Raw genomic sequence first — 120,442 nt, 5'->3', positions numbered from 1 at the left:
AGAAGATGGGTTTTTTTTAACCCTGCATAGGACCAGAAGAAGCAAACTACCATCCACTAAAAATGTGGCCAGTGCTACTCTAAATTGACAGTGAGATGATGTTGATCTGACCTCATAAGCCTGCATTTATGTTATGAATGTACATGTATGCATGACCTTATTTGTTACAAGAAAACAACACAGCTGTATTAACACATTTATTGATCACTGCTCCTACTGAAGATCAAATTCTGTACAACTGTAAGCAATAGCAATAATATACATGACAAAGCTTGAGTCTAAACAATGGTAGGCATCATATGAAAACCAACTACACCATTTTCAAGCCAAGTGTTACAGGACTATTTGAACAACTGCCAAACTTGACATTTCTAGTCGATGAAGAATTTAGTTGAACAAAGCAGCTTGCAGTGTGGTTAATGTGGGTTTCGGAAATTAGCAAGACAACTTGCAGAATGTTTCGCCATTCAGAACACGGTCACTAACATTCACACCGATAGTGATAACATATTTAATAAGTTTCTTTTAGCATTAATAAACTGTAAAAATATATTGCATATATACACACATATACACACAAATATAAATGTGTTTCGTTTTCCTGGAAAAAAACTGTCTAATACAAACTAGTACTACATAATCCTCTTTCAAGTTTTTTTAAAAAATTGTATAAAGATTTAATACCAGTAGCTTTTCTTTATTTTATTTATTTAAATAGGATCCAAATAGGCCCAGTAACACATGAAACACCGCTGGGACTTTAGCTGGGCATCCCTATCACAACAGCATTGGCAAGTACAGTATTTCTCAAATTTTTCAGCACCAGGACCCACTTTTCAGAACTACAATCTGTTGGGAACAACCTGAAATAATGTCATTAGCCTGGAAGTGATGTCATGGCCAGAAGTGCAATCATCAAGCAGGAAAATTTTTAGCACCCCGTATGACAAAATCAAATCAATCGATTAATGAAAAGTTTACAATAAGTTTAAAAATGTATTTAAAATAAAGAAGAATCCTCCTAACCCAAGCATCTTTTGCTGATCTGTTTAAAAAAATTCCTCAAACATCCCAAAGGCTGCAATCTTATCCACACTTACCCAGGAGTGCATCGTTAAAAGCATATGCATAGTAGCCTGTTAAAAGTCTAAGGGCACAATCCTAAACAGGTCTACTCAGAAGTAAGTCCCATTGTGTTCAATGAGACTTACTCCCAGGAAAGTGAGGTTAGGATTGCAGTCTTAATCTGTAACATTTCCCCAAATATAGTCACATACCATGGCAACTTCAAGTCTAATATATTAAAAATAAACTACACATTGAAATGAATGGGGAACCACCTGAAAATGGCTTGCGATCCATCTACTGGGTCCCGACTGAGAAACACTGGGTTAGTATATTTTACAGTGGCCAGATGCCTGGCTTCCTTTCTGCAAGAACTTAAGCCACTGTTAGTCCTCTCTTCTTTTGCCATTTAGTTCAATGTAATATTGGTTCCTCTTGTAATTCTGCAGATTAGAAAATTCTCAGCCACTAATTTGGAGACAAGAGTGTTAGCTTTATAGACTAAGATTGGTTTCCACAATAAACCAAGGGAATAAATTAAGGGAATGCAATAGGCACAATCTGGTCAAAGTTAGGGGCAAGTTACTATGTTCCTCTAAGAGTCACAAAAATAACTTAAATGGCAGCATAGCTTCCAAAGGGATATGAAGCCCCAAACTATGCAATGTTTCTTCTCAGTGGATCTTACTCCTAGGTAGCATGCATAGGATTGCAATTTTAGCTGTGACTAACTTTTCTGGGATTGTGCCCATTGTGCTCTGAGCAGCCAAACATACTACTTAACCAGAGATGGGCAAATCCAGCATGCCTTGACTTGAGTCCCAAGTCTCCACCCCCACCCCCCATGACTCAACATGAAAACAAATCCTAACAGGTAGACTTTCCGAGTTGCCCAGAGCGGTTTCACGACTCGAAAAGACTCTAGTCACGAGTCTTTCCCTTTAAAAAACCAGATGTGGCTCTGCAGAAAAAAATGGAGCTGCTGTCGGGGGGTGTGTGTGTGTGTGTCAGAATTCTCTTTAATGAGCTTCCCCCTCCCAACTAACAAAGGACAGCCTGCTCCTGTGTCCTCCCACCTCCTGCTTGATGCAAAAGAATAACATTAACCCTTCCCTGCCTCCTGGCTGGAGCTGGTCGCCCATGTGAATGATGGCTCCACAAGGTCTTTCATGCCACACAAAAAGTAAGCGAGCACACCCAGATTCGAGTCTGCATGTGTGGGGACCAGTGCCAGTCAATGCCTGAGTCATTGACACAGGTGGCTCAAATCTGCATGAGTCAGCAAAAAACACATGCTTTTGCAACTCAGACTAGAGTCACCTGATTAGAGTTCCCATCCCTGCTACTTACGAAGCTCAAGAGTACAAGACTACTCTATGGCTTCCTGTTTATTGGATTTTCCATTAATGTGAATGGCTTGTCCATCTGAGAAGAAAAATGGGTGGAATTCTTTTCAGTTTTTGTTATATTGTCCGGTGTTCTAAGGGAGATAAGAACAAGTTTCCTCTTCCCTACCACTAGTCACCACATAATTCAACTACATCTCTGGTAGGCAAAGGCAAGCAACCTAAAAGGAGATGGTCTTGGCAAATGCTAATGTTTAACTGTAGAAGAGAAAAAAGGGATGCCAAATGTCATGTGTTTAAGAAGCAAGGAGCAATAGGGATAAATATACCATAATCACAATTAATACTAGTCAAAAAAATAGTCTTCAATATAAATATATAGTTTTCCTGTTGTGCTTAAAATCTGTGGAAATATTTAAATTTCATCAAAGATAATCTCCTTGTATTTCACACAATACAGTGGCCATCTTGAAAAGGTCCTACCTCCTGGGACTCGCTCTACATTGATTTATATGCATTGCATTGCATGTTCTAGGATGTATGTAGAGTTTGTGCAGGTCCCAGCCAGGTCACTTGTGCCTCATCGTGGTTTAACATGAACTGAGTGTAACCTAGAACACACCAACACCCTTGGAGTTATATATTGCAGGGAACAGAGGGGTGCAGCTGCTAATCTGTCATTAAGGATCTCAGTGAGGAACCTCAAGCACAGTCTGAGAGCCTGCTCCTGTAGGAGCTGTACTGCATACCTGCCGCTTTAACAAGAATGAGACCAAGTTCCCAAACTTGGGCTATAATAACTAAAGTTTCAGATATAAAAGGTAAAGCTTACATGCTTTTATTTCAATACTCAGTGAAATATTATTCACCTGCATGTCTTAACAGAGTAAAGTTACTACAGGGGAAAACAGAGCCACACTGTGGTTTACATTTTCCACTAATTATCGAGCACAAACATCCACTTTTAGGCTGACCACACGATGAACTGTAACCACAAATTCATCCAAACCAGGCCTACATTATTCACGAATGGACAATTAAAAAAAAGACTATTATGTGTTGTATGAAGAAAACCCTGTATGGAAAGTGTCTAAAATAGCCTTTCTTCCTATACCAGAATCCTCTCTTCATACTGATCATGCTAACAAGCTGATACGACAAATATATGGCAATTCGGGCATGTATATACATAGAGGCTAGTGGGTTTGGTTTACTATCTATATAGCCAGAAAAACTCAGTGCCTTTGCAACTCCATTGCAGTACTGCATTCCAGAATACACTTCAGTATATCACTTGTTGGAAGCAAGGAGGTAGAAAGTTTGGATCTCAACTACTAGTCCATCTAACCTTTCATCAGAACAGCTTCCCACAGTAGGCTAGCCATGGACAGGGAAACAGTACACTCGCAATCTTCAAGCTTTATTATACAGCAAATGGATTACGTGAACCTGTCCTCTGAAAGATATTGAAAAGCATATAGGCAGGGTTACTGTCAGCTAGAGATGGCCAGGATGGAGGAGGATACTGTGAGCCTATTTCCATGGGCAGACAGATGTGCTGATAAGACTGGTTGAATTCATGCAGAGAGGGGGTTTATTTCACCAGCTTAACCCAGATTTAAATCACTCCAGATGTATGGTGAGACAGCCTGCCTCCCTGTAGCATTCCATATTTATTTCTTATTTAAAATATTTATTCCCCACCATTCAGGTTAAACACTTTGCAAAGTGATTAACAATGATGCAAATACAATAAAACAACAAACAAAATAGTTATATAGTAAAACAACAGCAACTGAAACTTTGGATTAATGCCTTTAGCCAAAAGCCTTATGCAATAAAAGAGCATTGACAACCCGTTCAAAAGCAACAAGCGTAAGAGGCTAGTGAATATTCCCAAGAAGAGAGTTCCAAAGTGCTGTACCACAACAATGAAAAGCCCTGTCCCTAATTCCTGCCAATCGAACTCATGTGAATGGTGGGCCAGAGAGCAGGGCTTGCAAGGATAAAGCCCAAGTGGGCTCATATGGGCAGAGGCACTCCTTTAAGGGGGGAAGAAAAAAACAGTTGGGCCCAGAAACAAACTGGCAATCAGTTCATCAGATACAAAATCAGAGTCATGCTATTGTCGTCTTGGGCTCCTACCAGCATCTGAGCTGGCACATGCTGCATCAGTTGAAGTTTCTGAAACATCTTCAAAGGCAGCCCCCCGTAGAGGACATTACAGTAGTCCAGTCTGAATGGGGCCAATGGACATGTGATCAAGATCAAATCCGCCTACTCAAGGCAGAAGGGCAGATGGCATACTAGTAAAAAATCACTCTTAGGCAATGCTAGGTTGCAAGAAGTACTCTAGACCATGGGGACCTTTAGGGGAATTGCAATCCATCTAAACCAGAAGGCAAACTGCCACCTGGATTAGTGAATTTCCCAATTCAGAGAACTTCAGTCTTGTCCAGATCCAAGTTTCATCTTTTCATTCTCATTCAGACCAGAACTGGCACCAAGACTTCAGAATCTCCACCGCCTCCCTGAAATCAACTGGTGAAAATGCAAGGTAGGAAAGTGTGTCATCTGCATGTTGGTGACACTGAAACCTAAACCTCAGAATGACCTCTCTCAGTGGTATAATGTAGATGGCAAAAAAACCGTGGGGGACAAAACAGAGCCCTGAGTAACCCCATGGCCATTGGCCGTGGGGAAGAGAAGTAGCCAGCACCCCTTCTCAGTATGAGAAGTAGGGCCAGAGCCACTATAACAATACCTGGAAGTCTCAATTTAGCAAGATGACCCCGAAAGTATCATGGCCACTGGTACTGAAAGTTGCTGAGAGATCCAGGAGAATTAATAGGGTCACACTCCACCTGCTGTTATCTCCAAGTTAACGTAATCCACGAGGGTGACCAAGGCGGTTTCTTCCAAAACCAAGTCTGAATGGAAGGGTTCTTAATAATCGATATCCTGAAATATTCTGGATCTGAGATACCAATACAGGTGTGCCCCTGTATTTATGGGGGTTCCATTCTGGAACCCTCAGTTAATTGAAACAGTGGATATGGGTGATTGTCTAGTTCCCACTTTCCGGAGCCCAGGGGTGCGTGGGAGGGGCTGCAGACCCAATTCGCAAATAACTGAATCCCCAGATATGGGATCTGCAGATACCCCCCCACCCCCGTACTTGCTCTAACACCTTGTCCATAAAAGGCCAGTTGGAAATGTGACCAATAGTTATTCAGGATGTCTGATCTCTTTTCACAAGTGGTATCACCACTGCATTCTTTGAGTGCTCAACCCCTGATCCAGCGCTGCATTAAGGACATTTGAGACTCAGGTGGCCAGGTTACCTCTAACTTAATAAGCTGCCAATGGCATGGATTGGGTGCACAAACCATTCATCTCAGATTTCTAAGTAGCCTGATCACATCAGGCAGAACAATCTGAAACATATCCAAAATAATTGGCCAAGATAGCACACTGAGCTCATTCAGTTTGGCCTCTTTCATAACAGTGGTACCCAAGTCAATATGGATGTAAGCAATTTTTTATGTGAAATGTAAAGCAAACTGATCACAGTGGGCCACCAAGGGTTCAAGCTGTTCCCCTAAGGCTTACCTACGTGAGTCCCCTGGAACTCCCCGTGTTTAACTTCTCAGAAAAGCTTCAACACGATGGCATCATGGACACACAAACATAAGAGAAATTAATTTTCCAGTGAGTTAGGCTGTAATCCTAACTAAGTCCTACTGAACACAGTGGGCTTACTTCTGAGTGTCCATTTTCAAACACCTCTGGCTATGAGTCTTCCATTTGTACTCAAGCTGTCTGCCAATCTAGTTACTTATCTATAGCTCACTTGTATACTATGGAGCGGAATGCATTTGACAAGTTGGAAGAGGACATCTAGGAGCAATTCTATCAACTGCCTGAATAATCTTCCTAATCCAGAGAAAAACCACGACACAGGCAGGACTGCCAGATAATTCGGTGGAAATTTCCCCAACAGACATATGAGAATTCATAAATCTCCTGGAACTGGTGATACCAAGAGGTTCTCCACCCCTGCAAAGGTCTGCCCACAGTCCACCAGACAGAGATTGTTCATACTCTCAACATGTCAGGTGGATTGGTTCTCTTAAAAACAGAATCTCTAGTTAACCCATTTTTGCCCAGCACACAGGTGTACACATTTGGTCCCTGTTGCAAATATACAACATTGGGCAGAAATAGCTTAAATTTTCTCTAGTTGACATCTCAAGACCCCTGTTCATGAAGAAGTCATTAGTTTTAGCAAGTCATTCGACCCAACACTATCCAGCTATGCTTTTAATTGGGGGGCATGATGCACAAATAAGCCATGTGTGCTTGCAATGTACCATACTGATTTAGACCTGAACTGCACACACACATACCTATATTGGTCTTTGTGGATCAGTCCCAGATATTTAAATGTCAGCATGTGGGAAATCAGGAAGCAGGTTTTGCATATTAATAGTGTACAATAATCTTCAAAGTGATAACACTGCTTGGGTATGTTTGTAAAACCACTAAACTAGAGACACTCCCTTCAGCCAAAGAGCCATTAGGACTACACACTTAAAGCAGGAGGATCAAATGTCTTGGGCAAATGCTGGCACAGACCCAGGAATAGAATGGTTGACATAAATATATTACACACACACACACACACACACACAAACACAAACACACACACACAGTAGTTTGCTGCCCAGCTGGCAAGAAGGGGAATAGAGATAACTGAGAGTCAGAGGCTTGGATCCAACAAGACCTTTGCATGAGTTAAAGGCACTTCTGCTCATATGAAAGGGGTGTCTCCAATTTCTTCCAATACCCCATCAGCTACAGCTACCACCCCCTCAGGCCCACATTGTATGCTGTTCTGGAGGGTTCTTCAACTTTCAGAAACAGCTTTTCAGCAATAGACTACGGAGAGGGGGGGCGGGCTGGAAAGCCCTGACACATAAGCAGTTTCTCTTGTGCTTCTCTGAATACTAGCCTGAGAACCCAGCTGAAGTAAGTACAGTACTTACTTACTTATCCTCCCCCCCCCCAAAGTACTATTTGCCTTGGTGCACCAGAAGTGCCAAGTCCTCCACAGCCTAGGCTCACATTCTTTCCCTTGTTATAGCTCCAGTTTCATCTCCTAAGCTGCCATACATAGAAAACAGAGGGTCAGAGACACCTGCCCAAGTCTTTGGGAACAGTGCCAGATGCCAGAGATCCAGTCCTGGGGCCCCATGGCCCTTTAGGCTCCACTGCTGGCACTGCTACTGAGGGTTCAGGGTTGACCTGGACAGATAGGGCCTGCGTAGACATGACCCATCAGCCATTGGCTGGCTTGGTGAACCCACTTGGGGACTGTAGCAAACTGAGATCCACGCAGACAATACTATACTGGTCAGTACTGTCATCCTTAAACCAAACCATGATGAAAGAAAAGTCAAAGTCCATGGCAAGCCATTTTGATGCGTCAATGGCCTTGTTATAGGTAGTCTAGATTAGCATCTGTGGGGAGAGATCACTGTTGTATACATTTGCATGCACACAGTCACAAACTAACCTTTGTACAAGTCAAACCTGCAAAAAGGAGCAACTATTTTGCACTCATGCAAGGGCTAACTAAGCCTGGCAAGCACGCATGACCACAACTACTGCTGACACATTTTCCTCCTCCTTGTGAAATTCAAGTCAGTTCCTTCTTCTATGTCAATGCAGGCAGAACATGCTTAAATGTGGTTGTAAATATGAGAGACAAAAATTATCCTTTTAGCTGCACATGTATCATCTCTAAGGCATAGGTAGTTTTGGAACAAAACACAAGATATACACTCAGGCACAAAGTGTAAGAAATGTATTCCATAACAGTACTCTGCAAAATAAACCAATTTTTTAAAAGTTTTTAAGATGTATCAGCGTTCTTTAGACAGTATAAAATGCTTGTACGCAAGGAAATATTGGAGCACCCACACATCACTGTACATTGCAACAGGAAAAATAAGCCTTAGAGACTTCAAAGACATTTGTGAAACAATCGCAGTTGGTGGGCTTAAAATAAAACTACACATACACACACACACAAGTAAAAGGAAAGCAATGCTCATAAATCTTATTCATGTGGGGAAAAATTGCTGAGTGTAAGAGCATGTGCTTTGCACACAGATGATATCTGGTTTGTTTATTCAGAACATTTATATACTGTTTTTCAACAAAAAACGGTCAAAGATAAGCAAAATAAGTGAGGAAAAAATGGTTCCTTGACACAAGGGGGCTCACAATCTTTTACAAGAGACATGAGGGAGACACCAGCCAACAGCCACTGAGAAGGAAGCTAAGCTAGGAAAAATGGGAACAATTACTCTACATTACTAATAAAAGCTGTCACTTTAAAAAGTGTCTGACCAACTAGCAGGGGTAAGTTCAATTCTCAGCATCTGTGCCCTTTTTTTTAGACAGTGGAAGTGATGTTTCCAGCATGCTACTAGCATGCTTCCTGTGTGGTTAATTTTAAAATGACAAAATGGCATCCCCCTCATTGAAATTGATTGTATGGAGGCCACCATATTGTCGCCATACACTCTGTACACTATGGGGGCCACCATGTTTTTGATAGGTTCTTCTGTTCTTTAGACAGAAAAATAGGAGTAAGTGACATAAGCAAAGAGGCAGCCATCTTTTCTAGCTCCAAGTTTGCGCGGATAAATTCTAGCGTGGCTAGCATGCTGGAACCTAAAAAAAGAATACCCCCCTAGTGTTTAAAAAACAGCTCTAGCACTAGAAGGTAAAAAACGAACAGAGCAGGTGTCTTTAGTTACAAGGCTCTCAATTGGCCAAGGTCGGAAGTTGTTTAGCAGCTTGAGAGCTTGGAGCACCCTGATCAAGCATGGTAGACAATACTGCGCTGGACTGACTCGGTATAAGGCACCTTCAGGTGTCTGTTCTTAAGCCAGGGTTGGGCAATGGAAAGCTCTTAACCAAGATTTTTGCCTTAAATTATCCCCACTGGTCTTTACTGGTATTCATGGATAAGTTGCTATGTCATTGCCTGTAGGTCAGATAAAACCCATTCACTTTAAACTGAACATTCTATTATAGAGTTGTTTTAGAAATCCAGTTTAGCTCAGCCAAACCACTCTGGAAGGACAATTAGGTGTAGGTGTTTAGCTCTTCATTCCCAGTACATACTAGCACCTACTGGAATGCGGGAGTAGGCAAGGTGGACTGAGCTCCAAAAACTGTGAAACTAATCAATTAAAAAGATAACAACATGCCATAATCCAAAATTCAGTGGGACTCCAACACACACATGAGGCTCTGTACATAGAAGGACTGCCCAGTTGTTGTCTAGGCTAGGGAATGTGTTACATTCTGGGCACATGGAGTGGTTGCCAGGCCACAGAAGATAATTGAGCAGTAACCCCGATGTGCATGGTGCACCATGAAGATACTGTATAAACTGCTTGCTTGTAAAAATGCAAATACCCTGGAGAGGAGAGTTATATTACAGGAAAGACCATTGTGTGCTTAAAGTGATTTATTCAATCAGCAAGAAAGTTGTAAACATATTGCCATTGTAAAATAGCTTTTTAAAAAAATCTACAGATACTGATCTCTATCAGATTCACATTTGAAAAATTGTTTCACATTTCCCCCCCTTATTATGAGTTTCAAGGAGCGCCATGATAACCATAACCTGTAACAGAAAAGAGAGATGACAAAGGCAGGCATAGCCGCACATTTACAAAACATTTTGTGCTTGAAGGAACACTTAAGGAGGGGCAGAAGTTATTGACAAGAAATATACAGAGATGGGACTGTTGGAAGGAAAAACGGTCCATGTACTTGGATGAATAGATGGCAGGAAGACAATGACTGGTGTATCCCTTTGCACAAGTTATAGTCAGATCCACTTCCTGTTCCTTCTTGGGCCTAGAGTGACATTGTGCTATCTTAGGATGCAGAATACTGAATTCTAGGGGAAGATCCATAGTTTCAGGATAATGGGTGGGGGGCGGGCTGAAAAAAGCATGTGCTTTCTCACCAAAGTCACTTTCACAGAGAAAAATCTGACAAAAATACATCTTTATAGTTTTTAGTTCTTCTCTTCAGAGGTAGTATCTCTATCTTTTAAATGTCTATTTGAAAGAAATAAATTTTATTTTATTTTAAAGGAAGTAATAGTAATTGTTACCTACTGTATATCATCAAATAAAGAGAAAAAAACTAATGTATAGGCAGAATATGGTTTAGTGACACAACTATCCACCCTTGTTACATTAAACTCCTTCCTCCAATGAGCAAACAGTGTTCATGGACAATTCACTTCAGCAAATAGCAGCTAAGTTCTCCAACAACAACACTCTCTAGACATCAGAAGATACGTACTGGAAACGTACACAGTTGGATCACTGAATGAAGCCTGCTCCAACTATCTTTTTGATGTGCTTATCCCCACACACAAATGATAGGGGATCTTTCACATTCACAGTATTAGGTAGAAACAGATGGTTGTATTTGGAATTGATGCTGTTTTGAAGATTCTATTCACTGTAATACAGTAAGATTCCCTGTAAGTCTAGGTGCACTTTAGCTTCATTCACAATTTCCTGAGGGGACCATCTCAACTACACAGTTTCTATTATTCCGTCAAAGAACACAATGGAATTATCCACTGACCCTTGGCATGCAGCAAAATACTTGCCACTCCAGGTACTGAATTGTTCCAACAAAGTGGATAAGCAGGCTTTGATAGCATAAATGTTTCAACACCAACAATCCTGGCAGAGCTCACAAACCCTTGGAGGCAACCTAACCACCAAAGCCACAAGCCTGCAAAATCAAGCCCAGAGTTCTGCAAACTTTTCCTTTTCTCACTCCTGACATCCTAGCAGAATTATTCTTTTGGATTCACTCTCATTGTGCAGACTGAAAGATTCGTGGTTTCAAAGTGGTAAGAAAAGCCTCCATTAACAATTGGGGTAAAGCAACGAATCAGAGACGATCAACTGGCAGTAGGGCCAGTATTTTGACAAAGGACTAACATCAAGATCTTAGCCTCTGTGAAGAAACAGTTGAAATTAATGTAAGCAAATCAGTACAGCCTGTTCTTTAGTGTATATTAGCCCTGTCAAAGAGACAGCAATAAAAAGTGGCAGCAAAGTTAGTGATTCTCTATTTTTCTAAAGTACTACGTACTAAGCTGAACAAATGAAATGCTGAACCTCCATTCCTTGAAAAACAAGACTGAGCACTGAACTGCTGGCAAATACCCCTGTATTGATCACATTATTTTTCTCTATTGTACCAAGTATAGTATGGTATTTACTCAATAAGAAAGGTATGAAGATTACCTGATGAGCAACAATTGCTTCTCAGCAGACATACACAGTACATAGCTATGTTTTCCCTTTTCAGGCAATATATGCAATTAGCTTCCCTATACACATTACATCAAACAATTCAAACACTGCTTTGACCTTAGTTCATTGAAAATGGTTACAAAAATGGTTACAAAAATGTAACATAAATGGTTACAAAAACAATGAATCTGCATTTCTTCTTCTCTACCTTTGGTCTCCACCACTACAATTTGACCTTGAGTAGCCTCCAGTTTAAGTGAGCCAGGGAAAGAGTCTTTGTTCTGGTCGAAAAGTCCTTGCTCTAGTCTAGAAGGACTCTTTCTTCTGCACTGCAGGTAATTCTTGCTCCCAAGGAACAGCTATTTTCTTTGGAGGAAGAGAAACTGTGGATGCTCCCTCATGAAATTATGACTCTGTCACTGCACAGTAAATGACCAAATAACTTCCTGTACTTTCTGACTGGAAGTCCAACAGACTATTTAGTCAATATTATTAATTAAAGAGGTGCTTTTAAAGCAAGTGACCCAAGTAGAGCATGTCATTTCTACATGAAAAAATTTCAGATTGATAATTTGTGAGGAACAGAGCTTCCATATCTCATAGATGACAGAATCTTCTAGAAGCATCTGTTCATGCATAAGACAGTGTGTATACAGTTAAACAGGGGCCCAATTTGTTTCATTAACTGTAAAACATAAGGGCATTGATGAATACATCAACTTAAATGCTTGTTTGACTTCCAGTTTGAGGCAGTGCAAATTTAGGAACTGTAACCAATAGTGCCATTTTCAACATGCCTTGCACAGTAACATTCAAACTCTTTTTTTCCTGTCACTATTCTGTTACCCAGAGCTTTAACGGCACATAGCTTGCAAGAAACAAAGGGATTTTTGTGAGATTTGGGGGGTAAAAGTGAGGGGAGGTAATTTCCCTTCTCTTTTTGAGAACTGTGATAAATTGTGACTTCAGTCCTCCAGTAGAGAAGAATAAGATTTTAAGAAGTTTAATTTTTCTAGTTCTTGTTCACAAATGGAGTAGTGTAATTTGTTTCTCCACAATAGCACCTTTAAAAAAAATGAAAGGAGCTGTTTAGCTTTAGAAGTCGGATATTTTGTCTGTTCCCCATTAAGTTCAACAAAAACTAAATTTAGCGATCAAATGCTCCTTGAAAAAGCTACCAACACCCGCAGCTTTCACAATAAGCACTAGAGGGAAGAAAGGGTTGCAACTACAGCTGAAAGTGCAAGACAGAGAAGGAGGCATATAGGAATGTCTGCAATCTGCTACCAGTATGGGTGAGGTGTGGTGAGAGAGCCCTTGGATGTAGCTTCTTGCTTCCAAGTTGATAGGCTTTGCTGTTTCCTTTTCACTGTCACCAGGCATGAGGAATGTAATGAAGTGGTGCATTGCTGCAAGAGTCTCAGTAGATATCAACATTGGTTCCAATTCCCGCAAATGCAGCTCACTGACATGGTCTCTCAGGCATTCACAGTAACTGAAATAGGTGGGACTCATCTAGGTCACTGTCTCAGGTTGACTCGCTCGTTTCCATCTCCAAGCTTACTTGCTTCCTTGCACTTTCTGATCATATGTGCCAGCGTGCTTATACCCAGGCACATAGCCAGAAGTGTCCACCAGATCTTCACGTCCCGCTTTGCCCTTGCCTTTCCCAGTTGGGTCAAATCTCTCTTTGTGGGAACCGGTGAAACGCGTCGTGTCTGTAAGTCGTGAGACAGTCGGAGATGAAATGGCTTTCTATTTAACAGAAAGGGAAAAGGAGGAGGAAGTGTTAGCACGGCGAAGAACATAAGAATAAACCAACACAGTGGTTCTAACATGACGGCACTGAGGGACTTTTATTCTAATGTGCTTGTTTGTTGAAAGTAATCAAACAAGACTGGCTCAACAGTTGGTTGCCTTAAAACAGGGAAGATGGAAGTCATCTCCATGTGGGAGACACTCAATTCACAGGGAGGGCTGGCCGTGTGAAAAATAGTATGAGCAGCTGGACACAGTAGCATAACCAGAGGGTGGGCACTGCAGATGGGCTGTGCACGCGGACCCTCCCACTAGCCACTGGAGCCATTCCAGGTAAAGACGGCAAAGCACAGGCAGCACCTCCATGTTGCCATCTATGCTTGGAATTCCAACAGCAAGTGGAAGGGGAGTCGCTTACACACTGCATTGTGGTGCCTGCAGTGTTTACTATGCCACCACCCCACTAGCTATGCTCTTGGCTGGACACGCATATGGTGCCCCTTGAATCATCCTGCCCCTTGTGGCAGAGCCTTGTCACAGCATTTTCTTCAGAAGTCAATTCCTCAAGGTTAGGTTTTTTTTGAATGGCTGGCTGTAACAGTTTGAGACCACTGAGATTATTGCCACAGCCCTCAGATTTCCAAGCTTGAGGAGGCAGCATAGTTAGTCATTCTAAGCAATATCATTCCACTCAGCTCTGTGCACATCTTCCAGCATCTGCTGCCCTCCCCTGCGCCTCTACCTCCAGTCCCTTCCCCAGGGACCTCTTTCCTCCTGGCAACTGCCCTATAGCCTCTATAGCAGAGCACCCTCGCAGCTGGCCATTCTTCCCACCCCAGAAAGAACAAAGCAAAAATGAGGGGGGAAAGATCTTTTGCACCTGCTCTCTCTGCCTCTGCAGCATCCCCTTAAAAATGAGAGAAAAGGGGGGGGGAAGACCCAGAGTTCCTGCAGGAAAGAAGGGCTAGTGAAAAATGCTGGATTTACTTTGTTGACAAAAACTAGCCATTTATGTCCTGATATTGGAAACAGATTCATCCTAGACTTTGGTCTGGCACAAACGTAGCCCTGTGTTCAGGTATGTACAAAGAGCCCACCAATTGCAAGAAAGTGGTGAAATTGTGACTACTGGAGAGGAAAAGGGCATATTTTAATTATAAAGAGAACGTGAGAAAAAACAGGATTAGATTTTTGGCAAAATGAGTCTATGTTCTCTAATTATGTATGGTAGACTTGCTAGGTAGCCCACAGTGCAATGTGCATGCATTCAGGTTTATGGGAGAGCAACACCATCTGTCCTTTAAGCCTTACTATTTAAAGGGGGAGGTGGCAGGCTGTGCATGCTTAGTGGAAAGGAAAAGGCATTTTGCATGTGCTCAGGGACATACTTTGTACAATCCCACTTGCTAAGAGAAACAAACATTGGCTGCCAAATTTGTACAGCATTTGTGAACCCCTAAATGTGTGTGTGTTTGTGTGTGTGTGTGTGTGTGTGTGTGAGTGAGTGAGTGAATGAGTGAGTGAGTGAGTGAACTAGATGCTTGACTAGTAAACCAAGCTTATACTTTTTCACTCTAGCTAGGCCATCCTGAAGGAGAGCACTGTTCGAAACTGTTGAGGCTGTTACTCAGTGAAGCTATATGCACACATGAGAGATAACCATGCATATAGCTCAAGGTTTCTTTGCAATTTCCACTGCAACTTTCACTGCTTAAGAGATTAGCTGTTTTTCAGTTCTCAGTTTAAAATGAGTTGCCTTTTTATAGCATGCAATCAAAATTTGCAGGGTCTTCAGGATGTTTTTCTTTTCTTTTTACTGTGATTCACAGACTACCTGAAACTTAATACCAGCGGCAGTTACTTTTTTTTTCCAGGCATATCTGTTGCACTCAAATGATTTGACAAGTGTGCTATCTCCTTTTTATTCCCCATCACTGAATTTTATCCAAAGCGACATCATCTAGTGAGGTTTCTAAATTTAGTAGGCTTTTGCTCTAACTAACCTCAAAGGGTCAAATTACATTTGAGGTGTCTGTTTCTTGTGAGTAAGTCTTACTGAACACAATGGGCATACTTTTAAATAAATAATATTGTTTTTAAACAACTCTAGTTATCATGATGAATGTGCAAGTTTAGCTCTTATTTTTATTTTTGTAGAAAACGCAGGGTGTCTTGTGAGACACTGTTAAAATGCTACAACATTTTCTGTCCTGGTCATCACACACACCCTGCAACACTACTTACATTTTTAAAGAGGTATATATAAGTAGTGCTTGATTCAGACAGAAAACATGATGGAGGCTAAGAGCAAAAACCTTCTATTTGCAGTTGTGTGATATTTTGTGCATGCACATTGTGCACACACAATTTAAATCAGTAACATGAAAAACAAGGACCAAACTCATGGGCATTTGTCATAAAATGAAGTTTCACCTTAACTGACAAGGCCACCGTATGGTTCAAACAATAGTGATGGACACCTGCTTTCCTTTCTCAATTCCTTAACTTGGTCTGTTGGAGTTTCTGTTAAGTCTTCTGAGGAAGACCCACAATTTTTGAAATCCAGTTACCAAAGTCCTTGCCTAAACTGTCCTTCTCCATTGTTCCAAGCCCCAGGGTGTTCTGCCTAAGCCTTTAACGTTTTGCATGTTTCTTAGTTTTGGACATCTAAGTCTAATGAAGAACGCAGAGCTTAAAGAATTTTAGAGTTCAGTTGGCTCAGTGCCCACTGAAAGCAAGATCATAAAGCAATCTAAAATGGCACCAGAATTTCGAGATCAGGTTAGTGCTAGCCCTCCCTTCCCTACACAGTGCCACTACAACCTGAGGTTACAGGTTGTGGATTTTTGGTTGTGGACAATTGGTAAGCAATGTTTAACAAGATAAAAGGCAGCTCTTTAGAGGCTCCTTCCCAATTGATCCTAGTTGAGCACCCTGTGTTCCTCAAGTCTACCCAAAAACATGAAGGAACATCACCACACCCTTCTTCAAAGCTGGTGACTGCCAGCCTTTCTGGCTACCTTGGAGTACACATCATCCTGGGAGACAGAATGATTGAGCATTCTGTCTCCAGAGGCATGAACTTCAAAAGAAAGAAGGAATCTGAGCCAGGCAAATCCATGGCTCCATCAAATGTGTTCAAAAGATCTTGGAGATAACGATCCCCATGGTGTAAGAGTTTCCACTCCTTTGTTTTCTACCGCTCACTGTGGGTGTCATGAAATTTATAGAGTTGGGTGGAAAATTTTCAGTACCAGCTGCTCTAGACTTGATTAATGTTCCTCATGCTTTGCATGTATCAACCAAAGCATGAAAGGAACAGAAAAGGTCACCAGTACACACACCAGGGGTAATCACTGGAAGCAATGAATTTGATCCCTTGCAGAGTTTCATCTATTCCTCACTCTGTGGTAATTAACTATGGGCATGTCATATCATTCCAAAGTCAAATCTCAGCAGACACATTGTTCTTAACATATAGCTCTTAACTGTACGTTTCATTGCTTTTTTTAGTAGTGAGTGGTTGGTCACAGAAACCCACAAGATTGTCTTTTAGGGATGCACCTTCATATACACAATGACTGGTACTTGCACTACCTCACATACCAAATGGAGAGTCTTATTTGTACATCATGCTTGAATGTCATACATTCTAGCTGGCATAAACCACATTATCTGAGATAAGGGGAATACATGCTCTCAATTATAGCCAGTTTGTCAGCCCTAAATTATAAGGGCAGCACTAAATTATGTCCCCTTCTCTTTAGACATGTAAAAATTGGGCAACTTCCTAAGACTATGACAGACTTACACCAGTGATGTTCCTAGGTGGGGTAAATACCCCAGGGCATCATGCCTCCAGGAGCGAACCATCTCCCTTCCCCCCCTGCCGCTCGGGGGCCTTCGGACAGCCGGGGAGGCTGTGTGCAACCTCCCCAGCCCTCTGAAAGCCTTCTGAGGTCTCAGGAAGGTTAAAAATCACTATTTCCAGTTTTGAGCAGAAATCCAGAAGTACAGATTTTTGGCCTTCTGGAGACCTCAGAAGGCCTTTGGAGGCTTGGGGAGGCGGCACACAGCATCTGAAGGCACTTCAAAGCCCCTCGGAGAGGAGCAGAGAGATGGCACTCGGCGGGGAGGGGCGGCACTCTCTGGTCCTGACTCTAAGTGGCTCGGAGGCCAGGATCACCAGTGATATACACACACTCTGTTGTAATCTATGATGAGTCAAGAAAGCAGAGTCTTTAGCTTGGCTACAGACTCACTGAGTGAACTTGGGAAACTTTCTCAGAGAACATTTAGTTTCTATAAAGGTGCCACGGATCTTGAACACAGGACTCTGGCAGCTCCCTGACCACTCCACTACAATACTTTGGAGGGAGCATCTAGTAGTCTTACAGAATGACCTTGCTTAGCAAAAGCTAAGCATCTAACAAAAGATTGCCTCTCAAAGATGTTATTAAATTGGATGAGCATCGACGAGGATCTACAAAAAATGCCACGGGAGAGAACGGAAAAGATATTATTCTAAGAGAAGCGTTGCGGGAGGAGGGCAAGATTTATATCAGGCTATCATACCGTGACTCCAGATATGATTGGACATTTCCCTTCAATTAGTTTGTGCATTTCTTGAACTGCTTCCTCATTGCTCTTATCTTTAAACCGCTTCTTAGAGAGTTCCTGAAGCGCTTCCTTGAACTGCTCAAAAGTAACTGTCCTGGATTTTCCCCTGGAATATAATAAATAAAAACAGCAGGCATTACAAAAAAGTCTGTGCAAGAACATCCCGCCTACAATGACTACTAAAAGAACTTCACCATGTGGTCCAATAAAGCCTCTAATTTCCCTGTAATTTCCTTCAACGAAACCCATATGGTACAGTCACATCACAAAATTTACCATATTTTTCGCTCTATAAGACACACCTGACCATAAGACGCACCTAGTTTTTAGAGGAGGAAAACAGGAAAAAAAAATATTCTGAACCAAATAGTGTAATAAAATATGTCTCTCTGCTGCTCTGTTTCCATGCTCCTTAGCATATTTTACTACCTCTAGTTTAAAAGGAATTTTATATGCTAGCCTTTTCTGCTTTATCATCCTTGCACTGGTAGAATGAGGTACTGTAGTATTTTTCTGCAAGTGCATTGTCACTAAGCATTACATTTGCATTACCATTGAGCGCCTGCATTTGCATTACAATTTGCATTTGCATTACCATTGCATTTGCATTACCACTGAGCAGGCAGGCAGGACCCTGGCCAGGGGCAGAAGCACCTGCCAAGGAGGCTCTGCTGCCCTGAGAACGCCTGCAGCTTTGCAGTATTCGCTCCATAAGACGCACACACTTCTCCCCCCACTTTTTGGGGGGGAAAAAGTGCATCATATGGAGCGAAAAATATGGTAAATTGGTTTTACCCCAGCTGAACTGTCATGGCTTCCCTTGAAGAATCCTGGGATCCAATTTGGCAAGAGTGCTGAGAATTATCTGTAACAGAGACCACTATCCCTTCCTCACAGAATGACTGGTTTCCAGAGTTTTCTGGGAAGAGGGGATGACTTACATAGCTTTGGACATTACCTTCAAGCAAGGAAATGGGAAGCAGCAATGCCTGGTATTGTCCCCATTATGCAAACTTGCCCATTTGTGCTCTGGAGAAGCTGTGAACAATACATTGTTAAATAAGATGGAAAAGCAATGGAACAGGAAGTGCAAAACCCCTTTACCTCCTTGTAATACTACTCTTAAAAACACTTAGGGAAATAGTTCCTATAACAGCAAACTTTGTGGTCCCATGCACAGCAGTAAAGAGTGGCACCTGTGAGGTTTCTTCATACTCGGGGTTCTGCAGAAATGCAGAAAAATATTACAGACGGCCTGCATCTTACGCAAGGGTTATGTTCCAAAGAGTGACAGGACCATTGCAGCCTGGACGCATTTTACCAAAAACATAATTGTCCAGGACACAAATAATCCAGTACCACTTTGAGGCTGGCATGGAAAGCCAAAATCATGTATAGTCGAAACTCCCTTAAATCCAATAAGCATGCATTTTCTCTTTAAGAACTATAATCATAGTACAAGCAACACACAGAAACAGAGAGAACAGCAGCTGTGTTCTCCCATTTCAGGCTTGCTCCAAGGCATGTACTGAGTAAGTACTCAGTAAGTACTGAGTAAATGGAATGCCAGGCAGAATTGCCTGAAGTATTTACATTGTAGTTTTTCTCTGCCTTTTTGGGGGGTGGGGTGGGATGAGTATGTAGACTTGAATTCATGCAAGTCAACTGAGAAGTGGGCCATAAGATGTGTGTGCATATAAGATGTGGGCCAATTGTACTTTGCAAAAAAAAAAAGTGAGAGAGAACTCAAAGAAACGAAAGAGTTGCACATGTGCAAATGCCTCCCATAGGAACATCAGAAACAGTTAAAAGGACTGATAGAGTCAAAACCAAGAAGAGGAATTGCCCTTCGTGCGAGTTTTTAATAAGACCCAACTTGCATTGATTTAAACTCAAGGAGGTATCACTATGAATAAGTGCTACAGCAGGGGTGTCAAACTCATTTCATCCAGGAGGGCCACATTGGATTCATGACACCTGCTGAGGTGTATAGCACATCGTATTTGTATAACAGACACTGACCGTAGAGTGGGTAATCACTATTCACAACTATGTTATTGGCTATATCCACCTACCCCTATAATGCTGTTACTCACAACTGAACAATTTTGAAACAATAGAAATGAAAAAGCATCACTTTTGTGATGTGATTGCTGTTTATTTATGTTGCTACTTGCAAGTGACTGCCACCCTCAGAACTGCACTCACACTGAACTGAGTACAATACTTTGGCTTGTTCATATGAATAGAGAAAACAGCAGTTAACAAGAGTAAGTTGTCCCAAACATGAACATAAATTCTTGCAGCAAAGGCTGCCAACTGGAGGTATTTTGAACTTGCAAAGCAGTAAAATGCTCCCACATCAACCACACTGAATTTACCCCTCAGTACCAAACCACACTGCATATCAACTGTAAATCAACTGTAAATCAAGTCCAATGGGAGTTCTTATGGCATCTCATTCACCAGAAAATGGGTTCAGCAACATAAAAACTTACATTGCTACTTGCTTCCTGATGCCTGACATCTTTTAGCTTGGACTACAGCATCAAAGTTGGGAGCAAGTGCAGAGTGGTGACAACCCGCAAAACAGCATTCACACTGCTGAATACAATACTTTGAGTAGCTGGCAACCTTCAGCCTCGAAAGACTATGGTATCGCACTCTGAATGGTGGTTCTGGAACAGCGTCTAGTGAAAAGGCCAATTTGGGAGTGACAATCCCTTCCACACTGGGAGCAAGTGCAGTCTGTCCCTGGTCTGTCTCCCTGGCTATGGGCCTTCCTTCTTTGCCTCTTTGCCTCAGACTGTTGGCCAAGTGTCTCTTCAAACTGGGAAAGGTTTCAGTACAATACTTTAATTTGAATACAATGAGTTGAGTACAATACTTTGGTTTGTTTATATGAATAGAGAAAACAGCAGTTAAACTCAGGCTACAGTCCTAACCAGGTCTACTCAGAAGTAAGCCCTATTTTCTTCAATGAGGCTTACTCTCAGGAAAGTGTGGTTAGGATTGCAGCCCAAGAAACTTATTTTGCAGAAATTGGAGCAGACACACATGGACATGGCTACAATTTTTTTTATTTTTACAGAAGAGCAGGGAAAACAGCAGGTAGCTGCTGGCAGATTCACCTTTCTCAAAGTAGTGGAGTAGTAGTGGAGAGTGCTTGGAGGCAACCCAAATGTCTGAAGCACAAGGTGTGCTGGCGGGTGGGTGCAGGAACTCCAAGGGGTGGTGAGGCAGGAGCACTCGCTGGTGGCTGGTGCAGGAGGGCGAATGAAGCCCTGAGCAGGAACGCTTACTGGTACAGAGGGCAAACCCCTACGAGTAGCGCTTCTTGGTGTCTGGTGTGAGGGAGGGTGAAGCCCTGAGCAGGAGCGCTTGCTGGTGGCTGGTGCGGGGGAGGGGGCAAACCCCAACGAGGAGGAGCGCTTCTTGGTGCCCGGTGCAGGAGGGTGGATGAAGCCCCAAGCAGGAGTGCTCGCTGGTGGCTGGGGGGGGCGCGAAGGCAGGAGGGCACCTCACACCTCAGCTGCAGCGCGGGAAAGGCGAGCGTGTGCCTGCGCATGGGCTGAGACCAGAAAGTCTCATGTGAGCTCAAAGCCTATAAAAGCCCATGAGCAAACGGGAGGCTCGTATTCCTTCGCTGCTCCTGCTGCTCAAAGCTCCTGCTGCTTTGAAGCAGCAGGAGCAGCGGAGGAGGAAGGGGTGACATTAAGGCCTTCTGGGGCCTGAAAACATCCTTCTGACGGCCAGGGATGCTGCGCACAGCATCTATGGCCCTCAGAAGTCTCCAGACGCAGCTGGAGCCAGTCGCAGTTGGCGCGAGTGGGGGCGGGGTGACCCTGGAACTCCCCCAGGATCATGCGGGCCACCCGTAAAGGCTGCGCGGGCCGGATTTGGCCCACGGGCCGTACCTTTGACACCCTGTGCTACAGTGTTACACAAAACATAAAATCATCTGAATAAGGTGCATGGTTATTTATTTCCAGACTGCTCCACGGTGTGACTTTCTGAATGGTTTACAATAAATGTATACGGCAACAGTTCCCAAAGTTTCTGGGACTCTGGTGCTTTCAGAACCCGGAAGAGAGTGGCGGTGACGCAAAATGTATCATTTGATGACATCGCCAGCCACTCGCTTCCAGGTTCGGAGGCTGTTGCAAGCTTCCTAAGAAATAGTAAGAGGGTCAGGGGGAACAAGAGGGCTTTTTGCAGCATGCAGTTTTTGTACATTGCAGGTCAACCAGCTGTGCTGAGCAGTTCTACATGCAGCTCTACTTGCTATGATTAATTTAATTGGAATGTAATAATTTACATGTCTCTTAATCACTGAGGAGTGTAAAATCATGATGTCATTTCCTGTTTGATGCAACTTCCAGCCACAACATCAATAGGTCCTGGACAGATGGTTATTCCCAAAAATGGATCCTATGCTAAAAAATTTGAGAACCACTGGTGTACAGGATTGCAGTCCTAATCATGATCCTATCTAGGACTTAGGGTGGCAGATCTGATGGTCAGCTGCTGTAAGCCCTGGACTGGCAGCAAGGAAGTAGTGCTGCTGACATGTGCTTTGGGTTGCTAGTGCAAACAGCTAGAGGCCCTGTGCACACAACAGCAGCTCTTACACTCCCCCAGACAACAATGCACTAACAATTAGCCTGAGGAGTGTCACCCTTACTCCTGTGGTCTTTGGCCACAGGAGTGACTTGCCCAAGCTCAGAGCAGTTGCTTCTTCAGGCTAAGGCTCTAGTCTATACTTTTAAAACAACAATGTATGTTCATGCGCTCCTGTTGCTTTATCATGAGCAAAAACAACCACAATTAAATTTATATATGATGGAAAATGCAGAGGCTAAGTCATTGTCCTTCCTGACATGAAAATCCTAATAGAAGTTTTTCAAAGCCAATTGCACTTGGAGATGCAGGTCGGCAGTGAGCAAGTTGCAATTTCTCCTGGAGTTCTGCCATGGGGCTAATCGGGTATCATCCCCATTCTTGTGAAAATGCCAAGTGATCTGAAAGTAGCAGCTAGGTCATGACCTTGATCCCAGAGCCATGCTTCCTGCAGAGAGAAACCAGAGTCTCATAGCTCTGTGCATGCACTCAACATGAAAATACTGTAGGGATACATTCTTTGGTACTATGACCAGCTTGATTTGCACACTGAGGATCTCTGTTGGAGTCCATCTCCCTTCCCTTTTAGCCTCTCCCAATTTTTTTTGGCATCCAGGCTTTTGGTGCTGCCCCTCTCTCTTTGGGTTGGTGTTAAAACTGACCATGACCACTTATTCTCTTAAAAATTTTAAGAATGTTTACTTGAATGTTAACCTCCTGCTGGATTTGGCTAAAGTTATTCAACAGCTGCAATTCAAACACATGTAGCTACATTCACTTTCTGAAAAGGCAGTTATGCTGGGGAGGGGGGATGAAATGAAACCAGTGCATTCACATTTTCTCTTTAGACAAAAAAATCAACTTCAGTTGCAATCCTATACACCAGTGTTTCTCAAACTGTGGGTTGAGTCCCACTAGGTGAGTCGTGAGCACATTTCAGGTGAGTCCCCATTCATTTCAATATTTTATTTGTAATATATTAGACTTGATTAGTATGTGACTGCATTTGGGGAAATGTACTTTTAACAAGCTACTCTGTATATGCTTTAACAATGACAGTAAATGGGACTTATTCCTGGGTATGTATGGGTAGGATTGCAGCCTAAGATTATTAAAAATTTTCCTGCTTGATGATGTCTGGTGTGCTTCCTGGGGCATTTGGTGGGCCGCTGTGAGATACAGGAAGCTGGACTAGATGGGCCTATGGCCTGATCCAGTGGGGCTGTTCTTATGTTCTAATGTATATGTCATGACATCACTTCCGGTGGGTCCTGAGAGATTTTCATTCTAAAGAAGTGGGTTCCAGTGCTAAACATCTGAGAACCACTGCTACACACACTTACCTGGGAGTATGTCACATTGAATTCAGTTGGACTTACTTCTGAGTAGACATGCCTAGACTTGTGTTTGTCACAGACTGGGTCAGATCACAGATAAATGTTAAAGAAGGCATTTGCTGGGAAGCTACATGAAAAATTAAGTTGCCCTGTTGTCAGAATCAATTCAAAATTTACCTCAATAGCCACAGTGTATAAAACAGCAGGCTGTATAATAGTCTGGGTTTTAGTGACCAACAGTCTAATCCTATTGAAATTCCCCCACGCTGATGCATCAGGGCCAGGGCAGCATGCGGGGTATCCCGAATGTGGGGGAATTTTGCAGTCTGGAGGTCTCCTTGAAGTAAGGGAACATTTGCAGCATCTCCCTCTGTCAACCCTCTTGGTCTTCTTCTTCCCCCATACCATTTCTCTGTGGCCTCCTTCCATCTCTCCCTCGCAAAGACTCAGCAGAAGCAATGCTGCAGAAAAGGCAGTGCTGGAACAGTCCAATTATCACAGGTGCCAGATAAAGAGCTTCCAGAGACTGTATCTAACCCACAGGCCTTTGACACCCCTGATCTAGACCATCCCCAGTAAGTATCACCAAGCTCAACAGCTGTGCTGCCTAGCTCCTCAACCTGCTTGCTCCCTTCATTGTATATTATAATGTCATTATGATGTCATGACAACACACAATGCAGCTTCTGCCAATTGGAGAGAAGGGAAAAGACAGAGCATTACAACAGCTGCATTTAACAAAGTCTGTCAACGCAACAATCATAGCACTCATGCCAGTGTTGCCACTGGATAGAGTCCAAGTCCTATTCATGCCATCACCCATGCTTCCTTATTTACGAGGGCACAATTCAGCCACAGTGAAGCACTACTAAGTCCCATTGTCTTCAGCGGAAGGGCGCTGAGCACATGCTTAGCACTCCCAATAAAATAAGTGGAACTTAACACTGCAGTTTTGGCAAGACTGTCCCCTGTAAGAGAGAGAGAGAGAGAGAGAGAGAGAGAGAGAGAGAGAGAGAGCTGATTGCATGCTTATGTCACAATTCCCCAAGTGGTGAAAAATGCCAGAGGCACGCTGTTATCTGGATTGGGGTTCTCTTAAAAGGAGAAATCACTGAAGACTTTACAGTGTCTTTGTCAGAGTTCTGAGCATTGGATGGAGTAACAACACCAGGCTATAATTAACAACAGCTACAAGAGTGTTCTAAGCAGTGGTGTACCCAGGGGAGGCAAGGGGTACAAATGCCCTGGGCACTGCACTGAGCAGCGCTTGCGGGGGTGGTACTGCGACCTGGCCCCCACAGGGGTACGCCAAGAACTGCGCCAACAGTGGCTGCAGGAGTGCTGCCACTGTTGGCACAGTTCTGCACCACTCTAAGGGCCACCCTCCTTTCCTCCCATTTAGAGGAGGAGAGGAGGGTGGCCCTCAGAGGGGCAGAAAGCGGCACATGCCTACTCCAACTTCGGAGGAGGCGTGTGCCGCTTCTGGCTCCCATGGAGACTTTCACACCACTTCTAAGCAGCGCCATCAGAGCTTTTTGATGCTATTGGAAGTGGCACCCAGGACAGAGGCAGGCGGCACATGCCTCCTGGGCACCGCTTCCAGCAGTGCCGAAACACTTCCATGGAGTCTGGGCTGCCTCCTTCCCTCCCCTTTTCCAAGGGGAGCAGCCGCGTGGAAGTAATTGCAGTGAAGATGATGTCACCCCCCCAATTACTTCCAGGTCGGGGGGGGCCAGCAATGACAGAGGTAGCTCTGGGCAGAGAAAAGCCCAAGACCACCTCTGGTTCTAAGCATGCCTGCAGCTACCAACTCTTATTGGTTTCCATTCCAGTCTTTGCCAGATCAAACCCTAACGCTGCCTCTTCTAGAATTTGCCAGCTCACATGCCACCTTTGACTTCATTTGCTCCCAAGAGACAATGTGGACTCGCTGTATGTACCGACTCTTGCTCCCAGGTAGTTGCACTTGAGGGTCCTGATGAAGCCCCCTCTTCCTTGTACCATTAACATTTGTTAACCCACTTCTGTCCATGCCAGGAAGCATCACATCAGGGTCTTGCTCTAGCACAGAATTCATTCACAACATCCAAGCCCAATCTGTTGAGTCTTGAACAGGACATCATCTCCTTTGGCTTACACCACAATACACGACATGGTTTTTGCCTACTTTAACTGAGAAGTGCATATCATTGTGCAATGTGGTCAGATGAAGGGGTTAGTTGTGTTTATAAATAGCAAAAGAAGGGTGCCAAAATATAGTGAAGCCAGAGCAGGGGAGTGGAGGGGTTTTAGTACTTCGTCCCTGTCATGCTTTCAGTCCTGATCATGCCCCCATGTACTATTATGTGGGCAATAGACTAAAGTTCCCCTATCCCTGTGCCATCTTTTGCAGCTCCCTACTATTTATAAGCAAAATTGATCCCCTCATCCAGTCACATTGCCCAATTAAGTGCACCTCTTGTTTGATCTTTATAGTGAAGATAGATGGAAAATTTAAAGAGAGGTCACAGCACTCCTCTTCTGTCTATAGTATAAAGTCAGCTTTTTCCTGCTTTGCAGGTTTAACCATCAGCCTTGCCCCTCAGCAGGTTGGTCCCTTTTGTGTGCACAATCATCCTTCCCCTTATTCAAAATGAAACATTTTAAAACACTTGCAAAACTTATCCAGGGAGGGTGGAGGGAAGTTTTTTTGGTGCCATCCGCTGCCAGTTTTGCAGAACAGTTTTTTGGTTGACTTTTCCCAAAAGTATGAGAAGCAGGAACAGAAAGTAAGCTTAGCTTAAATGCCACTGCTTCTAAACTGGGCCCACCGCTCTGGGTCTTCATCCTTAATGGGAAGCCTCCATGCAACGGGGTCCTAATATGATCCTGCAAATTCACAAGTGGCTTCTGGACATACAAAGCTTGCTTGGTTTCCATGCTGTAGTGCTATGGCTCCTTCAGAAGTCATAGAGGATGTGGAAAGGGAAGGTGAATTGAGGACAGGCAAAGGCTGCACACTATTCCAGTGCTTTTGTTTCAGGAATCTGAAAGAGGCAGCATTTGCTTGAGGCTCTCTTATCTGTCAATAAATGGTACCATGCTGAAATGCAAATGTAAGCCAGCAAAGCAGCAATTGTGCCTGACCTAATTAGTCAGTTTCAGACAGAAATCCCAACAGATGCTGAGCAATATTTGAACTCTACCCCAAATTCCCCTGAACTCTACAGACACAAACCTGGTAAATGGGTTAGGGCAGTGGTTCTCACACATTTAGCATCGGGACCCACTTTTAAGAAAAAGAATCTTTTCAGGATCCACCAGAAGTGTTGTCAGGACCGGAAGTGACATCATTAAGCAGGGAAATTTTTAACAATCCTAGGCTGCAATCCTACCCACGCTTTCCCAGGAGTAAGTCCCATTTACTATCATTATTAAAAGCATATACATTATTGACAACCTTCAGTCTCAAAAGAGTATGGTATCACGCTCTGAATGGTGGTTCTGGCACAGCGTCTAGTGTGGCTGAAAAGGCCAATCCGGGAGTGACAATCCCTTCCACACTGGGAGCAAGTGCAGTCTGTCCCTGGTCTGTCTCCCTGGCTATGGGCCTTCCTTCTTTGCCTCTTTGCCTCAGACTGTTGGCCAAGTGTCTCTTCAAACTGGGAAAGGCCATGCTGCACAGCCTGCCTCCAAGCGGGCCGCTCAGAGGCCAGGGTTTCCCACTTGTTGAGGTCCACTCCTAAGGCCTTCAGATCCCTCTTGCAAATGTCCTTGTATCGCAGCTGTGGTCTACCTGTAGGGCGCTTTCCTTGCACGAGTTCTCCATAGAGGAGATCCTTTGGGATCCGGCCATCATCCATTCTCACGACATGACCGAGCCAACGCAGGCGTCTCTGTTTCAGCAGTGCATACATGCTGGGGATTCCAGCACGTTCCAGGACTGTGTTGTTTGGAACTTTGTCCTGCCAGGTGATGCCGAGAATGCGTCAGAGGCAGCGCATGTGGAAAGCGTTCAGTTCCCTCTCCTGTTGTGAGTGAAGAGTCCATGACTTGCTGCAGTACAGAAGTGTACTCAGGACGCAAGCTCCGTAGACCTGGATCTTGGTATGTTCCGTCAGCTTCTTGTTGGACCAGACTCTCTTTGTGAGTCTGGAAAACGTGGTAGGTGCTTTACCGATGCTTTACCATATACATAGTATATACATACATAGTACATACATAGTATGTACATAGTACATACATAGTACATACATAGTATATGCATATACATAGAAGACTGTTAAAAGTACAGGTCTGTAACATTTCCCCAAATGCAGTCACATGCTATGGTAGCATCAAGTCTAATATATTAAAAATAAAATATTGAAATGAATGGGGACCCACTTGAAATTGGCTAGCGACCCACCTAGTGGGTCCCAACCCACAGTTTGAGAAACACTGGGTTAGTGCCAACGCAGAGATGAGCGGTAGAACATCTAGGGACTCCTCAGGAAGGGGGTGTGATGAACAATGATGCCACAGCCAGGGCAGAGCTTTAGTCACCAAGGTCAGCTCCAGGTTTTTTTTTTTTGGGGGGGGGGGGAATTCCTCAGGCAAAATGCATTTCAGTGGAGACTCTGTGCTAGCAATTCCCTCTTCATCAGCATCACGGATGCAGATAAGGCAAAGGATCAGGCAGCAGTAGTTACTCCCTCCGGCTATCCTAGGCAGCTTATATCTGTTCTGGTCAATTTCCTTCTCACTCGCCAGTGCCTTAGAGCAGACAGAACACTGGAGGCAGCCACTGTCCATGAAAGGAAGAGGGGTGGCAGCAGCCCCTCCTTTGCTCTCTCTTCAGCATGGGCCATGTTGGCTCCTTTTGCCTCCATTGAGCACTCAGCTGCAAGCAGGAGGCCAGGAGCGCCTACCCTATCTTGCTACACACCTGCCTCCTACACTAATTGAGCAATTGGCAGCAATGAAAGAAGCTGCTGTTGCAGCCCAACCACATGTGCAGGCCATGGCAGATGGTGCAGCACTGAGCAAGGAGACCAGAGCAGATGCAATCCTCCTTGGACAGCCCTGTGAGAAAGGGCAAGCAGGAGTGACTGCTGATGCTTTTCCTCAGAGGTTGGTGGTAGATCCCCCTGGAGAAGCTTGGCATTTGCCCAATGATACAGCTTTTTGCTGCTCAGAAAGCAAAAATCTGGTCCTCCTATATGTTTGCATGCATATATTTCATATATGTTTCAAATATATTCTTGAAAAAGACAAAATAATTTAATGTTCCATGTTCACAGTACACTACAGACACTTCAAGAGACCTGTGTGTCTCGTACAGTAACACATCTATTAATATCAAAGATATGTTCCTGAAAATCCAAGCATGGTTTAAAATGGTGCTGTAGGAGACGCCATTTAAAGAAATCAGTTTGGATTGGCCAGAATGTGCTGCTTCCATTGGGCACACTAGCTGTCAATCAACTCAGGATGACAAGCACTGTACTGTAGTGAAACAGCACTAAAAGAAACAGCATTTTTGGATGTATGCTTGTATTGTGTTAATACTTCACAATCATTTGCCTACAGACTGTAAAACAAGCCTCTGTGTCAACATTAGCTTATAAAAGTGACAGGGTAATAATTTTCTGTCCCTGCAGTTTATACACAATGGGGGGGGGGGGAAAGACATTTTCATCAAAGTATCGCAGTGGTTCCCAAATTATGAGCTGTGGCTCCCCAGGGAGCCACAGAAACCAGCTGGGGAGCCGCAGAATCCTTGTGAAAAATCCACCACCCTATAAATTGTATAGGTTTGTATCCTAATGGGGACCCACGGCCCAGTGGGTTAAGGAAGCTGCCAGTCGAAAAAGTTTGGGAAGCACTAAAGTATTGGATCTCCTGCTGCCCTGTTTCCTGATCTACATGATCAGGAAAATCACCTGGTCCAGCCCTTCCAAGATGGCACTATTTCAGGATGCAAGTAGAAGATTTTGTGTTTGAGAGTTGCTTCTACATCAAAAGTTCCATATCTTTAGAAAAATAACACATCCGAGTTCCAGCCTAGAATTCTCTCTGAAGTGGCTGGTTTGTATGTGCAGCATGCTTGGTCTGTTTTACAAATGAGAACATTCAAATATATGATTCCTCACTCCCTGAAATTTTCCTGAACATATGGATCAGCTCTTAGAAGGCAACTAGAGAAACCACTTGACAGTTTAGAAATAATTCATTTAGGACACTGGTTCCCAACCTGTGGTCTGGGGACCACAGGTGGTCTGCGAGACCCTGAGAAGTGGTCTGTGAGGTCTCAGGGGAAAAAAAAAAATCACTTTTGATCACTTCCAGCATCTCTGAGCAAGCAGCCCCCACAGACCACAAGAGAGGGTGAAGAATGGACTGCCTGTAGCAAAGTGTGTGCATGTATGTGGACATATTTTTGTACATAAAGAGTCGCGACGCCCCAGCCTAGAGGCCCTGGACTCTGCTCCCTTAAGGGGTGGGGGCAGGGGGAGGCAGCAACGTGATCCCCTGGATCGTGTCGCTAAGGGGGGGGCGCAGGGACTGACATGCACTTACCAGTTCCTGCAACAGCCTCCCAGGGTGCAGGAAGCCCTGCGCGATCCTCCGCAGGGTTCCCCAAGCCTTAGAAAGTAAAAGTGGAGTGATTGCGCCCCAATTCTGGTTTGCAACTGTAAACCAGAGACAGCGCACAATTGTTCCGCTTTCACTTTCTGAAGCCCTGCAAACGGTCGTGCAGGGATTCTTGCACCCCCCGAGGAAGCTGCTGCAGGGACTGGTAAGTATATGCCAGTCCCTGCACCCCCCCCCCCAGCAATGTGATCCTGGGGATCGCATTGCTGCTTCCTCCCACCCCCACAAGAACTTAGAGCAGCTCAAACTCTCTCTGAGAGTTTGAGAATTACTGTACAAAAACTTTTGGAAACAAGGATAATGGTCAATTATAAGTATGGTACTAATATAAAATCTGTATACAGAACTCAGGACTCTTCTCAGTTTCTTGCTTCGTACAGTTGAAGGAAGTTTGGGAACAGTAGGACATAAAGGAGTTAGATGAAAGAATCACAGTGGAAAGTAGGTATAAAGCAAGCTAGAATGGGGGTCAAAAAATCAGTATTAACAACTGACAGTGCAAATGTGTATCAAAATTCACTGATCAGAAAATGAAATCAACAGATAAATTAGTACAACAGGGTATGTAAGAGGACAAAGCCTTTGATAAAAATACTGAAAATACTTACATATAATGTGTATGTAAAATACTGAAAATATGTAAAAATACTAAAATATGTAAAAATACTGAAAATACTGAAACCATAGAGAACGCAGACAGAAAAAAAAACACAGAAGATTTTCAGTCAGTGAATATCAAGTGAACAGCCCCATTCTAGCACAAGTATTGATTAAAAAAAACCCCTTCCTACATGCAATTAGCATAGTTATCACAATAGTGATTGTGTATAAACAGAAGAAACTTAAATTTCCAGAGAAAACACTCAGAAATAACATTTATATAATACGCATTGCTTTGCCCATTATTCTGAATGAGAAAAATGTTCCAAATTGGCTTCCAGCAGCACGTGCAATACATTGTTGCATGATCATTTACGACAGAAGAACTGTGTTCCACTGTCGCAAATAAGTCTGGGCTGCTGGATTGTTTATGAAGAGTCTTATATGTTTTGACAGCTTAAAAAAAGTCTGCCTTGGGGGGAAAACATAAGATCTTCAACTTGTCAAGGAAGCAGAAAACCACAGCCACAGCACCAGCTAGCAAGGAAAAATGCTTCACTGTAAGTTTAGGCATCAATTACATTTCAAACCCCAGGGGAAAATAACCTAACTTCTGTTCATTCATCAAAACTGCCTCTCTGATATTTTCTGGTCCAGCAGTGCCAAGGTCAGGTACAGATGCCCTCTGTAAACACAAGATGCATCAATACCTGTACTCAGTGCCAGGTACTTTGGTCTGGTTGGCACCAAGAGAAATACAGAAAGCTTCTTGTTATGAGAATGTTTTTGCACAGGCCACCAAACAATGCAACCCATGATCTGAAAGATTTATTCTCTTGGGTCAGGAATGCTTGCTTTAATGGCACCACATCTGTTGCTCAAGGTTAATCTGTCTGGGCAACAGAGGCCCTATTAGTCATTTGCCTACCTGTTTTTGTTTCACTTCATACATTCAGTTCATTGTGTGACAGAAGCTCCACTATGACATGCCATGTTAGCTTAATACTTCAGGAGGGTACAGCATTACCCATATTCTTTTAGCCAGAGTCAGACCCTCAGTCAGCACAAACTGAAATAGGTAAGCACCACTGTCTTATCAAGAGTCACAGTATTTCTATACAGTTTCTACCAAATGTCAGATACACTTCACAGTTACCCTCTAAAATGGTTTATTCTTATGCAAAAATAGGGGGAGCTTGACCCGTTTCTGTATGAGGCGGGGGGCATGATCCAGTGGGGCTGTTCTTAAGAGGCAAACCCAGATTAGTGACTCACACAGAGACAAGAGGCAGCCTCCTCAGAGGTTTGGTAACTCTGAAACGCATTCGAATTTGGAATAACCAATGCCTAATAAAAGGTTTTTGAAACTGAAATTGAAAAAATTGAATTTGGAATAAATAGATCAATTTATTCACACACAGGCCAAGACGTAATAGAATTACCTGCTCCTGGTAGAAGCTAATTGAAGGCAGAGGCAGAGCCATGAATTGAGCAAGATGAAGAGGATGGTTTATGTGGAGAGCTGCTTTGGCCTCATATGAAGTAAACTCCTCCTCCTTTGCATTTCTCTCATGGGACATAAATATGCCCCAAATAACTTGAAGCACAACTCCCTTGAAGCACAACTAAAATCACCACCTTGAAACCAGGATAAAAAGCCCAATAAATATGAACAACCAGCAGTAGCACCTAACCTAACACAGAGAAGGAATGTTCCATAGTTCGGTAAATAGGGTGGAATGATGAGCTATGTGAATGCCATGATTACCCAGGGGAACAGAAAAACCATAGAATGCAGTACTGGGCACAGAATATACGAGGGTCGCCCAGAAAGTAATGCACCACATTTTTTTTCTTCAACAATTATTTATTGAACACAATGAAACTTACACACAAGAATGATGTTTCTTCTGCACTCCCTATTTTTCCACGTAATCTCCGTCCAGTTCTATGGCCTTCCTCCAGCGAGACACAAGGGCATGTATGCCCTGTTGGTACCACTCCTTGTTCTGGTCACGAAGCCATTTCTGCACTGTGCGAATCACCTCTTCGTCATCCTCAAAATGTCTTCCGCGAATGGCATCCTTTAATGGCCCAAACAAGTGGAAGTCTGAGGGAGCTAGGTCAGGGCTGTAGGGTGGATGGGGTAACACAGTCCAACCCTGTTTAGTGATGTGTTCCGAAGTCCTCAAACTTGTGTGAGGCCGAGCGTTATCATGTTGAATCAAACATTCACCTGGGTTGTTATGGTGCCGAAGTCGCTGGAAGCGCTTCTTGAGTTTGGTTAATGTCGTCACATAAGCTTCAGAATTAATGGTGCTGCCTCTTGGCATCACATCAATGAGTATGACGCCCTCACAGTCCCAAAACACGGTGATCATGACCTTACCGGCGGAAGCAGTTACTTTGAATTTTTTCTTCTGTGGAGAATGAGGATGACGCCATTCCATCGACTGTCGTTTTGTTTTGGGCTCAAAATGGTGAACCCAGGTTTCATCACCTGTCACAATCCTGGACAAGAATGCTTCCCCCTCATCTTCAAAACGTTTCAGCAACTCAGAAGAAATGTTTTTTCTGAGAGATTTGTGGTCCACTGTAAGACAGCGCGGAACCCATCGTGCACACACTTTTGAGTAATCAAGAGCACAGATGAGTGCATCCACACTTCCTTTGCTGATTGACAGCTTCAGCGCCAACTGCCTAGTCGTTATGCGTCGGTCCTCGCGAATGAGCACATCAGCAAGCTGCGTCTTGTCAGGTGTGACAGCCGTGGATGGCCGCCCCGAATGCTGCAAATCTTGGAGCTCTGCCGAACCGCCTTCTAATGGCCTCACCCTCTGTGCCCAGCGACTAACCGTACTTCTGTCGACTGCAGATTCTCCATAAACTGTACACAAACGTTTGTGAATGTTCCCAACAGTTTCTTTCTCCGCAGTGAGAAATTCAATGACGACACGCTGCTTGTAACATACATCACTTACAGACGCCATTTCGAAACACTGCTGCAGCTACGTTATCTGTCTGAAGAAATTTGTGTGCGCACTCCTGAAAATTCAAATAATGTATATCTAAAGTTTCGCATTCGTACCATTACTGTAGGCTGAGAAAAAAATGTGGTGCATTACTTTCTGGGCGACACTTGTTGAAAATCTCAATGTTCACCTCAGAGCAGCAGGTGCCAAACCTTGGCCCATAGGCTAGATCCAGTGCCAGGAAGAAGCCTTCCCTGTCCTGTGTGGTGCTTTCTGTTCCACGTTGTTTCCTCTTATCTTTCCATCCAATCTTGTCAGAAAGTCATGCCATGCAGCTGCTTCCACTGCCTGTTGCCCAAGCAGGCTCTGCGCCCCGATTTTGGGGCAGAAGCAGCTGCCCGGCATGACTTTCTGACAAGGTTGGCTGGAGAGATAAGACGAAGCAGCACTGAACAGAAAGCGTCATGCAGGACAGTTAGGCTTTTTCAGACACAGTGGTCCCATTTCCAAAAAATTGGAAAAATAGAAAAAAGAAAAAAATGATTATGGAATGTTTTATTTTAATATGATGAATAAAATATTTTAAGACAAGGTGTTCAAACATTTTCCAAATCATTACTAAAAAATATGTACGGCAGTGGTTCTCACACATTTAGCACCAGGACCCACTTTTTTAGAATGAGAATCTGTCAGGACTCACTGGAAGTGATGTCATGACCAGAAGTGACATCATCAAGCAGGAAAATTTTAGCAATCCTAGGCTGCAATCCTACCCATACTTACCCAGGAGTCAGTACCTTTTACTATCGTTAAAATAATATACACAGTAGCTTGTTAAAAGCATAGTTCTGTAACATTTCCCCAAATGCAGTCACATACCGTGGTAGCATCAAGTCTAATATATTAAAAATAAAATATTGAAATGGATGGAGACCCACCTGAAATGGACTCGTGACCCACCTAGTGGGTCCCAACCCACAGTTTGAGAAACACTGATATGGTATCAGATTATTCTAATTTCTATGCACTGAGGACAAGCAAGTCCGAGGTTACAAACCGAACTCTCCAATGCAAGAACAAGATGCATTTCTTCCTTTAGGAGGTGCTGCCATTGCCACAAGAAAAGAAAAAGGTTTTCGTTTTGTTTTTGATGTAGATGGGTACGTTTGGTTCTGTTCTGTCCTCTTCACTAGGCCTCAAACATTGGAAGAAAATACAGAGCAACAGAAAGGACCTGAAAGTATATACTTAATTGAAAAAGGTAAGAGTTTACATTTATCTGATTCCAGAAAACTGAATCATTTAGCTACATTAGTTCATCTTTATAACTTTTGCGTAAATAATATTTAATTACTACTAATCTGGTTCTTTACTTCCCCCACCCACAACCATAGATTAGTGTCTTCTTGCAAACTAGCCATTAAATTATTTTTCTTTCCTACTTCCCTCAGGAAAATGGTGAGACCAACATCTAACATATGGAGGCATTTTCACATTACAAGTTCTTCTGAGAAGAAAAATGTGATTCGCAAATATTGTCAGATGGAACATGCATTTCCAAATGCTACCAGGATGACATGACACATTCTTGTATGTAACAAGTGTCCTGTAGATATTAAAAAATCCTTCATGGATCTAAGCGAAGAGGACCACAATGATGAAAATGCACATAGTTTTTCTCAACGTTCTCGTTCAAGAAGTCCTCTTTCTACTCCATCTGTAACATCAGCAGCAACACAAAGTGTTGTCCCATCAGCAGCATCTTCAAGTAAACGTACTGAAGACAGCTGCATCCAAAAATTATTCAATAACTTCATTTGTAGACAAGATGACACCTGAAGATCAGGAAAAAATTGATCGAGCTCTTGCAAGAGCAATATATCCTTCTGGAACACCATTTTCAATAATTGAAAATACATACTGGCAGGAAGCTTTGAAATTACTAAGACTATCATACCATTTGCCCAGCAGACATTCTTTGAGCAAGCCTCTTTTGGAGTTGGAATATGAACATGTCATGGAAACTGTGCAAGGAAAAATTAATGAAGCACTGTGTCTTGCACTACTTAAGACGGATGGGCAAATGTGAGAGGAATTATAAATTTTGTTATAACACCTCAATCAGTTTTTTACAAAAGCATTGAAACAGGAGAGAACAGACATACTGCAGAGTATATCAGCTATAAAATATGTGAAGTCCTACAGAAAATGGGGAGTGGTAAAGTATTTGCTTTGCTGACTGACAATGCCAGCAATATGAAAGCAGCATGGGAGATCATAATGGAGAAGTATCCACATATTACTGCAATAGGATGTGCATCTCATGGGCTCAACTTGCTTCATCCTGCTGCAAATCTGCTGGATTCAAGATTCAAAGGCGGAAATAGTGATGACAGCACTGTTACTGCATTTGACTGGTTTACAGAACATGCATCACATTTAGGACTTGATGTTGGGAAGGTACTTTCAAATGTTGCAGAATACAGAACATCTTCAGGGATTTGGTCCAGGAATGCAATCTGGGATTCTGCCAAACATATTCTTCCTGCAACATGGCTGCAAGGTCTTTGCACAACACTGCCTCTGACTCCTCTTGCTTCTCTCCTTCTTCAGATTCCTCCATCTTCTGCAGCATGTGAAAGAATCTGGTCTATGTTTGGAAACACTCCCACTAAATCAAGAAATAAACTGACACGTGAAAGGGTAGAGAAGCTACACATACAGATATATATGATATATATGATATATCTGTGTATATGTGTGTGTGTGTGTGTATATATATATATATATATATATATATATATATATATATATACATATGATATATATATGTATATATATGTGTCTCTCATGTATATCTGTATGTGTATCTCTCATATATATCTGTATGTGTATATATGATATATATACACATACAGATATATATGAGAGATACACAGAGTAGCTGCAGAAGCAGAGACTGAAACTGATACTGGTAATTACAGCTCAGAAAATGATTCTAATTACATTTCATGCCCATTCATTGAAACTTAGTCCCACTCCCTTCTATACACTTCCCACCTCTTCAATTCATTTTATGAGAATAAGTTTTGTTTTTTTTAATTTAATACTGTGGAGAGGAAATAATAATTGTTACTTCTGGATTTTTAAAAACTGTTTTGTGGAGGTTTTTCATCTGTTTCACATAAACTAGTAAACAGTTCAGGAGATTGTTGCTCCATTTGTTGCAATTACAAATAAATATTATAAAAAAGGTAAATTCTGTTTATAATAATTGTTTGGATACACTACATTTTTAATATGCTAGTTGTAATAATTTTATGCCATGTCAAATTGTCCATAGTTATATTTTATGTTCCTAAAGTAACAGAATGACTTTCAATCTGGAAAAGAAAAAGAAAGTGCTAATGCAACATTTTTTTCAATTGTTCTGAAAATTTCTGTATTGTTTTTTTAAAAAAAAACAAACCAGAAAAAAACGTTTTTTTCCTAGCTTCAAAATTTCCAGAAATTTTACATCTGTAGTTGGGGATAGGATTTCAATGGCCTGCATAACTCTGAGCTCCTTCCCATGACTAGAAAAACCAGGCAAAATTATACAAAATAGTAAAGACTGCATAATATTTACGGAAAATCTCAAGTTATGATTTATAGTAGTCACATAATTCAATGTTTCAGAATCTGGATGCCAGGATGTGCAGAATTTGAAAAGGTGGGAAGAAGTGGAAACTGAGTGAATGGCAAAAACAACTGTACAACTGGAATTCACTTTGCTTCTAGCAGAAGCAGAACCAGTGTTTGGGTCTGGAGGAGGGCATGAGCACCACCTTAACTCCAGAGCCCAGGTCAACCAGGCAGGTAGACCCATGCTCCCAGTTGAACCCAGGCCTCTGTGGCTGAGGTTTGCTGGGTGGGCAGACTGGGGCTCCTGCCCGGATTTAGATCTACCTGGTGGATCTACCTGGTAGATCTACCCATCTACCTGGTGGGTAGATCTGGGCTCCCATTCTGACTCTGCCCTCTGGAGCAGCCTCTTCCAGGTGGGTAGAACTTGGCTCCCAGCCAGGCGTGATCTCACTGCTGACACCCTGCCCAGTAGGCATTCCCCTGATGCCAGACTTCACTCACTATCCCAGAGTGATAGTGACTTCACTCTCACTCTTCACACTGTGAAGTCTATTCACAGACTTCACTCACTATCCCAGAGGGCTCCCTTCCCCGCTGGTGAGACAGTTGGGGACACACACACACCCCGGATCTGCCCCTAACTTCAAGAGAGTGGCAGATTTGCACTCCACCCAGTATAGGGCACGACTAGGATTATCTGTGCCTCTAAATTTCTAAACTACTGCTAGAACACAACAAATAGCAGATTTGGCTCTGTGGCCGATTCATACAGTTGCTTTTGTATTCCATGTGGTATGCCATGTTTGTTTGAAAAGCATTACAGCCTGACTTGGAAATACATGCATATACTGCTACAAGCTGCTTCTGCCACTGTCATGACTGAGGTGGTATATTTGTCCTTACCAAGTACAGATCCCTTACACCAGCGATTTTCAACCGCTTTCACCTCAAAGCACATTGGCAAGGCACTAAAACTGTCAAGGCACATCGTCTGTTTTTTGACACACTGCACTGCTGGTGGGGGGCTTAAATCCCCCAGTGACCCTACTAATAAATGACTCTCCCCCAAACTCCCATTGCAAACTTGTGGATCATTTGCAGCACATCAATGTGCCATGGCACACTGATTGAAAATTGCTGCCTTACATTATTTCAAACACATACCTACAGGTTGAGCCTCATTATTTGCATGGGTTCCCTTCCAAGCACTCAAAAGGCAAAAAACGCACTATAGCAAATCAATTTAAAAAACAAAGTTTCTTTGCTCCTGTGATTGAAAAACAGCCTTGCTGACCTTTGTGATGTAAGATAAGAGTCATTAAGAAGACAATCCATCAATCAGTCGTCCTGCAAGCACTTACAAAGGTGCTTCACTCAGCCCCTTCCTTCACCAATGTAAAGTGATCACCTCTCTTTCACATGCTCAGGGGGAAGGGAGGGGTCCACTGGAGAGAGGAGGATTGATGGATTGTCAGCCAGCTGCTCTCTCTCTCTCTCTCATTAAGGAGGCTGTTGTTAAAGGACTGTTCAGTTTTTAAAACTGATTTTAAAGGGATGCATTTTCCCCCTTCTCCAGGGATCAGCACATTCCTTCTCATTTGCAGGGGCCATTCGTGTTGAGTCAAATCTGTGTATAAAAAATCCGTGTATAAATAGGCTGGACCTGTACAGGCAAACACAAACCCTCCATTTTTAAGCCCCAAACATCTTGATCTTTCTTATGGGCTACACCAAGAGCTGCTTCACAAGGGATTAATATTCCCTTATTTCCAGTTGCCTCCCTGCCCATATGGGATACAGCAGCAGCAACTGTTACCCTGCAAATGCCCGATCTCATCTGATATTGGAAGCTAAGCAGGGTCAGGCCTGGTTAGTACTTGGATGGGAGACCGCCTGGGAATACCAGGTGCTGTAGGCTTATACCATAGTCTTTCAAGACTGAAGGTTGCCAACCAGTGCTGAAATGGCCACTGCTGTATCATGGGTGCAGTTAGTCTCATTAGGATTGGGCTGCTTGATGCCTTAAAAAGATCATATGCTAGACACATCCTTAGCCTTGAAAAATGCTAGTGCAGACAGATTTAAGGTGCAACCTACAATTACTACATTCAATGAGAATTTTGCCAGTGATTCTCAGTGTGATGTGGCTTGCAACCTCATATCCCAAATTTAACAAAAAGCCTTGAAAAACCTGACATGGTTCATACAAGCATCACTGATGTCTGGTAGATATTAATTGTGGAAAATGTGTGTTATGATTAGGTTCTTTCCACAGTAGATAAAAAAATAGACGGCAGAGCTGTGTTTATTCAGAGGAAACACCTACTAACTCAAGTTTATTTATCTGTTCTCCTCTCTTCCACTTCTGGAGATGCCTTCGTTTGTCCATGGAACATTCTTTAGTATTGTACATTAAAGCAGGAATGTGTCCAGCAGAGAGGAAAATAGGGTTCACACACAAAATTATTAATGTAACTTATGTTAGGCAGCAGTTAAACAATCTTTAACTTTGTTAAAGAAACTTTGAGATTGTTTCAAATAAGACAGTACAAACATTAAACTGAGAGTGGCCACCAAGTGAGAAGACACTGAATGATGACACCGTACATGTGAATCCAGAGTTAATTCAAGACACTTTTGCAAGTCAGAAAATGATTGACAGCTTTCATAGTGGTAAAAATACCAATTTAATAATTTGCTGCACTTTAATGATTCCCCAAAATCTGCCACCTCAGATGTGCTACTGCTCTCTAATTCATAGTAGGGCTGGTCCTATGTGAATCTATTCTTAGTGGCATGAAAGTCAACATTTTAGAGTAGTGTGCTACTTTGAGCTTTCACATTTTTATGTTCATCTCAAATGTGCCATCAGCTGACGACCTGACATTTTGTTGAGTCTAAATTGAACATGTGAATACTGAAAACTATTTCATTTTAGTTACTACTTACAAAGAACTTTTCATTTTGTTGACTGCACTTCTTAACTGGGGGATTGGTTTGCTTGCTGCTGTCTCAATTGCTCTTTCTTTCCTGCAAAGCTCTTGCCAAATGATACTGAAAGAATATATTCCTTCCATATTGGATGAAATCCGTCTCTGATTACATAGCTAGACATAGTATCTGCATATTGTGAGCCAATTAAGTTGAACAAGCATTCCAATTCTGAACCCAAGGAGAAGAAGGAAGCAAAAGTCCACATTAAGGAAGGCATTCTCATACTGACACCCTCTCAGTCCAAGCAATCTGATTGGTAAGTGACACAGAAAGGTAAAAAGGAGTCAGTAAGAACCATTCTCTGCAAGAGCATTTTTTTTTAATTACAGGGGGCACTGTTGACACACCAGCATGCTCAATACCACAAGCTATGCTGAAAGGAATCTCTCTGGAACTTTAGCCTTAACCAAGAAAGGCTAATTTAGAATAACCAAGCAAAGCACTCCAGCTAGTAAGGAATGCTTTGTCACCCCAAGCAACAGGGAACTATGATATAAACAGACCACAGAAACATCCCAAAAAGTAAACAAAAAATGGAGAACATTCTCAGAACTAAAAACCATTAACAGCAGCTGTTTCCAGTATTTTCTGCTGCTTTATTAACTTGTGTATTTTACACATAGGTAAGAAACCTAAACGAGTGGCTCCAAGCCACTGCACTGACTTGCAGGCTTCCATTGGCCATACTACCCCAGCACTGAGTGCAGATACCATGCTTCTGCACTTCACTCAGGCAGTGGATTGATTTTCATCTGCAGGAGTGAAATATCGACTCTCTCACTAATGCATGGTTAATGCTCCAGCAGCTAACTGTTGCCATCAGCAACAGTGACCATCAGCACCAAAGCTGAATCTAGTTTGATGACTGAATGAGAAGTTGAAATGTGGCAGGTTTCACCCCGTTTCCTGGGGCTCCCTTCAAAGAGGACGATCCCCCCCCCCCCCCGGTTAAATTCAAATGGCCTTTTAATTCAAAGATTGCAACCTTATAACATGTGCCTCTCTTTTGACACGCATCTTCCATATCAATAAACAGATTAAGAACCAGTTTACAAAGCAGCCAAATCAAACGGTAAAGTTTTTTCCAGATCTGTTATCACTTCATGCTATGAATATGTAGGGGTTGCATATCTGAATGTTCTCCAACTCCCTGAACATAAAAAACATAGAAAAGATTTCACCTAGATATCTCTCTAACGTATTTTGCCATGGGCAGAGGGCTTTTCTTTTGTGAGGAGCACACACACAAGCACGCAAACAGTCTAAAGTGATACAGTCCAGGAAAATGGTCAGTACAGTGGTGCCTCGCATAACGAAATTAATCCGTTCCGCGAGTCCTTTCGTTTTGCGAATGCATTGAAATTTAATTAATGCGTTCCTATGGGCAAGAAAAGTCAGAACAAAGTCAAATTTGGTTTACAAAGTGTTTATTAAGTGCTCTTTAAAGGCATACATACTGTACAGAGGATTTCAAAAACGGGGGGATGCTGAGTGGGGAGCTTGAAGGCTGTAATCCTGTGCACACTTTCCTGGGAGTAAGTACAATTATTACTTCTGAGGAAACACGCACAGGATTGTGCTCTAAACTGGGGAGGACAGAGCAGCTGCACTCAATTGCTTGCTTTTGCCATGATCATGGGGAGGGAAACAAGGAAGCACAATGGGACTTACTTCTGAGGAGACACGCACAGGATTGTGCTCTAAGCTGGGGAGGACACAGCAGCTGCATTCAATTGCTTGCTTTTGCCATGATCATGGGGGGGAACATGAAGGAAATGGGGCAGTGAGAGGGTGAGTGAGCGATGGGGGGATGCTGAGTGGGGAGTTTGAAGGCTGTAATCCTGTGCACACTTTCCTGGGAGCAAGCTGACATGAAGATCCTCCCCTTACTAGGGTGGACGGGATCATAAAGGGACATGAAGATCCCCCCCTTAAGACAAACCAGGACAATAATAAAAAAAATTCGTTATGCGAAGCATAAGTCATAAAAATTTGTTATGTGAGTTACCAAACTTCGCACACCGCTTTCGTTCTGCGGGTTTTTCGCTGCGCGGGGCATTCGTTATGCGAGGTACCACTGTACTGCGTTCTAGTAATTGTCATAATCTTAAAGACTCCATTTTTATAAAAACAGCCTATGTAATTTCTCGTGCACTTTGCATATTTTACTGTCAGGGGTCAAAAGAGTAAAAAAATTAATTACGTTCACATAGGGGGAAAATGTTTAGATCACAGAGTTTCAATAAGGAAACTAACACAGTTCCAGTTCCATCCCCGCCCTGCCCACTTTGGCCCCAAGTTGTTTAGCATTAAGTGAACGTGAAATCATTTGCTGGAGGAACATGAAAGGAGCAATGAGTGAAAGGGAAGGGAATGGGGGCGGAGAGTAACATTCCAGTGCAGTGCATGAGCTTCTATTAAGGCACCACTGCTATTTATCCATAAACATCTGCCAACATGCACCTACCCACCCCCTTTAAAAAAGAAAAAAGAATGCAAGTCTAGTCTTAAGGAATAGCCCAGGTGTAAAAATAAAGACCCCTTTTTTAGAAACAGTCCCCCACCCCCAAAGGTTCATTGCTCACAAAAAAAGAATAAGAGAGCCAGGGTTGTGTAGTGGTTTGGGTGGTGGACTTAGACCTGAACGAACCAGGTTCAAATTCCCCCTCAGCTATGAAACTTCCTGGGTGACCTTGGGCCAGTCACTTTCTCTCAGCCTCACCTACCTCACAGGGTTGTTGTGAGCACAAGAAGGAGGGAAGCAGCCCTGAGCTCTCTGGAGGAAGGGCAGTATAAAAATGTGAAAAATAGAATAAATAAATAAAATAAAAAATAATGTTGTAACTCCAAAATAAGTACTTCACAATATAAATATTGTCACTCTTGAACAATGTCACTAGTTCAGATGTCATGTTTTTCGGGGCTAAGACTACACAAGTCCAAACATTAAAGTACCCGCAGATATCCTTCTGTTGCGTCAGCAAAACCTTTGCTTCAGGTTTTCATTTGATCTCATTGTAACTATGGTGTTCTGTTTTCTCACACTGCTCCACTGTTTTCTCTTTTGCTCATTCACCCATTTGATGGATCTGGCCTTATGCACTCCCCTCCTGCACATATTACTTTAAGTTGCTGCTTAAAGCAGTTAGTTAGTTGGCAACCTTCAGTCTCGAAAGACTACGGTATTGTGCTCTGAATGGTGGTTCTGGAACAGCGTCTAGTGTGACTGAAAAGGCCGATTCGGGAGTGACAATCCCTTCCATACTGGCAGCAAGTGCAGTGTGTCCCTGGTCTGTCTCCCTGGCTATGGGCCTTCCTTCTTTGCCTCTTTGCCTCAGTCTGTTGGCCAAGTGTCTCTTCAAACTGGGAAAGGCCATGCTGCACAGCCTGCCTCCAAGCGGGCTGCTCAGAGGCCAGGGTTTCCCACCTTTTGAGGTCCACTCCTAAGGCCTTCAAATCCCTCTTGCAGATGTCCTTGTATTGCAGCTGTGGTCTGCCTGTAGGGCGCTTTCCTTGCACGAGTTCTCCATAGAGGAGATCCTTTGGGATCTGGCCATCATCCATTCTCACGACCTGACTGAGTCAACGCAGGTGTCTCTGTTTCAGCAGTGCATACATGCTAGGGATTCCAGCTCGTTCCAGAACTGTGTTGTTTGGAACTTTGTCCTGCCAGGTGATGCAGAGGATGCGTTGGAGGCAGCACATGTGGAATGCATTCAGTTTCCTCTCCTGTTGTGAGCGAAGAGTCCATGACTTGCTGCAGTACAGAAGTGTACTCAGGACACAAGCTCTGTAGACCTGGATCTTGGTATGTTTTGTCAGCTTCTTGTTGGACCAGACTCTCTTTGTGAGTCTGGAAAACGTGGTAGCTGCTTTACCGATGTGTTTGTTTAGCTCGGTATCGAGAGAAAGAGTGTCGGAGATTGTTGAGCCAAGGTACACAAAGTCATGGACAACCTCCAGTTCATGCACAGCGATTGTAATGCAGGGAGGTGAGTCCACATCCTGAAGCATGACCTGTGTTTTTTTAAGGCTGATCGTCAGTCCAAAATCTTGGCAGGCCTTGCTAAAGTGATCCATGAGCTGCTGGAGATCTTTGGCAGAGTGGGTAGTAGCAGCTGCATCGTTGGCAAAGAGGAAGTCACGCAGACATTTCAGCTGGACTTTGGACTTTGCTCTCAGTCTGGAGAGCTTTCCGTCTGATCTAGTCCAGAGATAGATGACTTCTGTTGCAGTTCCAAAGGCATGCTTCAGCAGGACAGCAAAGAAAATCCCAAACAAGGTTGGTGCAAGAACACAGCCCTGCTTCACTCCGCTTCGGATGTCAAAGGGGTCTGATGTGGAGCCATCGAAGACAACAGTGCCCTTCATGTCCTTGTGGAAAGTTCTGATGATGCTGAGGAGCCTGGGTGGACATCCGATCTTGGGGAGAATCTTGAAAAGGCCGTCCCTGCTGACCAGGTCGAAAGCCTTCGTGAGATCTATGAAGTTTATAAAGAGTGGCTGTCGTTGTTCCCTGCATTTCTCCTGCAGTTGTCTAAGGGAGAATACCATATCAGTGGTGGACCTGTTGGCTCGGAATCAGCACTGTGATTCTGGATAGATGCTCTCTGCAAGTACCTGGAGCCTCTTTAGTGCAACTCAGGCAAACAGCTTTCCTACAACACTAAGGAGAGAGATGCCGCGGTAGTTGTTGCAGTCACCCCTGTCGCCTTTGTTCTTGTACAGCGTGATGATGTTTGCATCCCTCATGTCCTGAGGTACTCCACCTTCTCTCCAGCAGAGACAGAGGATTTCATGCAGCTCAGTGACAATGATCTCTCTGCAGCACGTTAGGACTTCAGCAGGGATGCTGTTTTTCAAATATCAAAGCTTGTCATGACCTTACTCCATTTTTTTCTTTCCTCATTATTGCCTTAATACTCTCAGCCTCATCCTAACTTAGGGACACATCCAAGTGGAGTCTTTAGTCTGCGACTGTCACACTTTGTTCACCCATTCTTTATGTGGGGTCACATAAGGAGCATAAAAGCAACAGCCCCAAGTTGAGTTCTCTCCTGCATCATAAGGTGTAGCTTAAATGTCAGCTAAAATGTCCAAAGCATTTCGCACATATTATTTACAGCACAATCCTATCTTACACTGGAACAGGCAGGCCAGGAGGCCCGCGCTGTATCCAGCACAAGATTGGGGCCAGAAGTGGCTCAGCCGGAGGCAAGGGGAAACTCTTCCCCTTGCCCTCGGGTAAGTCACCATGGCCCCAATGGGTCTCCTTGGACTTGCACCACCTTAGGAGGTGGCATAATTCCAAGGAGAAAAGAACAGCTTCAAGCTGGTCCATGCTGCTTAGGAAATGGGGTTGGGATCCAGCGTAACAGGCAGGTTCCAGCCCCAACTCCTGCTCCCAGGACCGCCCTCCCCTTGCTCCGGAATGCCTCCCTCCTGCCTCCTCCTTGCCCTCCCCAGACCCCTGCGTTGGCTGAGCTCAAGTCGATGCAAACCTCCCTCCCTGAGTCGGTGCGGAGGCTGTAGCCAGCCTCCGCAGGCTGGCGTGCATCTCTGCACCAGCCCAGCTGACTCCCAAGGAGGTGCAAATGTGCTTTAAGGCATGTTCGGAACTCTCCTGGGCAGGCACAAGGGGCATGCACCAGCCCAACTGGAGGTTAGGCTTGCGCCTTTAGTCACCCTTATGGACCCCTGTGTTACGGAGCCAGTATTACTAATCTTTTATTGTCAGTGGGGGGGGGGGAGCTCAATGTTCACCTTGGCAAAAACAATACAGCAATGCCTTGCACTTTTGTCTGGTTAGGGACCAGAGCTAGGATGAAAGCCAAAAATAAGCAAATGACAAAGCAGGGCTTTATACACCGCAGGCACCCGCCTATAAGTCGACATCACAGATAAGTCGAGGGCAGCTTCTTAAGCAAAAAACCATAGAATTTTCTATGACCCTCGGATAAATCAGGGATAAAACCGAGGGGTGTGTGAAGTTCTCTGTGAACGACTTACTAGGAATTGCTCTGAGGCAGCAGCAAAAAGGAAAAAATGAGCCATATTACCTTTTCCAAACAGGAAGGGAGATGAAAGTGGTTATGGAAATTATAGGCTTTGTGAAGAGTAAGTGCTGCACCCCCATAGCAGCAGCCTCATAGAGTGTACAATTCCCATAAGCCACTTCTCTTCCAGTTTGCAAAAGGAGCTAAAATGGCTACCATTTTTGTTGCTGCCTCTGAATACCATAATTACCGGTATGTAAAAACACTCCTTTTTTCCACTCCCCCCCACGTCCTGCTTCTCAGCCAGTCCGACCCCCACCTCACCAGGCAGCTGCTCTTAGAAGCATTATTCACTGTATTGACCCATGTATAAGTCAATCCAGGTTTTCAGGGCCAGGTCCTCTTTTTCCAGGACATGTCCTATTTTTTAGTCTTGTGTTTTGGAAAAGAACTTAAATGTCTTCCTTTTCCCTATGAGCAGACAGCGCAGAGCCTTCTTGTAATTAATAAATTCCATATAATATATTTTTAAAAATAATAATAAGTAATATGGTGTTTAAATTAACCACATGAAATCAATATATGAGTGTTTTTAGATTTTATCTTTTCATGCCCTACATTTTTGGGGGACCCTGTCCTCTTTTATGACATCTGGTCACCCTGTTCAAGGCTAATTTTTAGGCATAATTTTTTTGACATACATGAGTATACGGTAGCTTGCAAATTTACTGTGGATGGCAAAAAACGGGAACAACCATCTATAACAGGGGTGTCAAACTCATTTCATACAGAGGGCTGAATAGCATTCATGATGCCTGCTGAGGGCCGAGAGTGATGTCATTAGGCAGTTCATGACCAAAAATAAGTACTTGTTCTCACTTGGGAACTCATTAGCTGCAAATGACAGGAAATATACATATCTTGATCATATTCAAGATACGGGAGAGCTCAATTTTCAAGTGGGCTGCCCTTTCAGCGGTAACACCTCAGCATGGCACAGCAGCTGAGGGCCAAATAAAAAGCTTCTGCGGGCCGCATCCGGCCCCCAGGCCTTATGTTTGACACCCCTGATCTATAACACATGTAAGCAAATGCATGTGTTTAGATGGGTTTCGAATGTACACAAAACTTAAAAGAAAAATAGACATAAAAACATCAAGAAGCACTGTGGAAGGTTAGATGAACTTGGACAAAACAGGAAAGCAAGTGGATGAAATCTGAAGTGCGGTTATCACGGAAAACAGCTGAAAGAGCAAAATGATGAAAGTGACTGAAAGACAAGGTATTGCTCTATTTTAACTAAAACCTACTGGCTTGTTAAGAGTTTGTTGTCTTAATCGCTCAGTATTTTATGCCACAGAAAAGAGGCTATTGACAGGCCACGTGGGAGTCTGGGAAGGGAAAGGGAAAGCATCTAGGATTCTTTCATGCCACACCCTGTCCCCTCACATTCTGATGCAAGGCCTCTTTGCACATGCCATCAAAGTGGCACCAGAACACCCTTCTACCCTGCCCTGATCTCTGGAGTGACTGGAGATGTGTGAAATCTCAGTTAGCATTCTTGTCCCTGAAAGTACACATCAAGGCCACTAACCTATGGCCTCTTCTGTTTGCTGAAAAAGATATACAAACAGCTTAACATTTATTTAAACAAGATAGTTTCCCACAATTGTTAAGCACAGACCAACGCAGTAATTGAACAAGATTAACAAATGCACAATGAGTGTTTGTCCTTTAATAAGTCCACTCATTAGATTCAAGTCTGCATTTATTATTATAAAATATTTTTGGCTATAAACAGATATCTTGCAGCACACTTAGGCAGTTCTATGCATTGTAACTATAAAATAATTCATTACAAGAACAATTCACTTATTGATTTCTATAACTTGATAAATTCATAATTCATGCAGCTGCAAAGTACTAAAACAACAAAGAACATCTGGATGGTACCACAAATCACAGCAAGGACCTTTGCTTCTCTCCTATATGTCAACCCAACACAAACTCATAACTTTATAAATGGTACCAATTGGCACTCAATTCAGCTGAGAAAAAAAGCAAATTAACTCTGAGAGTAGGGAGAATTTCAAACCTGGAGTGCAAAAACCTGCACATAATTTGAATTGTGAATGCCATATTATATGTAAGTTCAGGATCAAGCTAAGAAGGGACCAGCTCGGCATATCAGCTGCAGAAGCAAGATAGGTACAGTGCCGATTGGCTGCAATCTGTGACATCAAGGTTGAATTCACTTCCTCCACCTGGAAATTTCTGCATTATTAAAAAAACTCAATTGTGCCCTAAAAAAAAATTAGGGAACAAATGGACATTTAATTAGCTTGCAAGGGCCTCAACTCTTGGCAAGGATTAGGGACACTCTCTTCCAGGTTCTGCCAAGTCTGGTTTACCTTCCAGTAACCTGGTGTACCACCAGAACGTAAGGTGGGATTGAAGCAGGGACAATGCAGCTCTTCTAACAAAACTAGATTTGTTTATAAAAGTGCAAGAAGGGCACTTGTTTCGTATCAAACTTTCTCTGAAATAGTTCAATTTAGCAGTGATTCATCTCCAACTATCTCCCCACACTGAATGGCTAGGAGCTTGTTATTATATGCACTTTGGGGATGCTTATCTCCTCCCTTTTCAGTTGGCTATTTGGGAGAGAATTTCAAACCAAACTGCCCTTAACTGCCCAAAACTACTTAAATGAAGGAAAACCTGTAATTTGAATTCTAACAGACCTCATACAAATAGAAAAGAACACAGTTTTTAATCTTTGTTCATGATAGGGCCACTTCACACATTACACTTTTAAGAGGTATCTAAGATGATTTAAGTGTACAGCTAAAAAAAAGACTGGTGAGCAAAAACCTGTTTGCAAACACATACATCATACCAGTATGGCTGAGGGGAAACTGTGATTTTCCTGTCCGCAGCTGTACGCTCATTGACAATGCTCCTAGGCACAAGGGGCAAAATGGCCCAGAAATCATTAGCCCATAAAAATATTTCTGAGTTCACCTGTCTGTATGCATTAGTCATTCAACACCCAATGGTAGCCTGAAAAAGACAAAGTATATTTTTAAAAATTCTTACTCATAAATGAGTGGCTATTTAGAAGCCTCCAACAAGAAAAGGAAAATGTAAATTAACTGCGTGTAACTATATGAATATTTGAGCAATTGTGGGAAAGAATACTACATGAGTTTGTGAGGTATCATAGTTGCTGTTTTTTTCTTAGAAGGCCTAGGTCAGTGTTTCTCAAACGGTGGGTCGCGAGCCAGTTTCAGGTGGGTCCCCATTCACTTCAATATTTTATTGTTAATATATTAGACTTGATGCTACCCTGGTATGTGACTGCATTTGGGGAAATGTTACAGACCTGTACTTTGTACAAGCTACTATATATATTCTTTTAACAATGATAGTAAATGGGACTTACACCTGGGTAGGTCTGCAGACTAGGATTGTTTAAAGTTTTCCTGCTTGATGACGTTACTTCCGTTCGTGATATCACTTCCGGTGGGTCCTGACAGATTCTCATTCCAAAAAGTGGGTCCCGGTTCTAAATGTGTGAGAACCACTGGTCTAGGTAAAACCCTCCATTATTAAGAGGGCAGTCCTCCATCCAGATGAACTCCAGAAAGGCACATGACATAAATCAGGTGGGTTAAATTCTAATTGCAAGCCAGAGCGTAGAAAAGATCTAAAAACACAGAGAGCGAGAGAAGACAAGTACTGTACTCACATACTTCATTCAGTCTGAACAGCCAGAAACTCCAAGAGAAGTCTCTGACATCTTCCAAGAATACTGCAGCCACAGGACAGTTCCCAATAAAATCTCCCCAATTCTCTTCACTTGTGTAAGTCATCCTACACAATATACAGAAGGTGGGGAAAGAATTCTGAACAGCACCAATTCAGAGTGTGTGTATGTATGATCACATTTTTAAGATGCTACCACATTACAAGCTCCCCTACATACAACCCGCACACCAAGGAAGATGCTGAGTCAACATAATTGTTTCAGATCTTCACTTTTTCCCCTGAGGAATACAGTGATAGAAATAGGAGTGCTAAATTACTTCAGGAGTTTACCTCAGCTAAATTCAATTTCTGCTGTTGTTGTGTCCTGCCTCCCATTTTCCCTCTAGGGAAAAATTAAACCATGTTTCCTTTTCTTCCTAACTAAATGTCTTGTTTAGCAACCTCAAAATGTAAACAGAGGTTATAATTCACCCTAGCATTGGTTGCTATGGAGAATCTCCTACACTTATGGTGTTTGGGGGAATGTTTTGCAGGAAACATGATTATAGTTCAAGAGTTCTAAAAAAATTATGTCTTCCCCTCACCTCAATGCACCCCACCCACAGTTATTCCATGGGAAGTCCAAAACAGAGATAAACACAGAGGGCTTGGCTGGCAGCATTCACTGTCCATAGCTAGGAAAATAAGTTTTTAAAAAGGAGAGGTCACTACACAGGCTGTCAGAATTACAGCCTACAAGGGGTCTTGAACAAGTGGCCTAGGAGATCTAAGGTAACAAATTAGCTATGGACAAAATAAGACAAAGTCCTGTATATGTATAGGTCTTCACCTATATGTAGCCTGTACTGGATTTTGTGTCTTGGCCACTCTAAAGTGCAGCATCACAAAACGGTATTTATTAAACATTGTACTCTGCCTTTCCATTAAAAATACTCATCATCTTCGAACAAGAAAACAAAAATAAAATTACAAAAACAAGAAACATTGTATGGAATATTTCACATGCCGTGAAGCGATGTAATAGCATCAAAGGTGATATGTTCAACCTATGCAAATTCAAAAGGGAGATTCCATGTAGCAACGTATTTAAGTGAGCATCAATTTAAGAGTCAAGACAAGTTGTTAATCTTGATCTGAGGTCCTGCATTCTGATGGTCTGATAACAGATCATGATTCAGGTGGTTGCAGGTCATTGCCCATCATACTTGCTCATCAACTTACCAAAAAAAGATCTGAATGTTACAGAAAAACTGCACAATAAAAAGAAGGATCAAAAATAAGGCAATGCTATAGAGATGTCCTAATTTATTATAATGGGCTTCAGCAAGAGGATTCTGCTTGCTAATAAAAGACAGTAGTGATCTTTAAAACCACATGCCTGTGCTTCACACATTTAGAATTACCTCTCCCCACCACCAACCTGAAATGTGAAAAACAGGAGAATATAACTACCAAGAGATTGTACAAGCAAATATTCAAGCATCTTTGAATTTGGCATCTGGGTTTTTCCTCATTTCAAAAACTGGATTCCTAGATATTATTCACCTCACTGAAGTCTATGTGAAAACCTGAAGAGGAATGGTTTCATGTAACATTAACTCAGAGTCTTTCAGCAACAAAAGCCTCACTTATCTATGTATAGCGCTTAAACATCTCACTAATTAGTGCCCATGCCAAAGCATGCAAAGGCTGTTTCTCGATGGGAGTCCATCACGTAACAAGATGCAATTTACAAGCTGCACTGCAGTTTTTGGGCCCAACTCCCCCACTACACTCTTGTGATCATGCCCCACACAACTCCAAGGACTCAGTTCATCTGTTGCTTGGTTAGCATTTAACAAGCAAATGTTTCCATTCTTGTGTCGTAACTCTATTCCCAGGATTTCAGCATGCAGGCAGCTACATGCCAGGCAATCTAGTATCATGATTAATGGAGTCTCTCTGCAACTGAAAGTGATCTCTGGCCAATCTATATCCACAACACAGCATCACATTTGCTCAGCCAGAGTTGCAGTAGCAAAGCCATTTTGATACACTGCTTCATGAAAGCCACACCCTCTTCCTTTGGTTTAGCTCCAAAATATATCTGAAAAGCAGCAATAATTCACAGCCTCAGTTCATTTTAATTTTGCCTGCTTGACCACATGACAACATTGTCACACCAATTAGAAACTGGGACCAGTGGCACCACTAGGGGGTGCAGACACCATTATTGGCCAAAACTGTGAAAATCCTGGTACGTTCAAATAATACCATCATGTTATATATCAGGGGTGCCCAAATCCCAGCCCGGGGACCATTTGAGGCTCTTAGAGGCTCCCAATCCAACCCACAGGGAGATCCCAGTCTCCAATAAGCCTCTGGCCCTCTGGAGACTTGCTGGAGCCTGTGCTGGCCTGACACAATTTCCTTTCAGCGTGAGGGCAACTGTTCAACCTCTTGCATGAGCTGCAGGCTGAGGGCTCCCTCCACTGCTTGCTGTTTCATGTCTGCGAAGCAGCAGTGGCAGCAAAGGAAAGGCCAGGCTTGCTTTGTACAAGGTCTTTTGTGCAAGACCTTCATTCATTCATATAAGTTCCATCTCTAATATATTCATTTATGTAAATTTATTCAAATTTTAAATGTAAATTAATTCTTTTTTTCCCTGGCCCCTGACACATCATCAGAGAGATAATGTGGCCTTCCTACCAAAAGGTTTGGACACCCCGTTATATATCATTCAATGCATATTTTAATGCCGAATGCAAATTTAATGCAGAATGCAACAGCATTGAAGTATCTGTATTCTATAAAATATTATAGCCAAATAATAGAAAAGGAAAACACAACTGTCTTATGCAACAAAAAGTCAATTTTTAAAACTCAAAACTGACCAATGAGGCTGATTGTTCCAAGACCCAATGAGGTGTTATGACACAGCAGGGAACCAATAAAGTATTAGTATGAGTCAGCTCTCATTTCCATGTATCAGAGCTAATACTAGAACATAGTACTTATTCAGTAATATTCTTCAACTTCTAGGCGTAATACTTATACAGTTGTTTGAGTGTCAAATTTGCCACTAGCTTTTTGTTGGTTACAGATTGTTGGGTGACCTGTACTGTTATATATTAAAATAAAGGGGGCATCAACCCTAGTGATGCCACTGCACTGCTGTGCATATAATATTGTAATTTAGTCTGTATGCTCTGGTGTAGGAGGAGGTCCATCATGGAGGTGAAAGTTTTCCTTTTACTGGACAGCAGTATCCACCAGGACAACCTGGGCAGCAAACGAGGGCATTTTGAACTCTTGAGGCTCATTGCCCTGCTGTCAACATGCTTGAGAATCCGGGTATCTTGTGCACCAGCTACAGCATATGGGGCTGATTATGAGTTTGATGGTTAACCAACTACCCTGCTCCCCATCAGCTAGCAAAATGATAGTCACTGAAGCTTGTTCTTGGAGCTCTCCATGGGTAAGCCTGCAGAGGCCTAACAGTGAACTTACGGAATATGCTAAACCAAAAAAGAACTAAATAAACACAGACACCTGGCATCAGACTGACTCTCCATACACTGTAGCAAGAAAATAAGAAAGGACAAGTTTACCAGCTGTTTAGCTTCTGCACACAGCCATACAGCTCACTCTGACCTGATTTACATTCACATGAAAAGAGCTTAGGATAACATGAACAGCTGCATAACACAGATTCCCCAACTCAGGTCAGCATACTGAAATATTCGAGACACAGGCCAGAAGAGCAGAGAGAGCCAGTAAAAGCCATCCACTTAGTATCTGGCACACAAATTAGGCTCTCTCAGGAGACACACCGTAATCTCACAGTTATCCCTTTTCTGTATAGACCAGGGCCGGAAAACAACTACTCACATTGTGCAAATTGTAACTATTTCTGCACAGCAGACAGTCACACGTGCTCTCTAACAGGGCTGCATGCATTAATTTGATGAATGAGGAGCAAGCGTTTTAGCCTATTAACTGGTGTTTTTAGTTATTGGATCGGGTGTTATCATAATTGGGGGAAGTAAAAAATAAAATATTATAACCTTGAAGGTGACTGGCCATCCCCACAATATGATGCTTGGCCATATGTTCCCTCTGAACTAAAAGCTCCAATGACAGGGATGTGTCTAATTCTTTTAAAGTCATCTAAGCTAGTGGTCACCAAAGCATCTCGTGGCAGTGAACTCACAAGTTAATTATGTATTTGTAATTATGTATTTCCTTTTGTCTCTCCTGAACCTATGGTCAATATGCTTAATTGGGTAATTCCAAGCTCCAGTATTATGGGAGCGGGGGGAAAAACTCTCTGTTCCATTTTCTTCATAGTTTTATAAGTTTCCCTCAAGTTTCCCACAGCTATCTTTATTTTTAATTTTAAAAGATCCAAAAGAAAAGTGCTCCAACTCTTTGATCATCTTCATTGTCCTCTTCTGTACCCTCTCTCTAGCTGTGCAATATCTTGGAAGAGACAGAGCAGCCAAAACCATTTGGTATTCCAACAGCCTACCCTTGATATTCACCAGCTTATCTCCACACACACAAAAGCACAACAATGGCCCAGCTAGCATAGAAATTCACCTAATGACAAATGCACCATGGACACTGGTACAGCTTCACCAGCAGAGAGGCCAAAATAGGGAGGAGATTGGGGAGTGATGTAAGTGAAATGAGGAGGAGCTACAAACACTACACACCCCTACATCACACACCCCTACAGGCAACAGACATATCCCTAATGCCAGAAAAATGCTACTCCAATGACAGAACTGGTGTAGGTAAAAGTAACCCTATAGCAGAGATATGCCAGTTCACCTTGGTAGGACTCAAGTCAAGCCCGCCCCCTACTCCCTTTAACTCAACCCATGCACAAGTCTTAATGGGTGGCCTCTGGGACTCTGTGGGACTCTAGTTCTGAGTCTTTTCAATACACGAGTCAGATGTGACTCTGCAAAAACAAAACAGGAGCTGCTGGTGGTGTGTGTTGGGGGGGTTCTCGTTTAACAATCCATGGATGTCCCCATCCCATCTGTAAACAAAAGCTCTGCTATTCTTTGAGTGAGTGCAGAAAACGGTTACTGGTTCCTTACAAAACCCAGAAACAAGCCACCACAACTCCCAATTCCATCCTTAGAAGGAGCAGCATGCCAGCTCAGCAAGGTGGGAGGGGACAGGAAGTTCGAGAGAGCAGACAGAAGCGGTAGATGGGCAGGTATGGAACAGAGGTGAGCACACAGAGGTGGTTTCGGGCCAGGTAGGTGGGACTGACCTAATCAGAAGTGATGATTGATGTGCAGAAAGGTATGTACTCCTGCCAAGCCTGAACACAAAGCCACAAGTTTGGAAGGCGTTTTTCTTTTATTGCAAGGAAATGCCTCCTCCCCCTGCTTTGCCCACCTCCTTAGCCTTATTCTTACTCAGTCTCCTTAGCTTATTCAGTCAGTTCCAATTGCAAGAAGAATCCCCTCCCCCATCCATTGGGCTCCTCCTTCTCCCCTCCCTCATCCACAGAAAAAAAAATCAGAAAATTTGGCCCACTGATCCAACTGATTAAACATCTCCACTTGTTCCCAAGAAAAATTTCCAAGTCCCCAAATTAGTCCACTTTCCAAGCATGCGCCACTTGAGTGTGCATGAGTCAGTGAAAACACGTGTTTGGGGTCTCGATTCTAGAGTCATCCGAGTTTGTGGTTCATCCCTACCCTATAGGGAACAATAGGGAAAGGAGAACCAGCAGAAAAGTCTTGCCACCCTTCACCCCACTATTTCCTGCAATGGAGCATAAAATACAGTACAGCCAATCACAGCACTTCAGTCTCAGTATAAAACCCACTGCTAGGGAGACTACATCTCAAATGACAGGGCACATGGCACGGGGCTATACCATTCTGTTTTAGGTGATGGAAACCATGGTGAAAGGACACTCTGTGCATAAAGGGAGCACTTTACAAAATGTATGGCAAGGTATGTGGTTAACACTTGCTCTTCCCAGAATCTGAAATTATGCTGCCCCAGGAAGACTCCACGCACCCAACTGGAATGCTGGTAAAACCTCACCTACACCAATAGGGAAGCAAGGCTGGTGCATCCCAAACAAATAAGCAGGGGGGGGGGGAGAATACCGTGAGACCACACAGTGATGACTGCACCTCTATCTCATGTCTCTACCCCCTGCCATTCTGCCTTCCAAAATTATAAAACTAACAATTGCGTGGCCAAACCATCCCTTCCTTTTGCAACACTTACAAACTGGGAGTGTTTGCTCACTTTGGGTGAATGCCAGAGAGAAAGAGAATCGCTACATCCAAACACACTCACTTGTATTCCTTTTGTTTTTCTAGGCTACATCATTCAGTGGGCTGAACACTGGCCCTCTGTAGAGTTCGACTGCAGACCTCCCAGGAGAAGGACAGGTAATGTTCTGAGCCACCATGCTCTCACCCCCAACACTTTGCCTGAACACTTGGTTGGAACCACACTCCATCACAAACACAGAGTATGCTTCTCAATCTAGAGAACTGGTGTGACTGATGCTGCTGCCAAGTTCTTGTTACTCCCTCTGCACTTCTCCTTGCTCCCCACAGGCAGCTATCCCATAGGCAAAGACACCCTGCAGACCCCAAGGAAAGCCTACAGCCTGCCTGAAGTGACCAGCGTGAGTCCAGCTGCTGCTCAGTGACTCCTTCCAAACAGGCCCCTATGGCTTTGCAACTCCATGACAGACAATGAATCAAGTGGCCTCAGTGATGCCAGTGAATCAAGTGGCTCTCACTGACACTGGTTACTTGGCTTACAACAGCACAACAACCCTTAGCACAACTCATCTTAGGTTGGCAAATTCACCCATGTATTTCTCCTGCAGATGCCGCTGTAGCACTGATACAGCTCAATAAAAAGTCTGAGATTTTGGTAGTATTCCATTTCATTTTGCTAAGCAGTTAACTTTACCAAGTCAAAGGCTTAAACAATTGACCAATTTTTAGGGACTATATCATAATGTCCAACAGTGTGCATATTTTAACCCTGAGAAGATCTCATCCCATTGCAGTATTTATAAAATCTCCAGTGACCATATAAAGTGTTCTGCAAACACAACATACCTCAGACTCATCTCCAAAAGGATTTGTTCTAAACCGAAAGCAGCTATGAAGTGCTCACTCCTTACAAGCATTTGATGTCTGTGACAATAATATTAAACATGTATAAAGAGAAACGGGGAGACTGTGTTTTCTTTCCCTGCCAAATCCCACCTACATGGCACACCTGTTAGGGACAATGGTCCCAATTTTCTTGTTCGGTTGAAGTATGGTAGCTAGAGCTCAGTTCAAGCCTGGTTGGCCTCAGGTAGGAAGTTTTCCAAGAGATCTGTGTGAACAGCATAGTGGGAACAGCTGCCTGGCAATTTGAACTTGTGCTGTTTACAACATGGGTGGAACTTTACAGAAGTCCAAGCAAAGCACATTGCAAGAGCTCTCCCTAGGAAGCCTTTTTTTTCCTTCACAAAAAGGTGGCTATTCCTTTGATTGATTCTTCTCTTCCCCCCTCCCCCATTACTTAATTTTGGGTGTGAAAAGGCCCGAGTATATTTACAGTGTCTCTTGATATTAGCAATACTTTTTGATAGCAGCCTGGTCCCACATTTAAAATGTTACACTTGGTAACATAAGAGGAAAAAAACATACAAACAAATGTTTCTATGGAGACATCTATCTAAATAAATGGTCACAAGAGATCCAAGGCATGATGTCATTCAGGTTTGCCTGCAGCCATAGCAACATGCCAGAATGAGCAGCAATATTTGGATTTTTTATTCAAATAATAACACAGAATAAGCAACTTAAGGGCCATATTTTTCACTGGTTTTCATTGTGGCCATGCTTTGAAAATAAAAGTCACCCCTCCCCAAATACCTAATATGTAGAGATTATTCTTATTACTACTGTGAGACAGCATGCTGTACAGCCTCTCTGCTGTATTCAATTTCTATAAGTAGTTGCTATCCCTGAGAAACAATGAAAATGTATATATTGCCCAAGCAATATCCCCAAATGCTGTTCAGGACTCCCTCGGGTCTATTTTTAGGAGACTTTGGCCCCTCCCTCTCTTCCATAATAAACCAAACATACTCAGTGTCTCTATGAAGTATCAGGAAGACAGTTACATTTTGCTTCTTGTAGCAAGATTCTCTCCCCCACCCCTTTTCTAATTGCCTCCAGCCAGTTTTCTTGAGATGGCACAAATTTTAATAAGTACATTTAATTTTCCCTTAGCCTGCAGGTGACTTACCTTACAAAGTTTGGTAATCAAGCAATGAGAAGCGCTGGGTTGAAAGGAGAAAACAATTACAGATGTGCCATCATCACAAGGGAGATGAGACCTCCCATGGAAACACATTTCAAAGCAATTGCGACTTCTCTAGATGCTGAAAGCATCACTTAACACTCTACAACCCCACAAACAAGCAATTCTTCAGCCCACCGCTGATGCGTCTTAAAACCACCCGTAGAAGGTGAGAGACACTCACTGCTTGCCTTGATATGGCGCTGAATACCTCAACACAAAATGTACTTAAATGGAATCAAAATCCTTTACCAAAGTTATCCAAATGCCAGGCTAAGTAAACCTGAATTCTGCATCCTAAGTTCGCAGTCACGTGTGAATTTATCCAGGAATAAGCTCAACTGAACTCAGTGAGGCTTATGTTTAAGTAAATGGTTTAGGATTGGCTGTACTAATAAACAGACAACGTAAAAATCCCCAGATTAGCATGTTCTTGGCTGGATCCCTGGTCTCCTTTTCCCAAGAGTTCAAATTCATTCTTAAGAATCATCAGGGAATGTGTGATGCATGTTCCAAGGGTGACCAGATACAATGGAGGACACAGTGCCAATACATTTAACCATTATAGAAGAGGGATATATGTATATAGAAGAGGGAATATTGGCAGGTGCAGCTCAACATGGAAGGTTTAAAAGACTGCACCTTCCAAAATTCCCTCTTCTGTACAATAGTTAAAGGTATAGGAACTTTGCCTTCCATTGCATCTTCCAATATTTGCTGTGCCTTGGGTGCCTTCTACAAGAGACACCTTCTACTATGATATACGTAAGGAGCTCATTTCCTAATTTTTTTAGTCAACAGAATGAAAGAACACACTTTGATATACAGTTGGCCCACATCTTAAGTGGACTTTACTTGTGTAAATATAAATTGTGTGAATTTACACAAGCTCAAAGAGAAAAACAATATAAATAGAACAGGTAATTCTGTCCTCCTTTCTACATACTAAATACATGTGCCTGAATGAGCCTGAGATCAGAGAACGAAACTACTAAATATGCTAAGGTTTTCACAGCTGCGCTCCATTACTAGACTATAAGTTTTTCGAGATAAACATTGTATAAACTAGAGCTCAAAGCGAGAGAATTTTTAATGCTTAAAAAAAACTAAAAACTAAACTAAAGCTCTAATAGAAGTGAAAAGTAAAAAAAATAAAACTGAAAATGGAGGCTAAAAATAAGAGGTAAAAGTCAACACTAAAAACTAACACTAGAAACTAAAACGGAAAACTATGATTAAAAAGTTGAAACTAAAGTAAGTAGAACTAAAGCTAAAGCCAAAGCTAATACACATTCCACCCACAACTCTGGTAGGCTTCCCAAAAGGCTACAGTAACTTCCTCAGGCCTCAGAACTCAATGCTCATCTGTTCTTATACAGGTTGCAACTAACTGCCCACTGGGTTAGGAACGCAGTTATCAACTGTTACCCCAACTGGTTCCTTACTGTGTGTAACATTCTTTAGGAATCCATGCATGACTTATTCTCATGGTTTTTGCTTTCTTATTCAAGTTGTTTTGGTGCTCATATATAACAACAACAACAACAACTTTATTTTTACCCCGCCTTTCTCCCCGAAGGGACTCAAGGCAGCTTACAACAGGTTAAAACAGATTTAAAACATAATATAAAAAACAGATAAAAGCATGTAACACATATCATAAAAACAGTAGTCAGATAAAAAGTAATCAGGTAAAAAGAGCATAGATCAGCAAATCATAAAAGAATCAGGCCTGTACCAAGTATTAAAAAAATATTAAAAGGTGTTGAAAAGATGTTAAAAAGGCCGAGAACTCAGAAGGCTTGTTTAAACAGAAGGATCTTCAGGCCTCGCCGAAAAGTCTCAAGAGAGGGAGCCATTCTTAAGTCAAGGGGAAGGGAATTCCATTGCATTGGTGCCACTACTGAGAAGGTCCTATTTCTTGCTGCCGCCCCACGTACCTCCCTAGGCGGCGGCACTTGTAAAAAGGCCTTCTCTGATGACTTAAGAGGACAAGCCAGATTGTACGGGAGTAGGCGATCTCTAAGATACCCTGGCCCAAAGCAGTATAGGGCTTTAAATGTCAAAACCAGCACCTTGAATTGGGCCCAGAAATGAATGGGCAGCCAATGCAGACGCTGGAGAAGTGGACTGACAGAGTCAAACCGCCCACCTCCAGTAACTACACAGGCCGCCGCATTCTGCACTAGTTGCAGTTTCCGAACTGTCAAGGGCAGCCCCACATAGAGCGTGTTACAATAATCTAACCTCAATGTCACTGTGGCATGGATCACCGTGGCCAGGTCGGCACAATCCAAGTACGACCGCAGTCGTACGTATATATATTTCAATAGCTTCTCCATACATGCGTGTGTAATAATGGACAGTGTTTAACAATACCTCAGCGTGTTCAAAGTCTACCTTAAAGATGAACTTATATGAATGAATGAAGGTCTTGCAATAGCTCAAGGCCTATAAAAGGCCTTGCACAAAGCAAGACTGGCCTTTCCTTTGCTGCCGCTACTGCATCACAGACATGAAACAGCAAGCAGTGGAGGGAGCCCTCATTCCACAGCTCACGCAAGAGGTCAAACAGTTGCCCTCACACTGAGAGAAGTTGCATCGGGCCAGTGCGGGCACCAACAAATCTCCGGAGAGCCATAGGTTCATTGGAGATTGGGGACTCCCTGAGGGCCGCACTGAGAGGCCTCAAGGGCTGCAAGTGGCCCCAGGGTCGCAGTTTGGGCACCCCTGCTGTGGACAATACAGTAGCTCTGAACCAAGTTCTTCTGAACATCCCACCCCTCCCCCACACGTTTATACCATCCTCCATTTCCACCAGCAGGACGTGTTGCCTCCCAAGAGCAATTGAATCGTTACTAAATTATCATTGTTGCCCATTTTGGTTTGTTTTGCATCATCTCATTTACAAGAGTGAGAATTTGTCTACTTCTCGGTCACCAGGAAACCCATATCAAAGCTTTATTTATATGGTTACTTAAGAGAGAGGAAATGGCAAAAACACATACTGTATTTTTTTGACAATAGATGGAGGAAGTTTGTTAATGGGAAATTAATGGTGCAGTATTAAACACTGCAGCCACAATCTGCTGATTTCAACACTGCGTTAGTTTCTGAAGACTGCTTCATCTAAGCTGCTGACATCTGCCAAAGGCAACCCAGAGAGGGATGTCAGCATAATCCAACCATTTACTACACATGGGATGAAAGGAATGGGAGTGGGAAATGAGAGAAGTGATCAACATGGCCAGGAGAATTACAAGGCACAGGTCTTACTGCATTGTAACACTTCACACTGCAGGTAGGGGATGACATATTTGAATATTTGCTCATTTAAAAAAAACATGGCAAAGAGGCACCTTTTCAAGTGGAGGGATTTACATTTAGTAGGGAGAGAGTAATTTAATTATAGTTAATGCTAAACATTATTCAAACCAGAGATCTGAAAGATTCAAACCTAATTTTAATTTCTTGATTAACTATTTCTACAGTGTCTGATATGGTGCTCCTTGCTAAATATATGAAAAACCTCAACTTTAAAAAAAGTATTTGCTTACAACCAAGCAAACAGGCAGACATCTGCTATAAATTTATCTCTTCACATAGTGTCATACAAATCTAGCCCTCAGATACTACAATATTCAGAAGGACAAAAGTCAGTTTACCGTCAGTCAACACACACGTCAGAGCTGGGGTGAAAACAACAATGGTAATGCTGGAAGGAAGGACATTGGTTTTCTAGCTTTGATGATCAATCTGACGGTTTTATTAACACGCCCTGATATGCAGTTGGCAAGTACTAACTTAGAAAAGATGCATTTCCCTTTTCTTGATACCACAAGGCATAACTTTTCTAAAATGATGGCTGCTACAATGTACATGTGAATCGTTTAAAAACAAGGAAATATTATTTTAACTTTAGGTCTATTGTTTTATTCATATACAAATTTAGGCAGTTAATAATCAATATGTGGCTCAATTTATATATACATACATACACACATACACAATGTATATGCATGTGTGTATGTATATATTAATGTGTATGTATACATAATATATATGCACGGAAAAGGAGTTCCTACTGTATGGGGCTTAGTTCTCCTCTGAACAAAAAAAAGAAAGAAAAGGTATCGTATTTTTCGCTCCATAAGACGCACTTCCCCCCCAAAAAAAGTGGGGGGGGGAGTGTGTGCATCTTACGGAGTGAATACTGCAACGCTGCAGGCGTTCTCAGGAGCAGGAGAGCCGGGGCGGGACCTCGATCTCGGCGATCTCCCACAGGGTGATGCCCTGCTCCCGGCTCTGTTGCTTTGCCATCGGGAGGGGGGGAGGCACCTGGCGGAGAACAACGGGGGCAAGGTCCGCACTGGGGGCAAGGTCCTCATTTGCACAGGCACCACAGGGGGAGGGCAGGCTTACTTTAAAAGTAAGTTTTCCTCCTCTAAAAACTAGGTGCATCTTATGGTCAAGTGCGTCTTATGGAGCGAAAAATACTTATCTGATGTTGGGGATCAAAAGAACCAAGAGAAAATTACACCAAAAAAGACAAACATAAAGGGTTGTCTTAAATACTTAGATCAGCTACAAAGAAAATAATCAACTCCTCATTAAGTATTTCTCTTTGGCATTAAAGGAATAGACCAACAGTGCACGCACAAGCAGATATTTCTGTGCATACAAAAATGATAATGATCAGCTGATGCCGATCAGTTTTGGTTTCCTAGGCTGTAATTCTATCATACCTACCTAGGAGTAAGTCTCATTTAATAAAATGGAGCTTACTTCTGAGTAATGCATAGGATTGTGCTGTTAGTCAATGCCGTTGGGTGTACAGAATGACCCAACGCCATCAGACTATGCACTGCAATTTACAAAAAACTGCAACAGGACAGGGAAATTGACTTCATCAGGATTGAAAATATGACTAGTATGGAGGTGTAGAAGACTGAAATCACAATTTTTTTTTCTTTTCCCCCCAATTTTTCCATTATCTGGCTTTGGTCCGACCCTGCTATTAGGAGAGCATGCATAGTATTGCAACCTAAACCAACCAAGTTTTAATTGGGTAACAGCACTAACTCAGGTTCACAGAAATATAAACATTTCTTCCCTTTAAAAAATGTAAAATAAGGTTGAAGAAGTAGAGGAAAAAATTACTTGATTTTGCTGAAGACGATATCAACATCGGTGAGGGTCACATTCTTGCCATCGATCACGTGGCAGTCCTTACACAACTTGGACCAGTTTTTCCCATGCATCTCTTTTCCTGTGGCTCTGGTATCTCCATGGATGGCAAATTTCCTGAAAGCCTCTTCAAGAGCACTTAGCTCTGGTGCAGTGGCCCCTTCATGGGAGCTGTTTGACTCGCAGGACAACCTTTTGGCTGCTTTTTCTTTTGCAGGATCTGCAGGGGACTTTGGAGGTGTTTTATTCACATGCTTGGTGGGCTTACTTGTGTTGTCAGCCATTGTGCTAAAAAGAGACAAAGAGATAGTTAGCATCTCAGTATACTTACTCCCTGCTATCATGAACAAAATCAGACTATATATCTAAATATATCTGCCCTATTTGACTTAAGAAAACAACAAACCACCATACAGCATTTTCTTGCCCTAAGCCCTGAAATAACCCATGTGGGTATCCCTTACCTGACTACTTCATCATCAGGCAATTACTTGGCCTTAATGAGTGAAGTCTGGTCAACGCATACAGTAGAATGAGATGATAGAGAGAACGGCACACTCTCAGGCTCCAGGAGAAGGGTGCCATTTTTGAAGTCTCCCCCCTGTAAGCAATTACAACAACCTCAAAGCATGAAGACAGCCAACCTCAAAGCCACCCTTCCCCTGTGCTACATTTTATCAGGGAGAAAATCTTCTAGTCCCCCCACTCTACCCTATTTGCAGGTAGGGATTTCTATAAAACACACACAGAGCAGCATTCAAAAATGGTGCCTCCCATCTGAAATGGTACGACCTGCTCCATCACTGGGTTTACTGTGCTGCTGTACAGCCAGCATGCAAAGCAGGCCTCAGTGCGCTTAGATCTAACACTGCAGATACAACATTCATGCTATCTCAGATGCACTACTTTGCAACTGTTTTTAGCTCACACGCTAAACTGCCAGTCAACAAACACTGAGTCACCAAACAACATTCATCGTTAGAAACATCACATGGCATCTTTTTAAAACTTGAGTTATATCGCCTTTGGAAGGGTCACTATTATTCTCTTCTACAAAAAGCAAGTTGAGTCTGCGATTGCCGCCTGAGGAGCAGCATGTAGAGAAGAGCAGGAGAGATTCCTGGGCAAAGTCACTGAAATGGACAAGGGGGTGAGCAGGCAAGACAGGGTGAGACCTGTTCCACTTCCCCATTTATTGCAAGGCTGTTCACCTTGTGCTCTCTCCCACAATGATTCCAAACGCAAGAAAGACTCTAAGAGTGCCAGAGCAGCCTTGTACACAGTTGCAGGGAACGGCAGCAGCTGTAGGGTGTGAGGAGACAGCGAGAGTCACCTATACAAGTGACAGTGTGGCGCTGACGCATGGAGGCGGCCATCCAAACCCACAGAATCTGTTTATATAATCCCAGTACAAAATGAAAATAGATGTTTTGACCAAATCATGTGTTCGAGTATCTGAGGAATCCAAAGATTGCCATCTGTGAGCTTGATGCAATTCATTTTTAAAGCAGCCTTGTAAACAAACACACAAAAGTTATGCGTGTGTTTATGGGCAGGAGTTATGTGTGTGTTTATGGGCAGGAGGTCTGGTCTAGAGGGTAGAGCCTCCGTCTGCCTGAAGATAACATCCACAAGGTTGCAAGTTCAAGGCCACCGGCACCTGAGACCCTGAAGCAGCTGACAAGCTGAAGCCGAGCTATTCCATCTGCTCTGAGCGTGGGAGGATGGAGGCCAGAATGTGAAGCCAGATCGGAATGAAACACCTGGACTGTTGTGGTTCTTGAAAGACAGAACCTTCTTTCAATTGTAAAAATCCCTACGGATATTTAATCAGCCTGCCTATGTAAACCGCCTTGAATAAAGTCTTGAATAAAGACCAAGAAAGGCGGTATATAAATACCTGTTATTATTATTATTATTCATTCCTGCCGACCTAGTCACTAATGCTCCTGCACACCTGTCACTAATGATCCATTTAAAGATAAGGGAAACAAAGTCAAGATCCAGCCATTTAAAAAACAGTATTTTAGGTCCAAAACACTTCAGTAATGAAACCAGTCTGAGGAGCTTCTATGTCTGATCACCAGGTATGTAGCTATTTACAAGCCTCTTTCAAAAGGCACAAGCCCCTCCCCTTTCCCATGAGGTGCCACTGAGGCATCTCACCCCTGCCACTAGACAGCCCATAAAATGGTGGGAAACGGATAGATGTTCCCAGTGACTCTAAATATACCCTATATCAAACAGCTGAAATCCAGACAACTTTTAGAAAAAAAACAAGTGAACCTAATCAATCCAAAAATAATCTCTTAGGCATAGAAAATCTTAGATAAAGTCAAGTCTGTCATATTGCAAATATGGTAAAATTGTATTAGATTAAGGGCCCAATTCTATCCAACTTTCCAGCACTGATGCAGCTGCAATGCAGCCCCAAGGTAACAAATGTTCCCTTATGTTGAGGGGACCTTTGTGTCTGCCCCCCACCATAGGATACAGCACATACTTCATTAGTCCAGCTGTTAGTGCTGTAATGTTAGACAGCATCAGGCCCTTAAACACAGACCAGCCAGAGTTTCCATGGCTATTTCCAGGGCAGGAGGTCTGGTCTAGAGGGTAGAGCCTCCATTTGCCTGAAGATCACATCCGAACGTTTCCAGTTTGAGGCCACCTTGTGCGACCTTGAAGCAGCTGACAAGCTAAGCCGAGTTATTCCATCTGCTCTGAGAGTGGGAGGATGGAGGCCAGAATGTGAAACCAGATCAAGAAAGTAACACCTGAATGTTGTGGTTCTTGTAAGATAGAACATTCTTTCAAATTGTAAAAATCCCTATGGGGATTTAATAAGCCTGCCTATGTAAACCGCCTTGAATAAAGTCTTGAATAAAGACCAAGAAAGGCGTATATAAATACCTGTATTATTATTATTATTATTATTATTATTAGAATTCCCATAATATACTTGTTTTATCTGAACTCCTGTGTAACTACAATATATCTGTTTGAATTATCAATATAATTCAGGGCGTTAGCCAAAAAGGTCAAATGAATTTTTTGAAAACTCATTCATCAGTAATATTCTCTTTAGCTAAACACATAGAAGTTTGTGGCTTTTACTGGAAGTATCAACAAATCTTAAGATTGGCACTGGCACTAATTTTTCAACCCCAAAATGTTTGATCCCAACTATGCTCATACTGGCAGATAACTCAGATTATCATTCCCATTTCATTTATTCTAGGAACAGTTTATGAACCAATCCAGGGTGACATGTTGATCCACTGTGTGGTGTAAACAGCAATGTTGCAAAAGGAATGGAAAGGGGGAAACCACATTTTTCTGGTTCAAAAATCTACCCTGGATATTCCAAACCTGCAAGATCTCATAGAAACATAGTCAAGCATAGACGCTGAGAAATGCAATTTTCTGAATTTGGATCATATATTAATTTAAGCCCTTTTGACTCAGTTATTTCAGTGAGAGAGTTAAAGAGCTCACCTATGCATGTCTACTCAAAAGTAAATCCCATTTATTTCAATGGTAGTTACTCTCTGGTAAAGGTATACATATTGGAGTGCAGCCTTAAGCACCTACTTCCCTTTCTGACCGAAATCACTGAGATTTAAAAGTACTTCACTTAAACTGGATAGTGCTGTGTTTTCTACTCTATGTACTCCCAGCTCCCTCTTTCTGTAGCAAGTCATGAAAATGCTAATGCTTCATTTAAAGATAAGGGAAACAAAGCCAAGATTCAGCAATCTGACCAAACTCTCAAACTGTGTTTCAAAATTGTGAAGCATTTCTCCCAAGGAATATTCCTTCACTGTGCAGAACATTTTTTTAAACATTGTTTGACTTGCAACAGTGCCTAAATTTCTAAAATGAAATGTATCAAGATCCAAGCCTGTAAGGACACCACAATCCTGATTCTGGAAGTTCCTGCCCCCAATGTATCAGGGTCAGGACTGGCTGTGACCAATCGGTGGCAAAGAAGAGACACTGTGCAGTGTTCTATGGTGTACCAGATGCAGCTCCTGTGCAGTTGGGGGAAAGGAGGAAGGAAGGAAGGCAAAGAGCCAGCATGAGCAAACTTTTCTCCCAGCAGTAGAGTCACCCAAACCATTATGATAACCATGGAAAACTGCAAAGGAGCAGGAAACATATGGGAGCTTTTGGCCAAAGCGGTTTCCCCTTTTCCTTCCTAAAACCAGCTAGTCAGGGAAAGAAGCAGAAGTCTTAGATACCCAGTTCTAGTTTCCTTCTGACATCAGTGTTGGAAAGTGCCCCAGCTCATGGATCCTTGCAGACACACACACCAGTGAGCAGCTTACCTATAGCTTTATGCCTCTCTAAGGAAGAAATTACTCCTTGCAGGTTGGGGGTATGGGACACCAAGTTCCAAAAGTTTGAGAAATGCTGACCTGGAGAGAAAACCATTTTCTTACAACTTGCAAAATGTTTCTCTTGTCTGGTCACCTGGACATGATCCTCACTCACTGCAGACCATCAGGTGAGTGGCTCGTTACAAACCTGAGTGTCACTCCAGGTTACCCCCTTGCTCAACTCAAGCCAGAAAGGACAGAAAGATTTCTGCACGTAACTGATGCCACATGCTGAACAAGGAGACTTGAGTATCCTTCCTACGTTTCAAGTACAAGCCCTAAAACCACTCTTGCAAAATAATATCATGTGGTCTTCACAGAAACGACTGGCACACATTTAGCCATTATTCTAAGCAGGGATCAGCTTGAAAGGGTTGAGGAATGCAATATCCCCAGCAGCTTAGCGCACACACCCGCAAAATCCCCAGGCTCTTTGAAACCAAGAGTTGTCACTGGTGCTAATCTTCCCTTCTTTACTTCCACCACACATGAAAGTCTTCTGTAAGCCCACTGTGCTCTTGGGCCTGTTTTAATTATTTTAACTTTGCTTTTCCTTATGTTTCTAGCATTTGAAAATGAGCTTGATTTTAATCTTTAAGAAGCCAGGATTTTTAACATGCATTGTAAGTGTCCCCTAGCTGCTGGTCAGGTTTGGAGACCAGGCCCTGCCATGGGCTCCCTCTGCTGGCATGATCCCAGCAGGTGGCCTCACCTGGGGATTTGGGTGTCCTAATCTAGGGTCACCCTGCACATGCCCGATCTCGTCTGATCTCGGAAGCTAAGCACGGTCAGGCCTGGTTAGTACTTGGATGGGAGACCGCTTGGGAATACTGGGTGCTGTAGGCTTCTACCATAGTCTTTCGAGACTGAAGGTTGCCAACCAATCTAGGGTCTCAGAAGTCTGAGCAGGAAGGGGGCTGCTCCACCTGGAGTCCTCTGCCATTTGGCCAACCTGCTGCTTCTTTGGGTACTGGGTTGAATTGACCATGCCAGTGGCTTCGCCTCCCTCCTTGCCCTTGGACTGTGTTCTTGTTCAAAAAACCTCATCACCACCCTGGACTAAAAGGCTTTCTTCCTGAGCTCGGTCACTCCCCCTCAGGCCTAAATCACCACTCCGTTTTCCATAAAAGTCCTTGCCATCTATCAGTGGCTCCTCCCTTCCAGCTATGTTCGGTCTTCCTCATCCCATGTGGCAAAGGAACAGCAATAAGTCTTCTTTTACATTTTATGCTCTATTTATGCTGATTTGAAGATCACCACCAGGGTACAGAAAATAACTACTCTGAGGGCTTCTATATGCCTCTAAACACATTATATAGTAGCAGATCCACGGTTGCCTCTGAAAAGACACTAGACAGGGAGCCACAGTTAATCCTGGTACCAAATGGCCATAAACGTAGGATACTCATGGTTGCAAAAGACATGTTTGTCCCCACTTGTTGTTCACTCTTTACATTTTTTCAAGTGCGCATCAACATATTCCACCTAAAAACATGTAATAAGTAGATTCCACCTTAGAGTTTATAGAAGCAAAACAAAATGCAGCAATTACTTTCTAGAGAACATAGTGCAGGGGCTAACAGGAAGCTTTTCCGGTTTGTCCATTGCCCTTCCCAAATTCCAGAGAGATGCATCAGATTAAGGCTACTTGACGGCATTGAAAGGCCCCCTGCACATGCTGAAGTGTCTCTTCTTTCTTAGTACTTCATGTGTTTCTACAAAAACTCTAGCACTGAACAGAAATGTTGAACGGATGAAGCCTGGCAAAGTCTATAGTAGTCAGTCGTGCCCACAGGCCTTCAATGCACAAAATATGAACTCAGTTTCCAAAAGGGATAGTAAACCATGTTTCACATTGCAAGATTTTAAACAGAAAAAAAATGCCACAAATACCCAGAATTCAACCTAATACTCAATGGTATAAATCTCCCAATTTCCTTTCTTTGTTAAAACCAACATTCTGTCAAAGCCTCTGATAATACTTTACAGGTACTTGACTTTCATTTAAGACACAGCAGAGTCCGGATTATAAGGGCAGATTTCTTTCAGTATCAGCCTGCACAAAAGACAAGCACTCTGTCAATAGTTCAACTACAGAGATCATGTCAGGACAGATAAGGATGGAAGAGGGTAGGGGGAAAGCACAATCTACTTATTCTATTAGCCACACAACAGATACTTGTTACAGCCAGGGTTCATCAAGCACAATGCAATAGGCCAAGAGTGGAGTCATTTAATGTCAAACCATTTTCTTTCCACAATTCCCCAGTTGACACAAAGCACCAAAACCCTGCCAGTAAAAAGATCATTTAAAACATCTTACTATTACTAGCTATTCTGTTGTATAACAGCAGCATTATCAAACATGAAGAGACACACTACGCAGGGAGAGCAGGGATGGCACTAGAGAGTAAGCTCCTAGCCATAGCTGAACAGCTGCAATCCTAAACACAGTTACAAGAGAACAAGCTCCATACCAATTTCTCCAATACCCTGTCCCTGACAGCATACCACACCAATTGTGGCCTATTCTGAGCAATCCAATGTAGAAGCAATTGCAAGGAATAGGCAGCGCCAGATTTAGACTTGGTGAGGCCCTAAGCTATATAAAGCTTGGAGACCCCTTGTAAAAAAAAATTACACCAAAATTTGCTGTACGAGCCATTTAAGAAAGGTCTATATTAGCACACACATTTTAAAAGCCCCTTCAAAAAAAATTGTGATTTAGGCCCCTTCAGATTTTCAGATTCTAAATTGTAGCTGGTTTAGCTTATGCCTAAATCTAACACTGGAAATAGGCCAACACTTCTGTGACATGCTGTCAGGGACAGAGTACTGGAGAAAAGCAGGGCTGACAGAGCGAAGTATCGTATCTAATGAATAGTCTTATCACTGCTGTGATTGCTGAGAAAATGCTAAAAGACAAACAAAAAAACTAAACAGATGGTTTCTTCTTAGGATACAACCCATTGAAGATGGAGGACTGAACTCTGCTATGTGCAACCAGTGTTTCTAAATGGGGATGCACATCCCCACATCAGATGCAGTCATCAAATTCAGTGGGCATACCCATATCAGGACACACAACCTCATCACCTGGATCCATGGAAATCTTAGTTGGCCTGGGGCAGAAGTGTACAAAAATAGGTTTGTACACTTTTTTTACATTTAGTCATGAATTAATCTCATCTTCCTGGTAATCTATTTGAAATAGTCAAAAAATAAGAATTATGTTCATAGTAAAAGAATGCAACCAGTGAAGTATACACAGGACAATGAAACAGCAGGTTCTAAATTACCAAAATCAGGCTTCCAAACTCCACTTGCCAGAGGAGAGCAAAAACTACCTCCAGGCCTTAGGCATTTTGAAGGCAGCAGGTTGGGTGCCCTTGAGCACTTTCCATCCTTTTCAAATAGGGCTTGTAGGAAAAAACTTCTCAATGGATTCCGGTTTTTGAAGATGCAGAGCAAGAGCGAGCAAAATGTGGAGCGAGGGAGGAGGAAAGGCAGCGAGGGAATTGTAGCTGCCGCCTCCTCTTTATTCAGAGGATGTTTCGCTTTAGGCCATCACAATGAATACTTCTCTGGCCCAATTTTTATAAACATCAGTAAGAATCAGCATTAATGCAGCCAGTTTCTCAGTTCTGCTCTGGGCTGAATTAAGTGACTTGCTCTTCCATTGCTATGGACAGCCAATTTTACGGTCAAATGCCACGATTCTTCTCTAAATATGGACTATCCACAGCTTTCTTCTGAAGGGAAACCAAAAGAATATTTATGGATTTTTCTGTTGGCGTGGAAGAGGAGGAGCTAGTCGAGCAGCAGTTATGCTCCTTGGTAGCTTGAACAGCAGTCTTCTTGTTAAAAGCAACCATTTCTTTGAAAATGTGCTTGTGCCTACCAGCACTCTGGACAGGGCAAAGCAGGCCCAGCTACGTAGTTGCCTGGAGCTCTCTGCTAGCATTTCCACTTCAAGTGACACACGCACTTCCCTACTCTGCAAAAAAAAAAAAAGATTTGGAAGCTGCAAGAGATCTCACTTGCCCACTGCACTGTCTAGGGAAACATCAAATCTGAAGGCAACCAGTGCCTTGCAGGGAAGATTACAGAGACCATCTCTCTCATGCAGGGGAGCTGCATGACCTAAAGCGATGCAAAGCAGATTGCTGCCCACCTCGGCTTGCTTTCACCATTCTGTTCCCTTGTGCACCTCCGCAAACGGCACCAGACAAAAATCGGATGAAGACGGGATGATTGGAGCAAAGCGTCTATGCCAAAGAATATGAAGCCAGCTCTGGTTTGCTCAAGGATGTTTGCATGAAACAACATGGCTGATCTGAATCCCAAGAGTCACTGTGACCAAGCGAGGAGAGAGCCACAGGTGGTGTCTAGTGGATAAAGGTGCCACCGGGATCCAGCTTCAAACCCCTGCTCCACCCTAAAGGAGCAGTGACTATGAGCCGGACATCTCGCCACACAACCTACTTCCTTGGGTTGTTGTGAGAAACAAAATGAGGGGAAACGGACTCATACTTCTCAAAGGAAAGGAAGGACCTAAGTGGAGTAGATAGTAAATGCTGCGCAACTTGAGGAGCAAGGATTGAATTGAGCATTGAGTGAAATGAGTCCTTTCCAAGCCTAGGTCCCAAGAGACCCAGCAGAGAAAGGAATTCTGTCTTGGGGAGGTTCTGAGACCATTTGGTTTTTTTCCAATCAGATGACAAAAGGGTTCATTTATTAGAAATGCACCACTCTTCTAAGCATAACACAGAAGGCCAGCAGGATCCATTTTGTTTGCAGCCGTATATGCTAGAGCACAGAGACTACTACAGCCAAACAGTGTCAGGAAGAATCAGTCTTTGCATGGATGACCTAAAAGGCATTCTTGCAGAAAACATCCCCACTGATTGAGAAAAAGATTGCTTCTTCTTCTTCTTTTCCTTTTAGCAACCCCTGAACAGCTGTCAGGGTATAACTCTGGAGTGCTGCACAGCTGCTGCTTTTTGACCGAGGGTCAGTTATGATCACTTCAGGGGAAGAGCTCAGGGTGTCCATTTCATTTTCTTGGCCCAATTAAGTGTCTGCTAAGAGCAATTTGACTACTTTATCCCTCCCACCCAAGCCCTTGCTAAATTCATTTGTATGGAATATTGTTACATCTTAGTTACATATCTGCACTCTATCCCGTTTCAGCACTTGGATGGAAATGAGGACAAGGTTGAAGGCTATTGACTATACTACCCTAAAATGCCTCCAAAGAGAATTAGAACAAAAATGTCATGTACTATATACAGTCTCGCAAACAAGTCCCCAAATGTGACTTTCTCACAAAAGCTTTTACGAGCCCAGCTGCCGACAAGTGTTAGCACTGTTACCCTAGGAAAAAAAAAAGAACAAACATTTGCAATCTAGAGAGTTACTCTTTACAAGCCTACTCAAACAGGGTGTTTATGTGCCTGGAAATCAGAAAGTACAGATATCCACACTTCAATTTTGGTAAGTTTGACAAGTTTGGATGGTAGGTGCATCCAAGCAAATTCAAAGGGCCAGTTTTGCAATTGTGAAGCTGCTTTTGTAGAAGCATCACACAGCAGGACAATACCAGATTATGAAAGTTACTGGTTTAGAGACCTCTGAGCTGATGGGATGTTTGACTCACAGAGAATCTAAGGAGGGTCTTAGATGCTCTCATTTTAGGAACTGGGCAGCCTGCTTCAGCACTTCTGCTCTCTGCCATCCAAACACAGGGAGTGTTTGGATCAGCTGGTTCTGCTCCTAGTTGTCCGTGTGGCTGTCAGAGTCTGACACATTGATGGAGTACTGTACAGCAAAGCAGCTGAGGGCAAACCAGAGGGAATGACCACCTTCTTCCTGCCTTGCCTGTGAACATCCCGAGGTGTCTGGCTATTGAAAGGAAAATCCTACACAATGTGGACCTTGCCCAAACCCAGCAAAACAAGTCATATGTTCTTTAGAGGTACCCCACTTTCTCAGGGACGCTTTTCTTGCTCCCAGTAGAGCCCTACTATGTAAATAGGAGGAAAGGCACTTGGAATGAGGCCAATACTCAACATGGATTCTATTACATGAGGACTGTAACCACTGGCCACATGGTGGAAAAAAACTGATTGTCAGAATCCAAACAGCTTCAGGAGATGGCCCAAAAACTGGAGTAGGGACTACTTGCAAGGCCGGTTCAAGCATTTCACAGCAACAGACCCAGATTTGCCACTCCAAAGGGAGCCAAAACCTGATAGATGTACCTACAGGTGCATGAGCTTGCAAGAACATACCACACTTTTCCCAAGGTAATTGACTTTTCCATCTCTAGCAACTAGAATTAACAGCAGTTCAATGAGCAAATGTATGTACCAGCCATTTTCAGCCACAGGGCTGTGGCACATTGGTGTGCTGTGGATGGTCTGCAGGTGTGCCGTGAGAGTTTGGGGGAAGACCATTTGTTAGTAGGGCCACCGGGGGATGTGAGCCTCTGCTGTCAGTGTGGTATGCCTTGTCCATTGTCAAAAAACAGATGGTGTGCCTTGACAATTTTAGTGCTTTGTCAGTGTGCCATGAGATGAAAAAGGTTAAAAATCACTGGACTGTGTACTATTCCCTGAACCTTTAGCATATCTGCTAAAGATGAAGGAAGCTGGCTAAGTCATTCTGAAGGAGCATGGGCAGGGGGGGGGGAAGTTAAGATAAGTTATCAGAGCTAGCAAGGATTCCAGGCCAAAAACAAAAGCAGAGGGTTTGTCTGTGTTTCGAAAAGCCTGCTGAAAAGAGATAGCTAGAAAGAATCATGTGGGATAGGGTTAGTTATTTCTCTCACTCGCCATAGGCTTCTAGCTCAAAAGAAGCTTTTAGGAAAAGAAAGCAGTTATTTAAAGTGGTAACAGCCCATTGCACAATATTTAGATTGCTAAACATGCAGGGATTGCATTACAGTTGGCAAAAAAGGTTTTTTAAATAAAAACTTGATGTGGTACATGAGTTTATACATGCTAACTCCTGCAGCAATGGTTATGTTCCAGTCAACCCGGAGGCGTTTAAGGGAAAGGTTCTTTCCCAAGTTCTTTATGGCTCTCCTGTCTGGTATAAGGCTATTAACCAACCACTAGAATGCATTCAAGCCTCCTTTTTACGGAAGATTTTGGGTTTACCCAGGTGTGTTCCCTACTCGGTTCTGTGCCTTGAGGTGGGGTTAATTCGGCTAAAGACGACTGCATGGCTAAGATTACTGAAATTTTGGTTTAGGATTTTATTTAACCCTACCTCCTCTGGTCTAATGCCCCAATTATTGTCAGATTCAGTCCTGCCATTAGAGATCACCGATCTTCTAACTAAATTTAAGTCAATAGGGCTAGGCACTGCAGAGTTAGGCATGATTGGCTGTGATGCTGCTTACAGAATCATCAAAGAAAGAATTCTTGATATTGAACAAGAGCTGTTTAGTGCCGCCAGAACCACATGCTCTCCACTCTATCTCCATGTTCCAGTCATGTTTTGGGAAACCGATCTCCTTCTTTTATCACCTGGAGTGCCTGCAGGCTCGGAGAGCTTTCACACTTGTAAGATGTAACGCTTTTCCATCAGCCTTGTTAACGGGCAGGTTCAGTGGTATTCCCTACTTGGAGAGGAAATGCAAGTGTTGTAGGAATTGTATTGAGACTATAACACATACCTTTTTCTACTGCCTGCTACATGATGTTTCATGCAAGAAATATCTAGGCCTATTGTTAGCTAGGATGCAGGGCTGGGAGGACTCAATCATGCTTCAGTCTCTCCTTTCCACACCTGATTCTAAGACCCTTGATAAGGTTGCTTCCTTTTTATCTGGGGTAATTGCCAAGCAGAGCTCTGGGACTCTGGGCAGTGTGTGAGGAAAAGACTGATGTCTATGCTGTGTTGTCTTTGTATATTTTTGTTTTGTTTTGTTCTTTCTCTGTATTTTATGCCAATAAAGGTCCTACTGAACTGAACTGAACATGCTAACTCAGAATTCCCACCAACTTCAATGGAACTCACTCACTGGTAAGTGTGCCCAGGACTGTAATATTAGCAGTGGAATCCATAGATTCTACTTCTACTCAGAAATAAATCATAGTGTTCAATGAATTCAGCAGACTTCCCTCCTCATTTTTTAAAACCTTCACTCAAAATTAATACATTTTTTTGCCGCTCTGAGAGCCCTAAATCAAAGAAATCAGGTTTTATAATTAAGCTGGAATAAAAAATATACATCCGAGAGTTAGATGCCCCCTGCCAAATCTTTTAGGCAGCATATGAGTACTCTAGCTTAGAAAAACAGCCTGACAAGCAGACCCCAGCTTCTGAGAAAACTCCTTCCTCAAAAAAGGCTGTTAGTTTCTAAGGTGTCATAAGACTCTTGCTTATTGAAGAAGAAAAGAATCTGCCTGTCACTCTTCACTTTTGTAATAACATTTCTTTGATGGGGAATTAAAACTAGCAGCTTATTGGCCCAAATTCATACTTTCAACAGATCCCAGGATTCACAACAAAAAGTAGATATTGCATAGCAGTGCTTCTCAAACTGTGGATTTCGACCTACTTGGTGGGTCTTGGCCCAAGGCCAGATGAGTCATAAGTTGGTCCGCTTGCCCACACTCGCCTCTATTTGGTTCCATACTGGAGCCAAATGGATACAAACCAGAGGCCATTTCTGGTTTGTGACTCACCTCTGGAGACGGCTCCCACAACAGGCTGGGCCCGGGCAGACTCCAGAGGCCTCTGTGGACCTCAGAAAGTCTCTGGAAGATACTTCTGGCTTACTTCCAGTTTCACTAATGCAACTTCCTATTGTGTGCATAGGCATTTCTGAAGCCAGTGGAGGCCTCCAAAGACTGTCCTGGGCCCAGCACAACCCAGGAGTAGCTTCTCCCTACCAGAGCTGGGTTGCAACACCCGTGTTGGAGGAAATGGTAGGGCGCAGCTCCAGTAAGTTTGAGAATTACTGTTGTATGGCATCTGAGTTTTTAATAAAAATCAATAAGTATATTGGGGGGGAGATAAACCTGAAAAATCAGAAAAAAAACATAAAATGACAGCTTATACACAAAAAATAATATCATGTGTTCATAATCCAGATAAAGTGTAAGTTAATACATAGTCAGTTTAATGAAACTGCTATCTGTTTGGAAAATACATAAAAAGAATGTTGCAGTATTATGGAAGGATTAACGGCAGCAAGGAGAGGGACTGCTTACATGGCACGGTCAGATGCCATGAACGTCTTAGGGCAGTGGTTCCCAACATTTTTTCCACTTGCATACGGCTTGGCAGCCTATTTCCATAAATTGTACCCCTCATATTAGCCCTGCAAGGCATTCTAATGGAAGCCCCACATGGCATTCTAATACAGACCTGCCTTTTTCTGCTATTATTCCATTCTTTTTCAAGTACCCCTAAAGGTCCTGGCAAGTAGCCCTGGGGGTACCCGTAGCCCAGGTTGGGAACCCCTGACTTAGGGCCCAATCCTATCCAACTTTCTGACACTGATGCAACCATGCCAGCAGGGCAATATGCTGCATCCTGTGGTGGGGGAGCAATCACAGAGGCCTCCTCAGGGTAAGGGAACATTTGTTCCTTTGCATCAGGGCTGCACTGCAGCTACATCAGTGCTGGAAAGTTGCATAGGATTGGACCCTTAGTGTTTTGCATCCCTGTAGCTACACTGCTGCTGCTGGGTAAGTGTGTAGGATTAAGTGGCATAGCGAGGTCATTTGACACCCAGGGCCCATAAATGTTTGTCACTCCCCCCCATACGACATAATTAACTGATTAATTTTTTCACATTTTTATACCATCCTAAGGAGCTCTGTGTGGTGTGCATGGTTCCTCTCCTTAATTTGTCCTTGCAACAACCTTGTGAGGTAGGTGAGACTGAGACAAAGTAATAGTCATGACATGAAATGAATAATAATAATGGCCAGAAAATTAATGCAGTGAATATTTCCCCACAAGCAATGGACGAAATTCTGCATCAAATGATATATAACATGATGGTATTATTCCTAAAAGCCAAAATTTCGGTCATTCGGGTGTCACCCCCCCCCCCCCGAAGGATGTCTCATTGGTCCGATTTGAGTTAAGGCAGTGGTTCTCAAACTTTTAGAACCAGGACCCACTTCTCAGAATGATAATCTGTCTGGAACCCACCGGAAGTGATATCATCGCTGGAAATAACATCATCAAGCAAATTAAATTAAAGAAAAACAAATAATTAAATAAGGGGAAGCCAGCCCTATTCCACCTATTCTATTCCAGAGAATCTTCTCTGTAGCCTGCCTGCAATAACACCCCCCCACACACACACACACACAAATCAGTGAGATTTTCAACCCTATCTAGTGCTCAGTTCAATTTAAGTTCTTATATTTAAACCATATCACTGTCAGGATGCACCTAGTTTTACAAGTCTAAAAAAGAAAAAAAACATCACTTTACCAGCTCAAGTCTGTTTTATTCTTTTTATGGGGAGGGGTTGCCTTCTGAAGCATCTGTTGAGCTCCATGTTCATCAGATTGGGACCATTCTGGTGGCCTTGCATTTCTCTTTGCCTGGTCTGACCATGAGCCAAGGAATGCTTACTTACTCACAAGTAAACGTGACAGTATAGCTCAGTTTCGTTTTCTATAAGACTCAATACAGTTGTCAGTTTGGAGGAAGGAACTTCCTTCTCGAGTGTTTCTCGGGGGCTGCGTTCATTGGATCAGGACCATTCCGGTGTCGTTGGATTTCTCTCAGCCTGCCCTTTCCAATGGATTGAGGCAAGTTTGCCTAATCATGAGTAAATGTGCAATATGGATCAGTTTCACTTACCATAGGGCTCCACGCATTTTTGTTTTCTGGTTTTTTGACCATAACTTTTCATAGAATGGAGATATTTCACTCTGGGTTTTTTCCACTGCATTCTGCTGTAAATTCCACATCAAATGGCATATCACATAATGGCATTATTCCTAAAAACCACAATTTTAGCGATCTTGGTCACTTGTTGTGTCAACCCCCCAAGGCTGGCACCTATGGTGGACTACCCCCTGCCCTACACTAGCTACGCCACTGGTAGGATTGCAGTGATGACTTCTATGTGTGAAAAGAACATCACCAAGAAAAGCCCAACTAACAGAATTTCCATATTACCTTCTTCAACTATTTCAACTGCAACATGTTTCAGAGGCAACCATACTGACACATACCTTCCAGTAATCAAGTGCAGAGAAATCAAGTGATCTAAGAATTTGTCATGAAGAGGTAATTGAAGAGAAGTAATACTATTGTATAGATGGCACAACTACCCTATGCTAGATACTGGGGGTTAAATGTGACCTCCAGTCTTCAAATTCCTTATTGGGACTGTTCTAACACAGGATAATGTTGAAAGTTTTAGGACATTAGAGAAAAGGAAGAACATCTGGATTGGGATACAACATCTGCAGTGAACAAAAATTGCAATCTAATTACATTTAAACACACATACGCTACAGAACTGGGCCAGACCCATGCATCCTAACAGCAGCAGACCTGCCCCTCACCATGCCCCGGGGCAAAGGTCTGCAATGCCATCCCCCATACTTATCCAGCGCCATGGAGCCTCACACAACATTGGGACCGACCAGGAAAGCATTCTGAGGCTTCCCCAAAGTCTTAAACAGTATTTCTGGGAAACTAGAAGTACTGATGAAGATTGCATCAGGAGCCTCAGAAGGCTTCCCATGCAGTCTGGAGCTCTGCGCAAATGCAGCAGTCAGAGCATTTGCCCCCCTGCGCTCCCTCCACGCGTGCCACTGCATCCTAATACTATGCAAGTATAATTAAAAATAACTCCAATGGAGTTCAATGTGACTTACTCCTACGAGTAAGACTGTAGTCTGTCAGTCTATCACAAGCCTATGCATGCCTATTCAAAAGTAAGTCCCACTGTGTTCAAGAGGGCTTACTCCCTGGAAAGTGTTATTGGATTGCAACCTTAATATTTCATTAAGGCAAATGCTGCCATGTCCAACATCCTGGAATTTGTCTTATGAAAAGCAGATTTAAAATTGTTCTAAATGTGGGTTTGCCATTTCTCTTCTGTCATCTCACTCACTCCCCATAAAATACTTCTCATATATTTGTTCAGATATCCTCTGATGTTCAGCATCTTAGGTGTGAGTTTTTTTGCTGAGAAAATAAAACAAGACCCTCACTCTGAAGAAAAAAAAATAAGTTAGTGCAAAAACTGCTTTGCTAAACCAGACACTTCCAAATGAAAAAGTCAAGTTTTTCTCCTATCAAGAAAAAGAAATGCTCCTATATTCAGTCATCCGCTCATGCTCCATAAACCAGCAAATCTAAGCACCAGCAAAAGCAATGAAGAATGACAGTTTAAAAACGCACACAGGAGAAGTGGTCGCAAAAACAATAGCACAATAATTCTGTAGATTTTGAACACGGGGCTTATCGTGAAATTATTAATGGAAGAACTTTATTTTCTGCTGGAAGTGTTTATACTGTATTTCTCAAGTTGATTTTCTGTGTCACATATCCACATTTATTTTCACCTTCTCTCTTTCATCTCTCCAGATGGATGCCTACCCAAAGCCAACAGCACAGACTCCTGAATATTACAGGATCTCTCCTAGTACAGAGCTATTATTGCCTGCTTGACCTCAACTAACCTCATCCTCCCTTCCCAGCCCCAATTCCTTCTGAAGCATTCAGAAGCAAAGCAAAACCAGATATTTGTACTATGCAAACCAAGAATGATACTCCAAATAACCAACACGGAGCTCAGGGTGCTTTGAGTGGGGTTATCTTCATTTATCCTCACAACTATCTTTTAAAGTTAGATTAAAGATCTGAAGCCAGGTCTTCTCTGTTTAAGCCCTGTATGCCAGTGGTTCTCACATATTCAGCACTGGGACCCAGTTTTTAGAATGAGAATCTGTCAGGACCCACCAGAAGTGATGTCATGACTGGAAGTGACATCATCAAGCAGGAATATTTTTAACAATCCTAGGCTGCAATCCTACCCACACTTAGCCAGGAATAAGTTCTATTTACTATCATTGTTAAAAGATTATACATAGTAGCTTGTTAAAAGTACAGGTCTGTAACATTTCCTCAGATGCAGTCATATACCATGGTAGCATCAAGTCTAATCTATTAAAAATAAAATACTGAAATGAATGGGGACCCACCTAGTGGGTCCCAACCCACAGTTTGAGAAACACTGCTGTATGCTATTCACTGCACCACATCAACAGTTTCTTACAGATGAAGTCTATATTAATCTGGAGTTCTCACAGGCTGGAAACAAAGAGGTGTTTTTTAATATTTTATTTCTTTTTTTCATCTCAATTCTATCCACCTTTCCAGTGCAGCTTTAGCGCAGTCCCAAAGTAAGGGGACAAATGTTCCTTTACCCTGAGGGGACTTCCTTGACTGCACTCCCATTGCAGGATGCAGCAGCCATGCCAACAGGCACACACATCAGCAATGGAATGTTGGATAGGATTGGGCCCTTAGGCACTACAATTGGAGCACAGGGTGAAGATCAAGGCAATATTATAAGTGTGAAAGTGGCCTGAACGTATTTTCACTGCCCCATCTTCAAATAGAGCACACATGCATTTGATTTACTTCCAGCACACTGAAAACATTATGTCTGTCTTCTCCCTTAGTTTCTGGTGGGATACACATTCATTCCTTCTGTCTCTCTGATCAAACAGGGTTTGCTGGTTTTTGAATAACTACAAAAACAAACAAACCCTGCAGAACCAGTGAATAGGAATGATAATATGATGAGCACACACACCATGGGCAATGATCCCTTTGCCACATCACTCTTCAGCTCTCTGAAAGAACCACTGTCTCAAGCCATAATCAACAATACGTATCAGAATTCCTATGCTCTAGCATTCTTTGGAAGAGCAAACCACTTTGTCCATGTAGACATAAAGCAATTTGTATTGAATTCATATGAATAACCTCTTAGCTTAAACACAGCACATCATCTTGAAAGGCTACTCACCAGCAAAAGCAAACTATGCAAGAGAGGCCAGATGCTGCTGCAAATCCCTATGTGAAATCTGTTCCCCTCTCCACTCAGACAGAATTCAATAATTCACAGTGCCCATTCACTTTCTCATCCTTCAACATGATATATGCTGCCAACACTGGGCAAACAGGTCAGTCTCTAGACCAATTTTTTAAAAAGGCAGATCTGACATCAAGAATGGCAATATTCAGAACCAAAATCAATGTTCAGAACCAGAACAATTTACTGCAAACCTATAAATGACAATTTTTTTAACAGAACAACTTCAGTCTGAAATGCAATATGCCACAGCCAAGTTTGTTTATAATTATGTTTAATTCTATGACTTCTGCTCTGAATAAGGACCAATCTTTTCTAACATAATATAGAGTTAATTAACTCATAATTAACAGTGAGGACACTGCTATCAACAAAGACTGCTATTGTAAATTATCACCAGACTGATTTTTAAGCAATTCACAAGACCAAGATATTCACAAGATATTGTATATGATCCTATGCATGTCTACTGAAAAGTCCCACTGACTTCAGTAAAACTTACTTCTAGGTAAGCATGTACACAATTGTGACCGAAGTCTCTTGATTTTCTAGCTGATACGTCTCCCTTGAATACCCATGGCATGTATACTGATCTCCCTGACATGTTGGCTTTCTACGCACAGAGTATATCAATATGGAGAAACACAAACCCTCACTCGAGTCTGAAATGGTTCAGCTCAGGACAATGGCAGATCACCTCAGTGAGAATTCTAGTTTAAGAAGCCATTTAAAAAAAACAAACCCAAACAACTTCAAATGCAACTTAGGCAAGGTCTCAACCCCAGAATGTGCTTCTCATCCCATAATTCCACCCCGAGACACAAAACAGCAAAAAAATTGAGCATGTACAGAGTGACCAACTACTGAATAATCACAAGTCATCACACATCTGACTTGGGAAAAGGTCTTCCGAGTCAGAAAGAAAGGCTGTAGGGCAAGACCTATAATCAGAAATTTTGTGCTGGGGTATATATTCATGGGTACAGAGGAGGATATCGGTTTGTCTGTGTGAAACAGCAAAATCATAACCTCTTAGTTTATACACAGCACATCATCTTAAAAGGCTAGTCTCAGCCCAATCCGATCCAACTTTCCAGCCCCGGTGCAACAGCAATGCAGCCCCAGGGTAAGAGAACAAATGTTCCCAAACCTTAAGGAGGCCTCTGTGACTGCATTCCCAACACAGGAAGCAGTGCATACCCTATAGGCACAGCAGCACCGGCACTGGAAAATCAGATAGGATTGGGCCCTAAGGCTACAATACTACACCACTAACTGGGGAGCAAGTCCCACTGAAGTACTTGAGAATCACTTCTCAGTAGACATGCATAGGATTGTACTGTAAGTTTCTTAATTATTTATTTATCATTGTTGGGCAAAATATTGCCAGGATGGTGTTGAACTTAGTCCTGGAAGAGTGAGGTTCACATCTCTGCTCAGCCATGAAGCTTCCTGAGTGACCTTGGGCCAGTCACACAGCCTCACCTACCTCACAGGGTTGTTGTGAGGATAAAAGTGGGAGAGGAACCATATACACCATCCTGAGCTCCCTGAAGGAAGGTTAGTATAAAAATACAGAAAATAGATAAACACTGCCTGCAGCCTTTGCCTTATATCTGCATAAATAAGAGGGCTAAAGAATGTATTTTTTTCTGTAAGTGAATTCAGAAAATTCAGGGAAGGGGCTTTGAACATCCCCAAGAGGATCATGCTATTGCAGGTACCTTCTGCCCACTGGAGGTTCCAAAGATGATATGAATCCTGGGAACATTTGATTCCTTGACCATCCAGCTTAAAAATTAAGTGCTGCTTCAGTTGACAGTCACATTCCATGTATGCCTCTGTCTTCCAGTCACTCCATAACAGCCTCCCTCTGAGCTCACTGTCTGAAGCAACTTGCTCTGGAACGCATTGGTTGAGGACTGCAACCTAGATCACGTGCACAACACACAGACAGCAGCACAGGGAGGAATTGTGTAAACACTGTTCTCTCCCTCTTTCGATTTCCTCGGCTGAAGCAAAATCAGCATGTGGAACAGCAGAGGGGTCCAGCACTAATAACCTCCACTGCACTCCCTCCCTCTCTTAGGGTCACTTGCTGTGACATTTATTCTAAAAAGGGAAATAGGATGGGGTGGGGGGAAGAGGGAATCCCACTGAAGCATCCAGCTGTCTCAGTTGCTCAATCACAGGTTCTATCTTACCAGGTCAGACAAATTGCTCTGCAGGAGGGCTCAGCTGATCCCACCTGGCCATGGTCTGGCAACCAGCTTCTCAAGAACCATTTTCCCAAACATCCAGGAGAAAAAGGAGATGAAGACGTACACCACAATCAACTAAGACGAAGAAGAATAGCCTGTGTAGTATCCGCATAGAGTGCCACTTGCCGTTTTCTAGAGACATTGCATAATGTCTCTATAAACACTGCATAAACACCTAGAAGCACATCAGCATCTTGGCAACAGAAAGAGCTAAGAAGCCGTGCCTGCACAGGCATAGTCTAAAATACCACTGTTTTAACTACAAATCATGCCCATTACTCTGTGTGTATGGCCCATACCAAAAACTGAAATGTATGCAAGCCCCAAATGTAGATGAAGGGAGTGAGGCAGCAATGCTATCCACAATTACCTGGGAGCAAGCACTATTGACTATCATGGGACTTACTTCTGAGTAAATACGCATAGGACTGGGCTCCAACAGTGTGTGCGTGTGCACCAACAGTGTGCGCATCAGGACAAGATAGGTTTCCCAGCAGGTAAGATGGAAGCAGATGATTTTAGAACTGTGTGTGGTAAACACCATTTGAGCAGAAAGGTGCATTGTTCAAGAAAAGAGGGGAACTGACACCTCTAAGTGGGATGTAGCAGATCCCTGCCACTTAAACGTTGTCTGTACCTACAATTCTAAAGGCAGGCTGTTACCAGCTGGGTTTGTAGGATGCTGCTGCTCCTGAAGTTTATGTAACCGAGGCTGCAATCCTAACCACACTTTCCTGAGAGTAAGCCCCTCTGAACAAAATAGGGCTTACTTCTGAGTAGACCTGGTTAGGATTGTGCCCCGAGTATTTCAGATTCTTGTTTTGGCTGCCAGCTCTCCTGAGGGCCTGGTGTTAAGCCATTTCTGCCAACGTCGCATAAACGCAACAGGGATCAAAGGTGCCCACCTGTGGGCTGAAATGATTAACAGGCCAAGAGGCTTGGCCCGGAGATGAATGAGAAACAGACCCAGGCAGGTCTGAAAGTTCAAGTGCGGGACCCAGCCTGGCAGCCCCCTCTAGACGCAGAGCCCTTGGGAGGCGCACCCTCCACCTCCTCCCGCTGCACCGCCCCGCGCATCCCTTTGCACATGACCAGCTCCAGGCGGCAGAAGCGCCCCCGAAATGGCCATCGAGCACGGCTGAGGAGGCGGCGATGCCGTCCCAGGAGCCGAGGCGAACGCGCGCTCCTGCAGCTCAGCTGCGCCGGCGGCCCCCGCCTTCGCCCGCATCGCCCTCCCCGGCCGGAGGGGAGGCCCCCAAGCGGAGGCGTAAGGAACGCGACCGGCCAGCCGAGTCCCCCACCCAGGAACGCCTCTGGCGGCCCCGCAGCGCTGCGCTTACCTCCTGCGGGCTGCAGCTGGACGCGGCGAAGAGAGCGGCTCCGGTCCTGTCAGTTCCCACTGACCCGGTCGACGCAGGGGAAACGCCGAGCGCAGCAGCTGCCGCCGCCACTGCGAGGAGCGAGCCCAGCTGAACGCCGGCCGGCCGGCTGGCCCCGCCCTGCCCGCCTGGCATTGGTGAAGGGCCGGTGGTGGCGCCCGCCCCCCTGCGCCGCTCACCTCCCCAGGCGCCCGGCAGGCAGCAGGGGCTCCTCCCCTGTGGTGAGGGAGCGGCGCGTGGTCGGGCAGCCGTTTCGTGCTGCCTTACATGGCAGGCTGCGCTGCGTGTCCCGCGCTCCCCCTTGGCTTCCCCGGGGCCAGCGAAGAGCAGGTGCCCGGCAAGGAGGTGCGGTGGGTGGGGAGGCAGGTGAGACAGAGCCTCCCCGCCGCCCTAGGAAGCGCTCTTCGAAGGACCACGGCAGGGAGGCTCTGCCTCACCTGCCTCCCCACCTACCGCACCTCCGGGGGGGGGGGGGTCAGAGAACCTTTCCAGCTTAGAAAGCGAGTTGCTTCTGAGCGCTCCTTTTCTTCCGCGTCCACCAGTGACAGCCGCTTCCTGCAGTTTTCAGTGCCAGCAGTGGGACCCCGTGTCCCTCTGGCCCTGACTCCCTGCCCTCAACGGGGACCAAAAGCTCCTTTGGCCATGATTGGGGACGCGCCAAGAGGGTCCACTTTTCTTCCCGGAATCCCCGCAGGGAGCTGCGCTTTGCGCGGGTTTTCAGCGGGTGTGCGCAGTGCTGGTACCTGCTCTGAGTGACGTCACAATGACCACCGTTGCTGGCATGTTTAGCGGCCCAATCGAATTCTCCTGCCTGCTTTCCCAGTGTTGCCACCAAGTCCTGGTTGTGACTAGACAGAAGGAAGGCCAGCCTACTGGTTTCAAATGGGACTCTGTCCTAAGTAACAGCCCAATCCTAGGCATGTCTACTCAGAAGTAAGTCTCATTAGAGTCAATTGGGCTTACTCCCAGGAAAGTGTGGCTAGGACTGGGCTGTCAGTGTGCAAATCACCATCTAAGGACCCAATTCTATCCAACTTTCAAGCACTGATGCAGCAAGTGGGGTGTGTGCTGCATCCTGCAGTGGGAGGGGCAGTCATAAGAACATAAGAAGAGCCCCGCTGGATCAGGCTAAAGGCCCATCTAGTCCAGCTTTCTGTCTCTCACAGTGGCCCACCAAATGCCCCAGGGAGCACACAAGACAACAGACACACCATGCGTCCCAGTGTCCTCCCCTGCATCTGGCAATCAGAGGCAGCCTGCCTCTAAAACCAAGAGCTTGCACATACCTACTATGACTTGTCATGGAAGCATCCTAAAGGGGGGCGGCTACATTACAGCTGCATTGGGGCTGGAAAGTTGGCTAGAATTGGGCCCTGATTCAAATTCAGGTTTACTCACATGCAAATCATGGAAAGTTGAATGAGACTTGCCCACAACTACAGTAAGTGAAGATAAAGGGCCCAATCCTATCCAACTTTCTGCAGCCACAACAACAGCCCCAAGGCAAGGGAACAAATGTTCCCATACCTTGAAGAGGCCTCTGTGACTGCCTTCACACTACAGGATGCAGCGCACAGCCCATTGGCATGGCTGCACTGGTACTGGAAAATTGGATAGGATTGGGCCCAAAGGCAGTTATTGTGTGCCAGCATATTGTAGCCCCAGCCCAGATTTTACAGAATTCTTTTCTTTCCATGGCACACGTTCTTTCCCCAGGTAGAACCTGCAGCCTTGACTCTACCTGCAAAGTTGTGGACCTGATTCTAGCTTTCCATTTCCACCCAACTTGATCCTAAAGAAACTCTTTCTGGCCCAGTTCTCACTGAGGTGGTGAATCTGTCTGTGTCTTAGCCAAAGCACTCTAAACTCTAAACCAGAAGTACCTGATAACTGATGACACAATGATATACTGATGAGCTGACCCTCAGTGGCAGAGAGGAGTTGCAGTCAAGTGGAGCGTGGGAGGCTAAGGGCCAGAGAGAGGCCAGACTGGGAAAGAATCCAGCTGGAATAAGGAGGTCTATGAAAGACTAGAACTATTCAATTGTTAAAAAAAAAAATCCCTATGGGGTTTAGAACAGCCTGCCTATGTAAACCGCCTTGGATTAAAGTCCGAGGAGAAATCTGATAGCCAAAGAAAGGCAGTATATAAATACCTGTATAAATAAATAAATAAAAATAAACAGGGGGGATGTTGCTCACATGATAAAATCCTCAAATCAAATATAAAGTGTTCTATTGTAAGTCTAATGTGTCAGGAAGAAGGTGGAGGAGAAAGTGTTCTAGCCCAGCAATCTGTTTTTCTATGTGTAGGGCTCTTATTTATATATAAATTTCATTATTTATGGGTATATAATACTTATACTGTGTAACCAAAAAGCAGTAAATAGTGTGATTTCCCCCCCCCCCCCGAAATCTGAAGTATAACTCAAGCATGGATTTCCCATCTGAATAGATGGGCCTCTGTTGCATTGACCTCCTCACTGCATGCTTCAAGTTTTGACAAACGAATGTACAGTTATGGTCTGGCAGTGTTGTCACAATTACAACACTGGAGATGTAGCACTGTGAAATTACCTGTCTTTTCATTCTGTCCCTGTTCTGGAGTAAGAAAGTTTGCATGTAAGTCCATCGTTCAACAGGAACTGAATGGCAATTTTTGGAAATTGGCCACTTTGCAAATGTGGATGCCTTGGAGCTGGCCCAGCGCTGGCTCATGCTTCGCTAGCTCTGGCACTGTGTGCGCGGTAAGGCTCGCAAATATACCTTCTGGCACATTTGCAACAGTACATGCCAGCAGTGAGCCGGCATGCCAAGCTCAGGATCAGGCCCTCAGACTGCAGTCCAATGCATGCTTACCTGGTCATAAGGTTCAGGGAAGTCAGTGACACTTTCAACAAATCTTCAGGGTCTTTGTATTCTTGCACATATTCGTATTACAGTATGCTTCACAGAAGCATTGCTAAAAATAATAACACTGTAATGGCTTTGGATTCCATTTCTTTTGTTAGGCAGATTCTTGGCTGCCCAAGTGATGTTTTCTTAATGGAGGCTAATAGCTGGGAGAAATCTGGAGACCTCGCTTAAGTGTTAGCTCTATCAGAGCTTGAGGCAGGTGACCCCCTAAGGACTGATGTAAAATGCACAGTATGTGAAGGAAAGCAACAGTTAAACTGAGGATAAACTGAATTAAGGAGAGGGAGCTAAATGTTGGCTGAAGGCACCTTAGAGTGCAAGTCTCTCTTTTTCCGGGAATCTGCTTGAGATGACTGATGCACTGCATGTGTAGGAGTCTACAAGCTTCTTGCCTCTACCTGTATCTTTGTAAATAAACCGATTATAGGAATGCCCCACAGCTCCAGTGCTTCCCTTCTTCAAAGGAAGCCAAACCCAAGTATAGTGGTACCCTTGGAACTTCTCCATGCTTAGACACGTGCAAAGTGCGTAACCAAACTCTTAGCATTCAGAACACTTTAAGACTATTAAAAGTTTTTCATATACATTCTCTCAGTAATATAACAACCCTATAAAGTAGATTAGTACTATTATTCTCAAACAGTTGCATCACTAAGGTTTGTGTCACCCGGGCAGGAGGCCAGTGTGTCACCCCCATGATGTTCCTCCCCCCGTGCAGTGGGTGTAGCCACACCCCAGGTGGTGAACATGGTGATATACCATTGCCCCACCCCCACTGGTTTTTTGGCTGTACCTTTTGATAGAACACAGATATTTCAGCATGGTTTATTCCATTGCATTCTGCATGAAATTACACATTGATTAATATGTAACATGATGGTATTATTCTTACAAACCATAATTTTAGCGATTTTGGTCACTAGTGGTGTCACACCCCCCAGGGTATCACCTTACTAACACCTCATTGGTTCGATGTTGTGTCATAACAACATCTCATTGGCTCTTCAAACTCTCAGTCTCATTGGTCCGTTTTGAATTAAGAAAATGTACTTTTTTGTTTCATAAGACGGTTTTTTGTTTTCTGGTTTTTTGGCCATAACTTTTGGTAGAATGGAGATATTTCACTCTGGTTTTTTTCCTGGCATTTTGCTATAAATGTGATGATATTATTCCTACAAACCGCAATTTTAGTGGTTTGGTCACTAGTGGTGTCCACCTCCCTGGGCACATCACCCGATGCAGTTGATAACAATGTGCCCAGCTCACAATATGGAAATATCCCAAGATGCCCAGTTCACCCATAAGGCTCTTCCCTGACCAAAAAGCTATCCCTCTCAGAGAACCAGTTAACTGTGATATTACGCCTCCAAGGGTGAACAGAAAGGTCCTAGACAAGGGCAATCAACAAATGAGGATAAAAAGGTTAGGGTAAAAGGGATGAGTCAGAGTGCCAGATCCCCTCTAACGGATATCTCTGTAAACAAACTGCCGATGTGTATTGAATTGCCATCCTCAGATCAACATCCTGTACTGATAACATGCCAAATGTTGTTTTAGGTGTCTGCCTGTATGTTATTTTTCCCTATAAAACCTGCATGATTGCAATCCTTCTGGGTCCTCCAAGGATGTGGAGGTCCCGTTTGCAAACAGTAAACGTTAAGAAGTTCTTTGAATTCTCCTGTCGCCTGTTTGATTGCCTCTCCAAAATCCAAAGAACCGCGTGTGTGTGTTCATTCGGGGTCAGTTTATGGTGCCGTGACTGGGATTGGAAGGCAAGGCTCTGCAAGGATCGAGACGAAGTCACTGTAGGGGACAGCGCACCGCCAGAAGATAAAATGAGTCGGCTCCCGCACCCCTTGTGTGTGTCCTGGCGCTGGGTTGTCTCTGAATCTGACTGTCTCCTTCTGCGCAAGAAAGAGCCCAGGAGAACGGAACTTCACCCGCGGGAAGGTACAGCGCGCTTATGTGAGAATTCTCTGTGGGTTCCCAGGGTGGGGATCCTGAAGTTTGAAGGGAGGTTTTAGTGGGAAACCTCAGTGGGGAGGGTGATTGTGTTTGTATTACTGTACATTTTGCTGTGTTGTGTGTGTTTGCCCATCTCCGTGGCTTCAGAGCAAGGCCACGTGGTTCTCTGCCTGACTGAGTGTTGTGTGACTGAGATACGAATGAGAATATGAGTGTGAGTGTGTGTGTGTGTCAAGGCAGCAAACCCCAAGGTTTTGAAGGATTGGCCATGAGTGAGTCACTGTTTTGGGCAGCCGGTCCAGTTGAGACCCCAGGCAGGAGGCTCCCAGGCAGGAGGCCAGCCCCTGTGACAATTAAGATGAGGCACTCAGAGCCTGGGCCTGAAGGAAGAAACCCTTTGAAATGCATATTGGATAACTTTGAGTCTCTGGGAAGGGGAAACCCCACCCTTCTGAATGGGCACATTACTGACCAGCTCAGTACCTTTCAGCAAAAGGTAATTTCCATATGTTGTTAACCAGGTCTCTTTAGTTTCAGGAAGGCATTAGACACTGAATCTTTCCTGAGTTTCAACAAGGCCCCCTCCCTTCTCTCCTCCAAAGTACTCAGTGTTCTGCTTGCCTGCCCCTTCCCCTCAGTGTTCCTGACATCCCTCCCTTTTATCTACTTGGCAATTTCATATGATGTGTTATGTCTTCCCTTGTCTGAGAGACAAGATACAATTCGCTGTCTTGTTCATGGGTGCTCAGGATCAGGCTCATTTGAACTTAGTGTTTTTTAATGCACTTACGTAAGAACAAACTGCACTGCATGTTTGCTTAAGAAACACAGCCTGCAAGACAATATAGGTGCCCATTATATAGATCGGCAAAACTGAGTCAGTGAGACCCTAGGGGTCAGAATACAAGCTAAAAATGCTCAGAATGATTTAGAGAGACCCTAAAGTATAGTTTCCAGCTACAATAATAACCATGATTTGCTTCCTACCTATTTAGGTAACTAAAAAAGACTAATTGCAGCTGCAACCAACCTAGACAGTTGTCAAAAGTGTGTTTCTCTTTAAATACAACATTTAATCATTCTTAATAACTTTTGGATTTCACAGGTATGAAATGCAGGAAGTCTGTGCTTTCTGTTTCCCCCCCTCCAAGAGAAAGGAAAGCTGGAGAAACCCTCCTAGCCTTTGTGCCTCAAGGCATGCACAGAGTGCAAACTAGTAGCAATCTTTTGTTTTAACCCTTTTTTGTGTGTGTGTTCCAGCAACTAAGAAGCATTGTTCCTAGGGAACAAGGAAAAAGCCTCTAAATGCCTAACTTTGCAATGGCTATCTTTTGTTTTAACCCTTTTTTGTTTCAGCAACAAGTAAAGACAAAGAAAACAGCATTTGCCCTCCAGAGGACAAATTTACATTTAATCTCATTTCCTTTACAGAAACTAAGCCCTGATGCCTATATCTGTATATAGTTCAGTTTGGTTTAATACTAATGGAAGTATTTCTTTTTCTAATGGAAAGATTGTCATGACAAATTCTTTTAATTCTACTTATGTTCTCCGCTTATAGACATATAAATACTAAAATGTTCTATATGTTTGTTGGATGTGTGTGTGTGGTATGAAAGAAGTGCTTTGTCTGTCTTTGTTCTTGTTTTTTTCTACTTATAGTGAAGTCTATCTTAAGTCCACATGACTTCCTTTCTGTAATAGGCCTGATATTCGTTGCAACAATTTTTTATTATTTTTGTATATTGAGCTCATTACCATTTTTGGTACCATGGTTCCTTTTTTTCTGTTTTTAAACATGTAAGAGTACTCTTATCAAATGTGCTTTATTTTCACACAAACCCCCCCCCCCTCATCCAAGAGGGAGGAAACATGAAGAATAACCCTAAGATAATTGGACAAAATGTTTTGTTCCATCGATGATGGATATTTTCAAGGGTTACAGTCCCTCAGCAAATAATCTCTTAATGTTAAGCTTTCACCCCATTGTAAAAAGTATTGTGGTGAAATTAAAATTTTGCATTCTCTTAATTCTACTTATATGTTAAGAAAAAAAAGGGGGGGGGAAGAGAGAAAATATAGAAGAGGAATGAACTGTGCAAGTATTTGCAGGACCAACTTGTGTCCTCCTTGAAGGAAAAACCCAAGTTCTCTCCAGCCCCCAGGGAATCAAAAGAGTTCTGAATAAGAAAAGAATAAGAAAAGAAAAAAAAAAAAGGTCAGATTTGGCTGACTGTAGTATGTAAAGTTCATGATGTGTTCCAGTTTTCCTCTGTCTTAATGATAAGAAATTGCACTCAATCAGAGGTAGCCCTGGACAACCTTCTCTGTGTTTACTTTCTCTGTGGAGAATGTGTTAAAACACCTAACTTTCTGTGCTCAACAAGAATGTAAGCAAAGTCAGCACAGTGTCTTTCTGCTACTGTATTTGTATTTCTGTACTGTTATTACCTCTTCTCTAGTTCCTACAGCAAACCAACCAACAAGCAGGCCACGTACAGAGTTCTGTAACAACACCAGCCCTTTAAGGTTGAACAGTCCAAGAAAAAGAGAGAGAGGGAAAATAGAATTAAGGGCCATGTGGTCTGATCAAAGGAACTTTGAGCTAAGAGAAACTGACTCGGAGTACCAGACATAGCCAAGCAACTGACATATCTCTCTCAAAACAATTGATTGTATTTTCTCAAATCTAAAGAGGACTCCTACAGTAATAGGCTATGAGACAAAGCTTGGCCTGTCACCTTCTCCAGAAGAACCATACATGTACAGAGTGCCTTCATGGTGTTTTGGCAGAAGTCACAATATGTATTATTGTTGTTTACTGTCGTAAATCAATGTCTGTGTGCAGGTTTAAAGCTAGCAAATTGCTGCTATTCCAATATTGCACTCCCTGAACTGCTATTCTCACAATGTTTTAAGTTTCCTATGTTTAGTAAATTGTTGCATCTTATCTTTGTTTGAGACCAAAGCAGCTAAAAGAGTCTGAAGTATGTGCAGTATCTGAACGTTTGATATCAACAAGAGTGTCTAGGCAAAGGAGGGTGAGAAAACAAAGAAAGGACCTGAACATCTAAGATCAAGTTCACTAAAAAGTTTTGGTAACAAGGGTCAAAAATAACTTTAACCTTTAATTTATTCCAAGTGCTAATAGTTATGCTAGTTGTGTTTAACTGTTTGAATGTAGGGGCACAAGAGACCTGCACCCTGGTGCCCTCCCTTGCATCTGACATAGCCCATTTCTAGAATCAGGGGGGTGCACATACACATGATCACTTGTGGCCAGTGGTGGATTTTTCCTCCAGAGACTTGTCCAATCCCCTTTTGAAGGCATCCAGGCCAGATGCCGCCATCACATCCTGTGGCAAGGAGTTCCACAGACCTATCACACACGGAGTGAACTGCTATTCTCACAATGTTTTAAGTTTCCTATGTTTAGTAAATTGTTGCATCTTATCTTTGTTTGAGACCAAAGCAGCTAAAAGAGTCTGAAGTATGTGCAGTATCTGAACGTTTGATATCAACAAGAGTGTCTAGGCAAAGGAGGGTGAGAAAACAAAGAAAGGACCTGAACATCTAAGATCAAGTTCACTAAAAAGTTTTGGTAACAAGGGTCAAAAATAACTTTAACCTTTAATTTATTCCAAGTGCTAATAGTTATGCTAGTTGTGTTTAACTGTTTGAATGTAGGGGCACAAGAGACCTGCACCCTGGTGCCCTCCCTTGCATCTGACATAGCCCATTTCTAGAATCAGGGGGGTGCACATACACATGATCACTTGTGGCCAGTGGTGGATTTTTCCTCCAGAGACTTGTCCAATCCCCTTTTGAAGGCATCCAGGCCAGATGCCGCCATCACATCCTGTGGCAAGGAGTTCCACAGACCTATCACACACGGAGTGAACAAATATTTTCTTTTGTCTGTCCTAACTCATCTCTCCCCACACTCAATTTTGAGTGAATGTCCCCTGGTTTTGGTGTTATGTGAGAGTGCACGGAGAGCATCTCTCTGTCCACTGTGTCCTCCCCATGCATGATTTTGTATGTCTCAATCATGTTCCCCCTCAGGTGTCTCTTTTCTGGGCTAAGGGAGCTCAGGCGCTGTGGCCTTTCCTCATAGGGGAGGTGCCCCAGCCCAGCAATCACCTTAGTTGCTCTCTTTTGTACTTTTTCTATTTCCAATATCTCCTTTTGAGAAGTCTCGAATGTGTTCCAACGCAGAGAAAGTGTACCCTGAAATACACTGCTTAAGAAACCACATTGACCCCTTGAGTATGTGTTTTGCTTTGCTAACTTTTCTTTTCTGCTTTATACTCAGAAATCATGAGGGCTTTACCATTATCATCTGCAGTGAGCTCCCAAAGCAGGGTCAGTGCAGCTAACTCCAACCAACACATCCACTGGACAAGCTCAAGCAAGTCCAGAGCTACATGGACCTAACTTCCAACCAATGCTGGTTCAGACCTAAATACGGCTCCTGCCTGTGCTCCTCTGAACTGAGACAAATGGTGGAGGCAACTTGGCTGCGAAGGCTACCAGACCTCTTTTCCTCAACCTGTGTGCACTCACCGAAGAAAGAGATGGCAAGATAGAGGTTACACCGGTCCCTCGCCACATGCCCCCAGATAAACAGATGGAGATTCAACATGGGAGGTACAAGCTTGTCAGGTCACTGGCTATACACTACGTCACCTAGAAGACAGCTGCTGGAAGATGAAGAACACCTTGCTCACCTGATGCTGAAGAATATGTTGGAGTTGGACCTGCTGAGGGGACTCACGGCCGATGAATAATGAGCTGTTATGAGCATGCATGATTTCTTTGGATGAAGTTGTTTTAGTGTAGCATTTTTATTTCCTATTCATTCTATTATTTTCCATTTTATCTTCAGTTTGTGTTTGCTTTCCTGAATGTAATTCCAGTAACTTCTGTATTTTGTACCAAAACTCTGGATTATACCTGTATTTAGCATTAACTTAGGTAAACTTCACTTGAAAGTTGCTAGACAGGCTCTGGCACCAAGGAGCTAATATGCATTTTAGCTGACACTGCTGGCCCTGCATCCTGAATTTCCTGGGAAGGAAATTCCCTCCATTCATACCTTAACTTTCACTAATTTGCTAAAATTCCACCTCTTTTCTGTCCCCCTTTCTCCTTTCTGTTTTCAGGGGGGAAAACTGATAACAATGTGCCCAGCTCACAATATGGAAATATCCCAAGATGCCCAGTTCACCCATAAGGCTCTTCCCTGACCAAAAAGCTATCCCTCTCAGAGAACCAGTTAACTGTGATATTATGCCTCCAAGGGTGAACAGAAAGGTCCTAGACAAGGGCAATCAACAAATGAGGATAAAAAGGTTAGGGTAAAAGGGATGAGTCAGAGTGCCAGATCCCCTCTAACAGATATCTCTGTAAACAAACTGCCGATGTGTATTGAATTGCCATCCTCAGATCAACATCCTGTACTGATAACATGCCAAATGTTGTTTTAGGTGTCTGCCTGTATGTTATTTTTCCCTATAAAACCTGCATGATTGCAATCCTTCTGGGTCCTCCAAGGATGTGGAGGTCCCGTTTGCAAACAGTAAACGTTAAGAAGTTCTTTGAATTCTCCTGTCGCCTGTTTGATTGCCTCTCCAAAATCCAAAGAACCGCGTGTGTGTGTTCATTCGGGGTCACAGTCCACACCCCTTGCAGCCCCCTAGCGATGCTACTGTCCTCAAGTTGCAGATGTAAGAGTCAAAGTTAAAAAAAAAAAAAGCACCCACAAGTCACAGTCTTCAAACTGAGGCTGCAATCCTGTACAGACTTACCTGGGAGTCAGTTCCTTTGAACTCAGTGGGACTTATTTCTGAGTAAACATGCAAAGGATTGTGCTGTAATTTTATTCGTAGGCCTGGTATATAAACCAAGAACATTTTTCTGCACTGCTTGCACAACCCCAATAAATACATAATGTGACTGGGGACCCACCACTGATCCTGCTCTTTCCCAGAATCCAGAATGGGGTCACTTCCTCATCAATGAAGAGATTCCTAGAACAAACCAAGCCATTAAAGACATCCTCCTTCTTCCACAGGATAGCCATGTTTGCATACCATAGTCACAGAAATGCAGGCCAATAATCTCTCAGTAGCTCAACTACTCAATAGCAAATAGAGTTGGTTTATGACTTGACAAATAAGTGCATATTAGAGACACCTAGATGCCTCAAAATCTAGGGCAACTTTAAAAATTGTGGTTGAAGTCCCTAAACAGAGCACAAATGTCACTCCTTTTCATTGAGCAGCTGGTTCGAAGAGTGCATTGTCAAGGGCTGTAGTCCCAGCCCATTTGGAAGAGAGAAGAATGTGAGTCATGAAGAAGAGAGTGTTCAAGGGCACCTGAGGGTAGATATGTTCTACATGCCATGCCAACATACCTTTGTTCCACCCTGAGCTATCAGCCTGACAAACATGCCTTAAGGTGGCAGGTGCACTTAAAGGGGGAAAAATGTGGATTGGAAAGAAGGGGAGCTCAGTTTTCCTGCTTCAGACACTTCACTCCCCTCATAACAAGCAAGACTCTTGCTAATAAAAATAATCTTCTGCAGATATCGTTCCTGAGATGGTGAAATAGATTTGAGGCCCGTTCAGAAGCAAAAAGATTAGTTCTCTTTTAAAAAACAAAATAAAATGCATCATGTATCAAGTTAGAAACATTGCTCATAAGCGGAACTCTAGCCATATATTCCACGTGTAAAGAAAATGTTTTCATCAGAGAGAAACCACATCTGTGAAACAGTCAAACCAGCTATCTTTGTCATATCTATGTGAGGAATAAAGATCTGGTTTGTTAGTCTTGGCAATTAAACTAGCGTGGAAAGGTAGAGGCACCTGTTGTGGGATCATGTAATAGATTTCCAGAGGTCAAAATGATTTAAAATGGTATAATTGTTTTCCCAGTATGGAATAATTAATCATGTTTTCAGGAGGGGAGATAGAAAGCCAAATTTCATCTTGTCAAAGGCTTAGTGGCAAAAAGGTTTGGTAAATGGGGAGTGTAGCATCCAACAGATGATTGCACAACAACTTTTGAGTAGGAATACTCTGTCTGAGCAGTGAGGGCTTGGGGTGTCAGCACTGTCCTTTAGTGTTCACAGCCATTCTCCACTTGCCCCAGTACTAAGACAGCAATTTCTCTCTCCCTTGCTTAATGCTAAAACAGGGCATTCTGAGAACGCTATAATTCAATTCCTTCTGGCAGGTGATGTCGAGCATACAACCCTCTCAGTTGCACAGTTCTTAATAAGTAATTTGAATCGAGCCAAGCTTTCTGTACCAATCAACCACTGAGTAGATTACATCTTGGCAATATCTGTAGAGTAACTGATTGTTTTCTGTCTTTTAACTAATTCATGTTTGCATGTATAATGTAAATGTATGTTTGTATCTGTGCGTACATACACGAGGGTGCGCACATATACATATATTTATGTAGTGCTTAGGTTTCTATTCTCTCTACGGTTTCTGTACAGAGTCTTCACCCATCAAATGTTTATGCCTAATAAAGGTTTTGTTGACAGTTGACTGTATGGACAGAGGAATTTGAGAAAGCAGAGGACCCTACTTATAGGTTCTGTTGAATGAATGCTTGCCTAGTCTAGCAAACATCTCCTCTTCCTGCCTCATAAGCAAAGGTATCCTGAACCATAAAAAGTGATACAGAAAGCTGGACAGGATTAGGTGGTTCTACGTTACAATCTGACAAACTCTGGAAAAACCATCAATTCCTTTTCTGGTAGGGTAGGGCCACATTAGAAGGGAATCAAGGAATTTATTGTCCCTACTTTCTTTCTTAAGAACATAAGAACAGCCCCACTGGATCAGGCCATAGGCCCATCTAGTCCAGCTTCCTGTATCTCACAGCGGCCCACCAAATGCCCCAGGGAGCACACCAGATAACAAGAGACCTCATCCTGGTGCCCTCCCTTGTATCTGGCATTCTGACATAGCCCATTTCTAAAATCAGGAGGTTGCGCATACACATCATGGCTTGTACCCCGTAATGGATTTTTCCTCCAGAAACTTGTCCAATCCCCTTTTAAAGGCATCTAGGCTAGACGCCAGCACCACATCCTGTGGCAAGGAGTTCCACAGACCGACCACACGCTGAGTAAAGAAATATTTTCTTTTGTCTGTCCTAACCCGCCCAACACTCAATTTTAGTGGATGTCCCCTGGTTCTGGTATTATGTGAGAGTGTAAAGAGCATCTCCCTATCCACTCTGTCCATACCCTGCATAATTTTGTATGTCTCAATCATGTCCCCCCTCAGGCATCTCGTTTCTAGGCTGAAGAGGCCCAAACGCTGCAGCCTTTCCTCATAAGGAAAGTGCCCCAGCCCCGTAATCATCTTAGTTGCTCTCTTTTGCACCTTTTCCATTTCCAATGTCTTTTTTGAGATGCGGCGACCAGAACTGGACACAATACCCCAGGTGTGGCCTTACCATAGATTTGTACAACGGCATTATAATATTAGCTGTTTTGTTCTCAATACCCTTCCTAATGATCCCAAGCATAGAATTGGCCTTCTTCACTGCCGCCGCACATTGGCTCGACACTTTCATCGACCTGTCCACCACCACTCCAAGATCTCTCTCCTGATCTGTCACAGACAGCTCAGAACCCATCAGCCTATATGTGAAGTTTTGATTTTTTGCCCCAATGTGCATGACTTTACACTTACTGACATTGAAGCGCATCTGCCATTTTGCTGCCCATTCTGCCAGTCTGGAGAGATCTTTCTGGAGCTCCTCACAATCACTTCTGGTCTTCACCACTCGGAAAAGTTTGGTGTCGTCTGCAAACTTAGCCACCCCACTGCTCAACCCTGTCTCCAGGTCATTTATGAAGAGGTTGAAAAGCACCGGTCCCAGGACAGATCCTTGGGGCACACCGCTTTTCACCTCTCTCCATTGTGAAAATTGCCTACAGTTGCTCTTTAAATTCTTTAAACCAGTTGTTCCCTATCTGGCATACAAATGAGGGTTAAACTATTTAAATGTTAAGCCTGTAATTGGGACTTAGTTTTATAATAAAAGTTGGTTTTTACAATTTTTAACAGTGCACTTGCTTTTTACAATAAAGATAGAAACCGCAGGGACTTAGTACGTAAGCCACCCTATGAACTCATTTACAGGACAGGGAGGAGGATGGGTGGATCAGGCCTGGGAGGGGGTGGGATCTGTGGTGCTGCCACTGTCCTAACTCCTTCTCTAGACCTGGTCCAGTAGTGTGGGTCAGTGTGACACCAAATAGCTGTCGCAGGTTTGAGAAGACCTTTCTGCACCATGGAGGCTTACCTTTGAGCAAGGGAATGATTGTGACCTTACCTAGAGGAAAACTCTGCAACTGCCCCCCTATCACAGGATGCAGTGATCTCTATTTTGGTGCCACCGCATCAGAGTGGGGATGGAAAGGATAAGATTGGGCTGTAAATCGATAACAATAAAATGCATCTAAATGTATTTTATTTGCTTATCTCTTCATTTAAATTCCCATTACAAGCCATGCAAGTAAGGCAACAAGCTCCTCAAATGTTTACTGGCCTGCCTGCCCACAGTATACCTATGTTAGCAGGCAAAAATCTGTTATGCAGCTAATCTTGGGGGCCAAATTATGCATTTTAATAATTGTATCATTTACCTTAATGAGCTTGGTTTTTATTTGGCAAATTATGCTCCCTTCATGGCTGCTCTTTATCAAACGAGAAACATGTTGGGGCCAATGCCACAATTCATGTAATGTACAGTTTAGCCCTTAGTTTCTGTCCCCTGCCCCAGATTTCAACCATGAGCATTGAATAGCATGGTCTGTGTGGGCTCTTGACAAGTCTAAAACTGTAAAAATAAACTCTGCCTACAATCTCCTACTGGGCTGTTTATTTTAGGGTTTTTCTTGCAGCACTCATCACCAAGGCATGATCCACTACACCAGATTCTTTTGACAAATTCAAATCAGTTTCCTCCTACATACTTACAGTTAATCTCTGAGTCCAAATAAGATACAAGCTTCACCATTTCCAATGAAACCGCATTATTTGATGAGTTTGAGAGCTATCTCAAGTGTTAGAAAATCCCTACATGGAATTATGTTATTTTGTTTTGAGGCATGTGTAAATCAGGGATGGGAACTTTAGTCAGGTGACTCAAATCTGAGTCACCAAAAAATGTGTTTTTGTTGACTTGTGTACACCCAAGTCACCTGTGCTAATGACGCAGGCACTGACTTGAGTCGGAGGCCACTTGACTCTGCACTGATTCCCCACGCATGCATGCTGGAATCTGTCTGTGTCTGGGTGTGCTTGTTTACTTTTTTCAGCATGTGAAAGACCTCATGCAGCCATTAGATCAGGTGAGCAACAGGGAAGTTCCAGCCAGGAGCCAGGGTTAATGTTTTGCTTTTGCATGGGGGGGGGGATGGGAGTGGGCTCTCTGACTCATCTCTGATAGGAACTGATGACCATTGGATGAAGGATAGGTAGTCTGATATTTTCTTTAGGTGAGATAGGGCAGGAGGAGCCCAAGAAGGTTCTTGCTTTAGGATTGGCTGGAAAAGCCAAGGGAGGGGTCAAAGGCTGATCATAGCGATCATGCTTTGGCTCCTTTGGGCTCCAGTAGCGTAGCTAGAGGGGGTGCAAAGCACTAAGTTTTGCAGGGAGCCTCACCTTGGCTTGCAGCACACTACATGTTGCACGGAGCCTTACCAGAGCCGACCAGAATGGCTCTGAAGCAGGGACATGGAGGGCAGGTGAGGCAGAACTGTCCTATCATAATCCATGGAAAAGCACCACTGCTTCCCCACCTGCTTATACCTGAGGAGGCTCTCCTTACACCTGAGAAAGTGGGTGTAAGAAGAGCCACCTCAAGTGTAAGGAGAGCCTCCTTGGGTGCAAGCAGTCAGGGCAGCAGGGGTGCTTTTCATGGACTATGATGGGGCCATTCTGCCTCACCTGCCTGCCACCCCCATTCCGAAGGGGAGAGGGCTGCTTGCACACTTGCAGTGAGGCTCCATGCAACACATAGTGCTTTGCAAGACGAGGTGAGGCTCCCTCCAAAAGTGCTTTGCACCCTCTCCAGCTACGCTACTGGTGGGCTCCGTTGTTACTTGGGAGGAGGAAGCCTCACTGAATGAACGGCTACAGTGTACTACTGCTGAGTACAGCTGCAAAGGATTGGGTCATCCTGGTAAGCCTCATAGCTGCTGTGCAGGACCCTCCTCCCGCTTCTGTCCCTGCTCTTTCACAGTCCTTCCCCCCACCTCATGCTGCTGACAGATGGGATGGGGAGAGAGTGGTGAAAGAGAACTCCTACACATACAGATACACCCCGGCAGCAGTTGTGTTTTTTTTTAATATCACAGCTGGTTTTTTAAAGGGAACAACTCAGGACTTGGATCTTTTTCAGCTGTGAAAACACTCCAGGCGACTCAGAAATTGCCCCTGTTTTGACTAGTTTTCAAATCAGGTAGCGGGGTGGGAGACTTGTGATTTGAGTCAAGCCACACTAGACTCACCCATCCCTGGTGTAAATGCTGAGAAGGCACTTTTGCTTATTGTTTTGTGAAAGCCACCTTAGGTTGAGGCATATTAAAATTTTCATTCTTAGAAAAATAGAAATGAACAAACTTCTTTTGCATCAGGTGGATCCTCAAGGCATCCTTCATTGGGTATGAATGGTTACCTACAAGCTACCATAGAAGAGCATAGTCAAAACATGCTCTGCTGGTGTGTGATTTCATTATCTTATAATTTGTTATTAACTCTTTTAAGATGACATTAACAGTATATGAAGATTGATATGTTGCAATTTTTATTGCTTTTGAAAAATCTTTTGTAAATAAAGTTCTACTGTAGTATGATTTACAAGTGATCCTAGTCCATAGTTCAGTTTTGTTAAGGCTTTCATCTTTTTTGCTTTTTGACATTTCTTTGAAGTAGGATAGCCTTTCCCCAGCTTCATCCTCTTCTCAGAAGGCCTTTTGTACATAAGAACATAAGAACAGCCCCACTGGATCAGGCCATAGGCCCATCTAGTCCAGCTTCCTGTATCTCACAGCGGCCCACCAAATGCCCCAGGGAGCACACCAGACCTGCATCCTGGTGCCCTCCCTTGCATCTGGCATTCTGACATAATCCATTTCTAAAATCAGGAGGTTGCGCATACACATCATGGCTTGTAACCTGTAATGGATTTTTCCTCCAGAAACTTGTCCAATCCCCTTTTAAAGGCATCTAGGCCAGATGCCATCACCACATCCTGCGGCAAGGAGTTCCACAGACTGACGACACGCTGAGTAAAGAAATATTTTCTTTTGTCTGTCCTAACCCTCCCAACACTCAATTTTAGTGGATGTCCCCTGGTTCTGGTGTTATGTGAGAGTGTAAAGAGCATCTCTCTATCCACTTTATCCTTCCCATGCATAATTTTGTATCTCAATCATGACCCCCCTCAGGCATCTCTTTTCTAGGCTGAAGAGGCCCAAACGCCGTAGCCTTTCCTCATAAAGAAGGTGCCCCAGCCCAGTAATCATCTTAGTCGCTCTCTTTTGCACCTTTTCCATTTCCACTATATCTTTTTTGAGAAGCGGCGACCAGAACTGGACACAATACTCCAAGGGTGGCCTTACTATCCATTTGTACAGTGGCATTATAATATTAGCTGTTTTGTTTTCAATGCCTTTTCTAATGATCCCAAGCATAAAATTGGCCTTCTTTACTGCCGCCACACACTGGGTCGACACTTTCATCGACCTGTCCACCACCACCCCAAGATCTCTCTCCTGATCTGTCACAGACAGCTCAGAACCCATTAGCCTATATGTGAAGTTTTGATTTTTTTGCCCCAATGTGCATGACTTTACACTTACTTACATTGAAATGCATCTGCCATTTTGCTGCCATTTGCCATTTTGCTGCATCTGCCATTTTGAAGCATATATACTTCAAGAGAAAATAGTGTCCAGACTCTTGGCAAAACTGATTTTTATTTTAGCAACCAACCAGCCAGTGAAGGCAAATGGCTCCCCCAGCCCTTAGAACGCCTTTTAAAGGCATGAAAATGTCACTTCTGGTATTCCCCCCAAAACCGGAAGCAGCTTTTTGTTGTTGTTGTTGTTGTTTTTGCTTCTAGGAAGCATTCTGAAGCCTGCAGAGGCCATGGGCTGATGCACCCAACCTCTGCAGACTTCAGAAAGCCCTCTGGAGGCGACTGGAGCACAGTTCCAGTCACCTTCAGAGGGTTTAAGGGGCTCAAAACCATGGGTTTGCTTATCCGTGGTTTTCAGTATCCATGGGGGGTCCGACAACAGATCCCCCATGGATACTGAGGCTCCAACTGTACACCACTTTTCAACAAAGAAAGTTCACAAAGTTATTCCTATAGCCAAATAAATAGTTCCCTGTTCCCAAAGGGGCTCACAACCTAACAAAAAATGAAAAGTAATACCCCCGAACAGCCACTAGGAAAGGCACTATACTGGAGTGGACAAATGTTCTTCTGCTGATAAATATTAAGAGCACCACTGTAGAAAGTACCTCTTTACCTCCTGTAAGCTTATTGCCTGCAAGAATACTTTCTTTACTTCACCTAGTCAGGGCAGGAGTCCAAGGGGGCAGGCATTAATATACGTTTCCTTGCTCAAAGTTCACTGAGTGAGGATCATGGACTAAAATGAAGGTGGAAAGGCCTAGTTATGGTGCAAGACATTGATACACAAATGAATATACCAAGCTTCCCACCGAAGTTGCCATAATGGTGTCATTCAACGCTCCTTGATTTGCTGGTGCCCCATAACTATTTGGTCTCAAACAAAGGTGGGGTGTGTGTGTGATGGTATTCTTAGCCCAGCTGCACAATATTTCTCAGAGAAAGCAGCTCCTCTTACCATTAGCTAAAAGACACAGAAACACAAGATACCTTTAGTCAGTAATGTAGTACTTCATTTGGCATTGTGGCAAAGTTACTGCAGGACAACAGTTATTTCTATAAAAAGTGCATTCTTAAAGGCCTGGGATGTAGCGACTAAACAGCCACCGGGTAGATGGGACTCATCAGCCTGGGAAGGCAGCTCATCTGAGAGAAGGAAAACTCTGATCCCAAACCTCCACTGCCTTGTGGCTACATCCAGTTATGGAAAAGGCTTCAGGAGTCAACCTCGAGGCAAAATCCGGAGCCGGAGTCCCTGAGGCAGTTCATGGCTGAACACAGTCACATTCTGGCAACTCCTGCGACGCCGCTGGAACCAACCATACTGGCTTTTGCCTTTCCATTGGACCATTTCAGCAACGTGGAGAGGGGGGATTTGCTGCATGGGTAACATTCTATCCTCCATATCTACCTTACCCAGGCTTCGCGCACTGGAGAGGACACTGTTCTGGAACCACCATTCAGAGCGCAATATCATAGTCTTCCAAGACTGAAGGATGCCAACATACAGGGATGTGGTCAAGCAGGACACTGTTCTACAGCTCAGAGATCAAAAGGTTACGGGAAAGTTTTTCTTTCTTCAATAAAAATAGCACATGGGGGGTAGGGCTGCAATCAGAACAGAAACTAGGGTGGGATAAAGGAGCCATAGCCCCTGCTGTGGTTACTTGACAATTTGGACCCCCCTCTGGTGCACTTAAAAAATAAAAAAAGAGAGCAAAGGACCATGTTACATCTGCAGTGATGTCTGATTTGGCCCTAATCTTCTTCTGCAGTTCTCTCCTGCAGTGGGAGTCTGACCAGCCTACCTGCTCCTGGAGCTAGGCAACAGTTCACAGAGCTCACCATGACAGCAACCTTACACCTGTCATATCTATGAAGAATGCCCCCAATGTCAATCAAAGGGGAAACACAGGAATCAACAGTTGGTGAAACACAATTTACTTCTGTCAAGGTGTGTGTGTGGGTGTGCCCATCCACCAGCTGGACTTTCTACCTCCAACATCAGTATTTTTGGGGCCATATATACATCTTCTATTTTTACCTTTGGAGGTTGGTCCAGCAGAACATCTCTCTCATGTTTGGGGGACCAACATAGAACTCCAGTATAGTAATGCTATCAGTAGTTGTACACCAGTATTTTTAAGCAGGTATATGAAGTAATTTTAATTTCTATAGAAATTAGAATAGTAATATTTTTTGGAGGGGGGGCTATTTATATCAGACTCCTTACGTCTGAAAACAGATGCAGTGGAATGGGGAACTGTTATCCTCCCTTCAGAGTTACTGTGTGAGGAAGGACAGATGGAAACCAGGGGCCACACTGACACCTGTGACCTAAAAGGAGTGAAAAACGTTTTATTTTGTTGTCACTTTTTCATGGTAATGGGTTTTACTTCTGAGTAGTAAGGCTGCCAGAGGTTCTATAGAAAGCATGATTATAACAGTTCCTTTTGAACTCTGAGATGTACATGTGTGCACACTCCCACTACAATTCTTGACAATTTGATCTGGGAACCACATAGAGTATCCTGCGTGAGCATGTCAGCTGATAGAGGGAAATGGAATGAGAAAATATAAGTGAGGGAGGTCACAGGAAATGTGGATATTGTTATTTTAACATTGTCTCTAATGTTAAAACCTGCTGCAATCAAATAAGTCCTCCTGCATAACTAGTTGTTATCAACTTTTGAGGCCTAATTACATCCAATGCCTTTAGTAGTATTCAGCCTGGCACACAGAAACTTAACAGGTGAAACTTTTTCTGGCTTGAAGATATGATGATAGAAAAGCTTCTTCATCTGCTAACTTTTGCTGTATTAGGGTAGTGGCAAGAGTATGGCCAGGAAGAACAGGTGGCAATTCTGGGAAAGATCACCAAATAATGCAAAGGGTTGCATTGGAGTGCACTGTTGTTTCTCCTACTCAGCCCCTTTATGGGAAAATGTTGGTTCCTAAGCCTCCCCCAAACCTTGGCTGCTCACCCACTTACAAAAGTCCATCCATTCACCCAATTCCTTCTACAGTTCTTGACTCAGACTTGTTTGCTGATGTTTGGCTGGCCTGCAAGAAAACCTGCTTCACTGCTCCCAGGAGAGAAATATTTATGTAAAAAGCAGACCTGATGTCTTCCAGCAAACAAGCTGTTTTTGGCTGTTAATTAAGGAACAATTAGAACACAAGACTGTCAGTTGACAACCAGAGTATAGCAGCTGTCTCTGAAATTTCTGAGAAACTGAGATGATGCAGCCTGTGTCTCCCCCCTTTTCCTGCAAGGGGGGGGCTGTTACTAACTCCAGGTTGACAGCTGATAACCACTGTTCCTTACTAGCACTGGACAGGCAGACAGAGGAATTAGGAACTCTCAGTTGTGCTGAAAGTAAAGGGAAGCAGGCAGGAGACTTCAGCCATCTTCCAGGAAAGTAACTAGGTACATGCCTTTTCAAGAAACGGGGCAACATCTCTGTGTTAACAGCCAGCACCCTTGCTAGAAACAGATCTCGGTATATACTTTTCAGTGGCCTAGTTTTTGGTCTTCCATTCTGTTTTTCTGAGTAATTATATCATGTATTCTGTTTTGGTTTTATGTTGTCCAGTAACTGGGCTCTCAAATTCTTGGGAGACTGTTTACAACAGACAGAAATTCTTCACCACCACTGCAACAGGAGCAGCAACTGTTACCCTGCAGATGCCTGATCTTGTCTGATCTTGGAAGCTAAGCAGGCCTGGTTAGTACTTGGATGGGAGACTGTCTGGGAATACCAGGTGCTGTAGGCTTATACCGTAGTCTTTCAAGACTTGAGGTTGCCACAGGTGGCTGTTTGCCTGAGGCAGCCAGAGGTCTTGTGAGGAAGTGACTGTCAAGGAGTTTATGTACAACATTTGGAAGGGTGCACTGTAGATGCTGCTCCAAGGACTGATGATGGGACTTGGGTGGGGATGCCTGTCCATTCATCACAAATGCATTTTGGAAAGGAGAGGCAGGAGGCTTTTTTCCTCCCGTAGAACATACATGGAGCCCCACCTGATCTTCTGGGCCTTCTCTGCCAAAGTTCACACTCGTCTATCTCCTAGCCATATTCAGCCAAGATGAGAGTGTCAGCAAACCCAGTACGAGAACGTCAGGGTACCAAAATGACTAAGGGCCCACGCCTATCCCACTTTCCAGCACTGTTGCAGCTATGCCAATGGGATGTGCACTGCATCCTGTAGTGGGGGGCAGTCACAGAAGCCTCCTCAAGATAAAGGAACATTTGTCCCCTTTAGCATGGGGCTGTATTGCTGCTGCAATAACTACAGCAGCATAATGGCTGAGAGGACAACCTGCTCCCCACTAAGGACTAAAGGAGAAGAAGTTTTTCCTTTTGTAATCCCTCATATAGTTAGGGAGAAAAAAGGAAAGAAAGTTCAGGGGGGGGAGGCAATGCTAGAAAATAGACAATTCAAAAACTAGTTCACACTATACGCCATCCTGCAAGCCTCCAATTTTTGATTTCTTCCTTTTGAGTAATATATCCTCATATCCTATTACAAACTGCTTTTCAAACTTCAAGGAAGGTACTTAAGGACATCTTTAGATTTAAACCAAGAACACTTCATGAATTAATGTCAGTATGTTACTTAAATATGCCCTACTCATGGCAAAAAAAAAAGCAGTGAATTATGGGAGCAAAAAAGGAGACACAGTCCATGGAGCTCTTGTCACCAGTTCCTTAGGAATGATCAAAGGTGTGAAACAACACTGCTTTTTAAATCTTCATTAATGTGTTTTGTTTTAATATTGTATATTGCCTTGAGTGCATTTGTCAAGGCAAAAAGTTGGTACAGTTGCCCCTTGTCTTACACAAGGATTACATTCTGAGGTTAGAGTATAAAACCAAAAGCACATACAGATATACTCAAAATTACCTTAATTTTATCTGAAAAATGCACATGGTCTATAAAAATTACAAGAGGCAGGTTGGAACGGAAACTGTCTGAGAGAATAGCAGCTTCATTCTCCAATCTCAGGCTCACTCTGTTTTTGTTTGTTTGCCACACATTGAACCCATACAGGTCAACTGTGCATAAGATGATGGGTGACTGTATATAAATTCAGCATACATACATAGTATGGTAGAAATATGCATTCATAGACATTGGTTCACACCAAAAATATGACAGAGGAGGGGGAAACTACAATTTCTAGGGCCACCTGCAAGCCCACCACGCATACAGTGTCCATGTAGGGAACTGAGTGAGAATCATCATTTGCCTAACATTTGGCCATCCCTACATGACTGGATTAACTCCATTTCAGAAAATCTGCTTATTGCCAAAACCTCAATTTTTTACCTTCAAAAAATCAAAACTCTCCTGTCTCTTTAAACATCAATTGCATCAATTCCTATTTTTCTTAGATTACATTTATTTTCTCACATAGCTTTGTTCAGCTGCAAAATTGAGGGAGAAATTACAATAGGTATTTTTGAGAATGATTTCAGGAGAAAAATGCTCCTGAAAAACATTTTTTAATTAATTAACCATGACCAGACTGCCTGCCTGCCTTTGTGAACCTGAAAGACTGAAAAGTTTGTTTTCATGGATATTTTCTAATTATAAACTCTTGAGAAAGACCACAAGGTTAAAATGCCTCCAGCACATACAAATTTAAATGCCTTTTTGTGATTAAGCAAAACCTAATGTGTTGGTGTGTATGTGAATGGGTAATGCTGGCAACATACTTGTGATCTTTTTATTTAAAAATGTAGCATGTAGTGGCGAAAGATGGCAGGCATATGCAAATCACAGACTTGCGATTTAATAGAAATTCCTGTGTTGCCAGATTATTGATTTGGAATCCTGTTTGAGAATAGGATTGGCCTTGAAGGCTCTGGCCTTGAAGCTATTGGGCTTTGTTTAGAACCCTTGGGGCAGACTAGACATTTCAATCCTAAAAAACAGGTCCAGGTGACTTTTCCCTTGCATGTAGCAAAATAGCTTGATGGAGTATAAGGGGAAAGTTTGAACATCCCACCTGCCTTTCCTCCACTTCTGATAGCAGCCTCCAGTGTTTGACTTTCATTTGAAAAGGTGGGGTGGAGGGGGGACCTGATTGTTACATAAAATTTCATGTAATTGTAAAGTGTAGTTTGCCACTGAGTAAGCCTCAATTCTTGTAAGATCTGCTACCCCACACAAAGGCTTATTTGTGTTTGAGCATTTCTGACCATTGGGGAATATGAATTGGTAATCTTGGGCATTCTAGATCTTCATGTTTTTAAATAATTTTAAGATCATGGTATGGTTGCACAAGGGGCAGCAACCTGTCTTTAGAATATGTCCGTCAACTTTAGTTGCAACTTTAGTTGCAATTTAGTTGATTCTATTTCCTTCAATAGAATCATTTTCAACTAATTAATATTTTCTCCAAAATAAGTAACGTGTATGTACATTTCTGGGAAAAGAAAGTGTTGTTTAAAACCCACAGATATCTCCTTTCCAAATGTAATTTCAGCAGACCATGAACTAGATCTAGGAAAGCAACACACCATGTTTTCATCTCATGGCTAAAACTGAATACTGACTCAGTGAAGAATGGCATCAGAAAAATATGCCTACACAGAGGAGAAGGAACTACTGCTAAACTGAATTAATATTCTTTCTACCTTTGGGGTTTTTTTGCACATTCCACAACTTTTTTTTTTAACCTTCTTAACTGTGTTTGGTACACATAGGATTGTCCTATTGTCCACTTAAGCTTGCTGGAGAACATTAGGATCTTGAATTCCCTGAGTGGTTAATATATGAAGATAGATCCATTGGGGATAACTTCAGTATAACAACAGAATAGTAGGCCAATCTCCGCTTAGGAAAACCCATCATTTACGGTATATAAGCATTATAAAATTAAAAACAACAATAGTAATAATTTGAGGCTTCCTGTATTGCTCAGAGTCTTCTATAAGTTCAAAAGCTTGCACATACTCAATAGAAGCTGAATCAAAGATAGCGCCTTCCTCATCTCTGGTCTAATTACTTTTACATTTGCATAAATACATTGCAATAGTTAATTCTTACTTTATGATAACTGGAGCATATACCAAAAATTAACACAATTTCCAATGTCATTTTTATATTGTATTCAGATGCTCGGCATTTGAAATATACTAACCATACTAACTTCAGAGTTCAGTAAAACTTCTTCCCACATTGCATAAGAATGCAGACATTCTTACGAGCATCTTGTTAATGCCTGCTGACATCAACACAAGGATGAACATTTATAAGCTGTCAACCATCAAATACTAATCTAGTACACATTATCTAACATGTTCAGTTTTGTGGATTTGAGCTATCAATACTAAATGCCATTATATGCCATGTATCAAAGCACTGAAATAAAATATCACACGATATCAAATACAGATACAAAATATTCAGCAAATATTAAATCAAATATGCTAAACATTTGATTTTGGGAAGCAAATTTGTTTCAGTTCTAATAATTCTGCTTAGATCCAAATAACAAGTCTCGTATGCCTTAAAGGCTTGGGTGTGCTTGTGGTACATTCCCAGGGCATCTCACAAACTGCATTTCAAACTTTCCTCAGTGGCATGCAGTATAAGCAGTGCAGGCTACAAGCTCAAGGAACATTAAGTCCAAATCTCTCTTGGGCACACCGAACTAGTCACACTGAACTTTTATTGTCCCACTGTTCCATGATGTTCATATCACATCCAGCTTAAGAAAACTCTTTGTATGGGTGTAAGTGCTTGTTAATGAAATTTGTAGGAAAAAGCTGATTTCCTTACAGCAATGTGCATCAGGTTCTGAACCCATGAAGTTCCTTTCAGTCCAAGGCAAAGCAAGGCGCATAAGGTTTGATTTGCTCCGATAAGACTCATTTGTTTCATATTGTGTTTGCTCCTTGAATTTTGTTTCTACTGCTTCTTAGTTTCTTTGCTTTAATGCTTTGTTGTTGTTTTTTGTTATTTTTTTAAAGAGTCTTAATGCTTCTGCTTTTCTTTGCTTTAATGGTTTTCTCCGAGGCAGTTTTATTGCATGTGTTTTTATCTTGACATTGATTGTTTTTAACATTTTATTGAGATTATAAATCACCTAATTTTTTTTTTTCAGTAATGAGAGTGGTGGAATATAAATTGTTTAAAATAAATATCAGCAGTGCTATTCCACGCAAACACTGTGCAAACAGGCATTATGTAACAAACAACAAATAATGCTTAGCACAAATGTTTATGCCTAATAAAGGTTGACTTGACTTGACTAATGCTTAGCGTTTGTATAGTGCTTTTGAGTGTATAGTATAGTGCTTTTCATTTGCATTATCGTGTAATCCTTACAACATTACGTGAATTATGTAATCTTTGAAAGACAAGTAGGTCATCTGACATACGGACACCCCGAGTTACAGACAGCTGCACCTGCGTTTTCACACTGGTGTGGTCTGTCTGGCCTTGTGCTTTCATGCAGGCTCAGTCCATCCTGTATTGTGCTTTGGTTACCCACTTATGTCAGTTTCGACTTTTGGACAAATGTCTGGAACAGAACCTGTAGGTACGGTGGGGACAATCTGTACAATTATTCCATGGGGGGGGGGGGGAGCTGAGACTGAAAGAGTGGCTTTCTTAAGACTGCCTATTGGATTCACGACAGAGGACAGAACTCATGCTGAGACCACCAAACTCATAGCTTAGGGCACAATCCTGCGTGCCCCTTTGGCTGCCCCAAGTCCCTTGCGCTGGCTGAAGTGTGTCACGAAAGTATCATAAAGCACTTTTGCACCACTTTTCGGGGAGATAGCTGGCCAGTGCTGGCCTCCCCATGCCAACGCAAGCCCTCGGGCAGGTGAGTTTGTGTCGGCTGAGCTCAGCCAGCACCAGGGTTTAGGCGGGCATGGGGAATGCAGGAGGGAGGTGTTTGGGGTGGGGGAGGGTAGGTGGCAGGTGTTCCCAGGTGTGGGGGGAGCAGGAGACAGGGCCAGGATCTGGAAGTTACACTGGATCCTAGCCCCATTCCCAGGTAGCCTGAGGCAGATCTGGGCTGCCTGGATTTGTGCCACCTCTTGAGGTGGTGCAGATCTGAGTATACCCACTGCGGCTGCTGAGGTTCTCCCTGGGTAAGGGGAAAAGTTTCCCCTCGCCTCAGGCCGAGCCTCAGACAGCCCCAATATTGCGCTGGATGCAACACAGGCCCACCAGCCTGCCTGTTTCAGAGCAAGTTAGGATTGGGCTGCCCATCTCATAGCCACTATGCTCCATCAGCTCTCACCGTCTTTTAGCAGACAGCCATATCTTTCTTAAATATCCTCCTGGCTTTACTGGTGCCCTTACCCAAGAATTCCAGTAGATTTCCCCCAGTTTGTCCTTTGATGTTATCTGATCATCTCCAGCTGACTTAGAACCTTTAAAGAGAGAGGCAACCTCAGGATCACAATGCTGTTCTGACTCCCATTTTTCAGTGCAGGCCTAGAGCACCAGCAGTATCAGGGCAGAGATTAAAACATTTTTCCCCACAAAGCTATTACATAATCTTAGCTTTTCTGACGGCTTTGCAAATTGCAATGTCATTTTCTCCCTTGCCAAACCTATGGACTCAAAACAGGAAAAACAGAAGCAAAACTTAAAAAGGGATTTGGAAGCTTCAGTCCTTCCCCTCCCCTCCATGTTTCCCTGTTCAGTTATTCAATTGTTTGGGTTATGTTTACTGGCCATTATAGATCTCTTTGTTGAACCCAGCTACCGTTGAGATCATTCCTTATCCCGAGAAGATAAAGCTCTGTGTTTTCTCTCAGCATCTGCACAGGGCAAAACTCCAAGTACAAATTTCCCGTTCATATCTGAAAATGTTTGCTTTATGAGCCTTTGAGCAAGACTTGTTTACATTGAAAAAATGTGTTGCATTCTCAGCCTTAAAAACAAATAAATAATTCAGCAAAATAGTGAAAGAGATATGTTTTCCATCTGCTGTTTGTGAGTTTTAGTTGCTAGGTTGCTGCTATCAAAGTTATAACCAAGCTGCATAGTTACACTCTGCGTAGCCTTCCTGCTTTTGACAACAGGGTTAAGGACTCTGCCCCATCAGATTAGAACCAACTAAGAGGAAAAAAATTGGTGCTAGGTTGGGCTTTGAAGCAATGCAGTTTGAGGCCATTTCTGGTGTCTTCTCTGTCCTCTTCTCAGTGGGCATAAATGTCTCTAAGGGTGCAATCCTAACCCCTTATGACAGTGTTTTTCAGCACTGGCATAGTGGTACCAGTGAGACATGTGCTGCATCCTGCATTTGGGTGTCATTCACGGAGGCCTCCTCAAAATAAGACGATGTTTATTCCCTTGCCTCGGAGCTGCACTGCCCTTATGTCAGGGCTGGAAAGCACTGACAGAAGGGGTTAGGATTGTGCCCTAAGCCATCTTCCTGCTTTTTCTTTTGTGGGCCCAGCTGAGAACCCAGAAGACTTGAGGAGACTGAAGAACTAGGAAGAACAGGGCTTTCAAAGCCAATTCCTCTGAGGCTTTCAAGGAATAATAAAAAGGGAAGGTACAAACACTTCCCTGAACTCTCCAGGGTTTCTGACGGGATGAGGCTGGAAACATTTGAAACTTTAAAAAAAATGAAATCTCATTTAACTTCCTGCTTAAAAGCTCAGAAATACTCCTGACAGAGAAATATTGTGCATGTTTACTCCAAAGGTCCTTGAATTCATTTGGGTTTACTCAGTAAATCCTCCAAGCCTGGTACCTGGGGCATCTACCCCCATTGCCCCCCAAGGTATGCCACTGGTTCAGCCTGCTTTCATGGAACTCAAATAGGGGTCTAGTGAGTATTTGCCCCATGTCAGCATTAGTTAATTTATATGTAGTTATTGAGACACTAACTTTCCTTCCCATATTGGAAAGACAAAAGTGTAAAAATATTCATTTATTTTTAATTATTTATAAGAAAAGATTACAAAATAAGTATATTTTCGTAAGGATCATTTCCCTCTCACCAAGGACATAAAAAATCTAGAAACTTCTCTGAATAAAGAAAACTTCTCTACCATTAAGTGCAAATCAGAAGTACCCATCTCTGTTAATTTCAAATGTACAAGGCCCGATATTACATATGAAATCAGGACAGACACCACCACGCTTGTTTTGGGAAGCTAATTAAAACATTCCTGAAGAAGTCACAAAAATTTTATAAATTATTTGTAAGAAAGAGCATTAAAAAAAATCAGCCTCACAATCAATTTCCTTTCAAAAACTGGTTTTCAGAATGGGAACCAACTTACGGAAAATACTTTCCTACTGGCATTTTGATAGGCATGACTATTGTTGGGACCCTGGATGCAAATCTATTTTGGAAAAAAAAAAAAAAAGAGTCCAACTTACCTGGATCCTCCAAATACAATGCCAATTTCGTTGGCTACTGTCACTGAAAATCTAAAAGGGGTCTCTCTCTCTCTCTCTCTCCAATCTCTCTTCCATATTGTTGTGAACTTCTGCTATATGTTTTTGATTCCCTGTCACGGACAGATTTGCAAATGGGTGAGATCCTTTTCCTTGCACAACAATAGGTGTTACTGGGACTGTACAAGGAAGAATCTGAGGGTGGCTTTTGTTGTCTCATGGATGCCTGTCCATGCTAAGGTTATTCACACATGAATTACAATCTAAGGAAGAAGCAGTACTGCTAGTACAGGCAGACGGAGCTAGACACACATCTGTTGCAGGGAAAGCTTCAGTGTTGTCCTCAAAACAACTCTCAAGTCTTTGGTATTGTATGTACAGACTCTCCCCACCCACCCACCCCCACTGTCCTCCAAGCAGATTGTTATTAGTTTTCTAGCCAATATCAGCTGGTCTTCAGACATGCAATGCCAACTGGTGAAATGTACATCAGAGTCCTTAATTTTCATATAATGAAGAACTGCAGTATGCCATTTTATCAGTGCTGTCTACGCAGACTTGTCAAAGTTCAGCTTTGGGCAATATCTCAGAGTTAAACAATATGCTCACTTCACATTGTCTTTTGACTGCACATAGCCTTTCACAGAAAATTTCAGTTTCTCAGGTGCAGAAGGAACACGCTTATTTTAGGAAAAAAGAGGAAGAGCTTTTCTTGTCATTTCAGTATCCAATTTTGACCCACTCCGGAGATCTCTAAAGAGCAGTAACCAGCTCTCCAACTTTGTTCTGACAGTGCTTGGTCAGGTGCATCAAAACGGCCATTTTGTGTCCACAGCTATAAAATTGTTCTGGAAACCCAACACAGGCAAGCCCCATCTTTGTGGAAGTTGACCATTCCTGATGCTATTGCTGGTAAACTGTAGTTAGTTGGCAAGTCTCCTGGGAAGCAAAGAAAAGTCAAGTTATTCTTTGAAGATACAATTTATTAAAAAAATAAAGACAGACAAGTGTCAGAAGAACTACATGCAGAAGAAATGTTGTACCATGTTTTAGGCATTATGTGCAAGAGCAGAACCAAAGCCTTCCCATTTTCCCCTCTGCCACATTCAAGGGGAAGGAATTGCGTCAAAGAGGATAGGATTCTAACCTACAGCCACTTTCACTTGCTTTGTGAAAATGTCCCATAATATTCCTGCTCTGGAAGCAGACGTTTTTTGGGGAGGCACCTTTTTGCCCAGCTGGGAGTGTCCAGGCTCCACTTTTAAGGTTTCTTAAAAGTAAGAAGACTCCTCCATTGTTGGGTCATCTCTTTTCCCAGTGGAGGTGGCTCTGCTGGGTGTTGTTTGTTTCCCCCCCCCCCCATCTTGCCAAGTAGCATATTCTGTCAAGGAAATGACAGGGTGTACAATGTGGGAAGTTTAATACCATGTCCTGATGTTACAGGAGCACACAAAAGCAAACTTTGCTGAATGAGCACTGGGTTTGCCATTTCCTTTCAGGACATTTTTAAGGGATGTCTTCCCTCAACTGGAATATGAAGCTGACTAGGGGTTGTACTGGGCTGCCTACCTATCTCTACCTGTATATCTTTCTGCCAAAGGGATAGTTGTTTGTAGGCTATATACGTGGTATAAGAGGACTTTAGTTTCCATCTGTAGAGATGTCTACCTTGTCTCAGTTGCCGGCTCATACTGGGTGCATCATCACCATGATAGTTCAGACTATCAAGGGCACTGTGGTGTCTTTCTGTCTGTGGGGTTGTGAGCTCTGTGTGAAAGATTTAGGAAGTGTCATGGAGGTGCATGTCTTCCATACATGCCAATGTGAGGGCACTTGCAGTGTACCATGTGAGATTGATGTATAGGCAATGATTCAAGAGGGGTGTCTGACAGGGATGGGTGACTTGACCCAGACTCGAGTCACCCAACACACATTTTTGGTGACTTGTGTGGACTCACAAGTTTTGAAGCCACACATGTTTTGAAACTGGAAGTGACTCGGAACTCAGAGTTTTTCTTGGGAATAAGTAAGCAAGCACTCCACTTGGTGTCTGTGTGCTTGTTTACTTTTTTTCTGCTGCTTCCACAGTGCCCCAAAGACCTTATGGGCAATCCAGAAGCAGAGTTTACTTTTCATTGCATCATGGTCCCTGCCTGATGCAATCCCCCTTCTTTAGTTATTTTACTTAATTTGTTGATAACAGCGGGAATTAGAATCTATGGCCCCATCACTAACTCAGAGCAGTTACTGACTGCCTTAGCTCACTGCGTCATACAAAGCCCTAGTGTCTACCTAAGCAAAGAGTGGGGATACAGCTACCATATCTAAGGCAGATATTTCAACAGAAGTTGTTCATTTGTTCAGAAGTGTTCAACACACACACACACACGGCTTGATGTCACCATACACAGGTGGAGCCTATTTTTCAGCAGATTATACACCCGCGGATCTGACTCAGTGCAGGTCTCCTGGACCCACGTTGAGCCAGACTAGGCTCCACCGAGTGCATCAAAGGGAACTGATGGAGTTGTGCTCTGGCCCCTGCTGGAGGGCCTTCTGCCTCTCCGGGCTTGAGAATAGTGATGGTTTTCTCCTTTTAAGGCTTTCTAAGGCCTGCAGAAGCCCCTGGAAGGCTTCCCTGGGCCCTAGAATGCCTAATATGGTGAAAAAGTCACTTCCGGTTTCCTTCATTTTTTCACCTCTCTGGGCTATTCTGAAGCCCAGAGATGCAGTGGGCAGACATGTGCTGCTTCTCCCCACTTCAGAAAGCCCTCTGGAGGGGACCAGAGCTGAGCTTCAGTACCTTTCAAAGGTGTTAATGGGGCGAAGATTGCAGATTTGAGTATCAGCAGGGAGTCCAAGAACAGACACCCCGCAGATACTGAAGCCCCACCTGTGATGGTTTGTTCTTCCTATTTAGCAAAGCAATCTCCTTACTTTTAAACTGATTTCCTGCTTTATGAATTGGTTCCTTGCCTCAGGAGTTGGAAAACCATTATGGTGTAGTGCACTGTTTCTCAAACTGTGGGTCGGGACCCACTAGGTGGGTCATAAGCCAATTTCATTCCAATATGAAATGGGTCCCCATTCATTTCAATATTTTATTTTTAATATATTAGACTTGATGCTGCCATGGGCGTGACTGCATTTGGGGAAATGTTATAGACCTGTACTTTGAACAGGCTACTATGCATATGCTTTTAACAATGATAGTCAATGGGACTTACTCCTGGGTAAGTGTGGGTAGGATTACAGCCTAGGATTGTTAAAAATTTCCCTGCTTGATGATGTCACTTCTGGTCATAGCATCACTTCTGGTGGGTCCTGACAGATTCTCATTCTAAAAAGTGGGTCCCGGTGCTAAAAGAACCACTGGTGTAGTGGTTAGAATGCTGGATTTGAATCAGGACAGTTTAGCTTCCCAGGTTCAAATCCTTCCCTCAGTGAATTGGCCAGTAATTTACTCCCGCTAGTGCATTTGATTCCCTGGTTTGGGGAATGAATTTCATGAAGCTGCATTCAAAATAGCACGAGCAGCCACGCCTGACTCATTTTTCGAAAAGACTCAAACTCAAGTCAAACATAGTCCCATAAAGGCTCTGGACAAGTCCCCATGACCACCCATTAAGGCTCAAGCATGAGTTGAGTCAAAGGGGGCAGGACCTTGGGACTCACCCTGTGGCTGCAGCACATCCCTGGTGTCTAATAGTGTTATATATTTTAAAACATGTACGGTACATCCCACACAGAAAGATCAAGGCAGCTGTCAGTTGTTATACTCCCCTGTAGAAAGTCCTGTCATTTTATTTTCAACCTTGCTATTTGGAGCACACAGAATATTGACTACAGACTAGTTAATGGCATAGTAGGACCACAGTAGGACCACAGGATTAGCTGATTCCCTGATTCCCTGATTAGCTGATTCATAGTAGGACTGCAGGATTTGCCCTGGCTACCTCATTTCATGCATTCTCTTCTACTTACACCAAAAACAACTCTTCATAATTCTTAATCAAATTGTGTCTTTGGCAATCTGGCTGAAGTTGGGTTTTTTATGTAATGATCAAAAATCTGTCAGTCACATAATACAACTCCTTTGTTGGGTGGTTAAAGCTAGACAAGATTTTGTTAAGAAAGATATCATCCACTGTCAGAAGGATGTTGTATGAAATTCTATTACTATGTTTGTCTTAACGGTTATTTGTGTTGTTACGATTAGAATAAACCACCACCACCCGGACAGTTTTCCATTTGCTGCAGTAATTTCCACTTGCTCTTTAAACACTAGGTAAGGCATAATCAAAAAGTGTTTGCCGTATTTTTGATAACTTACCCTGATATAGAGGTGGGTGCAACTTCAAATTCTTTTGGTTTTCTTACATGAGATAAATCCTAAGAATGGAAACATAAACCCATGAAAGAGTTGCTCCACCTACTTGGCAGAAACTAGTTCTATATGGTTTAAATTATCAACTTGTATTAATGAATTACAGTTGCCCATATGATACCTGTATGTTTTGCCTTGTAGGGCATAGATTTTAATGAGGATAATACGGTAGTAGAGTAAGGGAAGCCAGGCAGCTAACTGAAGTGTGGTGCCTAGTGATTAGCATGCAACAGGCAGCTCCCTGCCTTCCACTTCCTTTACTAGGCAAAGTGGGGAAGTTGGTAATAGAGTTACTGGCATCATCCAAAAGGTAGGGAACCCAGACAGAGAGTCTGCCTTGAAAAAGTTCCACTCACAGGCAAAGAGAGAGCCCCCAGATCCTAGAGTTTTCCTTTAAGAACCCAACAGTGAACAAAAGAGAAACTTTATTGTAGGAGAGATGTGGCAATCTCACTTCCTTTGGAATGAACTTGGATCA

The 120,442-nt window shown here is 43.1% G+C and overlaps 2 protein-coding genes and 2 pseudogenes across 2 annotated transcripts in view; 2 read left to right on the top strand and 2 right to left on the bottom strand.

Annotated features, from left to right (window-relative positions):
- Positions 1 to 11,954: 11,954 nt before the first annotated feature.
- Positions 11,955 to 86,406, bottom strand: TPPP (tubulin polymerization promoting protein). The gene is made up of 4 exons (XM_066628709.1): positions 86,304 to 86,406; positions 64,196 to 64,510; positions 18,119 to 18,269; positions 11,955 to 13,540 (listed from the first exon to the last, which is right to left on the bottom strand). The coding sequence occupies exons 2-4, from the start codon at positions 64,504 to 64,506 to the stop codon at positions 13,346 to 13,348; spliced, it is 657 nt and encodes a 218-aa protein (XP_066484806.1). The 5' UTR covers positions 64,507 to 64,510; positions 86,304 to 86,406; the 3' UTR covers positions 11,955 to 13,345.
- Positions 39,733 to 39,852, top strand: LOC136654840 (5S ribosomal RNA; annotated as a pseudogene).
- On the top strand, positions 69,334 to 69,447 carry LOC136654499 (5S ribosomal RNA; annotated as a pseudogene).
- Positions 86,407 to 119,906: 33,500 nt separating the features above from the next.
- LOC136652268 (palmitoyltransferase ZDHHC11-like) overlaps positions 119,907 to 120,442 on the bottom strand; it is a 15,673-nt gene continuing 15,137 nt past the window's right edge. Inside the window, exon 8 of the mRNA XM_066629198.1 lies at positions 119,907 to 119,969. Within this exon, the coding sequence (XP_066485295.1) occupies positions 119,907 to 119,969 (63 nt within the window). The remainder of the gene's footprint in view (positions 119,970 to 120,442) is intronic.

This window comes from Tiliqua scincoides, chromosome 5, assembly GCF_035046505.1.
Source record: "Tiliqua scincoides isolate rTilSci1 chromosome 5, rTilSci1.hap2, whole genome shotgun sequence".
In the NCBI taxonomy this organism is placed as follows: domain Eukaryota; kingdom Metazoa; phylum Chordata; class Lepidosauria; order Squamata; family Scincidae; genus Tiliqua; species Tiliqua scincoides.
Note: the sequence above shows the minus strand (reverse complement) of the source record. Positions and strands in the feature narration are given on the sequence as shown.

Bases quoted from the DNA above. Each gene is read 5' to 3' on its own strand.
- TPPP (XM_066628709.1), bottom strand. From the start codon at position 64,506: ATGGCTGACAACACAAGTAAGCCCACCAAGCATGTGAATAAAACACCT. The intron at 18,270-64,195 runs GTAATTTTTTCC...ATTATATTCCAG, and splicing joins ATCGTCTTCAGCAAAATCAA to GGGAAAATCCAGGACAGTTA. The intron at 13,541-18,118 runs GTATGATAGCCT...TCTGTTAAATAG, and splicing joins CAATCATATCTGGAGTCACG to AAAGCCATTTCATCTCCGAC.